General features: G+C 38.5%; 9 protein-coding genes across 10 annotated transcripts; 4 read left to right on the top strand and 5 right to left on the bottom strand.

Annotated features, from left to right (window-relative positions):
* Window positions 1-17,088: 17,088 nt before the first annotated feature.
* On the bottom strand, window positions 17,089-31,864 carry cp (ceruloplasmin). The gene is given in 25 exon segments (XM_023291362.3): window positions 17,089-17,331; window positions 17,437-17,542; window positions 19,564-19,620; window positions 19,725-19,864; window positions 20,007-20,098; window positions 20,534-20,605; window positions 20,730-20,785; window positions 20,870-20,976; window positions 21,311-21,439; window positions 21,596-21,735; window positions 22,856-23,060; window positions 24,147-24,359; window positions 24,580-24,730; window positions 25,937-26,071; window positions 26,073-26,152; window positions 26,269-26,313; window positions 26,415-26,555; window positions 27,071-27,210; window positions 27,306-27,444; window positions 27,559-27,721; window positions 28,638-28,729; window positions 28,808-28,981; window positions 30,063-30,275; window positions 30,368-30,612; window positions 31,537-31,864. Coding segments are annotated over 25 exon segments (3,222 nt in total). The 5' UTR covers window positions 31,698-31,864; the 3' UTR covers window positions 17,089-17,305.
* Window positions 31,865-32,921: 1,057 nt separating this feature from the next.
* On the bottom strand, window positions 32,922-40,312 carry tm4sf18 (transmembrane 4 L six family member 18). The gene is made up of 4 exons (XM_023291363.3): window positions 39,861-40,312; window positions 35,114-35,182; window positions 34,354-34,496; window positions 32,922-34,188 (listed from the first exon to the last, which is right to left on the bottom strand). The coding sequence occupies exons 1-4, from the start codon at window positions 40,038-40,040 to the stop codon at window positions 33,990-33,992; spliced, it is 591 nt and encodes a 196-aa protein (XP_023147131.1). The 5' UTR covers window positions 40,041-40,312; the 3' UTR covers window positions 32,922-33,989.
* Window positions 40,313-43,345: 3,033 nt separating this feature from the next.
* LOC111582603 (glutathione hydrolase-like YwrD proenzyme) lies at window positions 43,346-57,763 on the bottom strand. Its single transcript, XM_023291365.3, has 12 exons — window positions 57,558-57,763; window positions 55,848-56,001; window positions 55,617-55,770; window positions 54,448-54,654; window positions 52,288-52,440; window positions 52,119-52,209; window positions 49,977-50,148; window positions 49,036-49,192; window positions 48,177-48,359; window positions 47,844-47,928; window positions 47,374-47,469; window positions 43,346-44,447 (listed from the first exon to the last, which is right to left on the bottom strand). Exons 1-12 carry the CDS (start codon window positions 57,655-57,657, stop codon window positions 44,302-44,304), a joined length of 1,698 nt encoding a protein of 565 aa, XP_023147133.2. The 5' UTR covers window positions 57,658-57,763; the 3' UTR covers window positions 43,346-44,301.
* A 1,583-nt stretch (window positions 57,764-59,346) lies between these two features.
* tm4sf4 (transmembrane 4 L six family member 4) lies at window positions 59,347-64,984 on the top strand. The gene is made up of 5 exons (XM_023291364.3): window positions 59,347-59,820; window positions 60,565-60,654; window positions 62,533-62,675; window positions 63,649-63,835; window positions 64,327-64,984. The coding sequence occupies exons 1-5, from the start codon at window positions 59,650-59,652 to the stop codon at window positions 64,342-64,344; spliced, it is 609 nt and encodes a 202-aa protein (XP_023147132.1). The 5' UTR covers window positions 59,347-59,649; the 3' UTR covers window positions 64,345-64,984.
* A 4,647-nt stretch (window positions 64,985-69,631) lies between these two features.
* Window positions 69,632-73,015, top strand: LOC111588468 (transmembrane protein 69-like). The gene is made up of 3 exons (XM_023298874.3): window positions 69,632-69,746; window positions 71,103-71,147; window positions 71,261-73,015. The coding sequence occupies exons 2-3, from the start codon at window positions 71,103-71,105 to the stop codon at window positions 72,041-72,043; spliced, it is 828 nt and encodes a 275-aa protein (XP_023154642.2). The 5' UTR covers window positions 69,632-69,746; the 3' UTR covers window positions 72,044-73,015.
* Window positions 73,016-73,782: 767 nt separating this feature from the next.
* On the bottom strand, window positions 73,783-91,670 carry LOC111588462 (calcium-binding mitochondrial carrier protein SCaMC-1). The gene is made up of 10 exons (XM_023298866.3): window positions 91,163-91,670; window positions 87,542-87,668; window positions 87,304-87,391; window positions 83,418-83,529; window positions 78,534-78,692; window positions 78,173-78,325; window positions 77,824-77,931; window positions 76,291-76,458; window positions 75,953-76,103; window positions 73,783-74,948 (listed from the first exon to the last, which is right to left on the bottom strand). Exons 1-10 carry the CDS (start codon window positions 91,340-91,342, stop codon window positions 74,767-74,769), a joined length of 1,428 nt encoding a protein of 475 aa, XP_023154634.2. The 5' UTR covers window positions 91,343-91,670; the 3' UTR covers window positions 73,783-74,766.
* Window positions 91,671-96,220: 4,550 nt separating this feature from the next.
* On the top strand, window positions 96,221-118,699 carry fam102bb (family with sequence similarity 102 member Bb). 2 transcript variants are annotated; one of them, XM_023298876.3, is made up of 11 exons: window positions 96,221-96,451; window positions 103,048-103,168; window positions 104,626-104,655; window positions 105,104-105,220; window positions 105,628-105,674; window positions 106,551-106,645; window positions 109,420-109,518; window positions 110,359-110,587; window positions 113,111-113,247; window positions 114,026-114,095; window positions 115,289-118,699. In XM_023298876.3, exons 1-11 carry the CDS (start codon window positions 96,306-96,308, stop codon window positions 115,329-115,331), a joined length of 1,134 nt encoding a protein of 377 aa, XP_023154644.2. In that variant the 5' UTR covers window positions 96,221-96,305; the 3' UTR covers window positions 115,332-118,699. The 2 variants fall into 2 exon arrangements, with proteins under 2 accessions (XP_023154644.2, XP_023154643.2); XM_023298875.3 differs by having other exon boundaries at window positions 109,417-109,518.
* A 64-nt stretch (window positions 118,700-118,763) lies between these two features.
* henmt1 (HEN methyltransferase 1) lies at window positions 118,764-126,026 on the bottom strand. Its single transcript, XM_023298882.2, has 9 exons — window positions 125,827-126,026; window positions 125,416-125,528; window positions 123,803-123,937; window positions 123,434-123,616; window positions 123,124-123,310; window positions 120,505-120,718; window positions 120,208-120,337; window positions 119,768-119,925; window positions 118,764-119,086 (listed from the first exon to the last, which is right to left on the bottom strand). The coding sequence occupies exons 1-9, from the start codon at window positions 125,908-125,910 to the stop codon at window positions 118,977-118,979; spliced, it is 1,314 nt and encodes a 437-aa protein (XP_023154650.2). The 5' UTR covers window positions 125,911-126,026; the 3' UTR covers window positions 118,764-118,976.
* Window positions 126,027-131,359: 5,333 nt separating this feature from the next.
* Window positions 131,360-133,397, top strand: LOC129347526 (trace amine-associated receptor 13c-like). Its single transcript, XM_055005038.1, has 2 exons — window positions 131,360-131,569; window positions 131,920-133,397. The coding sequence occupies exons 1-2, from the start codon at window positions 131,400-131,402 to the stop codon at window positions 132,725-132,727; spliced, it is 978 nt and encodes a 325-aa protein (XP_054861013.1). The 5' UTR covers window positions 131,360-131,399; the 3' UTR covers window positions 132,728-133,397.
* The last annotated feature ends 10,782 nt before the right edge of the window (window positions 133,398-144,179 follow it).

The following is a 144,179-nucleotide window of genomic DNA, read 5'->3' as shown; positions in this document are numbered from 1 at the left end:
ATATACATGTTTTTAAGAAGGCGGTAATATGCAAAGTCTCTGTACTTATGCACAGTATGTAGCTGTTGTGGAGGAGCTGTTAGAGCATGAAGAACTACTGTTGACTTGGCAAATGTGCAAATAATTGTCCACTTTGTTACAGTGTGAAGAAGCATTACCATAACATTTATCTTTATTGGTCATAATGTTCAGTTTTGGTGATACTGTTGCAAAAGTGTAAATACATTGAATCTGTATTTTATCACTGAAGATAATACATTAAAAGTGTTTAAATGTTTTTTCCCCCTTTGTTTTTTGCATAGACGTGATGGTCAGAATATTAAAAATACCTCAGGAGGCAATGTAATCCACGTTCAACAAAACTACAGCATGAGGCATAAAACAGATAACCGAGTGAATGCCTCTGTGACAGTTTCAACAAAACTAGTTGTATTGCACGAGACTGCACTGGTGTACCGAATAAAAGGGTCATTGAGCAAATTGTTTTTAATAGTGCCCCAGTATGACACATGGAAACATTTTCTTATTTGGCCTGTGCCTTCCAGAGCCTTACATAATACATACTTTATAGCAATTGAAAACTATTTTGTGACCTTACAACGCTGCCATTAAAATTTGTATAGGTTTAGGCTCAAAAATGGCGTGGGTATACATGTAGAATATAATGGTTTGGGTTGGAATAACTACTTCAAGGTTAGGGGATTTTTGCCAGCAAAAGATAACCACTGGATTAGGAGTAGGGTCACAATTAAAAGAAGCCTAAGTTGACTGTTGGCTTCGGTCAGGAAACATTTACAGTTGTGCTGGAATTTTTGTGAACCCTTAAAATGTGCTATTGTTCTTTAGAAATATGATCTTAAACATCATCAGATTTACATACAAGTCCTTAAAGAAGAAGATGAAGTAGAGGATATAGCTACAAACAAAAGGCAAAATATTATACTTGGTCATTTATTTATTGAGGAAAATGATCCAGTATTATATATCTGTGAGTGGCAGAATGTGCACCTTTGCTTTCGGTATCTGGTGTAACTCCCTTGTTCTGCATCCAAACATTTCTTCTTGTTTCAGGTTCTTCCACAACATTTTCATTGGATTAGTGTCAGGGTTTTGACATGACCATTTCAAAAATGTTAACGTTCCATTCATTGGTAGAACGACCTGTGTGCTAATTGTCCTTGTCTTGCTGTACGACCCATAGTTTGAATAACAATGGGTCCAAAAGTAGCAAAACAGGCCCGAGTCATGACACTGCTGCCGGCACATTGCACAGATGGGATATGTTTTTAATGCCGGAGTGCAGTGTCTTTCCTTATCCAAACACTTTGTTTCTAATTTAAATAAAAACATTTTTGCTTTGGTATCATCAACATTTGTCTAATAGCCTTCTGGTTTGTCCTCGTGATCTTCAGCCAAACGCAGAGAGGCTGTAATGTTCTTTGTGGAGAGCAGTGGCTTTCTCATTACAACTCAGTATCTCCTGAAACACTTTTCAATATGAGAAAGTCCTGTAGTTGCCGAGCACATACTCTGAGCTCCTTTATGATCTCTCGGACTATTGTCTCACTCTTGGACTGATCTTAGTAGGTCCACACCACTCCTGCGATTTGAATTCCCTCCATTTGTACACAGTGTGTCAGACCTCCAATTGGTGAAGTTCAGACTTCTTAGAGATGGTTTTGAAACCTTTTCCATCCTAATGAGCGTTACGTTTTCTGAGGAATGTGGATATCTTCTTCTTGTGCCATGATAGACTTCCACATGAAGATCAAACTTTGTTCATTAAATAAAGCAGGATACCCACTAACCCTAAACCAAACCTTAACCCTATGTACATTTCCCTTAGCATGGGAGCAGTAAAGGATTATCTTATCCTAGCTTATTTAACACCTGATTGTCACTCCATTGATAAAAAACACTACCCAGTAAACTGCTAATCCTGCGTTTTCACATACTTTTGCCAGTCACCGATACAGTACGTGATATTAGATCATGAATTACTTCGTAAAATACATTTTCTTTATTTGCTTAATTGGGTTCTTTTTATCTACTTTCATGGTTTGTATGGAAATGTAACATACAAGTTTTAGGCTATATTTATGCAGAAATTTAGAAAAATCTAAAAGGTTCACAAACTTTTAAGGTGGTGGTGTCAAATCCCAGCAACTTGCTGACTTGATTAGTTGACTTTATGACCGTATAATCACATTGCTTGACTGCCTCTTTTGCCCATAGATAAACAAGTCATAATTCATGCAACTGCTCTCGTCATTTGAACAAAAAAAATGCAGTATTGGCATTTGCTGAAATGAATGACACAGTCTTGACCTCTTCTCTGTAAATTGGATTCAAACCATTTCATTTGATATATGGTCACATCCATAATTTCAAAAGTAATTTGTGCTGGCACAGTATCAGAAGTCTGATTTAGTCTGATGATTAAAGCTGCAGGCAGGAACTTTCTGCCTACTTGGAGCTGATACCATGACTTCAGCAGCCTAAAATAAGATACTTGAGGGTCAGTGTCTTACTCAGACACACAGGTGTTGACAAACAGTCTGTGGTTGAAATCAGTTTTGAGGCTTTAAAAACAGGTCATTCTGCCACCCACACAGTCTGCACTCAAGTCTGGCCAAACCTGCTTCATAGTCATTTCTTCAACTCATTGCTCATTAAATCCACTTCACTGGATTTAAAGAATGAAATCCTCTGCACCAAATACATCCCACTCAGTTTGATCAAGCTTAGTGCAGAGGACAGAAATGATCTATGACTTTGTGACTTTAAGCCACTCGCAACAATGAATTCATGATTACTTGAAGGTACGCTGAAAGGCTGCCAGTGACCTGAAACAGAGTGACCATTTGTGGATAGATTAACGCGGAGGCAAGTAGATACAAGGTGATGCTGATGCAAAACACAGTCTACATTAATAACAGACTATCAGACATATGATTAGAGAATTCAATAGTTGCTAATGAAGCCTGTGGGTTTCAAATTGGCTGAAAAATGTGCAGCATTTATTATTAAGAGGAGAAACGAAACACAAACAGGACATCTGACAGTAGTGGATGTTCACCTCTCCAGGGAATCTTAATCTGTTGTTGTTGAATGTTGCGGCAGGGGAAAAAAAAATGTGAGTCTTAAGAATCAAAGTCCCCAGATTCAGCAGCTCATTGTTTCACAGTTTGACAGCAGCAAACAAACCCAAGGTCATTCGATCACAACAACACACTGGAGGTGTTTTTTTCTTTGTTTGTTTTTTGTAATCAGGAGACTTGACTGCAGAGAATAGAGACTTCAGAATGTATAAGTGTCCTTGGCTAAACTCCATTCAAACTGTCTTATTTTCGACAGGATGACCAGCTGGCACAAAAAATGAAAATAAAAAACAAGCTTTGAAATTCCAGCTGGACTTTAAAATCCCCTTGACAGTAACTTCGCCTTTTCTTTTCATCCTCTGTTACTCTGGATAACAAGAAGTAAATCCTGAACGAGAAATATTTGTACACTTTTAAGATGTTTTCTCATGCTAACAATCTGGCACCAACTATACAGAGAAAACTCATCTCTCCAACATATGCATTTCTTGCTACAAGTACTGCTCTTGTCTTTATCTAAAATTAAATCTTTTAATTAGACAGAGTTTGAGTAGGTGTGAACTAATCTGCTTAACGTCTGGCTAACGTTTCTTATGGAGAGAGAAATTAGGGAATTAACATTCTATTCTCATATGATCTTGAATCATCTTCCAGTTATCAGTGTTTCCATGTGAACAAGGTGACACATCTTTGTTTTTTTTCTTATTTCATCTTACATGTGCATACAGGATACCGTTTTCACCATATTGGTAAAAGATCCTTAACAATCTATTTTATGATAAGTGCATCATGTTTCAGGCATCACGCACCGTCACCCAGGCAACCCAGCGGGGGTTGATGAAGTCCCAGCTTGTGTCCAGGTAGCACCACGCCACCCATGGGTATCTATTACATAACATATTGGCATGTCTATTAAGACAAATGTGACTCTGAAATGCATCAGATTTGTGTCTGAGGCAATAATGTCTTTTAGGGTTTTACAGAAACATTAATAAATGTATTAAAGTCCTGTTGCTGTATGCCAGATTCTTTCCTATGGACTGACAGCAGCAGAAAGATAAGTGCTTCTTCAAACTCAGAGTGATGTGTGCATCTATGCATGCGGCACAGCAGCTGTAACTTCCTGAACACAGCATTAGATGGTAAATAATGATCTGTGTCCCTCTACTACAAGTCCAACAAATCAGCTGTTCCACACTGATTCCAGGTTTATATGTTGAAATAATTTGTATTAAAACTTTTCGGGATGAATCCTCGGCTGGATCAGCGCTGTCAGGATATTTTTATTTAACCTGCGCAGCAAACAAAATTACATTTCAGTGCTTTAATTGTGTTATGGGACTGGAGTAACGGAGGTGAACTTGGGGGATAGGATTAGAGTTCAGTGATGATGAAGGTAACATTCTTTCTGTAAATATACAGTATCTCTTCTGACGATGACGATATGGAGATAGTTTCTATTCCTGGGTTCTATGAACAGGTGGACTTTCCTCCCCTCTGATGACGACAAAGGTGATGATGAGAGTGTTGTTGAGGTGGTAAAATTGTTGGTTTACCTTCTGTGCTTTTTGAGGGTGAGGATATGTTCAGAGATCAGAGTGATACTGAGGAGGAGGAGACAGATGACGGTGATGACTGGTCTGAAGGCAAGAGTTTGGCAGAATCAGTGATAATTCTGGTACAAGAACATGTCATCTGAGGAAGAAGATGGCTGATGAAGATGGTAAGAATGGTGATAATTAGGGTGAGTTTAATAATGAAGATGAGTTTGAGAGTGGTAAGGATGAGTTTGGCTAAAGTTGACGGCAACATCAGACTTCTTTGTTCTGAAGAACTTTCACCCCATAACTTTGGCCAGAGTGGATGAAACAGACACAAATTAAGAATTTGTGTTACAAAGCAGTGGGAAACTCCTTCTGTTGAGATGGTGATAAACAATGAATAATTAGTAATTAATTGTTGCCTTGGACCAACAATAAGCTGTAAAAGATCAGTGTACATTTGATGATAAAAGGGGCAGGAAGCGACTTTGTGGCAAACAAGATGAGTTCATCCTTCATCCTTCTTACACAAAGACTTGAGTGAGTTGTGGCCTGTGTGTACAAGAAGTTGTTTCTGCATCACTGCCTGTGTCCAGGTAATGATATGATAATACACATAGGAGATTAATAGAGTTTGTTTTAGGAGAGGGTCCCTTTTCCTGATTCAGGTCAGACTCCACTTCTATTGATTCTCTTTTGCGTCAACACATGTCATGCTGTCCTGAGCCTGGAGTCCTAATAGAAAGAGCCGAGGATGACAAACACACTTCAACCCTGACATTTTTTGAGGACCTGCTGTACCACCTGAGCAACTGCCAGTCATCAATGTGCAAAAAACCAGAAGTATAAAGACTATGGCTTGGACAGACAATGAGCTGCAATAATCTATTATCTAAAGATGCGGAAAGCAAAGTATGCAAGCTGCCCTTTGTTGTTTCTGTTTGTCCAATCCGCATCAGATCTGTGTTTTTCCTGGACTTCTCTCTGTTTCACTGAGCTGATGATGACTGAGATGGGACACGGTATGGAGAGGGGGTGTAGTGTAAACGCCCACCAGAGACCCAAGACACAGTGAACATTTCTGTTGTACATTTGGGGTTTCCATAGCGATAACAAATGCCCAACCGGAGTGGCTGAGGACAGAAAAAGCTAGAGAGCATGTGGGGTTTGTCATCAAAGTAAGATCTTAATTAAGATTATAAAACTAGCTGCTGTGACACAAAGACACGACTGGCTAAAGATAACAATAGCTACTTAGAGGATCTTTGATGACATTATAGAGAATATTCATGAGCTGTTGTTAATGTCAGGGCAGGATTATTGTGGAGTACGTTGGGGTCCACAGTGGATGTCAGTGAAGCACAGCAGTCCACTGAACACACTGAACACCTCGTTGTCTTCTGGACCCCATCAGACAGGGTTTGGAATTGTCAGCTTCACTTTCATCTCCACCGGCAGCAGTTAAGAAGAGAAATGAGTTTCAGTTTCCTCTGTGCACCTGACATTGGACGTCAACCAGTCGATCATTCCTGTACATAGGCACTGAACAAACAGGTCAACGGAGAAGAAGTAGAAGAAGACAGCCCCAGCCGAGATGATGAGGAGTGTCCCAAACTGAAGAATCTCTCAGCACCTGCTGGCCTGCAGAAATCAGTACAGTCAACAAAGAGATACTGACATTTCAGACTGACCATAAAACACCATGAAAGTTAAATGCTGCACTGGAATTTTTAAATTACAGTTTGAGCAATATCACATTTAGTGTTTTATGTCATGATTTATTGACCCTCCAAAATTGTTGACATTGTTGTTTTTATTTATAATAATATCACAAACTTATCTTCTCAGAAATTGCACGTTCCATCTAATACTTACAAGTATATCCACACATAGTCAGCGTCAAAGTGTGTGACAGCATGACATTTTAAATTCTTATTGAATATTCTTTGAGATAAACATGAATTTTACATCTGATTTAAAGTATTAAACATCAATGTGTTTTTCATACATCATTTTGAGTCCGCTGAAAAAAATTGCATTATATTTTAATACAATGTACTAAATGTAACAGTGATGTCAAAATAGGGCAAACTGATCATAGCACTATCTCTGTGCATATACCTACATATATTTGAGTAGACATTTGTATTTATAGGCATTTTTCTGAGGAATTATTTAGTCTACATCTGTGTACCTTTAGCAACTTGACTTTGTCTTGAATGAAAAGAGGAATGTGTCTAAACTGATACATCCATCCATCCATTATCTATACACCACTTGATCCTCATTAGGGTCTTGGAGGTTGGAGTCTATCCCAGCTGACTTAGGGTGAAGGAAGGGGACACCTGGACAGGTCACTAGTCTCTCACAGGGCTACATATAGAGACTAACAATCACACTGACATTCACACCTACAGACAATTTAGAATCACCAATAACCTCAGCATGTTTTTGGATTGTGGAAGGAAGCCGGAGTACCCAGAGAAAACCCACATGCACAGAGAGAACATGCAAACTCCATGCAGAAAGATCCCGGGCCGGGACACCAGTCAGGGATCTTCTAGCTGCAAGGTGACAGTGCTAACCACTGAGCCACTGTGCAGCCCTAAACTGATGTTTTGTAAAATTCTTCTTTCTCAGTCATGTTGACGATGAGAGAGAAGCTTCTTAAACTGTAAATCCACTGAAATATTTGTGTTGCGTCCAAAACTACCTCTCCACCAGGATTCTGAGGTATCTGGATAACTCATAAAACCCACAGCAAGTCGGTTTACATTACACGTGTTCTAGATATGTGCAGCTCCAACATCAGGATTTAAGACGATCTGACTGGGAAGCTGGAATCATTGCTCTGCCACATGTGCACTTTGATGTATTGTTATAAAAATGCTTTCTGTAAAACCAGCTACTGATAGTGGTGTGTTTGAATGTCTTCCTGCCCTGATCTTATTTTAGTTGTTGTCAAAGGAAATGTTCATTTAAATGCATTTATACGTCATGCTCTTTTTTCTTTTTTACATTGAAATATTTCAAATAAAAAGTTTTATTGTTTCTGCTTTTTGTTTGTTTACATGTTTTGTATGCACAAAAGCAATGCATGCATAAAAAAATGTCAATTATACCATGGAAATGAAGCAGAAAATCCACTCTGACAGCCACATAAAGTCCATTTTATGTGCAAAGTCGTGTGTATGAACCTCCTGCATATTCTCTGTCAAAGCATTGCATTAGATTTGTCTCCTCAAAATGCTAAAACATGGACACTAAACCACCATGAATGTTTTTACGGATACATTTAGGCAGCTCAAAGGTCATAATAAAATGTAGACTAGTTTACACAAAAGGACTGTTTCAATATTTCAATAAACCACCTGTTCAAAGGTCAAGAATTAACGATTAACATACTTAAATTTAAGACTCTAATGGTTTTAACTTTATCTCTACAACCTTCTGATAACAACTGTGCAGAATACAACGTAATGCTTCCAGGACTGGATGACCACTGCCAGCGAGCATAATCTAGGCAGCACATATATAAACATCATTTTCAGTCGACAGTATCGGGAATTGATGAACATCCATCCATCCATTATCTATACACCGCTTATTCCTCACTAGGGTCGCGGGGGGTGCTGGAGCCTATCCCAGCTGACTCGGGCGAAGGCAGGGGACACCCTAGACAGGTCGCCAGTCTGTCACAGGGCTACATATATATAGACAAACAAGCACTCTCACATTCACACCTACGGGCAATTTAGAGTTATCAATTAACCTCAGCATATTTTTGGACTGTGGGAGGAAGCCGGAGTACCCGGAGAAAACCCACGCATGCACAGGGAGAACATGCAAACTCCATGCAGAAAGATCCCGGGAAAGCCGGGACGCGAACCAGGGACCTTCTTGCTGCAAGGCGAAAGTGCTAACCACTACGCCACTGTGCAGCCCTGAATTGATGAACATTTTATACCAAAAGTATGCACATTCATCTGCTCCTATACAAACCTCCACTGCTATGGTTTCAGGCTTCTTGGAACCTTGATACAGGAATTTGGTCCCATTCAGCCATGAGAGCATCAGTGAGATCCAGCACTGATGTTAGGAACTAATGTCTGGCTGGCTGTTGCTTTTCAGAGTTTACTCTCATTACTTAACTAAGTGGTTGCTCATCTCATGTCAGTAAAGTCTGTTTTATGCTATTTTTTTTCTGGTGTTTTGTGTTTGTATGTTGCTTTATTTATTTTCTACTTTCATTCAGAAATTTCTGTGTTGGACGTGCAACATCTATATGTCCCACACTCACAGGAAAATTTACAAAGCTTAAGCCTTCATGCAGAGTGCATACAGTATAGCCTGAGATATTATAAATTTTAATAACCACCCCGTTGAAGTCCCTGTGCATTGGTGAAGTAAGATTCTTCCAACTGGTCATACTGTAGATAATCTAGTTTTTTTTTTCCTTGCCATATCCTGTAGCTCCTCCTGAGGTAACTAATGTATTCCAAGGGCAGATGAGAGATATAATTCCTTTAGTGTGCTCTGGGTCTGCACCAGTTAGATTTACCCAGACATCCTCTGAAGAGAAACATCCTGGAGGCATCAACCACCTGAACCACCTCCACTGATTCATTTTTGAGGCAAACTTTCTTTGAATATGTGAGCTTTTCAGGTGATTCCTCCCTTTGAAGGAAACTCATTTCAGCCACTTCTATCCACGGTGTCATTCAGTATGCTCATGAGCATAGATGAGTGCTGGAATAAAATGGCCTTAGAAGACTCCAACAGAAGGTTTCATTACTGCTGACTCCTCACTGATACTCCTGGTCGTCTCACCGCTCCATCAGAGGTACTTGAACTTCTTCACTTGGGGCCACAACATGAGCAGCTCACTGGTTTCCAGCCTCAGACTTGCAGTCTTTCTTTCTAGCTACAGGACCACTAAAAACACACTAAATATAATAGAATGTTGTGGCATTTAGATCAGATTACATCTAGATGAATTAGTCAGACCACAAATAAGAGCTTGGCACTAAATAAACAGACAAAAGTCTAGTTGTGGAAGGAATACTCTGAGTACAAATACAAACGTGAAAATACTTCTTTACAGTAGAAACCTCGCATTCAAAATATTGTATTATCAGTAAAATACACACAGTACCAGTGTTAGAAGTACTTATTATGCAGTAAATTATACATTACAGTATGATTTTTTGTATACTGATGCAACAATATGTGTCATTTACAGTTGTGCCTTGATGAAGTGGACCTAGTTTATCCCTTTCAGGTACAGTGAGCTAGTTAAGTCCCAGAGGACAGTACTGATCCAAAGAGCCAGCAGATAAACCTGAGGGGTTTTGAGAAAAAATATAGATACAGAAATAAGGGAAAAAAAAGAAGTTTTGCTACACAAATTTGCTGTAATTTTGGGAATTTTCTTGATTTCACATTTCTTAACCCCCTTCAGCCTCTAAAAATTCATATCAAATGAAGTGAATAAGGTCAAGTAAAGTAGAAGTTTCTCAATAATTATACTTTTCTTGAGCAAATCTACTTTACAGTAATATTCATCCACATAGTTGTGAACAAATAGCGTAGATGCACTTTAAATAGAAATAGCTCTACTTCTGAATTTATTTGTTTTAATAGCATTTTTATTGATAAACCACATGCCAAAGGAAGAGGAGTATTGGATGTGTTTGAGCAGAGCTTTCAACTGATGAAGAAGACGGTGCACAAAACCCGACAACAGATGGCTCTCACACAAACAGAGCAGAGGCACAGACGCAGAGGAATGGCTAAGTGGAAGGACAGATTCAGGCCAAAGTCTTCAGCCTCCAGACAGATACATGTGGGATTAGGATGATTATGCTCCTGAACGGTGGAGGGATTTTATTGCTGACTGCTGGTGTATGGTTTTACTCGTGGACTACCCAGATTTATACCTGGCCTGGAGGGATTTTCTTTTGCTGACAGGTTGCTGTTCGGAGTTTTCTTCTCGTATGGAATTAATGTGGTGTGTTTCATCGGGTTTATATGTATTCTGCGAGAGAGTCACCAAGATCACACATGCTGTCCCCCTGACATCCGACCCGCTCTGTTTCCATGGAAACGACGCAAGTGCCAAGTATGTTTCCTTTCGGTCTGGCTGGAGGACACAGGGACACTTCTGTTCTGGTGCACGAGTGCAAAAGTAAACTCATCATTGTCATGGTTGTCTCACTTGGTACTTCAAACATTTGCACTACTGGTCTTTGGTACTGTGTTGTAATACTGTGCTTAAGTACGTTGGCCGTTTTTCACATGCCTGTCATGGTGAAAATCTCATAACTTTTACTCACTTTAAAGCCTTTCAATCTTAAATACCATCAAATACTGATGATTAAATGAGCAAAAACCAAAGCCGGGGTTGGAAAAGACTCAGTTAACCAGCTTCATCAGGACTGTGTGGGTGTGTGGTTTGATTAGCCATGCTGCCAATCAGAATATGCAAACAATCCAAAAAATGTCATCATCTTACTCTGATTTGTGCCCAGAAACTTAGGACATCGGATTTTGTGGAAAAATGTGGGAGAAGCAAATGAAATAACCAAAATTTTCCACCCCATAGTTTTGCATCTCTTTGTGGTCTTTTTTAATAATATTTTGCAGGTGAAGCCCATAGAGTCCCTTGTGTTCATGAACCTCTTCAGAAAACCATGTTGGACTAACAATGGTAACGCCACAGAGTTCTATCAACCTGCTTTTACTCAGCCAGACTGACTTGCATGTCTTACAGATGGTGACTGTTTCCATTGAAGAACAACAGGCCTCTCCCTGTAGTGTGAAGGTTCACAGGGAGCACAGTCTTCAATAAACATCTGCTTTGTTAAGTTCTAAGTTCTGCAACTTCTGTCCGACTCTCAGCATGCTTTAGCGCTCACACTGGGTCGATCAGAGTAAGTGTGAGACACATAGAGCGAAAAGGAGAAATGTGGGAAAGCATGTGGTAGGAAATCCCTTCACAACGCATTACTAGCCAGTTTAGCTCTTAGATTTGGAATTCATGCATGTCTCCCTGCTCCTTTTAATGCCTCTGCAGTTATCAAATCATTAATTAAGCTTATGTCGAATCTACCCAGAGAGCCTGGTGTGGGAGAGAGATACGACTGCAAGCACCACCAGCCATCTGCTTCCAACATTGTGGTGTCGCAGCCGATCAGTCCTAATAGGGCCCTCTGACCAGGCAGAGCCAGAACAAGCATGTGTTTCAGTATCGCTCTGTAAAATACCACAGAGACTCTGCTATCAAATGTATCAAGTGCATTTGTAAAGACCATAATATTCAAACAGTGATTACTGAAGTCTGCCACAGAAGGCACAAAGTAATTTCTGACACTTTAGGAGCACATTTGTACCAATTAAGCCTAAACTAAAGCTAGAGTCACCTGTGTTGCCTGATTTGAATTCACTATGTTAGATAATAGACCTGCAGTGGTAGAGCAGGGTTGTGTGCTTTAACCTCACAAAGGTCATCATTTTTTGTTTTTTTTTTAAGTACACAATCAGTGTCAAAAATACAAATGAAGAAAACATCAATTTACCAACACATGTGCTGCATAAAGAAATACAATACTGCATGAACACAACTAATTGCAGAAACCTGTTGAATGTTTGGATGACTGGAAGAAATCTATTTTACCTTCAGTACAGTTATTGAACACAAACTGTATGTAATGAGGTTGTAATCCAGAACTGAGCTGTACAGTATGAAGGCATGTTGTTGTAATGAAACATCTTACCATTTGTAATATTTATATTTAACCAAACAGTTCTGCTTGTATTTATAACATTTTGTATAAAGAAGAAAATTACTTGAAAATAAACACAAAAAACAGATCCCATTAGTTTTGTTTTGTGTTTCTGAACTCTGACAACAAAATCTAACCTAATATTTACTGTCAGCTAATGTTAGTTTTAAAGAAAAAGGCTTAGATATTTTAAACTTTTTGCATAGTTTAAATCTATTCTGTAACCTTCAAGCAGAACTAGCCATCTTGGTCTTGGAAGAAATGCCAAGATGGCTGAAAATTCGAGGACACTGCACACAGCAATAGAGTAGCAACCGATCAATCACAAGATAGCGCAGCTGGAAAACCTACTGTCTGTTTGACTTTGCATGAGATTATAATTTACAAAAGTATCATCATGCTGTATTGAATGAGACTTAAAATTAGTGATTGAGACTATAAACCTACGAGAAAAATGTCTGCTGAGCTAATAAATCAAGTGAGATTGGGGTCATTTTCTTTTAGACTTCGTCACAATCTGACTACTTTTGCAACAACTAGAGTCGCCCCTTGCTGGCTGTTATAGAGAACACAGGTTTAAGTCACTTCTTTGTTGGCTTCACTTTTCAGATCCAGATCCATTGCCTATATACAGTCGTTCCACGGAACTGAGCTCTTCACTAAACTCCTCCGAATCAAAGCCTAAATTGACATCTATCTCATGGCAATGAAATGTGACAACAAACTTTTGGAAACAGTGGATTCAAACATTTGTGATGGTTTCATTATAGTATGGATCTACCACCTTAAATGGTCACATGCCCATAAACTCTTTGGGATTTGGGTTGCATGTCAGCTCTAGTAAGACTAACTCTAGCTTCAGCATGATGTCTTTGATTTAATGCACATTTAAATAAATAGTATTAGGCTAAATTAAGAATTTAATGTAGTCAGTTAACACAAAAGTTTTACTGTTTGGAACCTTTGCCATTTTAATATCTAGATGGTTCGGCCTAAGAAGTATGATGCTGAAGTATGATTGATGTACCTTTTTATCTGGGGATGGCTGTGAACATGCAAGTGGCAATAGATTAAATCATAAATCTAATTAAATCAGGAAATACATTAAGAAAAATCCCCTTATTTCATATTCTTGATTCATATCAGGCATTTTACAACCCACGAGGCTGACAGTCAAGACTGAAAGTTGAGCAAAGTCTAAAATATTAAAATATAGGACTGAGCCCGACAGTCTGAGTGTAAAATGTCTTTAAGTGGTAACTTGAGGTAACCTGGTTGTTTGTATCATATCACTCTGCAGTCAAACTGAACATTAAATCCATTTTCGTGCATCAAGAATATTGAAAGACAGATATAAATGGAAGAATTTTGTTTGAACATCACAGCCTTACATGCTGATGTTTAAACTTCTCATTTCTTGGTGACAAAAACTCCCCTAAAGTGTTAAACTGGCTACACTGGTAAGACAGCTGTGTTTTCTTCAGCCGCCTTCAACAGCAAACACGGATAGATTTTGGTGTAAAGCCACCATAGTTTGGAGCAAGAGCGAGTGTCAGGTAAAGTTTCACTAGTTAAATGTGACAGAGCTGTTACCACATCATTGAGATTCTGTACAGGTTTAGATCAGAGCTGGCATTATTGGCCACATTTCATGGTCTGAATCTTTTAAATTCCATTTCCTTGCCAGCTAATGGAGGACTGCAGGTGGCTGCTTAGACACTGATCTGCACTCAGTACAGTGTGTATTTGTGAGACAGAGTTTGTGTGTGCACATAGGTTTTGGGGTGTCTATTGGTCGTGTGAATGTGTGTTTGCGGATGATAGGTAATCTTCAAAATCTCAAATCCCTTGAAAAATAAAAGGACAAAATCAGAATAGAACGGCTCCTTGCCATGCTGCCAAACTGCATATTTACTTTTAAATGTATTTGAGGCTCTTATCAGTGTCTAAAACGTGACTCATCACATTTTCTGTTGGTGGAATTGTTTACAGAATACTGAACTGCACTGTCAAGCACTTTCATCATAGCAGAAGACTCCAGGAATCACAGACAGGAGGATCTTGCAGAAGCTGTAGGCTGCCGACTGTGTGGCAACCGTCAGATGAACAGCGATTGAAGTGGTTCAGTTTCTCATCAGTGCTTGTGGACTTACTGCTTTGGGTGCAACCAACCACCCAAAAGGTCCCTCTGCGGGACACCGGCAGGCTCAAAGGCTCATAGTTGCATCATCTTAAAGCCTCTCAGTTGGTGGATCTGAGGAGATTGGTCTGGAAACTGCCTTGTTCACAGTGACATCAACTGGAAGAACAGAGGAACTGTCAGCTCTGAGGCAGAATGAGAGTCTTCACTTTCCTGCTATGGAGCGGCCTCTGCATTTGAATTAAAGATCATTTTCTACATGATTCTCATTCAAATCTATCAATCAGCTCCATTAAACAACTTCTGTCCCCCCTGCAGTGCAGTTAAAGCATGTACATCTTACTGTATACATGGTCGCAGGCAGTGAAACCACCACACGGGATGAAACAGTGAAGCTACAAAAAGACACCAGTGTCAGAATCATCTGAGCTGCTTCACACTGATCTGTAACACCAGTGATCCTAATTCCTCCATCCATGAAAGGAGCAACTCTGCCACCTTTTGGTTGCCAAACTTTATTTTTTTTTCTAAGTGTGATCAACTTAAAGTACCTGTCAGTAATTGAACACAAAAACACACCTCTTTGTATCATAATTATCTATTTAAAAGATTTTTTTCATTTCCCTTCAACCTTAACATGGCTTAGAAGTCTATACTGTTGTCCTCTAGTGTGCAGATCCATGAAGACTTTTTCAGGTTTTGCAATGCTTAGTCAGCCATTTTTGTGCTGCTTCATCACTGCTATAAAGAAAGTTTTCTCAAAGTGATGTGGCACCAGAGGGTTCATAGCTTGTTTTGATGTCTTCACACTAAATTTCTCTCCGGTCTCCCCCTCAAGTCCCTCCGTAAACTCCAGAATGCAGCAGGCCGGATCATCACCTGGACACTTTCTCTCCACCACATCACCCCGGTTCTCCAACAACTTCATTGGCTCTCAATCACACACCACATTATCTATAAAATCATGCTGCTAACCTTCAAGGCTGTCCAAAACCTCGCTCCTCCGTACCTCACTGATCTCCTACACATAAACACACCCAGTCAGACTCTCAGATCATCTTCCTTCCTCAACCTCACCATCAATCCTGCCTGCGTGACCACCATGGACTCCAGAACCGTCAGCTGCTCTGCCTCTCACCTCTGGAACTCCCTCCCACCTGACATCAGAAACCTTGAAACACTGGACATTTTCCAATTGTGCCTCAAAACCCACCTGTTCAAACAAGCATACTCACTCTGACTGCCATTCCTCTTTCTTCTTCTGTTGGTTTAAAACTGCTAACTGTCCTTCTTTTATTTATTTATTTTTTGTACATCTTGAAGTTTTATATTGGATATTTGAATGTGTTTTAACTCTGTTTCTTTGTACGGTGTCCTTGGGTGCTCTGAAAGATGAATATAAATAAAATGTATGAGCACACCAGCTCACTTACAACTTTTCCTAAAAACTGTAAAACTATTCTATGCTACACATTGGTAAGGTCTAATGTTGGAGTAATTTAGCCATGCATGTTCAAAACAGAAACTGTTTCTGAAGAACAATAATGATACAGAAAGCTCAAGTGTGCAAGTTGAAAGTATTGGTTCTTTAAGTTTGATATGTGTGAAACCGTAGAAGTCTGAATGCATGGTTTTAAGACTTCAATCAGTACACTGCAGTTTCAAGGTGGTCAGCCATGGTGCTAGCGGCTTACTTGCTCAAAATATGCAGTCTAGCATGTTAAAAAAACACCATATGGACATGTTAACAAGTCAAACAAGGTGATTTTCACTTTTGCTTCTTATGTATTCAGTTGCACTTGACTGTAAGGGTCAAAAAGATATATTTTTTACTCCAGACATTATCTATCCAAGTACAACACCTGCAGGTGACCCTTCAGTTTTGGCCAGTTTAACCCTCAGCTTTCTGTTCCCCTTTGAATATTGTGACTGTTGAAAAATCATTATCCATTTGTTCCAGCAGTTCACTAAACATTGTTAAAGCATGATGTTTACACAGTGTAAAACATTCAATCCCTCTACTGCTCCTGGCTGCATGTTCACTTCAAAATAATGCAAATGTTCTGAGTGAAAATTAACCCTGGCTTATTTGGGATCTTGGGAAAGTTTGGAATCTTCACTAGTGTTTAATTAGGTTGTTGCGCTTTGAACCAATGTTTGTTGCAACGAACCATTTGTCCTGATGGACTTTTAACCTGCTCAGCTGCCCTCGGGCTAAAATGAGTTGCTGGGCCTCTATTAACCTCACCTCCTCCCTCTCTCTGTGATTTTGCACTATATTCATCTGATAAACTATAGTGTAGTGCCATGTTTGCTGTGTGACAATCTGATTACCGACACAATAATTTTGAAATATGAGACAGTTGGTGCAGGAGTATTATACATGTCACAGACTACAATCTCTGTTGCTGTGACAAACGGTTCATCCGACATATTTACACACTGCAGCCATAAGTCCATCAGGCTTCTGTGTCCCCTGCTGACTCATTACTGTCAATATGATCCACACATAAAAGAAACGGTTAAATTTAACTGGAAAGTTTTAATTTCTTTCTTCACACTAGTCTGGCAGTTCTTCTTGTCAGTTAGAAAACATCATAGCACTCGGATGATATTATATATGAAGTCAGTTCACATTAAGCTGATTTTACAAACAGGGATGCTTAGTAAATTAGGAACTAAAATCAACTTTTAATTTGTCCATGTTTGCTTCTTTCTGGATCCATTTTCCTCCAGAGCTCAGCCTATGATTCCCCTCCTCTGTGCTGTTGAAGAGAAACAAATGGGTTATCACCTAAACACCATCCTCCTCTTCACCTTTATCATTTGTATCCACCTGAATCTGTCTCCAGCCCCATTTGCTTCCTTACCTTTTTCAGTAACAGTGTACAAAGCCTCCATGCCAGCTTTAATGTGGTCAGTGACGTGACAGTGGAGCAACCAGGTACCAGCATACTGAGGACGCATCTTTACTGTCTGAACAGAGCGAAGACAAAAACAACACGACTTACTGGTGGAGCTTCTTTTTTCTAAAGGTTTGTGTTTTGATTTATTCAAAAGATATTTTTTTCTACTGTGTGTTTGTTTTAACTAAAAATCATATTAGGTATTTACTCTTAAAGATGGTGGAATTAAAATAATAATAGTAATTCTCAGCTTTTAATTAATCTCATTAGCCACACAAGAGTAGTTTGTCCCAACACTCATTATTTCCCTGGTCACGTGCACCTTCTTTTTTTGTTTAAAAAAAAAACCAAAGCTAAATAATGTTACTGAAAAGCCTGTCTGCATTAAAAGAATGAGCTTGTTTCTATTTATTCTGTATTTTCTGTATTTGTAATGGTTTGTTTCTTGCATTATTTCCTGCTGTCATTTTAAGTAAATTCACTGCTAAGATTTTACAATCCAGGAGATGAATAAAAGCATTTTCTGTGGTTAAACTTATACATTTTTTTCAAGTACAATAATGTCGGTACCTTTTAAAACATGTTAAAATACAGTATGCAGCACCCTGACAAATTTAAGCTTAAAATTTAAAAAATCTATATTTCACTTAATAACTCCATTATATGCTTCTTGCTTGTAAATAAATAAGTAAATAAAAATCACTGAAAATAAACAGTTTGCACCAGATCTTATAAATTAAGAAAAAAAAAAACACTTCAGACCTCCTTAGTGTCATTGAAAAGCTATGAGTTACTAACCCTGCAACCAAAAGTCATGTGACAAAAGTTAGTTGAACTGCAGGCTGTGTTTACACAGAGCAGAGAGGAGATCAGGATAGAAGTAGATTAGAGATTAAAGAGGAAAATAAAGCATGCTTGGTAAATAAAATGAGTGCAACATGGCACAAAAACAGTATACAGTGGAGTAAGTTGTCAGAAAGCTGTTGGAGGATACATTCAGCACGGTGAAATATCTTTCTATGTGCAGAGTGATGTCAAAAACACAGTTTGTCGTGGCTGTAAAAGTGTAAAGAGTAAAATATCAAGCAGGTGTGGAGCCACCATTTTTCTAGTACCGTTAACAGCTGTTGGAAAACTGAGGTGCATATTAATTCAAAATGTTCCCAATTTGGTTAACTTACACTATCGTTCAAAATTTTGTTGTCACCCAGACAATTTCATATTTTCCATGAAAACTCACACTTTTATTCATGTTCTAACATAATTGCACAAGGGTTTTCTAATCATCAATCAGCCTTTCAACACCATTAGCTAACACAATGTAGCATTAGAACACAGGAGTGATGGTTGCTGGAAATGTTCCTCTGTACTCCTATGGAGATATTCCATTAAAAATCAGCTGTTTCCAGCTAGAATAGTCATTTACCACAATAACAATGTCTAGACTGTATTTCTGATTAATTTAATGTTATCTTCATTGAAAAAAATGCTTTTCTTTCAAAAATGAGGACATTTCTAAGTGACCCCAAACGTTTGAATGATAGTGTATCTTTTTTAATCTACTTTATGTATTTATGTTATGATTTATGACATAGCTGCTCAGTGGCTCAGTGGTTAGCACCGTCGCCTTGCAGCTAGAAGATCCTCGGTTTGCGTCCCGGCCTGGGCCTGGGATCTTTCTGCATGGAGTTTGCATGTTCTCTCTGTGCATGCGTGGGTTTTCTCCGGGTACTCCAGCTTCCCCCCACACGCTAAAAACATGCTGAGGTTAACTGGTTATTCTAAGTTGTCAGTAGGTGTGAGTGTGATGGTTTGTCTGTATAAGTAGCCATGTGATAGACCAGTGACCTGTCCAGGGTGTCCCCTGCCTTCACCCCGCAAACCTAATGAGGATTGTATAGATGATGGATGGATGGATTTATGACATTATAACTATCTAGAACTCTCTAGTTCTAATCATGATTAGAGTGAGGGGCAGTGAAAAATGAGCCCACAGTGAGTAAAAATGTGAAAGGAGTGAAAATCATGCTCAGAAACTGCTTGGGGTTAGGAGTGTCATTGTTATGAAAGGACAGCCTTTTGACATCTTACCTGAAAGGTGGCTGGAAACAGCTCATATGAATCAATGCGATGAGGACCTCCACCCAGCTGCAGAGAGAGTTATTGTAGGAGTTATCATCTGTGTCATGTGTTTACATCCTGCAGTAATGTTTGTATGCTGTGAGACTGAGTGTGTGTTGGTTTTTCTGTACCTTATATTCCACACTGTGGCCATGCCAGTGTACAGTGTGTATGTCCACCTCATTTCCCATTCCCATCAGGTACCAGTAGACCTTATCACCCACCTCCATGTTCAAACCGTTCACGTTACCATACACATAACCATTAATAGCTGCACACACAAAAAAACACACAACACATGTATCAAAAGGAAAACTTAAGGACATTTCTTCTGATCTGTAGATGAGGCAATGAAAGTATCACACCATAGAGCTTTAGTCTAAATCACAGTTTTGCATGTGTGCTTATCTCACCGTGCATCTTGTTGCTCTCGATGAAGGTTTCATCATCCTTCAAGTTTGTGCGAGGGTTTCTGATGTGTGTCCTGATGTTTTCATCCAGATACCTGAAGCATTAGAGTAATCATTCGGTGAATAATGTACAATGAGTAAACAGCATTTTCTGTTTTTAGGAGGAGAAAAGCAAGAAGACATCAGAATTTCAACAGAAATATTTACAGTGTGTTTGCATCATGTAGCCAAAATGGATAAATGTGAGTTAGATGACAACATAATGGGATTTAAAAAACTGTTTGAGTGACTGCTGGGTGTTTAATATTTTGAGTATTTTTCGATGCACAATCAGAATTCCATTTATTTCCATTGTATTGAAGAGGCAGCATAAGATTCAGAGGCAGACAGTCTATTTCAAAGTGTCAGAAAACTAAGACAGTGCTCTGAAAACTGCACAGTTAGTTAAAGTAAAGTAGAAGAAGGAAATACAATCATTGTAATCCTGGTGAACTCAAACAGTCAGTGTTTCGTTTTTAGATGAGACTTACCAGCTTTCATTCTCATCAAAGACCAAGAACAGAAGTGCAAACTCTTCTACTTCCTTCTTCAGGCCCAAACTCCTGGAAGCAGAACAGGTTTGAAGTACTTATTGTGTGGTGTAGCATTAAAACATGACAAATCACTAGTCTGCCTTTTCAGATTTCTAATTATTAACTACTTCAAAGCATAGATAGAAGCTCTCACCTGGTCCAGCTACGGCGACAGATCACCAACGGACCAATCAGCCCGCTGTAAAGGTCCTGGTGACAAGGAGACAATGTGTGAAAGTGTGAGTATTGGTTTGTGTCTGTGTTGCGTGTTTAACATTGTGTGTATGGGTGTACCTTGGCGACATCAACAGTGGAGTAATACGCTGACACGGAACACTCCTCCTGCTCTGTGGTCGGTCCTGTATTCTTGTTCACGTACCAGGTATAGGTGTGAGTTTGACCTGCAACAAACAACAAACAACGTTTTTGGATCTAAAGCAAATGTGAAGAAACTGGACACAATCCAGTGGAACTAGTGGAGGAGGAGATGCTACAGGTGTTTCTATACTCTAAGGAAAATAAAGCAATGCTCTCTTTAATCTGTCACTTTGTTCCACTTTAATCCACTAAGGACTGGAAAGCATTTACAAAACCATGATAGTTTCCAACAATATAAGAACAAGACTCGGATTGCTTATTGATTTTATCTCTTTGCCAAAGTAACAACCACAAAAAATAAGCATTGTGGGATTTTCTATGTTATTGTTTTTCCTTTATTTCAAGGCATTCCTGTACCTGGTTGGGTTTGGTGGACATCAGGAGTTTCTGTCTTGACACCATTGGCATGGATAGAATATGGTCTGGTTGCCATGTTCTTAAAAACCACTTTCACTTTGTCTCCGACGTTGGCATGAATCATTGGACCTGAATTGGGGGAAAATGTTCAAATTAGCAGCTGGAGCTCCAGGGGTCATACAGCTGCTTTTTCTGCACAACACTGGTGTCTTTTTTTTTTTTCCAGAACAAATTCACGCAGAATAATATGAATTCCCATGTGTCACTGCCTTCCTCACGGCTTACCCATAATGCCCAGGTGTTCCATATCAGCTGTTCTTTCCACCTGCTTGGTGAACTTGTCATTGGTGTACTGCCGGTAGACAACTTTCTTGTAACGGGAGCCGATAAAGCCACCTTGCTGGTCCAGAAAGACGCGGGCAGGACTGCAGCGAGAGTCACAAATGTATTTTATTTATTCAGAAGGCTCACAAATAATCTAAAACAGCTGGGAATTTCATTTTGTAGTTAGTTACTCAAAGAGTTGCACATTATTACACAAAATGCTATTGTTGGACAGCCGAATTGTGTATGAACTGCAGTATTAACTAAAACTGCAGTGTGACAACGATGGGGCTGTATGGCACAAACAAACAAGCAAATATATGCATGTTACAGAACTGTGTAGAACATAACCAGCTTTTGTGGGAACAAATGCCATTTTATTATTTTATTATATTGATATATAGGTGTGAGATTTATGCAGTTATCAAATTTTACTTATTTTTTTTTTAAATCAGAGAACAAGTTGTTGTTGAAGATACAATGTGCCACATTATAAATAGGAAAAGCACCCAGAGAGCGCAGTACTCCGTCAAGGCTGCTCAGTCATTGTGTCATTTCCAACGGCAGAAATCTTGAAAAAATTCATGGCAGAAATCATGGCATCATAGAATATGTCATTTAATATAGATGTACCCACAAACAAAATGACCTTGCCCTTAGCACAGGCGTGTGTTATGCATGTCTACATGATGTACAGATACCTAATTGCATGACCTAAATATGTAGCAGGCGGCGGGAATTGATGGGACTCAGAAACACCCCCACAATTCAGTCAATTGTTCCTTGTATCGTTCCTATGGATAAGTCCTGATAAGTCTGCAATGGTCGATTTATATTAGCATTGCAATCATGTGATCATCAGCAGGCAGCTGACGTTGTGATCACTTATAGTCATAGTTACAGTGATGCCATGCCGCTATCTCTCAATGATATAAAAATCTTTAACAAAGCTGTGGATCCACACAATAAGTTGCATCACTGACAAAATCTAATCACTTGGTTCTTGTGTCATTTCTGATCTTCCCTGAAAATTTCATTCAGATCCCTTCATCTGTTTTTGAGTAATGTTGCTAACAGACAGACAGACAGACAAACATACTCTGATCGTCACATAACTCTAACGTTTCTTGGCAGAGTAACAACTATTTCAGTACAAAAACAGAATAAACAGGGGACTGTGTTTCTACAGTAACTCTGGTGTTTATGCTGGCCAGGTGGTACCTCTCTTGACCGGTGAACATCTCTGCCTCCCAGGTGCGGTTTGGAGAGTAGTCCCAGTCTGTTTCCATGGCAGCGATATAGTAGGTTTTTGAGTGGAGCATCACCTCCCCCTGACGCTGAAACATGCTGCACTTCTCCACCGTGTAGTTGGCTCGCATCCCTCCACGGTAATGATTCACTGTAGGACACACCACTTCAAACTGACCTGAAACACACACAAACCATCGCTAAAGGGTTAAGAACCGTGTGAATGAAAACGTTCCCAGTATGGGTGTGGTATTTCCAGTTCCAAAAAAAAAATAACCAGCCGAAGAAACGTCATCCATGCTTCACTTCATAGCTTTATTTCTCTTCTTCTCCCTCACTTACTGAAACCACCTGTACATCACCTTAATATGCTCAATAGCACCTCCTGGTGACAGCTTATTATTACTACAGAGCACAACATTTTCCCCTTTCCTTGAAGGCATCGTCCCTTACACAGATCAGTAAAATGAAGCATTTCGTTTGAAACAGCATCCTGTAACAATAACACGTGTAAAATAACTGTTCAGTAGGGAATAACATCATGTAGCAAAATGTGCACGAAATAACTGTTACAACTAACGGAATCCTGTATCAGGTCCTAACTTCTTAACAACAGTCCGAGGTTCTGTAAATCTGGATGATCCCTTAGGAACATGTTCAGGTCTCTCAAAAATAGAATCTGTAGACCTAACACAATTTTAAAAATGTAAAAAATGCAGTACGTGTATTATAAATGCCAAAAATTATGTGAAGAGGGAGGTTCTGAGGGTAGACATGTATTTCCTTTAACACAATATAAAATGTGTTTAGTTATAAGAGCATAAGTAGGAAATTTCACTTTTAAACTCGTTTTACAGTTTTATTTTCAGCATCAATTGGTTGGGTCTTTTTATTGTTGTTATTTGTTTATAAGATTGCTTGTATTGATCTTAAGAAGTCAATACAAATAAGTATCTTAAGGTGTCATTGTTTTCCTAACAAAGACTGACTATTTTTATTTTGTAAATAATCTTGTCATAACTTGTCAATATTAATTTGACAAGTTATGACAAAGTTCTGTCTTTTTTGCTCTTGTATTTATTTTGAATTTGTATTTTGCTGTATTTCAGTCACGCAAAAAGCAAGTTCTTGATCTGCTTTTTTGAGTTTTGTTTTTACTCCCTGTTTAAGACAAACTTTAAGCTTTACCAACAGCGCTGTGGGTTCTCACTGTTACAGTGCATAAGTATCATTGTATGTGTGAGGCTGGGAGAATGGTGCATACCCATGCTGTCAGGCTCCATAGTGACGGTGTGTGAGATGTGAGGGAAAACACTGATGGTGTCTCGTCTGTTCTGGCGGTAAAGGAAGCGGTTGCCCTGGAAGTAAAGAGTGTTGATGTCCGCCTCTGAACCGAGTCCTGACAGGTGCCATGTTACTTTATCCCCCTTACACATGGTCAGACCAGGGAGGTTCCTGTAGACAAACCCATTGAGGGCTAAAAGAGAGCCAAGCATGTGCATTCAGAGATTATGTCAAACGTGATAAAACAATGCAGAGAAAATGTTAAAAATGTGCCACAATAAAGAAAAAATAGTAGATTAGCTGATGAGTATCAACACTAAAACATTTATCCTAACAATTAAATACATTAATTATTATCCAGATCAGTCATTTTAATGTAGTGAGTGATTGCAGTGAGACTCCATACTACACACCATGCATTTTGTTGCTCTCCACAAAGCCCTCCTCCTCCTTGTTGACAGAGGTGGGAACAGTGGCGTAAGTCTTGATGTTGTCGTCCAAATACCAGCTCAGGTTCTCATCAAATACTGTAGCCATGAGGTGGTACTCTTTATTATAGTTTTTCTGTATGAGAAGAGAGACACAAGAGGAGGTAATGTGTCAAATTTTGGTTTCAGTAATACATTTGGCCTTATTGTCTGGTATTATCTGTATTTTGTGATCTTATAATTCAGCTCACAAGACTTTAAATGCCCTAAAGACTATGGTAAGTGGTTCCCAAACTTAAATTAAAAACATAAAATGTTTTAGTAAGTATTAGGCCACCACATGCCCACAGCTTCAGTGCATCTCAGCATTGATTCTCCAAGTCCCTGGAACTCTACTGGAGGAATAAACGCAATTGGTCCAAAAGATATTCAAAACATTTTCCCTCATTTTGTCATTTGATGATGAAGGTAGAGAGCACTGGTTCAAAATCTCCCATGGGTGTTCACTTAGGTGGAGATCTGGTGATGGTGAAGGCCATAGCAAATGATTTATGTAATTTTCACACTCATCAAATCGTTCAGCATCCCCTTGTGCCCTATAGATGTCCTCTAGCAACACCATAAGCATGTAAAATATTCATGTCCCATTCAGGATCAGTTGTGATAACTCTGAACTTATTATCTTAATTTCACCATTACTTTGCTTAATGGCCAAATATCTGGAAACTAATGACACTCCTAGAGGCAAATATCCATATGATTATTTGCTGTGTTTCTGATAAAAGCATTACTGTTCTTGAATTCAACTACCTGCAGTCTGGCTGAAGACTCTTCATCTTGTTTCTTGTCTCTAACTGGATCATTTAACCTATTCAGGCCTCCCAGTGTCAGCTTTTCCAAACCGACTCGAATGATCTTTTTATTATTATTATTATTATTATTATTATTATTATTATTATTATTATTATTATTATTATTATTATTATTATTATTATTATTATTATTATTATTATTATTATTATTATTATTATTATTATTATTATAGCTCCCCTGAAGACAGTTTTAAGGCTTTTAACTTCTCTTCTTTAAGGCTTTTTAACGCCTCATTCTGCCATCTCCTCTAATATACATCTGTCAGTTTGAGCTTTATTAGCTTTGAAGCAACATTAATACTTTCATTGCAGCCTGTCTTTCTCTTTACTCTGATGGCAATATTTATTAATGTTGCATTTAAGAGAAAATGTCAGAGACAACAGGATGTGACCTACATAAACACTCATCACATCAAATACCTGAGTCATATATGGTATTAAATTTATGTTTAATTTCTTTCTCTGCTCACCTGTACTCCTTTCTTCAGTGAACCAGGTCGACAGACGAGGAGGGGCCCAACCAGTCCAGAGTTGGTGTCTTTAACGGGGTCCACTGCAGAGTAGTACATATATGTCAGACAGTCGGCCTCTCCTGCCACAGGGCCCAGCACCCACAGGAACCAGCCACTCATAGGTGTGCAACGTTCCAGGTTTGACCAGAGCAGCTGGGGGAGGAGTCACCACTCCTAAAGTCAGGCAGTCACACAGAGAAAGAGAGAACAATGAAAAAAAAACAGGATCAGGACAGAATCATCTTCAAGAATGAATTCCTAGTAGGACTGAAATTCAGTTTTTAACTTACTTGGCTCTCTCTTTAGCTCCCGCAGTTTCTTTGCTGTGTATGATTCTGGTGAGAAGAAGAGTAGCGGAGTTTAGATTGTAGAGAAAAAAAGAGGACCAGGAATAATCTAGTACGCTAATACAGCATTTGTATGTGCATGCATTAACCTTCCAGTTCATTGTGATAGAGTGTCCCATCCTGCTCTATACTGTACTGTACTCCATGGGGCTGAATCGTGTAGGCCCGGCTGGCTTTGTTCTTAAACACCACCCTGATAGTGTCCTTCTCTTCAGCTCGCAGCACAGGACCTGGACACAGGAGAGGAACAGATACACAGTGACACAAACACACAAAGATTGCTGGAAATTTAAGACAAATGCCGTTCGGGGGGTCTTATAAATGGAGACTAGAAAATCCGAAGAATCAACAACATGTCATAAGACAGTAGGAGACAGCCATTTGTTCAGTTAAAACATGTCTGAGGACAAGGTTCCGTTATGTTGTGCTACTCTGTGGGTGTGCTGTGTTTTAGTTCCATTACATTGTCTCCTATAGCTTGTTTGATTGTCTCTGTGTTTGCATGTTTTAACTGCCAAAGCACTTTGTGAACGCTGTTCTGAAGGGTGCTATATAAATGAAGTTATTTTATTATTAATAATGAAACAAATAGCTTTATTTTTATGGTCCTTTTTTACAGTGGGATAGAAATGAGTATGATCTATGCTGCACTATTTGGACAGAATTTGGACAAAGTACTGCTATTAAAAGGTGCCTAACCACAGGTGAATAATACAATGTAAATCCTACATCCAGCCTGAATTACCCAGTATTCCAAGGTGTTGCTCTTCTGGGCTGCGGAGCATCTTTGTCATGAAGGTGTTGTCAGTGTATTCCACATAGCGCACCTTCTTATAGCGACTTCCAATGCGGTTCCGACCTCGAGTTACAAACATGTCGGCCTCGCTGCATTCACAAGAACACAAATTAGAATCGTGTTCAGCCTCTACAGAAAGATGAGTGTCATTTCTATATGAAGTTGTATGTTTAAAGTAACCAACCTATCAGTAGGAACAGTGGGAGCGTAGTCCCAGACTTCCTCTTCAGCAGCAATGAAGAACTGTCTGAGCTCACCATGAGGTCTTGGCTTATGGACGTTGGGGAAACACTTCTTGATCTCAAATAAAGCTTGCATCCCAGCTGCATGAAACCACAACACAGAAGCATTCAAACAGTACTCAGTAAGATATCATCCACTGTTTCAATCATAGTGACTGATGAGCCTCGTGTTAAGATTGGAACATTTGATCTCACCCATCAGATGGTCATTGACGGTGCATGTCAGAAGCCAGTGTCCAGGGGTGTCAGCCACCATCTCTGCAGTAGTGCCGGAGGCCGGGAAAAGACTGATCGTGTCTGTGTGGTGGTTCAGGGTGGTCAGGATCTGGCCATGGAAATGAACTGAATGCATGTCCACCTGTAAATAAAAAAACATTTAAGCTATAAACATTGTGTAGGATAATAAAAAATCTGTTGGCAACTTTGAAACAAGAAATAAAAAAATGTTTTGGTCAAAGAAATACATATACTCAAATTTGTTTTTAATAAGTTATCAGGACAGAAAAGAAGCAGCTAGAGGGAGAACAAGTGCGTTTTGGACGTTTTGAACTGAAATGAATAAGGATTGTTAGTGGAAAAGAAGACTGCAACAGACTCAACTATGAAATGACATGATACTATAATGCATTCTAGACCTCCTGGTGCAACTGTGTTACCACTGATTTTTAAATAGTTGCCGATCATTCTGTAACCTTTTCCATCTTTATGAAGTCTCACAATCATATTTTACATTTCTTCTGTGAATTCCTTTCCACAGGGAACCGAGGTATTAGGTCCCACTGTGGGAGGTTTTGGTGTTCAAAGATCATTTGATGACCATGTTCAGGCAATTATGTTGACTGGAAATTAGAGGTTTTTGTTTCAGAGATCACAGGTTTTCTAACAAGTGTCACGGATAACAGGTGTATTCACTTTTGTTGCACTGAGCCTCTACTTTGGGGCCTGTATTTTCAATATAATCTTCCTAAAGAATTTGTTTTTGATTGTTCATAACAGCAATACATATATCAAATTAGATATAATGCAATTATTGACAGATGATAGTTTAGTATTTATAGGTTAGCTTAATGCCAATAGCCCCCTCCATCTTTCTGATTACATCAAGTCACTTGTCAGTGTTCTTTAAATAGACAAAACAGTCAACTATCCAAAATGTCCAAGTTTTACCCGGCTGGTCTTTTTTTTTTTTTTTTTAATGTTTCTCAACAAACATTTCCTGTCAGATATTCTTGTTTATGGTTGAAATTTAAAAAAAAAAAAAATACAGTAGTTACCTCATTGCCTAGGGCCATCAAATGCCAGTGAATCTTGTTTCCTTGGCACATGCTCAGTCCAGGCAGATTACCATACAGAAAACCATTAATACCTGCAAAACACACTCAGGGTTAAATGGTGTGTTTATGAATGTATAAGGGTGAGCCTGTCTGCAGATGTTCCTCCTTACCATGCATCTTGTTGCTTTCAATGAAATCTTCATCCTCCTTTAGGCCTCTGGCAGGATTTGTGATATAGGTCCTGATGTTTTCATCCAGGTACCAGCTAAAGTTCTCATCAGTCACCATGAAGAGCAGAGCATACATGTAGTCTCCTGACCTGTCACCATGAAGGTCCAGGGTTCCTAAAGGAGAGGACAATCAAAGTTAGAGTTAGATTGCAGTGATCTGTTTGTGTGTGAACACACTTATTGCCCAAAAATTGTAACTGTTTTAAAGATTTTCTGGTTTTCATTAGTTTTTCTAGCTAACATTCACTAATCACTGTGTAATGTGCATCTACATTTTTTCCATCCATGTTAATTTTAGATCACAAATGGGTCCTGCTAGATCTACATGCAGTCAATCAAAAATTGTGACAGTCTGTAAAAAAAACTCGATTAAAACAATAGAAATGGTGCTCACTAAATTGAATAATTTATTAACTAATTAAATTATTAATCAACTAATTTGTGATATAAACTACTGCTGATAGTCCGGCTTCCTCCCACAGTCCAAAACATGCTGAGGTTATTTGGTGAGTCTAAATTGTCCGTAGGTGTGAATGTGAGTGTGATTGTTTGTCGGTATGTGTAGCCCTGTGATAGACTGGTGACCTGTCCAGGGTGTGGTCTGTCCTTCAGTCTAAGTCAGCTGGGATAGACTCCAGCCCCCCATGACCCTAATGAGGATTAAGTGATGTATAGATAATGGATGGATGAAACTATTGCTGAAACCTGATCAAATATGTGAGACACTGTGAGTTGTCAATTACTTATTTTAAGGTGTACTAGACCGTAGGAAAAAAAAAACTGTGTAAAAGCAGTATTTCTTCTGATGTTTATATTTTCAAAGCATCAAAAGTTCAAGTACTTATTATGCAGCAGGATGGTATCTATCAACATTATAATATGGCATTAATTATTTCAGTTTGATACATCAGCAAATGAGCACTTTTATGTTTGTACCAGTTAAGGTGCCGCTCATGCTGACTACTTTATTTTTATTCCTGTTTAATGCATAACAATGCATCATACTCTGTGATACAATCACCTCTGTTGAATGTGAAATATTAATCTGGAGTAAAAGATCTTCTCTCTGAAATTTAGTGGAGGAAAAGTGCAAAGTGATACATAATGGAAATACTCAAACAATATCCCAAAAGTGTACTTCAGTACAGTCTTTGAGTACACTGTAGATGCAATGAAGTTAAAAATCTTCCAGTACCTTTCTTGCAGACAATGAGGGGTCCTATCAGTCCTGAGTTGATGTCTCTTGGTGGGCTGACGTGGGAGTGGTAGAATCTGGTCATGCAGTTGCTGTCCTGTGATGTTGGGCTGTGGGATTCAGGGAGGCTCCACTCATAAATCACTGTTCTACCTGGAGCCACCGAGTCGTCACGCTTCAGTTCTGGACCTGTATTGTCTGGGTACAGAGCTCCTGAGGACCAAACACACCAACAGAGTCACATGTCTATCAGCCTTTTCAGTCTGCTTGTGCTTTAATACTGAATCACTCTGTTCCTTTCTCACCCTCATTGCCTTTGCTGTAGTTCAGCCCATGTGGATGGATGCTGTAAGGTCTGGATGCTGCATTCCTCAGTTGGACCACCACTGTGTCTCCCTCCTCAGCCATCAGCACTGGGCCCATGTAACCCAGCCAGTCTGGCTTCTGCACCTCCGTCCTGTAGGTGCCGTCCGTGTACTGCTTATAAACTGCCTTCTTGTAGGTGGGGCCGATACGCTGGAGGCCTTTCTTTAAAAACACTGAAGCTTCTCTACAGGAAGATCAAGGCAGAGCGAGAGAACAAGATGAGTCTGTATTAAGTTAAAATATTTCAAAAGTTTGAAATGATCTGATTAAAGGTTTATTTGGGACTTTTGCCAATTTGACCAGAAAGAAAGCATTGGTGTTATTGGTGCCATTACCAATGAGTGTGCGCTATTTAAATCTCCCAGTAAGCTATGACAGACTCTGAAACTGAAGCAGCAAACTGGAATCCAGCATCATCAACGCTATTTTGATTTCCTTTGCTTCCCACCAATATCACACAATTTATAATTAAGTATACACTACTGTTCAAAAGTTTGGGGTCACCCAGACAATTCAATACAACCTCACACTTTTATTCATGTGCTAACAAAATCACACAAGGGTTTTCTAATCATCAATTAACCTTTCAACACCATTAGCTAACACAATGTAGCATTAGAACACAGGAGTGATGGATGCTGGAAATGTTCCTCTGTACCTCTATGTAGATATTCCATTAAAAATCAGCTGTTTCCAGCTAGAATAGTCATTTACCACATTAACAATGTCTAGACTGTATTTCTGATTCATTTAATGTTATCTTCATTGAAAAAAGTACTTTTTTTTCTCAAAAATTTCTAAGTGAACCCAAACTTTTGAATGGTAGTGTATATAGCTGCAATCACAAAGACTTCATATAATTTATGTTGTACTATTGTACATGTGGGCTTTCTTGTGTCAGTATCTGTAGTTAATATGTGACCAATGTTAATCAATCCTGTTGTGTATCTGCTGCAGTCATTTTTGTTTTGCATGTAAAATATAAATCTATTTTTGCAAAAGCATGCCTTTTCATATAAATTCATGTCATTGCATGTAACAGCTCTGACTTCATGGACAACAGGCAGGTGTCGATCTATAATCAACACGATGTAAAATGTGTACTTACTCATCGTCCTGCAGTGTGCGGTTTTGAATCATGTTCATCCCACTTGGAGCATAATTCCAAGACACTTCCTCTATCCTGAGGACGTACTCTCTTCTCATCCCAGAAACAAACATTACTGTACCCCACAACAACAACACAACCCTTAACCCCAACCTACACATTTTGACAACAAAGTTCGGCCACTTCTCAAAATACAAGTCCAAAGAAAAACTAACAAAGCAGATGAGGAGTCTTTGTTTCTGTCCAGTACTTTAGCAGATGATAAAGATGAAGACAGACAGTGCCTGCAGTCAGCTGACAGTGGTTCGTCAGTTAGTCTGTCTCCCAAACTTTAGACCCTCTGTGTCTTTATACTGACCAACAGCTGGGATCAGCCAAGCAGAGCAAAGGGGTCACTGACCATCTGACAGTGTTTGAACCAAACTAACAGACTGCAAGCTGTTTGATCAGCAGGGTGGACTTATGTAAGAACAGAACTTTTTTACTCTGCAACATCCAGAGATCAGAGTCAAGCAGCTTTAATCTTGTGTAGACCTTTACTTCAGTTAAAAATCAGACTTCAGGATCATTTCTTTTTCTTTGGAATGAAGGAATCCTAAACTTTACCAGCTATATTTTTCTCAGCTCGTAGAAATGCAGCCAAACATGTAAGGTTATCTTGTTTAGTCAATGATGAAAATACTCTGACTTTTGATCCAGTCAATACTGCTGTCCAGGGTTAACTTTGAAAGTTTGAGTACTGACAACTGTCTTGCTTAAATGTGTAATGAACTAATTTATTTCATCGATAACCTGGTAATATTTTGCATTTATTTTTTGCAATTTATTAATTAGTACCACTGAAGTCAGCTGAGAATAATCATTCTGCTTTCAAGATGGGATTATCATTATTTAAAGCTTAGCATTATTTATCATTCGGGATGTGTTGTGGATGAAACATGCATATTACCTTCCTACTGTTACATTAAGATGGGTATTTAAGATTCGATTTTAGTTTCCTTTGCTGAAAATTGATTTTCAATGGCTCTCAGAGTCTGAGGCAACATTTACCCAGTTTGGGGTTCTGATACAGATCAATAACTGGGAACTCTGGAAACTCCAGCACACAAACTCTCATCCAGGAATTGATTACAACACACCAGGTGAGCTGTGTGCATAAAGCCATATTTTGACCTATGGAAGCAAAAACTCCATTTGTGTCAGTAAACCTCTATTGAAGTCAGTGGGGTCATAAGTAATAACATTGTACCACAAAATGTCATTAAATAAACAAAAGACATGGACTGTTGGGGCATTCAGGATTAACCGCCTCTGATTATGTGCGATAGTCTAACAAAAAACCCTTTATCGTCCCTCCCAAAGACTTTAATGTCAAACACTGGATATATGAAACTGAAATAGTTCGTTTTTATTCAACGCAGCACAAACGAACGGTACATTATAAAAATATGTCACTAAAATATATATAAAATGTCCGTTAACACTGAACTAGCATTTGAAAGACATTAAGAAAACAATTTACAATAAAACATTCTGAAAATGAAAACAAATGTACAAACACACACACACCGATCTGTTCGTGTTGCATCCAAGGCAGTGTAAATGTTGGAGGCACAAAAATAAAACTAGACAGAAAGGACTTGTCAGTGCACTTAATGGTAGACAAGGTGGCACATTCAAAAATTAAAATCATAGAAATGTGCATTGCTTGTTGCAAAAACATCATCACCTAGGCCAAGGAAATAGCCACATGAGCTAATGTCATTTCCAAATGATCAAACAATACTTGGCTGGCACCTTAACTGTACCAGTGTAATGTAATAATACTGATCTTATTTAGATTTGTCCATCATGTTGCCAAAGAAGTTGGTTTTATGTAAATATACAAATGATAGAAATTTTAAAAATACGAAACAGTTTGAGAAATTCTTGGAACGACGTGTAACAGACTGTTGTGAAGCAAATCCATACTTTAGTTCATGTATTTTCTGGTACACTTTAAATAATTAGCACGATCAAGGTTGCTCCATTTCTTTCTTATTATCTGTACATGTCAGCCAACTGAGCTTCCTTTGACCACCTTCACCACCAAGTAAATAAAGTATCATACAACGTCTTCATCATATGGAATATAAAGGACACATATTGTCATATCCTGGTGCTGATGACTGCATAGTGACTTTCCCACTTTAAGTGAGTAACTTGAGAAAATTCAGTGATTACACGTAGCTGACATGGCTGTCACATGTTCACGAGATTGTATGCGCAAGTGTGTTTCAGTGGAAAGGCTGCGCTGCACCCACACACAGCCACATGGTGGTGTAATGAGGCCATGCAGACTGCTGCATGTGCATGTGTCTATTAATGTCCTTATGTGTGCTTACATGTAGCGTGTGTGTATGTTTTTCATTATCTCTGCAGGTGGGTCTACATGCTTACACAAACATGTTTCTCTAAGCATTAAGACTGTACTCCTGCTTATAGCAGCAGGGTCGGCACACGGCGTTGACTAAACCATTTCCCAGCTGTAAGAGACAGATGATGAACTCCAGCACAGCCAGGCCCAGTAACACACACAGCAGAGTGACGTTCCACTCTACGATATGAAGCGGCTGAAGGCACCGTGACCAAGTCTCTGGCTGCAGCAGATACCTGGGATAGAGAGGGAGATTGCGTCAGCAGAGAGTAGCTCACAGACAAAGCAAAGCTAAAGTAATGCAAAATGTTAGTAGAAATTCAGCTGCTGGAATAATTCATAATAAAATGAAACTGATAATATTAGAGTGAGCCCCACAGCACAGAACAGCACCTCCTTACCTGCCCCCCTGTTCTGCAAAAGGGTACGACCAGCCAAACGAGGTGAAACACTGGGGTCCCTGCACTAAGGCAAAACCTGATACGACGAAACAATAACCAGACCCCACCAGGCCGACCACAGCTGCCAGCACTGAGCCGCACATCTGTGGAGCAACAGACAGACACACAGAGACGTTTAAGAAGAACATGAGTGGATGCTTTGTCAGTATTTTTGTGTGACTTTTGTGTCCTCTTTCATATGAATGAATGTAACCTGCTTCTCTTATCCATTTCACACATGAGATATAGAGGCAGCTGCTAAACACACACACACACACACACACACACACACACACACACACACACACACACACACACACACACACACACACACACACACAGCTGCAGCTGTGCATGGGGCCTGAGTGGTGCAAGCCAAGCTGATTTTGTTACCTAACAATGGGGCCGTTGTTAAATGACCATAGCTGGATTAGCATTTGCATTCTACCGCATAAGGGCAAAGTGTTGGCTTGCTTAATGACAACTCTGAGTATTACTCAAAGTGTTGAATCAAAAAACAGGAAATGATGAAGTGAAATTATTAAGCGTTCAACCAAACAGTACTATATTTAAATTTAAGTCCACAATATCAGAAATTGAAGGACAGCTAAGATATAACAGCCTGATTTTATTAGCCTGCAAAAGCAGTTTTTGATGCAGACATAATGAAGCTCCTTGTATCTTCAGTAGATTTTGATTCATAACTTATCAAGTGTCTCACCATTAGGCTCTCATTCCAGCAGCAGCTACATTTCCCCAGAGTGATGAAGACCACAGCTGGAATCAGCATCTGGAAGTACAGAGAAACACAGTGTCACAAACATTTCTCAACAACAGCAGGTTTTCAGCAGCAGTTTTTCTTTTTTGTTAATTTTTGACAACTATTAATGAAAAAAGACAAAGGTTATGAGCTGGAAGTTTGATTCATGATTACAGGATAATAAATCTCTGATCTTGCTTCTGTTTGCTGATGGTTACTGGGAGCGGCCCCAGTATTTTACCATCTGGATGACACCTGTGTCACCATCTCTGCAGCCCTACAAGTCAAGTCCAAACAAGACTTCTATAACAACACCAGGAACACAAAGCTGTAAAACTCTTTGCACACTAGAATCAAATGCTGGATAGATGACAGCAACAGTTTGAGCTTTAATGGGGCATGGAATTTATAATTTGGCCTGAGCCAGAATAATGGATCTTTTGTTGCTTAATCAAAATGAAGTAACTGTTTGAGGGGCATTTTAGGACATTTAGTAAACAAGTTCAGATTTATGGTTTCAGATTTTCAGTGCGGCAAAACTTTTATTTAAAGTGTCAACTGTACTTAGGTCAAGCTGAACAGAATGCTAACACATGCTAATATCACCAAAAGCTGCAGTTCCTTAAATGGCCTCCAAAAGTGAGTTAATCTCCATAGACCTGTATGTTAAAATGTTCAACTTCACAGCCAAGTTAAACATGTTCACAGTCTGGTACAAAAGGAGTTTTAGTTACTATAGCTAGTTTCCTACAATGGGAATGATATATATATATATATATATATATATATATATATATATATATATATATATATATATATATATATATATATATATATATGGAGAAAAAAACTAACAAAGCAGATGCATAATTAAGGACATGGCCACTTTGAATGACAGGTGGGTGGCGTCATAGAGCAGTCTATGGCTCAGAGAAATTTGCTCCACCTCTTAGCTCATTAGTTTTGAGTTAAACCTTGGTTTTACACCCTTTGGCACATGCACAGGTGTATAGGTATTTGATTTTCTGGTCCACTAGGAGTGCGCTGGAAGAACGCCATTCCAAAAAAGCACAGTAGGGTGGGATCTGCATAACCCATGCATGAATAATGCTGATTTTGTACAATGAACACAAACTGTTGGCTGCACGTAGGCATCTGGGGGAGTTTGCACAGGCTCTGGCAAACTTAGGCAGATAACAACATTTACATCACTTGTTCCCTAGCAGAGCCCTGTGCACTCGGGGGGCTTGAAAAGCATACTACTGATTATAGCTGTCTACAACTAGAGCCACCACACTGGGGTTCAAGACCATTGCTCAGGAAACCTGTGGTTCCGTTAATTGTCAGTCAATGGTGCTACATCACCAATCAGTAGATCATGCCTCTTGCATGGTACAATAACATCCAAATTGACTTCTTGAAATGTTTGAGTCTGGTTCACACTATCAAATGGACAGACCAGCTTTCAGACATCCCTGTTCTGCTCAGATGTGCTATAGTTCACTGTAGCTGGCGTTAAGAAAGAGTGTTGAGCAAACATGATTTATGATGTCACGTTCTAATGCTTACTGAGTCCTGACAGTGCAAGTGATTACAGATGGGCCCAAGATGACAGCAGCTACGATACGGTTTCCTTGTAGAGTGCAGAAGAACTGCAGGAGAGACACAATGTTAACACTACATCTGTTTGTTGCAGAGATTGACTGTTTTATTTTTCTCTTTTCCCTTTTTTGTCTCCTCTTTCCTGTGTTGTTGTCTCCTTCTGTCCAAGACCTTAAGTCTTATCCTAACAGAGGGAGGAAAGTTCCCAAGGTTTCACACACTTACAAACACACACACACACACACACACACACACACACACACACACACACACACACACACACACACACACACACACACACACACACAGAGAGAGAGAGAGAGAGATAAGAGAGTAACTACACATCCCGGATGTCTCCCTAAAGCACTATCCTTGCAGAAAGAGAGACTGAAGGGAAGTTCACAGCGAGAAAGGAAGAGAGAAGGAAAATGGAGGGAGGTAGGAGTGAAGGAGAGGAAGGGAGCAAGCTAAAGATAGACGTCTCTCAGAGGGCTTCAGTTTGCTCTTTGACTCCTCAACATTTTGTCATTTCCACAAGGATAGAAGAAGGCTAAAGAGGAAAAAATAAGGACAGTAAGTGATAACAGACAAAGGGAGGGGGGAAACTTCAATGAAGACAAGACATGTATGTAAATCTCTCAAATGAACACAATGTCAGGTGATAACTCAAACACAGTGAACACGCTACACTAAATAGAGAGCAAGGCCTTTATTTACCTTAAAATCCAGACCGAATATTGAAGAGTGGCTCTAACCAGAGCCTTCTAAATTATGTTGCTTTAAAAGTTTTATCACACTTTAGAAAGGGATGTTTACTGCTTATAGCAGTTGAAGGTGAATAATCTCTACACTTTTACAGCAAAACATCTACAGCACGTGTATTTTACAGCAGCTTAACAAACAGAAAGCACAATTAAAGGAGAACGGGCCATATGAGTCAATATAGCGCAGTTTATTCAAACCGGACTTCTAAACTATGATCAGGTTCTTGTGGATGTGAATAAGGCATTTTAAGAGTTCTGAATTCTTACTTTCATAACTTCAGAGGCCTTAATGACATTTGCTGATACCTGTCCTGTTCTTTTCAGGGTTTACATTACTTGATCATCCATTTCTGTGCAGATTCATCGCTGCACTCTGAATACTGTGCCACCAAAGGATTAAAAACCTGGTGCATATTACGCCTGTTTTGGCAGCTTCACACTAACCTCTGCAGAAATTAGCAATTAAATCAGTCAAATATGAGCAGCTGAGAAGTGATTCTAAAAACATCTATTTCTGGAATGTTTGAAATGTTCTTTTGTTGTATAATTTTCTTCACAGTTATATCCTGTACTAACACACTGTGCAAAGGATGTAAGCATTCTGAGTGTTTGCCCCCCTGCACAAGTATTTTAGAGATTTTAGAGTTGTATGTACCCAGTGCTGATCAACAAGTTTATCTTGTCGGAAAAATACAATCTCTCCTCTGTTTTCTCCATAAAACCAAAGTAAATGAACGGCTCCTTTCTGCTCAGTCAGAGCATAAACCCATCAGATCAGCAGCATGCAGAACAGACGGATTAACTGTGGCTTCACACAAAACTACATTGTTCACAATAAACAACTGCGAACTCACTCAGACTGAATGATTCTGAAGAGCAAACAACTGACATTTAGGAACCTTTTGGTTTAAATCACATGATGTATGAGTCAGAAGCTGCATTTGTTTACAATCTATCATGTGGAAAAGAAAAATCATAAAAAAAAGTGATAATAAACACAAAGAAAAAAGAAAGAGGCATCAGTCTACATACTTTAACACTGTCACTGCTGTATCTACATGTACCAGTATCTGTCAATCTTCCCACTGAATAAGGGAGGAAGGGAGGTGACACTCGCTTTCACATCCTGATGCTCTTTTAAAGGGCTTCGGTTTCACTGCAGAGTGGTGACTTTCAGAGTCTCATGGCTCAAATGCTATCAAATGCTCTCATTCATTTTGTTTCAGATGAACAAAGTTGTAGAACATACAGCAGTCAAAACATGGATTCTGAGAAAATCACTCCATTTGATTCTAGATAAAAAGTGAAACTCATTTATAATTAGTTTCAGTGAATTTCTCTGCTAATCTAACAGCGATGGCTTCCACCACGTGGCACCACTTAACCTCAGTTAAACCCACAGCCGCTAAATCTTTTTAGTCTCTGCCAGGCACAGTAATCCAATCTGATCATCAAACATTTCAAACAATGTTGCACCATCACCTCTTTACAAAACTGCTCTCTTCCTGCCTTTACTTCTCCTAACTCATTGTGGTAAAGTTTTTTTTCTGTATATCAAAACTGTATATCATAAAGTATTTCTAAAATAACATCCATAAAAGCTTGTTCCCATTATTTAAAGAATTATAACATACGCATTCAATCTTCAAATCCTTCAAAAGCACAGGATCAAAATTTTTGAATAAGTCATCATTAAATCTCAGTCACCCCTTGTTTAGTTTGGATACCAGTCATACATTAATGCTACCTCCACCCAATAAAGCAGCAGAAAATGGAAGGTGAATGGGAACAAAGTGTAACAAAAACTTGCAAGGATTATTTTTTAAATGATGTATCAGATTTTGTCTTCAATCTTATGTCGAACAAACCAAAGAAAATATTCTAAATGTTTTTATTATTATTATTTTAATATTTCTATAGAAAAAATATTTGGAGGAAAATACAAGGATTCAATTATTTTAAAGTTCTCAACACATTCTAAGCTCATTGTGAAGCCAAACTATAAAAGAGTTGATGTTAAAATTTTAGGAGAGGATGATCATAGTACGCTTTGTGATCATAGTACGCTTTTTTTAGGCACAATGTCATTGAAAAGCTAGTGATAACGTAAAATTATGGGAGCTTACTGTGCAGTTACCCTCCTCAAAACACATCCCCTCCATTACAAGCACCAAAAATTTGACCCTCAGATAACTAAAGTTCACCTCCAGAAATCTGATCAGACTACAGCTGAGAAATCTGAATCATTGGCCTTCAAAAGTATACCCTGCAAATATAACACATGAACAATCAGAGAGTTCCATCATCTGAATAAAACTTAAGCACGTTTTTTTTGTACTCACCAGCAGCCCCCCACCTCCTAGTCCACCAAAGTACCAGATGTAGCTGGCCAGCCGGTCCTGCTGCATGTAGGTGATCTGTCCCATAGGAAACAGCAGCAGCAGGTTGGCCACAACACAGCAGAGGGCCAGAGGCAGCAGAGCCAGGCCCAGGGACCTGGCAAAACCCACCGAGCAACACATAGCTCACCCAAAAACACACTCACAACCGCAGGGAGGAGAGCACAGAGCTGGAATGGGCTGAGGAGGGCAGAGAAAGAGAGAAGGAAAGAGAGGAGGGCAGGGTCGGAGCAGCTGGGGAGCCAGGAAGCCAGAAAACAAGTGACGAGAGCCTGCTGTATGTGTGTGATAGTGTGTAAGAGTTAGTGTGTCAGAGCTGAACAGATCCTCCTTCCTTTACAGACGGGGTTCTGCCATGACACGACGGACGTGAGGAAGCACACTCACACTCTCAGGAAGGGGGGCGACCAATGGCTGCACAGAGCTCAGCCAGATATATGAAAAATCCCACAAGTGTGTGTCAGCGCGCGTGTGTGTGTGTGTGTGTGTGTGTGTGTGTGTGTGTGTGTGTGTGTGTGTGTGTGTGTGTGTGTGTGTGTGTGTGTGTGTGTGTGTGTGTGTATGAGTGTTTCCCACAGCCTCTTAGACAGCAGGGCCTCATACAGCACTCTAAAGAATTAATTTCCCTCAGAGTGACCCAGCCATAACAGCAGGTCGACATGTTTAAATACATAATCAGGGCATTTTTTCCTAATCCCTTTTGCCCACATGGTTCACACATTGTTCAGTAAACGTACCCAATTATGAGTAAATACAACAGACTTACAACAGACAATTGTCTCATTGATAATATTAATAATTTAATCATATGTAGTGTTTAAAATGGAATATAGTAGTAAAAAAAAAAGCTTATCACAAGTTCCAGCAGCTCAAGGGGCTTTCAGTATGCAAATATAGACCAAAGGCTGTCAGTTTATAATAAAGCAGAAGGATGAAATCATTGCTTGCTTGATTGCTCAACTGGCAAAAAAAAAATTGGCAATAATTTTGTTAATTAGTTGATACTTTAAGTTAATGTAAGCAAAAAGTTTTCAAGTCTCATGCTGAAGTCTTTGTTTGACAGAATATCTTTGATGGAAGAATAACATGGTCATATTTTTATTTTTTTTTTTTTTAGGATTTTCTGACATTATGTATGTCTTGTTTACAGACAAGGAACCAGAGAACTTACATATTTGTCAGGTTTAGATGTTTGCTCTATGTGCCTGACATTTATTTTTTTGTATCAACTTTTATCATGTTTACTCTTGTTTTTATTAGTTTGCAGCTTACTTGCTAAATACACTACCATTCAAAAGTTTGGCGTCACTTAGACATGTCCTTATTTTTGAAAGAAAAGCATTTTTTCAATGAAGATAACAATAAATTAACCAGAAATACAGTCTAGACATTGATAATGTGGTAAATGACTATTCTAGCTGGAAACAGCTGATTTTTAATGGAATATCTACATAGAGGTACAGAGGAACATTTCCAGCAGCCATCACTCCTGTGTTCTAATGCTACATTGTAGCATTAGACAGCATTAGAATAAAGATGTGAGTTTTCATGGAATATATGAAATTGTCTGGGTGACCCCAAACTTTTGAATAGTGTACATGAATTGTCTAATTTGCTTGTCACCTGAAAAGCCCTTTTAAGGGCATTAATCTGTATAAAAAGTGATGATTTATTAATAAACTTAAATTTTATGATGCAAAAGAACTCTATGCATTCGTGTGATGGTGGTAAATTCTTTTGTACTTCACATATGATATATGATACTTTACCATTGCTGACTGGAAATCTCGACATCCCCATAAGACACAAAGACAAAATATTTTGTTGTGTAGCAATTCCAAACATGAAGGTTTAAAGCTGGTGTGTGCATGGTGTTATCTATTGTCATTTAACAAATGATTATGATGTATCTGAATTCAGTCGTCATGACTGTATTACTACATGGTTACTACATTCCATACTCATTGTCATACCACATCCATCTTTTGACTCTTTTGCATTCATTTTTGATCTCAAGTACTCTACTGTTCAAAAGTTTGGGGTCACCCAGACAATTTCATATATTCCATGAAAACTCACATCTTTACTCGTGTGCTAACATAATTACACAAGGGTTTTCTAATCATCAATGAGCCTTTCAACACCATTAGCTAACACAATGTAGCATTAGAACACAGGAGTGATGGTTGCTGGAAATGTTCCTCTGTACCTCTATGGAGATATTCCATTAAAAATCAGCTGTTTCCAGCTAGAATAGTCATTTACCACATTAACAATGTCTAGACTGTATTTCTGATTCATTTAATGCTATCTTCATTGGAAAAAATACTTTTCTTTCAAAAATGAGGACATTTCTCAGTGACTCCAAACTTTTGAACGGTAGTGTAAATGTTGTGTCTTCCACGGTACTGATGTTATGACCACAGTGTGGTTTGAAGGACCAGTGCATCCAAAATGTTCATTTAATGTTACAAATTGTAAATAGGGTTGATGTCCTTGGGTAAAGATTTATCTTTCTGGGTCATAATGATACAACAACTCAGCAGGTCTATGTAGGGCAATAGGACACAACATGACTCCCAGTAGTGCTGTGTCAGAAAAAGGCCACATATGCTGTATGTGAACATGTGTGTGTTTGAGGGGCCCAACACACTGTGAGCTGCTTTATGATCCAGCTGGAATGCAGCACATCCAGATAAACTGCGATGTGAGCTGGAGCTGACCACTAACGACCTGCACTAATGAGCTGTGTTGGTTAAGGCAGATTATGTAAAACAGAGCGTGTGTTTGGCTGGCAGGACACACGGCCCTTTATTGGAGTGGTACCAGGCTGTCTTTGGAGCTGTAAGGAGATCAACACTGAAACAAAGTCCAACACCATGTTTATATATCCAGAGATTTGTGTTCAAGTGGAAATACGTGTGAGACGCTGGCTCCTGGTTACAGCAGGTTTGCAAGCTGTTTACCGACTCACTCATATTTCTTCACACAACTACAAGCCATTGTTTATATTGAAATATAATTTACTCTGTCTGCGTGCTACTGTATTTATGTTTGTCAGTGCGGTGCAGCAGGGCATCTCCTGGTGACTACAAATCCACCAAAACATAAAGCTCATATGCAAAAAAAGTCTGCTTGAAAACATGCAGAGCAAATGATGCACCACACTGTATGTCCTAAGAGAAACTACAAGACTACAGCCCATGAAGTGTCTAGAATTGGTTTATCCTATGGAGTGCAAGAATGCTCACTAGTGAAAAAGATTCAGATTTCTAATAGTGGTGCTTCATAAAAAGGTCAAACAATAAGCAAATAACAATGAATCACTCTCAGGGTACTGTACATAGAAAACTGTTCAAACGCTACCAATAGTTATTCAGATATTTTGTGCAAAGTTTTGCAACAAAAATAACTAGAATTCAGTGCGCTCTGAGTACCCACAAACAATTTATTTTGGGGAAATCTGCTCATTGATTATCTTCTTTAGGTCCTGCTGTTGACAATTAAGTTCACAATTTTTAAGGGAAAAAAACAATTTATTTTGAACTGTTATGGTATACTAACGCCTGGGGTTCCAGATCAAAGTAATTCAGTTACAGCAACTTAAACCACTTGTGCATCTAAATTTATTTGGCGTGTGTAAAAATGTACAAAGACGTTGTGAATAGACGAAGCGTATTTTATTCATAGATCATTTAAAGTAGAGACTTTAAAATGATTTGTTGTTCATAACAGCAGAAACAAATATACTTCAAAATGTAAAAAAATATATATTATTAGTGTATCTGAATTTGATTTGTTTTTAAAACTGTCAGGCAGAGTATAAATAGGACTTTTATGAGGAATGAGAGACAAATATGTAATGAAATTATAATTACCAGTTTCAGTCCCGTTACAGAGACTGAAACAATTATCTCAACCAGATCACAGAGTGGAGGAAAGAGTGGAGGCATCTTTGATATGAAAGTAATATAACGCTCCAGATGTTCTCCAGATTTAAGTCAATCAAACAACAACTGTTATGAGAAATAAGTTTTACTACACTAATTTACATATTGGTCTGCTTTTTCTGTACGTCACAGACTGCATTCAGTAAATGCATATGATCTGTAAACATACAACAGGAACATCCAACCAACACTGATACAACAACATGATTAAATAAGGCACTTCATAATGGTTCAGTGTAGCTGTTTGGGATTTGAGAATGTGATAAACCTGACTTTTTGTCAGATACTGCCTAGCATTAAAATCATTTGGCTGAATCAAACAGCTAAAGGAAGAAAGTATTCGCATTTCAAAATATCACAGTCAAGCCTGTACTCTACACTTCATTTGTGTGAATTTCTCTTTGAAAAGTGCTGACTGATTAATCATTACGTTACTAGTATCCCAGAGCACATCCGTCCCCTCTGGGGTCTGATCCCGCCCACAGCACCCTGGATGGATGATTAGGCTGAGTGGCTGACGGATTCCACCAGTCTCCCACTGTGATGATCTGTCCCCGTCCAAACTGGGACCTCTTGTGGCCTGTGTGTATCATGAAAGGTAAATGGGAAACAATCAGATTGATCATTGTATTAACTGTCTTTATGTCAGTATTATGAGTTGCAAACAAAACATCCCAGCAGGCTAACACCATGAGATTAGGACTTCAGGTGTGATTGTGCTAATACAAAATCTAGTTATTGTCTAAAAGTAGTGATAACATTTACCTGAGGAAATGAGGTGGCTGTTAGACAGCATGGAAGATACATGCAGATGTACTTTGAACTGAGGAGCACAGTAGTGAGCATCCTAACTTAACTCAGACATAAGACTACAAGCCTTTTATCTACTCTGGTGTTTTCATTTGCACAACTGACTTCCCCTCTTGACGTCCCTTTAGTTTGCCCCTAGTTATGCTGCTATAGGCCTAGGCTGCTGGGGAACCTCTCTGGATGCACTGAGCCCTTCTCTAACTACCTATGTATTTACTATATATACCATTATTGCATTACATTCACTCTGTTTCTTTCTGTGTCCTTTCTCCGAGTGTCCCTGGTCCCAGAGCTGGATGCTGGATGCTTCAGATGTGTGGCTGTGTTTTATGGTCCTTGTGTCCCACCCCCCACCTCTCTATCTCTACCCCTCTATCTGTATCCCTCTATCTCTACCTCTACCCCTCTATCTCTACCTCTCTACTTCTTCTGTCCCTCTCAACCCGCCCGGCCAGCAGGCAGATGGGTCCCCCCACATTAGAGCCGGGTTCTGCTCGAGGTTTTTTTCCCTGTTAAAAGGGTGTTTTCCTTGCCACTGTCGCCTTTTGGCTTGCTCTGGGGGTCAGGCATATGGGTTCTGTAAAGCGTCTCGAGACAATTTGACTGTAATTGGCGCTATATAAATAAAATTGAATTGAATTGAATACACACAGGCCAGAAAATGGCTTCACTGGTTAGTTTGGGAGTTGCACAGCGACTCTGTGGTTAGCACTTTCGCCTTGCAGCTAGAAGATCCCCGGTTTGCGTCCTGGCTTTCTCGGGATCTCTCTGCATGGAGTTTGCATGTTCTCTCTGTGCATGCACAGGTTTTCTCCAGGTTATCCGGCTTCCTCCCACAGTCCAAAATCATGCTGAGGTTAATTAGTAACTCTAAATTGTCTATAGGTGTGAATGTGAGTGTGGTTGTTTGTCTCTATATGTAGCTCTGTGATAGACTGGTGACCTGTCCAGCGTGTCCCCTGCCTTCGCTTCGCCCTTCGCTTTGCCCCAAGTCAGCTGGCTCAAGGCTCCAGCCCCCCTCCCCGACCCTAGTGAGGATTAAGCGGTGTATATATAATGGATGGATGGAAGGTTAGTTGGTTAGTTTGGAAGTAAAATTTAGTAAAACACAAATATATTAAGACAGCTAGAAAAAACTGTCTTTTGAATTTATTCTTCAAAGATTAAAATCATGAAAAAATAACATTAACAAGTACTGTCAAGAACAGTTCGATAACTGAATTTATCATAAGGAATTTAAGCTGAGGTAGGCAGTGTAGTTTTAAAATAATCACGCAAAAATTCCATAATAACCTTTTAGCATATTGTAATTCAAATAGTTTAAGAGGAAAGGAGACTTCCGCACCTTCTCCTGGCTCTGTTTTCAGGCTTTAGAAAATCTAGTCTGTGATCTTAGACTTTGGCCAATCATAGGTCTTTTCAGCCAGATTAAATGGGAGAGCATGAAGAGCAACAAAGTCCACTGCGAGGGCAGGAAATGGTGGTATAATGAGTAAAACGGTGGGCTTTCACTTAGAAAAGGGTTAGAGTGGACAAACCCCACCCATTAGATTCTTGAACAGCAGTTCTGAGGCTCGGTGTGGTGGCTATCCAGGTTGTTTTCTCCTGACTAGATCCTTGCTTGTGTTGTATCTACTCTCAGATGTACGTTTCTTTGAATAAAAGTATCTGCCAAATGAAAGTGTAAAATTGTAGGCTCTGGTTGTTGCAGTCTTGGCAGTGCCTGACTCCCCCTACCGTCTGGCTAATCCAAGGATGGGAAAAGGGCTGGTTTGAGCGGAGTTGAGGTGTGTCATTCAAATGTCTTTTGGTGATGGAGAGTCCTGTGGCAACACCCACCTGTCATTCAAAGCAGTCATATCCTTAACAGGGAAATTAGCTATAGAGGCCAAAACTATTTGTAGAAGGTTGTAAACATGTTTCTTCTGCTGTAAAGTTGGCCATTTTAACAAGGGATTAACTAATTTTTGGAGTTAGTCTCAAATGGACATTCAATGAACTGCAGTTTTTTGGCATTTCAATGTTGACTTCATTTTTTTTTCCTTTTTTAGATTTCTACTTACCCCAACTTCAAGTATTCTACAGGTTCTATTTTTAAAGGCATATGTTGTCTTTAAAAATCTATAAAAATGGAACACGGACTGTGAGACTACATTTTCCATAAAACTGGCCAATGAGATTAACCTGAAATGTTCCTTTCTACACTGTATTTTGTGTTCTACTCGGCTACACAGAGGCTGAATGTACTATCACACAAAATACAGTCACACTCTTCAGAAAAGCCTGAATTAGGCGTGTGAGCCAGGGAGGGGAAGAGGAACAAACACAACCATCCTATTTGCAACAGGAAGCAAAAGGGTTTATGGACACTGTGGTCTAATGCCACTAATCTAAAACTAGCAGTTATTTCAACAATGGTCTCTTCTGTTTATGACTGTTACTATACTGAACATCAATATAACAATTAAGGTAATACATTAACTTTTGAGGAGGCCATGCATGTTAATAAATTTGTCACAACTTAAAAGAAAAATGTCACCTTAGGTGCCAGTGAGTGACAGATCTTGAAAGTTTTCTCTTTGTATTTTATAATAAATTACATGAGATCTATCTTCTGGAATCATGGCATACTTCACATGTAAAAAAAAAACACTGTGCAGCCATTGGAAAAAATAAGCTGTGCACATTAAAATTACCTGTAATTGGCCAGTTGACGATGTGGCCCCGTCTTCTCAGATCCTCGGCTACCTCCTGGTCGACTCCTTCCTCCAAATTAACCAACCACTGATCAGCTAGAAAGACATGTGATCAATCAGGATGTGGGCATCAGCTGTGTTTTTTATACAAAACTGTCATAAGTCACATTTGACACATATTTTTTTAATATATATTTTTTTACATCCGGTTTTAATTTGTTAATTAATTCTAAATATTCTTTTTGTGACTGGTATTTAATTATTAAACTTATATAATCGTTACATTATTTTATTTTATCTGCTATATATAGTGTATTATAATAAAATAAAATTAATGTCAGAATGACTCACCTAATCAGACACATTATTTTTAATTAATCAAGACATGATGTTGTGCTAGGTTGAGCATTCAAATTATGATAAATCTCATTTGAGCTCTTGTGAGTATGTGTTGGGAAAATAAGACATACTTTTGTTGTCATACTGTACGTAGACTCTTGGTGCATCCAGAGCTTGTTGAGGATTCATCCCAAACTCCACCATGTTCAACAAAACCTGAACACAGCAACAACATTCAATATCAGCATGTTCAAAATGTATACTCATAAGGTTAAACCAGATCCATCAGGGTACGTTCAAGTAAATTTTGATACTTAAATGTAATGAAAAACAAAATGGACAAATCAGTGGCTATTTAAAAACAAAAATGGATGGACAATAAATGAAGAAATGAAGAGCATCTTTACGTGAAAGGTAATTTTCTACACCTCTCATTCCACCTGACAGTCTTGATGACTGGATACCTGGATGTGTCCTTGTGGTTGCATAAAAGCCCCCATCACCCCGAGTGCAGCGAGGAGCTGTGGTTTTTGTGATTTGGTTGCAGAGTCAGTGAGAAGCGCAGGTATTATGGTGTGATATGGCCGCTTCCCCCCAGCAACACAGTTAACATTGTCATGATGAAGAGAAAAGCTGGCACCACGATTCTATGAGAGGGAGAAAAAGCTTTAATTGTCACATTATAAAGACACACACCAGAAAACAACCCCATCATTTAGTCCAATGCTTTTAGTTCTATGAAAATCACACAGTTACATATTGCCATGTAAACACAACTGTATGTCTTCACAGCTTCACAGGCAAATTCACAAATGCAAAACAAAAGCAAATGTTTTATTCCTGCTTATGTAAGATACCTTAACATGTAAAAACAGGACAATAAAATATGAAAATCTGTAGCTTTTTCATTCACATTCGGTTTTATATGTCCTAAGCCTCACATAATATAGATGGTACTCAATTATATTTCCACACATGTTGCTATGTCACTGGACTTTTTCATTAGTGAATATGCTCAGCAAGTTTTTATTTACTGGCAAATAAAGGTTTGACAATACCGCATATGTAGAGGCAAGCTGAGAAAAGCAGGTAAAAGTGCAAATGTGAGTTTTTTCAGTTTTCATTTATGTCTGCTGACAAATTTGATTTGAAAGATATTTTAAAAACAATGTTTGTTTATTAATGTTGTCTATGACTTACAAGCCTACTTCCATTTAAAAATGCACAAAATGAGTTGCATGAATCCTCCTCTTTTGTGTCCATTAGCAATACTGATGACTACTTCACATGCACAGAAACAAACACATACTCTGTCTGTCAGACCTGTAGTGAGAAGCCACAGTCCTTCGGGACGAGTCCACTCCCAAAGCCCATATAGGTGCTGTTGACAAATGAACATGCATTCCCTTGACTGTCAATCACACAGAAGTACACTGTGTCACTTCCAGTCATCAGGCCAGGCTCCACTCGCTCCATGGCTCTACAGATTCACACACAAACAATCAAAAAACACAGATAATTATAGGTGGTATACAGTCATGTGACAGGTTTTTATCCTAGAAACTATTATTGTTGGTTATGTTCTTTGTGTGGTTGCCAGTAATGTCTGGAAGTTCTGAGAAAGGGAAGACCTAACTGGACTGAGAAGAAAACTTGTGTTGGTCAAACAGAACTATCAGATTTTCTTGTGCTAAATTTCCAATCTTACACAACAAAGATTATCAGAAATACAAGGCTGAAGGTTTTTCCTATCTCAAAACAACTTTCTTGGCAGATTTTCATTTCACTTACAATGACAAAAATATCGCAGTGCAGTAACTCTGATATGTAAATTCCTGCTTTGATCGGATTTTTATGGATATTATTACATTTTCATGGATATAGAATGTATTACTATAGAATTAAAAACAGCAGCCACAACAACAGGTCTGAAAATGGATAATGTATGTTTTTTTATGTGCATGTGTGCAAGAACAAACGTTAGCACTTTATTATGTTGTTTTATATTTTATAGTCTGTTTGTCTGTTTGGCTTCCAGCTGATAAAGACCTAAAGTTCAAAGTCTACATTACTGACCAGTCAATACGCCTTGTTGCTAAAATATACACCCACACACCACACACCCCGTGTATGTGAGGGATGAGGCATGAAGGGATGGGCGTTAAGGTCAGGGGAAGCAAAAGTCTACAGTTCCTATCTAAAGTCAACAGAGACCGACTGGTACACACTGGTACTAACAGAAACACACACAGAGAAACACACACCTGTCCATGCTGATGTGCCCCGCTCGCTGGTGGCTGTAGCTCTTGTCCAGCAAGGTGTCTAAAGGGATGGTCACATGATGTGGATCGCCAAGGTAACGCAGAGCATCTGTTAGTGCCAAACGCACAGCCTCCACCAAAACATGGATGTAGTCAGGACTGTTATGACCTGCAGCTACACACAGAGAAACAGATTAGTGCCACAGTTATTCCACAAACAGGTCAGGGACAAAATGTTTTGCTTTTTTGGGGGGGGATTTCCCACCTTGAAAGAAGTAGAGCAGCAAACAAAACCTAGTTCAAACTTGTGCATATGAGTGTATATATAGTACAAATAAAATGTACAAAAAATAAACAAAGCAAAAACACAATTTGTAAAAAACAAATCTACATCTGATTTGCAAAAAAATGTGTAATAGAAACACAGATTAACATTATGTGGACATAATCTGGTGTAATGTCTTATTTAATCCACAGTTTATCCCAATTTTTTTGATCTGACATGAGTATCTGAGTCTTGATATTTGATGGTGAGATTTACTTCTTGAAACTACAAGAATCATTAATATGTTAAGTGAAATCTTCATAGTTCTAATTACTGTGTTGTTTTTTTACTGCACTTCCCAGAGAACAGTTAGCCTCTTATTTGTTTTGTTCATGTTTGCTCAGGTGACAATCCTACATGTGTTCCAAATATATTCCGAATTGAAGCATCCTTAATGATTATCACATCACTTTGTATGAGACAATGAACGATCCTCTTGAAAGATTTATCAAACACAAAGTGTACAATCGAAAAAGTAAAGATATATGAACTTTCAAGCAACTGTCTGTTTTTTTAAACTGGTCAGTGACAAATCTGCAGACAGATTTCACAAACACACTTTGCTATAGCTGCAAAGGTTGCATGACTGAATCAGAAGATCAAAGTAAAAATTTAAATGCAATAGTTATGCAAAATGAAGCTCAAACATTTTAGTAACTTGACATCTTCAATGTGACAATGGCCAGCTGGTCATCCAATGACCGTACTGAATGTTTTGTCTCTAAATGCCTTGATTTAAGCATGTCATGAGTCACTGTGGTTTATGTGTCAATGATGTCGTATGTTAGGCGATAGACACAGTCGTCCCAGGTAACTGTGAACATCGTTTTGACCCTAATGCCCTAAAGTCAAAGATCTGCTTCCGGTAAGAGGAGGATCAGAGCCAGTTAGGACTACATAAGTTAGACGTCTGATTTAAGTCTTCTCTGCCCAGACAGTCCTGAATCAGTCAGATGACACACAGGAACAGTGAACTGAGTCAAAGTTTCAGGACTGGTCTTTCTTTTTCTTTGAGCAAGTAACCTACTTTGAATAGAGCCATTACGCAAAACTCAACTGTGTTTGTCACTATAGTAACAGTAATAACTGATCTGCTAATCAATACTGTGTGGCAGTTAATGAAACAAATGCACTGCAAAACTTCAAACTTCCTGTTATGCTGAACAGCACTGAACCAAAGACAGTCAGACACCACAGAAGTTGATGGTTTTGTAGTGCTCAAAACATTAAAAAAGTATAAAAACATCAAGAGCCACTTTTACTCCTAGAAATATTGTCTCTTCTACTAACTGCTGACATACTGCTGTTGAGTTTTGTTTTTTTGTTGTTGGGCAGCACTGAGGTCCATTCACCTGCAGTGTAGTGTGGTGGGGGCATATACTGTTTACAAAAGATGGATGTCCAACTATGATGTCACCAGTTGGTTTATGGACTACCATACTGAGGCGTTTGGCTTTTGGCCGGTACCATCTTTCTCTTTTGAAACGGGACGTAATGAGTGAGGGGCGTAGGAGACTAAGAACTTGAAGAAACTATGATAATTGATATGGTAGCAACCTGTCAATCACAAGGTAGCACAATGTTCATCCTTTGAATACAGTCTATGGCAAAAAGTCAGAAACTGCCCTACATAACACTGGAAATATCTGTTCTGTTTAAAAGCATGTTTGGTGGGAATTTAGGCAAACTACCACTGTGATTCATTTGAAATTGAATTTGTCTCATCTGCTTCCTTCCAATCAATATCTGCTGTGTGTTTGAGTTTCCAGCATAAACCATAATGCATCTTAATGGTACTTCTTTGGTGTCTCTGTAGTTACCTTGAAGTTGAGGAAAGTTCTCCAGGATGTTGAGCAGCAGCAGGGCAGCCAGCCCCTGACCGTTGGGAGGAAGCTCCCACAGACGCACACCCTGAACACACGACAAAGGCATTCACTCTGCTGACCCAGTATTACAATAAAGACAAAATCATCATCTCTGGTTGCTGACCTTGTACTCTGTGCTTATGGGGGTGACGACTTCACTGTCATGACTGCTGAGGTCATCCAAGGTCAGGACTCCCCCATTCTGGTTAATGACGTCAACAATGGCTTGGGCCACTCTGCCCTGGTAGAAAGCTGGTTTGCCACCTTCACCGAGCTCCTGTCGATATTATCAGTACATGTCACAGTCCAGGCAGTGTTATAGTCGCTCTACTATTCAATCAGCCTATTACAGAGTTTATCTGTCAATCTACAAGTTTTAAAGCCACAGTACAAAACACAAAAACTTTTCAAATATTGTGGTTAGCATGATGTAATGCGACAGGAGTCCAGTGTTTGAAAGGGCTGACCACTGCCGTGTGTACCTACCAGCTCAGTCAATGTTATCAAATGAATTGAACGAAAGATGGTGCGCGCCAACGTGTGATGTTGCTCCACAAGGAAGTGACACACCGTCATCGTTGAGGAATGACCGTTAAGATACCATGAAGACCACCCATCAGTGAGGGTGAAGTCACTGCTATTGTTTCTTCTGTCTCAGGTTAGTGAGTGTGCGTGTGTGTGTGTGTGTGTGTGTGTGCGTGTGTGTGTGTGTGTGTGTGTGTGTGTGTGTGCGTGTGTGTGTGGAGACAGCTGTCATGGGCGTACTTGGCTGTTTTCTTGCATTATTACATTACAAACAACTGAGTGATGTAGGAATACAGTAGAGCATCAATCGGTGCATACTTTCACAGTGACACACAAGCAGACAAACACACACTCACATACACACACAGTGATGTCAGCTGTAGCTCTATTGAATTCTCACTGACGGGAAAGTACGGAATGAGTGCAGCTTTATAAATATTACATGATCCACACAGAAATGCATGCACAATGAAGGTCATTTGTGGAACAGGAAAGTTGAGGTCTTGGAAAAAATGTGCCACATAATTCAAGCTAGTTAGTGAAGAGTTACAGTAACACGTTATAAAATTTAAATTATAATTCAGAGAAAATTCTCTGACAATATAACCTATCCGTTTTTTGTTATGACTCGACTCACTAAAAGTTTGCAGCTTTATTCTGGGTTGTTAAATCAAACAGTTTGCAAATTAAATAAAAGAGTGACACAAAAACGTACTTTAGAAGAGTTCTGTAAATTTTTTGATTAGAGTAAACTGAATTATATCAGACCATTAGTTTCAAAATGTATGTTGCGATTTTAAAAAGAGGCTGTTCACAATTTAGGCATTTATAGACTGCTGATGTGTTTTAATGGCAACAATCAACTAATTCATATAAACTTTTCTTGTGGAAAAATTGATGTTTTGTTTGTCACAACCAATACACGTTGGAGCTACAGGTGAGTTGTGGAAAAGTGGCTTCATTTCTGATGATTATTTCCGAAACTAAAATTTGTCATCATTGGAATAGTTGCAAAATACATTGAAAATTAGCGAAAGTGTGTTAAAACCATACAACAGCCTAAAACTGATTTCCAAAGCAGGTCTTTTCATGTCCTGAATCCTTAGAATCAGTTCCTTGAAAACATTTCTTCAAAAAACTTGTTCTTTGAGTATTGTACCAGAACTAGCTGCAACATGGCTGAACAGCTGAACAGTGTATATCCCTCATGATTTCCACCTTCAAGAACCAGGGGTGATGACAACACACCAAACTCTGTTTATAATTCTTGATATTGTTAAAGTTTTCTCACTGAATAGTGGAGATGAAACCGAGTTTTTAATCACTTAAATCTTTTTAGCTCATCTACTGTTCGGCATTACTTTTGAACTTGCTGGTCCTGATTCAGCAATTTGAGCTCCTGACTAACACTCAAGTGCTCAAGTTAACTGTAATACACTTGGTAAATGAGTCACTCAGTCTCACCTTTCCCTTCCTCGGTCTTGTTTTCCTTCAATATAAAGTCTAACACGCTAATGGATTCAGGGTAATTGCCCAGTTTGCCCCTGGGTTCATCCAAGGTCTTTCCATATACAGGGCTAAGTCAAGTTTAAAAAAAGCAAATAACGCCACGGACAGAACACAGCGATTTTACTGAGGTTCTACATTGTTCTGTTTCCTTCTTGTCTGAATAACAGGAGTTCAGAAAATAATGGCTCAGTGCTCCTCACATGACCTATGAACATGTGGCCGTTGTTGCATTTCAGTTTCAAGGATTTACCTTCAGGGTCCGAGCCAGGGCAGGGTTTTTGAACACTTGTCCACATTTGGGTGCATGACCATCAATCAGCAAGTCTCCACCTAGTTCCTTCCCAGCATCTCTCAGAGCAGTCACCCAGCTCGCCCACTGGTGAGCTGCTACCTCAGCAACAGGAAACCCCTCCTCTGCTAGCTCCACCGCCCCACTCAGGACCTCCAGCAAGGACAGCTAGGGAAACAGGCAGAGGAAACACATGCTTATTACAGGAAACCTCACTGAGCAGGAAGGGTGAGTCACTGTTTTGAGAAGAAATTGTGGAGACTAAAACTGATTTGCAATTTCCTAGGAGGATTTTCCAGAGAGAAAAAAAAACATGAAATTATTTGTTAGCAATCAGTAAGTTATTCCTCTGATAGCTAGAATACAAATATTTTTACATCCAATGTATTCTTTTTATATTTTCTAAACATTTCACATGCTCTGCTGGCTGCCAGTAATAACTGAAGAGGACGGCTGTCACTTGGCATTTTAATGTGTGACATAATTACTATATTACTGTTCTGACACCTCTTGTGTGTCAGTAATCTTATACCTGATTGCATTTGTAAGGAGAAAACATCAATATGTATATGAAACGTATGAAACCCTCAAAGTCTAAATCTGTGTTTTGGGGATGGAAATGCTCAGCCATGGCGCTGATGGCTAATTCCACTCATGACATGAATTCCAGCACATAAAACACCCATATGGACATGTCAACAAGATAAAACACTTGTTTTTCAACTTAGGAAGTCCTAAAGACTCTGTAATACCTTAATATTCTTTGAAGAAACTACATTTACTCTGAGACAGAATTTCATAAGGTTGTGCATGTTTACAATTTATTATTTAAACTTATTCTTCAAACACTTGCAGAATCTCAGCCTTAGATGGCCAAGTTACTGCAGCTTTGACCAAATAAAGAAAATATCCCCAGAATCTAATAGTTTGTCAACTCCTTGTTTATGCCACTTCAACTCAGAGTCAAGAGCCCAACTTGTGTTTGTGTGCATTGGAGGTACATGTTAACATGGTTACCATGCCTCTGTGTTTATGTTAAATGGCCTTTTGCTACTGGAATGTTGCACAAAACACACATTTATACATTGGAGAGTGACACAGATAGACAGCACAAACACACACAGGCAAACCTTGTGACTTCCAAACAGCTGCACAGTATCACACCAGCATGCAGGGGCCCCTGGCACAGTAACATTCAAAGCATCAAACACTGAAGGAGGGGTCTCTGCAGTGTAACCACGTCCTTCCAGGATGTCCAGCGTCTGAGCTCGGGCTGAACGTCCGCTGAGGACACAGAGAGAGGCTTGGCTAATTATTCTGGATGAGGGGGGAAAGAACAAAAGCAACAAAGGAGTCTCCACCTGCCATTAATTCCTCTGATCTCTCCAGTGTTTCCATTGTAGAACAAGCAGAAGGCGTCTCCACCAGGGCCGGTGCTGCTCGGCTCTGTCACCGCCAAAGCTGCTGCTATGGCAACTGCAGCATCTGCTGCATTGCCACCCCGCTTCAGGACATCTGGACACAAACACATACCCATGACTGATTGGTTTAAATCATTACAGCCTTCCTACCGTTAAAGTATGTAACAAAAGTGAGTTTTAGAACCATTGGAGTGCAAATTTAAGTACCTTTTCCACAGTATATTTTAATCTAATAAATAAATAAATATGTCTACAGTGTACCTCCACATGAGCCACTGCTTCTCATCACCAAATTACAAAAAACATATTATCTCACTTGTCCAAGTAGTATATAATCACGCATTCATATATTACAGTTACATACGATAGCCTGATATTTTTATTGCTGTGTACCACAGAGGTTACAAAGACGTTTAATCATGTGTACTGTCTTTGCGGTCCACAGTCCCAGCCCCTCGTTTTTGTCTGTGACATTGAGTACAATGTTCTTTACTTTAGTTTACTAGTATATATTAATGCAAATAGTTTTGATTGTATTACTACAGTTTTTTGAGATATTGATCTCCGGCATTTCCCCCTCTCTGACACCTCACTTGTAGTTTGTGAGCTCCACAAACAAAATTCCATGTACTGATATTTGCATATCAAATCTGAGGGCCACGTAGACAAATTAAAGAAATACTGCATAGATAGAATCACAACTTTAAAAGGGAAATGTACAGACCAAAGTGTAAATACAAGTATTAGTTAAAATTGTGAAATGTGTCACCTACTAATGCAGTGCAGTCTGTCAACAGTATTACGTTAATTCACAATCAGCAGCAAGCACTGGCAGTGCATGGTGTGAAGCTTGAGCTAGCTAATATGATTAGTCAATGCCCAAAATTATTCAATATCTATTTTAATAACCTACATATAAAATAATTTTTCAAGCAAGAATTTCCAAAGGTTGAAGTTTTATTGATTTCCTGTCTGTTATATGACGGTAAATTGAGTTTCTTTCACGGGTGAAATAAGTAATGTGAATGTGCTACTTTGGGATCTTTTTATTTAAAAAAAAAAAATATATATATATATATATTGCTTTGTGCTCAAAATGCAATGTAACACGTGCAGTATGGGGTCCTGTTGCATATAAGTAAGTATATATCAAAAATTACTAAATTTTTTTCCCCTGGGTCTCAAGAGGATATTAGCTAACAAGCTAACACATACATAGTAGTATGTATCAAGCTTAACAAGCTTTAAGCTAGACAGTCTTTTCACATTCTTAATGTTAAGTGTTTCTGGACTTTGACAGCTGCTGAGATCGTTTGCTAGCTTTTATATCGTGTCATGCTTAATTACTAATTGATTCTATGTTTACCTCTCTATGACATATGATCATACAAAAAGGGCAATGACAAAGGTATGCTTTATGTGTTCGCATTTAGCGTTTTTTTTTTAGTAGGTTTTTCTATTATTATTATTATTATTATTATTATTATTATTATTATTATTATTATCATTATTATTATTATTATTATTATTATTATTATTATTATTATTATTATTATTATTATTATTATCAGCAGTAGTAGTAACAGTACAGAGTTTTGTCACTTTGCTGAACTTCTGTTAAGATCTCCATGGCAACTGTTTTCCACTCACCGACTCCAATCCTTGAAGATAACGGCTGGCTGGACGCCGCACAGCCGTGTAAACACACCACAGGAGACCGACGAGAGGAGAACGTTAAGTCGGTGCCCATCCCGCTTTAACTATCAACTATTGCGGGGAAAAAACGGGACCAAAATGACGATACAAAATGAACCCTGCTGCACTTTTACCTTCGGATCGATTACTCTGTCATGTATTGAGTTTGCCTCAGCCAGGAAAAAGAAGCAGATCGCAGATGAGATCGATCATACTCGGGTTTCCACATGAGCGAAGTTTGAAGTTGATAGTGGAAATCCCCACATGCAGTACAATTATATTTCTATGAATAGAAAAATGCAACATAGTTTTACTGTGTTAATATTAAAAAATGTACTCAGTCTTGGAAACTGCAGTGGAAAATCCATCTCATCACAATATTTTCCTGTTCTTTCATCAGCAGATGAAGATGTAAAATTGTAGATGTTAATGTTTTAATTTTTTTTAGCCACATTAAAGAATTCTTATCCAACCCCCCGATGCTTTGAGGCTACAATTTCAGTAGACTATTTGACAAATGAAATAATGTCATACTTACAGTTTCTATTATCTAAATATAGATACAGTAGACTAATTAGCATTGCAATGTTATCTTTAAACCAGCTATCACTCTTGGTACAAATTAGTGTACCAATGTAATACCAAGATGGCTGCAGGCCTTCAAGAGTCTAAAAGCCTGATTTCCAGTAGTTGAACTTACAGACCTTCTCATACATACATAATGAGCAAAATAAAGAGTCAGTGCCACGGCTGAGCATTTCCACATTGAAACTACAGTGTAGCCTACCGCTCCCATTCTCAAAAACACAGGTTCAGACCAACCTAAGCATCCTGCCCCATTAACTTGTGGCGTGGAGCTTATCATTATCATCATTTAGAATCAGGTTCCAGTTTGAACCTATATGGCTGAAGTACTCCAATATTACAACATGTCATTGCGTAGCAGAGTAGTTTAACAGTTTTTAATCAGAGTCGTAGGTGTCGTAGGTGAGACTAGTTGGGAGTGGTGGCTAATTGTTAATTTGAGTGTGTAGATTTGTCTTTTTACCCAACAAAAACAAACTGAAATTGTAAATTTTACAGAACGTATGTTTTTAAACGGGTTCCTTGATTTTGAAGTACAATTTATTATCAAATGAGAATAAAGATATAACTTTATAACCACTTGACAAGCCTTATTAGTTACACCAATGGTTAATTGATTACCAGGCAGGTTTATGGCCCAACAATCTGGACTTTGTCCTTCTACTGAGCATTTCTGACATTTCTACTGTGATTAATGGAAATCATTGATCAAATTCAGCTTCCACTCCTAGATTGCTCACATTTGTCAACTTTGAACACACCTTGAAGCATTGCCAATGTGGAAAAGGATGCATTCAGTCAATCTTTGGATTTCTTGTTGCTCACTAAACGTGATCGGTGCAGATCATCCATGAGGGCCCTGCTGTATCGACCAACTGTCATTTCCTCTTCTGTCTCCATGTACACAAAACGCATGGTTGAACATTAACCACTGAGACCACAGTGTCTTCACTGGTGTGTCTGTGTGCACACACAGGTATGTAATCCTGCATTAATGGATATCTGTGTGTTTGCATGCGGCCACGAGCATGCGCATGTGTTTGCACATTACATGTGTGCTTGTGTGAGATCCTTCCATATTACAGCTGGCTGGTATAAAAGTGAAGCAGTGAGATCACACGAAGAGGCGTGGGGTCTATAAAAGCTCAAATGAAGCATCAACCCTCCTCAGAAACAGGACAGGGGATGCTGGCAGTATAGCTTAAGAGGTTTACAGAGGTGTTGGGAGGGTGCAGCTGTAGATAAAATAGGTTTACACAAACAAGTAGAACGTTATTCTTCACTGGCATCTCAAATTCTATCACCTGACTTGCTTGAAGAAGACAAAGACCAGGCTTGATTGAAGTTTAAGTTTTGTAAGATCTTAATATCAGAAAATTCGACCAAAAGGCTAGTTTAGGTGGAGAGTTTTCTAATCTCAGCAGTTGTTTCTGTCAGTGGTGGTTAAAGCATCAGTGTCAGAATGTGCTCAGGAGGCTTTGCCAAATGTCTGGGGATCAGTCTGATGCCTCTGTCCATTATTTGTGTTCTGTGCAACATCCTGCTCTTCTTCCCCGGAGGAAAGTCTGTGGACAGCGACCACATCACACAGCAGGTCTGGTACTTTGGAGGCATTCTAGGATCAGGAGTGCTGGTGAGTGTATTAGTGTGCTGTAAAATTGAGTTTGTAAATTATAAGAAAATATGAATACCAAAAACAATACGTTTCATAATAGAATCATGACTGTGTCTTATGGTGTAGACTTAAATGCATATTAATGATTTATTTGTAATTATTTGATCTTAAAAAATGAAAAAAGCATAAAAAGACCTAATGTAATAGCCAGCTGTATTGTCTTCAAACTGCTTGTTTTGTCTCACCAACAGTCCAAAATCTGAATTTATGCACTTTACTTTTACACATAATGATTGAAAAAAGGTAAAACCCTAATTTTATGAATTTAAATTTGTATTTTAATTTTTAGAAAAGTAAAGTTCGAGTGCTTTATTGCTCTCATAATTGTCTGAAAAAAATACTTAAAAATTAAAAGAAACTGAAATATCAACTTTTTTTAAGATACAGGTAATTAAGTATAGCAAATTGTATCATTGTAACGTCTTTAATGAATTGATGAAATAGTTTAAAATGACTATCTGTAGTGAATTCACGTTCTTATTTCAAATTACTGTGATGGCATGTTTGCAGAATAATTAGAGAACCTTGGGGAAATCTGTTGTTGTTGCCTAACTTGCCATGAGCCCGTAGAGCTTAGTGACTGTGATGGGAGATCAGGCAGTTCAATTTCCTCTTGCACACAGTCAAGGAACCAATAATTCATCATCTCATCAACTCTTTGTGTGTGTGTATTTATGAACGTGTGGTGTGTTTGTGTGGCAGATGATCTTCCCAGCTCTGGTCTTCCTGGGTCTGAAGAACAATGACTGCTGCGGTTGCTGTGGCAACGAAAGCTGCGGAAGGAGATTTGCAGTAAGTCTCTGTTCAACTACTTTACCGTGACTATCGCTCTCGAGTGTCCAGTTATTTAGTTAATTAGTTAGTTTCAGTTACTACTATTGTTTTTTTTATTTCTGTGTAAACTGTCGGATAAATTCATGCACAGCAGAAAAGATTAGAACATTACATTCGCAAGCAGAACTTAAACTACCGTTCAAAAGTTTGGGGTCACCTAGGTGAAAACTCACACTTTTATTCATGTGCTAGCATAATTGCACAAGGGTTTTCTAACCATCAATTAGCCTTTCAACACCATTAGCTAACACAATGTAGCATTAGAACACAAGAGTGATGGTTGCTGGAAATGTTCCTCTGTACCTCTATGTAGATATTCCATTAAAACTCAGCTGTTTCCAGCTAGAATAGTCATTTAGCACATTAACAATGTCTAGACTGGATTTATGATTCATTTAATGTTATCTTTCTTTCTCTCTTTCTTTCAAAAATGAGGCCATTTCTAAGTGACCCCAAACCTTTGAACGGTAGCATACATGCCAAAGTGCTCCACAACAAAATTGCCAACGATCAAGGATTGAATTCAACAAAATGCAGTTGACCCTCATTTCATGTTTCTCCGTCCTGATGGCAACAACTCGTATTCACTATAGAGAGGGAGTGTGCATCACTGAGGACTGCCCGCCATTTTCTAACCACTCGGGATTCCAAAAGCAGTGCCATATTGTGTTGTTTTTTTACCCTTAGTCTTGCTACACATATTAATAACCTTATTGAGTTTGTTCCTGTTAACTACTGACAGTGAATAATACGAAGTAATCAAGCAGAAACTTAGAATGCTCTCCACTGCTAACTGTCATGTTTCCACATAACTTATAACAGTATTAACGTCTGTAAATAACATCTGTGCTTAAAGTACATGACAGTTTTTAATCAAATACTGTCCATTGATACTAAGCTGGGACAGTGGAGACGCTACACACAATAGCAGGACAGAACGCAGGTCATTCAGTGTTGTTATCATGGACAAAGTTTTTCTTTTTTTTGTATCCCTAAATTCCAGATTTAACTGGAGTGAAAGGACAATCATTGTGTCAGGGCAGTATTAGATGACTGCCACCTAGAACATAATGTGAATGGTAATATGTAATTATGTATTAATTAGAATTTTAAAACGTGAAAATCTAATTATAAGAAGTCCATTCTGGGTGGAAAACAGATTATGAAATATCTTTGGCGGTACAACAGCCATCAAGAGCTATCATCACAGGAGGACCTTGTTTAGTTTTCATTGCGCAGAAAATGCAGATTGTCAATTTAACTTCTTGTCTTAGCAAAAATAGCTTAAAACCCCAAAATAAGGAACTCCTATTAATGACCTAATAAAAATAAATTAATAAAAGAGGCAGCATTAGGCGACTTCTACAGTTGATCTATTACTGCATGTCACCTGTTAACTGTGGACTCTAATCACCCAGAGCGTGTAATGGAAAACAAACACAGAGGCACTATGTACACACCCTGCATGATTTACACAGCAATAAATGTGAAAACACATGCACACAAATGAATGAGAATCCGTTAGCTGTAAAAAGACATTCCCCTGATGGGAGTTTCGCTTAACTTTCTGAAACAAAGCAACATTGTGCTGCAGAGACACACACTGATCGATGCTTGAGGAATGTGCAGGTGTGCGAGTATGAGGAGAGAATCGGCAAACAAATGTCTGTCAGATCTCACACACATTCACTTACAGTGGTCATGGCCCTGGTCCTGGTCTCTGCACACCAAGACAAAAGCTTCACTGTTGTCATTGATTAAGATGGTTACAGTGAGGTAGATGAATGTATTGATTCCCAATGTGACTGACTGTACTTTCCTTGTCTTTCCATGTAGATGCTGAGTTCTATACTGTTTGCAGCTGTCGGTGTTGTCGGTGCTGGATACTCAGTTATTGTTTCTGCTGTGGCCATCAACCAAGGACCTCAGTGTGTGGTTAATATTACAGCAAATCAGTGGGACTATCCCTTCTTAAACGTGTAAGGCACGATTATTATTTTATATTATGCACATGACTACCAGTGTAATGATGGACATATGGTTTCTTTGAGCTAAAAATTCTCAGTAGAGTTTTGATTTTTACATAAAAGCATTTTACTATCCTAAGATATAAAGACATAAATCATCAGTGTGTTGGGTTAAGGAGGCTCTATTGGCAGAAAATAGTATATTATTCATAATTATGTTTTCATTTGTGCAGACTCCCTGAAAAATAGGAATTGTTGTATTTCTCTTATCAAGGGAACGTGTCCTCTACCATAGAGTCTGCCATGTTTCTACAGTAACACAAAATACACAAATCAAACACTGGCTTTAGAGAAGGCCTGTAGTTTTGTTTTATTGGCCCAGTGAGTTTTGCTACATGCATGGAAAGAAAGGATAAGGAAAGGTGGATTCATCTTTTTGGCTCTTGAAGCCATCAGTTTGGCTCTATGGTTAGTTTTTATCCCTTAGATCTTTAATCCAGGTCTGCTATGGATTTGATGTCAACACCTTTTTGCACAGGGACAACTACTTTGGTAGAAAGACAGGGAATTTCTTTGATCCTGTTTCACAAGAGGTGAAAGGTCTTGCTGCTCACAGTGAGATATGTGGTTTATTCAGAATTGAGATGTATGAAGATGCTGTTGAGTTATTTTTAATTCCAATAATCTTTTAGTGTTTTGAACAGCTCTGTGGTACTGATGTCACATCAGAAATCTCAGATATCTCCAGACATTTTGTTGTTCTGGTTCTGGTTAAACCAATTCTTTAAATGTCATTATTTTAACAAGTGTTTCAGGTAACTGATTTTACTGTACTACCTTTCTGTAGGTTCACTTTTTAATCTAAGGTCACCAGCACCCTAACATATGTCACCAGACTTTAAGTAGACATTAACTAACCTGCTATCCAGCACAGTTGAGCGTCCACAGATTAAAGTTTTGTCTCTTTCTCATCCTCCTCTTCCAGAGACTATCTGTCCAACAAAACTGCCTGGGATGCTTGCAAAGAGCCGCCTAACGTGGTGTCCTGGCATCTGTCTCTGTTCTCCGTGTTGCTGGTCATGGGTTTGATCCAGATGGCGCTGTGTGCTGTTCAGGTGGTGAACGGCCTGCTGGGAGCTCTGTGTGGGGACTGCTGTGGCTGCTGTGGAGGGGTCAGTGTCTACTCTGATATCAACTGTATTCACTACATTTAAGTCTACTGATGAGATTAACTGGCTTCAATGTGCAGGGAAACCTGAACTCAACTATAATTACCACGCTATAGAAGAAAATTATCTTAACAAAGCAATATATATTAGTAAAATGTAAGGAAATATTAACATAAAACATTACACATGTTTGGACTAATCTGAAAGTTTAAAAAAGCAGGCTATATACACACACACACACACATATATATATATATATATATATATATATATATATATATATATATAGAGAGAGAGAGAGAGAGAGAGAGAGAAAGATAGAGAGAGAGAAAGATAGAGAGAGAGATTTAATTAGAATACAGTATATTGTCCTTTCAATTTGTTAGCAAGTTGGAAGTATAAGAACTTACAGATTAAGGATTACCTTTAGTGAACAAATTAATCAAACTTGGGGAGCAAAACACATGAAAATGGTAATTATGTTTGTCTTTCAGAGCGACGGCGCTGTCTGAGCACCTCCTGTGGCTGAACACGGCTGTTTTTCTGTATTTATTCTGTTTTTAGAGGTCAAGTTTTAGCCTGCATTCTGTAGTAATAAGTTTCAGGACAAGAGCTCATTGTTCATGGTGTACAACTTCTATAAAAGCACTGTGGAAATGACAGAGTTCTTTAAAGGTTTCCTATTTACCCTCTAGCAAGCAATGGTGGCTCCGTCTGCTTAATATTAAATCTGAATGAGCACCTGCTGCAACTAATTTTCAACACTAATGTGTGTAGTTAATGATTTTCCTACTGCAACATTTATTTGTATCATTCTTTGATTCTGCAGAGGTTACATTGCTTTAAATAATGACATAAAGATCCTATTTTTGATATACAGTATTCATGGAAAACACGTGATCAGCAGACGATTGCTTTGAATATTTTAAATACTGTGTTTTTTTTTCTAATGGAGACAAACTCAAGGAAATGAGCAGGTTATTAAACAACTAAATTTTAAAAAAAAAAAAAACTTTTTTAAAAATGTCCTGTCTTTACATCAGGAATTTTGTGTTTGCTAGCTGCCCTCTGCTGGGCAATAAGTATAAAACCAATGTGTAACCACTATCTGTATCTGCACCTGTGCTATTAAAATCTGGTATCTTCTTCTTTTGTCGTCTCACTGGAAGACTGAGGTGAATTGTTCAGTATGCTATGTCACAGAAATATCTTTTACACATAAGTTTACAAAATTCTCAACATGTGCAGGAATTTATGAGTTTTCTTATGAGACTCCAACTTGTCCAATGTGTCACTAAAGATGATTTAATAGGCCATACTGTTTCATAGCTTCACTAAATAACAAGTTGTTTGTATTGACCTCTGCAAGGAATTACTGAAAATTCGTAGACTAGACCCAACTTTGTATTATACTCTCACTTAGAGACTTTATTGCCTACCAACCTCTGTTAACTCTAATTGTTTGTCACAGTGCAAATATAAAAGTGACTTTAAAAGTAGAAAAAGCATTTCAAACTCCATACACCACAAGTATGCAAGATATTTTTGAGCATGGTCAATATAACTCAGGTAAAACTGGCAATGCTATATATTTGTTGTAAGCATGCCTTTCTTTATATTTTTCTTTTTTGGTCCAGTGAGCTGAAAACTCTGAGCACACTTGATACACACAGTTAGCATTGAAAAGACTGATTACACATTATACCTAATACACAACACAAACAATTTTTAGTGTAAGAAAATATCTGCACATCCAGCTGGTGACCTGACCATATTCATGTCAGCCAAAGTGAGATTTCCCAATAAGTCAAAACCATGGAACACAAATGTTCCCCGTGTTTAACATGAAACCATGAGTGTGAAGAAGCTGAGATAAATCCAGAGAATGGAGAAAAACTTGGAGCTGCATCTGTAAAAAAGCAGATCCACTGAGGTCTCTGTGTTACTGAGGCCTGAACATTCTGAATCTCATCAAGAATACAATAAAGGTTAGGTGATTTAAATTAAAAGAAAAAAATTACAGATTTTTGATGTGGACACTACTGACAGTTTGGGCCTGTTTTTTCTTAGTTGTATGGTCCACCTATAAAATCACACTTTGAGAAATGATTTTCTTATTTTGAAATCCTTTACATACATCAGTTTTCTCTCACATAACAGCAAATATCAGCACAATAAAAAGAAGATTTTTGCTGATTCAAATACAGTAAAGAAAAGTGTAACTTCATGAAATGCTGGCAAACAACAAATTACTATTTGTGTTTGGAAAATACAGCTGTTTGGTGTGGACTCTTTTTTTGTTTTACTTTTTCATCCTTCTTTGTTGATTGTTACGTTTTAACATCAAAATGTAAATTAACACTGTTTTTCCTTAATTTTATCAATTATTATCTGTCATTTCAGGAAATTGGGGGAAATCTGTGAAATAACAGTTACAAAATAGTCTATCTTTCAAAACATGACAAATACCTACAAAATAATTATGTATTTGTCATGGACTTCAATCCACAAAGAAAATTTTGCAGTCAAACAAAGAGAAAAAATATATATTAGAAAATGGCAGATCTTTGATTTGGACAATATTTACAGTGGTGACATGTTATTTATTTTCTTTTTTCTTTCTTTATACAGTCAATACATAAATTTGTACTTTTTTCTGTGACTTTACTCGTTATTTATTTGTAAATTAAACAAAACAAAGGAAATCTGTAAAGTAACTTCTTAAAATGGTTTGCAATTAAAATTGTATTTCACATATAGTTGCTGTTACTTGAAAAACAAACTTTGCATATTAACGGTAAATCATGGTTGAACTGTTGCTTCACAGATTTTTATCTGTTTTGTTTAACTCCACGTAATAACTAGTAAAGTCACAGAAAACAAAGTACTAATTTACATGCTGACTGTAAAGAACATGGCACATTTATAAATTCTGTTCAAATCAGAACTGTGTGATTATACAAATACTCAATTGTTCTGTGAAAATGTTTGACTGGAAAATTACACCACTTTTCTTTCTGGGTTGAAATCAGTGACAAATAAATGATTTCATGCTCATCTGTTGTCATTTAAAAGAAAAAATACATATTTTTGCTAATTTATTTTGTAACTGTTGCAGTACTGATCTTCCCTGTTTGGTTAAATTACAGATAATAATAACCAATAAATACGGAACACAGCTGATTTAAATAAAAACAACAAATGCTTTAACTTAAACAATGTAAATATGATATTACAGCAAAAATGTTGATGTTGTTTTTGCTTTTTTTCACAGTCAACATTTAAATTTATACTTTAATCTACAATTTCACTCATAAATAACAGCAAATATAATTACTAGCAATTTTTTTTCTGATTTAGACAGTAAAAAAGTGTCACTTTATGGTTAACATTCTCACACAACAAATAACCATTTAATTTTTTTTTTTTTTTAAATACTGACTTTTGATGTGGACTTCATTTATAGCTGTATCGTATTTTGTTGGTTGTTTTGGCTTAACATGAACAAGATAATTAATACTTTATTTTACTTGTTACTATCTGTTGTGATCTGTGTTTAACCAAATAGCAAAAATCTGTAACAGTCACAAAATGGTTTAACTTTCAATTAAGGAAAAATACCTACTAAATAGTTATATTGTTTACTGATTTTTAGTACAGAAGGAAAAGTGATGTAATTCTATGGTAAAACATTACTAGAAAAGAAACATCAATTTGTAAATTGACAGATTTTTGATTTGGACAGTATTTACAGTTGTGGCATTATTTGTGTTTTTTTTATGTATTTGTTACTGTCAGTATTGAAAATGTGTACTTTTTTCTGTGATTTTACTACTTAATTTTTAAATTCACTTTTTCTGTGATTTCACCAGTTATTTTTAAATCTATAAAGAAATGATTACAAAATTATTTTTACCAATAATGTACATTGTTTATCATTATAACCGTAAATGCCTATAAAATAATGATATATTTGATTATGATTTTGATACAGAAAGAAAAGTAGTGTAATTCTAATGTTCAAACATAAGAGAAAAAGTATGTATTTGTCAAAAATAATAATTATTATTTTTATGGATTAACAGGGCCATTTAATTTTACTTACATACTACACAGAAAACGTCCCTTTCTATTGTCCTCCACGAATGACAGCTACATCCAGACATGTCGGTCTTTACACTTTTTATAAAAAATGGCCTGATGCCGTGTATCACTGTTGTCTGTGCTTTTATCAACAGTTAAAGAAAAAGTCACATAACTGCGTGTCTACTGGGCCAGTGTTTGACAAACTAACAGTTAAAAGTGTGTCTGTTCACCTTTAGCATACACCGCTTCACAAATGCTGCCTCTGAAAAACACCTGGAAGCTCCGGCGATTTCTTCAGCCACTATAAAGCGAGCTTCCACAGTTGCATCATTTTTGCTGCAGCTTTTGTAAACATATTCTGCTGTGACTGCAGTCTGTTTTTTAAGTCTTGAATTTTCGTGGAGGCTAAAGTTAGCATACTTAGCTCCGTGTTTGGTGTCAAAATGTTGACACACAAGACATGTTGGTTATTCTTCTTGACGCACAAACATTTATTCGCTTTCCAGTCCCTCATTAAATCGTCTTTCGTCGCCATATTTTTTTGGGGGATAATTCGTTTACTTTTCCAACTCCTTCACTTGTTAGAAAACCATCTCAGATCAATATTGCTGTAAACACTGCCATCTACCGGCTGGATGTCGTCATTCCACAGTCGACATACATTGTGGGACATGGTGCTCCACATCAAAACCACGTTATCTAAAACTACAACACCTTCGACTGGTCAAGTCTGGACTACGTAGGTAAAAACTGGTTAAACCAAAGAAAAAAATTTAATTTGTGAAACCTTGTGTGTCACTGCGCATAGTTGTGATTCGTCGTACTGTCATAAAAAAAAACTAATTTTACTATTGAAAGAAGAGGCTTTGACTATTACTCCTCTAAATCTGTGTTCTCGTATCTGCTATGGGTTTTCCATTTAAGTAGTATGCTTTTTTATGAATTCAGTTTTTGTTTTTGTTAAGCGAATGATTGATGTCACCCTCACAAGAATTTTTTTAATGACAAATATGGAGTTAACCATGTCACGTCACATATAAAATATTTTTTTTCGAAATAAAATGTACTGATGTAAACTATACCTTAAATATAGTTGCATCACTGCATTTGCCCACTTTTTTTCCCATAAATGTTCTGGTTAATTTTAACGTTTCTCTGAATGAATGTTGGAGCTCCGTTAGAGCTGCCAGGACAATTTTATGAGGAAAAACCTGTCTTGTCGTTCAGAATTATTTTCAGATATTTCAATTTTGTGTTGGGTCTGGAATATTTTTTAGCTGCTCAAATAGCTTCCGGAAACATGTCATCCTATATAGTTTGGCTTTAGTTTTTCTGTTTTTTGTTTGTTTGTTTTGTTTTGTTTTGCGTTCAAACCAGGTTTTACAAGTACAGCATTTTAATACATGAACACGTTTTAATTTCCCTGTATTTAAGGGCTATGTCCTGAAAAGTTTATTTTTTTTAACTGTAATATATATATATATATATATATATATATATATATATATATATATATATATATATATATATGTATATATATATATATATATATATATATATATATATATATATATATATATATATATATATTTATATATATATATATAAAAATTTAGTTTTGTTTTTGTGAATTACTGTGCAAAAATCTAACTTCTGTTTTTTCTTGCCTCCTCGCTGTATTGTTGTGGAACTGAAGTTCTGAGCGCTTTATATCGAACACGGAGGGACTAAGCCGCGTACCGACCAGCTCAATGTCGTGTGAGACATCTGCACACTGACCCCGGAGAGAAATAACTTTATATTATGAGGTTTTCAGCTTGAAACAGAGGTATCTATGAAATCTGCATTTCAGAAATTGTGGTTTAACATCCTTAATGATCAGTTAAGCACTTCATCTGTTTATTCAGAAACGTTTTGTTTTACCTCCTGTGTCAACTGTTAGCTCGTCTGTTCAATCTACAGCCTAACATTTACTCATTAATGTTCATATACTCATTTATATACCTGTCTGACCTAAAAGTGCAGTAAGCCTCCAGAGACACTGCGGAGTTTTAACGTGTAGACACATTAGTAAGCACAGGCGGGTTTTACTGGACAGGCCCAAATCTGACTGCTGTTTGTTAAAGCTGCATTTACTGGTTTGTATATTTCTGCCTTTGCTACGTGCAAATAGGCCGTACACAGAACTCTATATCCATGGTGATACCAAAGGTTTCTCTTTGTGGAACTTGAACGTTTATTGTAGCTGAATGATTGTGACCCCAGAAATTGCAGTTTGTGTAATCAGGCTGACATTTAGGATGATTATAGAGAGTTGTATAGTATTGTTTCCAATTATTAGGTTGCACGTGTTTGGAAGTGACCTTGCTTAGACTGTAATCAACATGATTTACTTGTGGGTTTTATATACAAATTAAACAAGTATTAGTTTTGCAATTATCATGTGGGCTAAAATATTTAAAACATCACTCTCATGAACAAAATTTTGTGTTTTTGATGCTTTAAAATGGAAGTGAGATGGAAAACTGCATCATATAAGTTGAATTTTGAAGTTATTTTAACCAGAAAAAATAACTGGATTGGTTATAATCCGTGAGACAGACCAGTTAAAATAGTGCAGATACATAAGAAATAATTTTTTGGTAGATGATCAGTTTTTGTCCCAACGTCTCTGTGTTAAAGATAAGAGAACCATTTTTTAAGAGAAGTTCTCCTGTTTCTTGTTTTAGTTTTTATATTTCTTGTGTGAGATTCCATGTAAAATATTCTGCTTACCTATTTGTTTCTTTGTGTATTATTATGATAACAATATTATGACAATTTCTCTAATTTCTGCTCCATAATTTCACATTTATTTAAAAAAATATTTTTTGTTTAATCTATTCATTAAATTTGTAGAAAATGTAAACTCAATTTATGTTTATTAAATTATGCTTTAAGAAATGCTTAGGTTTCACTGGCTTCAGCATGAAAATTGACAGATAAGGTGCCAATTTATATAAGATTATTAAACATTAATCAAGAAAATTATCTGGAAATGTTTCTGTAATAAAAATAATTAGATGTTCTACATGTTTATATTTTCTTTTTTATTCAAACTCTTGGTGAATTAGTTTTAATTGTTAGTGAATTAGCCTTTATTGTGTGTTTGTGTTTTCCTGACCTCTTTTTCATTTTTCAACAGATGCTCTCTGTTCTGTGTAGAAGAAGCACCTTGGCAGCCCAGAAGGTAACACAAATGTGATTTCACACCTTCAAACATACCTTTCATCTTATTTTTTGAATCATGTATAATTATAAGACTAACATTAATTTCAAATGTCATTATGAATGTCTTCTTAGGTACTGCACTGGGCAGGTCCTCCACAAAGATGCTGGACATCAGCTCTGACCAGAGCCTCAGATGGTGGATCTGTCTCCTCCTGCTGGGCTTCATCCACCAAGCTCCTGTGTACACAAAGGAACACTGGACAAGTAAAACCTCTGGCTGTACTTGGATTCAGGAGGACTGAGCTCTTCCAGCAAACCCACACACATGGTGCTTCATTTTTGGTGAGGAACCAACATTTCCACTCTTCTGCTGTGAAGCTGAAGAAGCGAGCTCAGCCTGAACCTCCTCCCAGAGAGCTGGATCTGCTGCGTTATGACATGAAGCACTTGTGGAAAGCTCCCAAGCCTGCTCTCTATTTGGGGTTTGCGGGGCTGATGCCCTTCCTCTCCCCAACTCTGCTCATGGCTGTGACTGAGAGCTACTACCCAGAGTTGGCTTACGCCCAGCTAGCCTACGCCGCCTCCATCGTTTCTTTCCTGGGTGGAGCTCGATGGGGATTCGCACTTCCTGACAGCAGTCCAGCCAAACCTGACTGGATTAACCTAACCAACAGCGTGGTTCCCTCCCTGTTAGCCTGGGTGACCATGCTGATGAGTGACAGCATTGTTCCTGCAGCCACCATGGTTATCATGGGACTTGGAATATCACTGCATTATGATCTGTCTCTACTTCCCACTTACCCCAGCTGGTTCAAAGCCCTGCGTGCCATCCTGACCACTGTGGCATTTTTTTCTCTACTTGGTACACTCATAATGAATGGTGTGTACCCAGAAAAGACAATTTTCTCAGATTGACAAGACATTCTTATGTTGCACCATATTTGTATTTGGGTGATTCAAGATTTTTCTTGATCTTGATCCTGTTAATTGTCTTAACCAGAGGTCTGTTGGATTGAATGTTTTTGTTGGGAGTAATATTTTGTGCATTATTGCACTAAATTCTGTACAAGCAAAACAGTTCATGTAAACCCAACTTCATAAACAAGCTGCAATTCCGTGATGTTCCACTTTTTCTCTGTAAGTTACAGATAAATGTTTTGTCTTCCACACCAAGCCATTGTTTTGAAGTCTCTATGTGTAGATAACACGACTGAGAGGAAATAAGTATTTAGCAGTTATTTTGTTACTACCACTAGAAGTAGCCAATGTCAAGGATTTTCATTTTCTACACAGTATAAGGAAATATTAAAATGGTCTTAAAATGTAACTAGTTCATACTTAATTCCTATCTAAAAGATGCAGCTACAATATACAGTTTTTCACCAGAAGATAATTTATTATTTATATTCTTCCTGGTCCAACCTCCACATTAGACACATACATAGATGTAGACTTTTTAAAGGTTGTCACTCATGGATTTAGAGTGAAGTTTGCTTTTGCTAAGTGCAGTCGGATTTCGGCTTGTCCTATCAAATTGTGCATGAGGGCTCTGGTTTGGACCTTTTGACACCATAGCACGCCCTTTCTGTGAGTCCATGTATTTGCAGACTTTCCTGAGTGACTTACCCAGAGTTAAGTTAGTAAAATTGGTGACATACACGGTAGTCCTGTCCTCCAGAAATTGGACACAAATCAAGCATGGAAGGTGAAGGGAATAAATCTGCTAAGTTCATCTCCAAGCGACAGCATGTGGCTGCTTACTGTTGTGTTTTTTCTTGTACATTTGTAGAGTTGTTTGTATTTTCAGTCATAGGATTTACAGATGTTCCTGGCTTTCCTCATTTTTGGTAGTTTACTATAATGTATAAAAAAGTAATGCCACAGAGAGTTATCAAGTTAGCGTCCTGTTCATGCTTTTTGTACCATTTCACACCCTCACAATCTCAAACACTACAACTGTGGCATCCATTAAATCTGTGTGGCTTTGGTGTTTAGGCCTTATGGTGGAAATGGAGATTGTTCCACTGAACACAGTAGACTCAGAGAGAGGTGTAGCTGTGGTCCTCTTCCAGAGTAGAGTATGGGCAGCATAAGGTCAGTGATATTTAAAGATGCAAACGCTACAAAAGCCGTGTGGAACAGGGCTGAAGTCAGGGGTATGATATGCTGGACAGAATAAACAATCTGTGCAGTATTTTAAGCTAAAACTTGAAATTCACATTCTGGGAACATGTGAAGCTTACAACAGATTAATCAAAAAGAGGTTCCCCCCTTTATAGGAACAATTATTAATTTGTCCAGACTACAAGTTTTAAGCTGTTAAATGTCAATTGCATAGCTGTAAGGCAATTATTTTCTCTTTGTACCACAAATTAGCAGAGCTGCTACTGTCCTTATTCGTGTCTGGGATCAGACAGCTAAAATGAGGAATACTGACATCACAGGAGGAAAAGTTATTACATAAGATGTAAACTAGACTAATCTGTACTTAAAGCTTCAGGGCTCAACTGCACACCACCAAATAACACACAAGGCTGCAGTGAAAGTGTGTGCTCAGTTTAAAATACATGCGAGCTGTCTCTCCCATTCCACTTAACAGACATCCAAAATATTCATTTCAAAATTTCAGTCACCATAAATACACTTACATACTCTCACGTTTGTATTCAAATGTTTTTATTAATGTAAACACCAGCATCTATGAACCAAATATTGGAAAGAAAGGCAAGAGAAAAGGGAGGGCGCAGAAGTTCACAGATATCTGGGGAAAAAACCACATAAGGCACATTTCTCTTCTGTTCACCAACCTCAGTGAAGAGGTGCAAAAATATAAAGTCCTATATAAAGAAGAACTGTGGAGCATTTAGGTGAAATCCATTCCCAAAAGAACATACTTGTGTCAAACGTAACAGAATGCGAATGACCGATGTGTGAATACAGTATTGCACTTCAAAAGTTTCCTCAGATTTCTTTGTGAAACAACTCCCCTCTTACAGACATCTTTCACAACATCTGGGAGATTGTGTAAAGCTGTGAAACTTTTCACTTTTTGGTCTGATTATTTCTGATACTGATGGAGACAGCAAATAAAGGAGCAAATATGTAGCAGGTGATATGTTGGACGTCGTATCGGGATCAAAATTGGTACAATAAGGTGCAAATATTAAAGGAACACGTGACGCATTACAGGATCCTGATAAAAACAATGGCATTTCTGCTCAAACTAACAAAACAAGCCAAACAAAAACTAACCTCTCTAAGTGTTTTGGGTTTTAAAACTCAGTTGACCCAAAGAGTGCCTGAGACTGGCAGTGCACTTAAAGCTGTGGGCGCATCGTAAACAGAGCCTGGACAAAAATATACATTTGGAAAGAGACGTCATCATTCATTGCGTTTGTGCAGCAGAATTTCTCTCACTTATAGTGGCTCAGTAGTTTAGCCAATTCTTGCAAAGACTTTCAAACTTATGCAGCGGCTCCATCTGCAGCAGTTTGAGTCCAGACTTTGGTGACCTGCAGGTAAACAATATCCTCATATGCCAGTCGAAAGAAGGGAAGTGTTTTGAAATTTAAAAAAAAGAAAAAAAGAAAGATGGTTGCACATCTTCTTAGACTCTCATGGACAGATGACTCTGCTGCCTACTTCTGAATACCCAGACCCGACCGCATGTACTCGTACACCACGTAGCTGATGCTGACAGCTGGTATGACCTTCATGAAATTGGGCAGGATGCCACGGTAAAGTCCAAAGAAGCCCTCCTTTTCCAGGATCTTCTTCACCATCAGATTCATTGGCAGCTGCTCTGAGCCCTCGACAGAAGCTGAGAAAAAAAAGGTTGGTCAGACTTTTGTGTTTTTGTCAGGTTTAAATGTAATGGGATAGTAACACAACTTATGTTTTTGGCTCCTTATGACATACCAATATCTGTGCTCTTTCATATGCAAAAAGGTCCTTGATTTTTTTTTTTTTCACATAATCCCCCCAATTAAGGCTACATTCCCCCCTGTGTTTCCCAGTAACAATGTTAATCCCCTCAGAGCTAACCTGAATGTCAGTTTTTATTTTATTTTTTGTTTTATTTCAAATCAAATGTGTTCAAGCCAACACAAGAACAATGTGAGCCATTCAGATTGCTCTGTACCAGATGTCAGCTCGTGGACTTTAAATTACAATCAAGTGTTCATCTGTCACAACCAAAACATTTGTATTGAAGTTCATGAGCCTGCTTTTAAACCTATTTTATGTTCAAGGAGGAAACATAGTCTGCTTGTGAATCAGGAGAACTATCAGAAGAAAACATATATTTCAGCATCTGACTTAATCTTATGTTAATATCGTATTTACCTTAGCTACACTATATTGTATGCCTTTCTACATTCCGTTACTTAATCCTACTGATGCTTTACTTGACTATTTCCATCTTCCGTTAAATCTAAAAAATATTTGTCAAATGTACTTTTTATTCCCCTACATTTATAGGTTTACTTTTCAGACTGAGATCTGTGTACTTACAGAGTATTAATACTAGTTTCACCAGTGTGTTTTTTTTCTTAATTGTTCATGCTGTATCATATTTGCTTCTAAGCCATTAGATAAACATTTAAGAGATTCTATTAAAAAAAAAAACATTTTTGACAGCAACACATTTAAGTATTATATTGACAGGCTTTTGTATAACTCAATATAATTTGCATTTGTGTGTTTCAGTGTGTATAGTGTATCTTTACTTTGGTTGTTGAGTACTGTGTAATCTTTGGACAAACAAAACGCTGTAACTTCAAAATCAACGCCTTTTTTTTTTTTTTTTTTTAAAAAGGAGTTTACCTTGTGCCTGCATCCGGGTGCGGATCAGAGCCAGAGGATAGCTGGCCAGCTGCCCACAGGTGCTGGAGATTGTCCCACAGCCCAGCAGCACCAGAACACCAGGGTTGGCTGTGTCTTTGGCATAGTGGGACAACCAGAGGTTCTTCAAGCTCTGGGGAGGATCAGATACGAGTGTGTGTTTATTAGAAGAGTGCTGGTTGCATCATATTTGACAAAATCTATGTACAAGTGAAATTTATACTGATGAAGATAATGTGTCCTGAAAAAAAGTGTAGTGCTTTATCTGCATCAAAGTCTGTCTAAATTATTCCAGGTGTCAAGGATTCATCACTACGTACCTCATACACAGCAAGATCTATCCCCGCATATGGGATGATGCCCAGAATATTGGGAATGTAGCCCTTGTAAAATGCCTTCACTCCCTCCTTCTTCAGGATTTTCTTGGCACAGTCAAACATTCCTGAGTATTGTCCAGTTTTCCTCAGGGTCAGACGGGTTTTCATCACCTGAACATGCAAACATTATCAGTCAGGCTGTTCTATACCAGCCAGCTATTCTAGTAACACATTTTAGCAGATGGCAGTCGATAGTTAACACTGACGACTGCAGTCAGAGCAGCAATCTGATTCTATTCACCAATTACTGATCAATGTTTTCTCTTTATCACAGTCTCTCCACCAAATGAGTTCACATTTATGCTGATTCTGTATGACTCCTGTATGTACAGCTTCTTAAAAGTGCCAATTTCGTGCTTGTAGTATTCATATTCATTGACATCACATCAAAACTTAACCAGTTCCCACCACTTTCTATTGATTACTACACTGACAATGAAATGGCACAACTGCTTTCATAGCTGTGGTCTCCTTGTTGGTTAAAATATACAATTTACGATTTCATTTATTAGATGCTTTTATCCAAAGCGACATATATCTGAGAGTAAATACAACACAAGGTAGGTAGGTAGGCAGGGCACTAAGCACTACAGACCTTGCCCAAGGGTCATTATTGGACAGCTGCGCCCTGACTGGAATTTGAACCACCGATCTACCATGCCAAAGGCATAAAATGCTCTCATCTGAACAAATTATAATTTGATGGAAACTCGCCAGTGTTACATTCAAAAAGAGAAAAGCATTACATCGACATCCTTACAGGATTAATCAATTATTTTTAGCAGAAGGAGGAACAGACTACCTGTGAACACCACAGTGTTCTACTACCTTGATCTCGCCCTGCCTAATGGACACTGCTGCATCTGTGTTAATGTTTCTCAACATTTACTCAGTTGGCTCCAAACTAACTGACAGCATAACAACCAGCTTTTGGGTGTGGCTGGATTTTTTTCACACAGAGGTGCAGACGGTGCAAGATAAACGTAGCAACCAGTAGTTTGCATAACAAAATTTCAACATCCAACCTGGTAGATCATCATCTAAAAACTGTAGTAGGTTGTCTGCATTATATTCCTCAATAGTTCTGGTGCTGAGATTCAAACAATCAATCCAAAAGGTGCAATTTCAGTCAATTGGGCTTTAGACAATTGGTTGACTAAAGCCCTAAAAGAATTCAAGTAAACCAAAGAATAAATATCAACATGACATTTATGGAAATAAAAAGCCTTTAACCCTTTGATGCATAACCTGGGTCAAAAGTGACCCAAATCCAATGGAAAATGGGTATCTCCTCATGTGGTCTACGCATCAAAGGGTTAAAAATGCTACTTGTAGAATCAGAAATGCCACAAGCAATGCCATATACACATAGTGTCTCTACATGTGGGAGGTTGTCTGTGTGTCCTTTAGAAGTATTACTACCACAACAAACCTTCACTCATTTATCTACACTGTTACAGCTACACCTCCACTCACCTCCATGGGGTAGATGGCGGTTTGTGCCGTGGCTCCAGCCAGCGATCCTGCCATGAACCTCTCATGGGTCTTGACCTTCCCTGGTTCACTGGACAGCAGCTTCTTATACTGATGAAAAAGAGACACAGGAGCAGAAATACTGATTCAGGATTATCTAACAGTGACTGCAATTCACTGATTTGTTAGTGTCAGTAGTTTTTCAACTCTGGATGAACTCCATCTTGACACTATGAATTTGACCTCTCTTTGAGAATCCAACGGGGACATACTGAGGATGGCACAATGTATTAATGTTTCAAAATACCAAACTTGTATGTATAATATGTTAAGAGGGGTGAAAAGTTTTTACCTGCTCATAAGCCATAAATTTAATGGCTGTTTCAGGGGCAATCTTCAGGACGTTAATGCCATTTCCTCTCCACAAAGACGACACTCCTCCTTCTTTTAACATTTGCTTAAAACCACCAACCAGGCTGATTTTATTGCTCTTAGAAGCATGGACCTGTAAATGAAAAATCAGAAAATACAATTAACTAAAACATGAGAACAATTTCATTTTAAACCAATGCTGTGCCAGTTCAGCTAACTGACTCTGCTGCGTATTATAATACATATACCACTACTAATCTATGGATCTGATCCCTGGTATGATTGAAAAGCTTACTTCAGAAGAGAAACTTAATAAAATAATATAATAAATGTTGACCCACCTGCATGAAGACCTTCATTCTGTCCAGAGGAGCAGTTCCTGTACGGGACACGGCTCCTGCCATGGCTCCTGCCGACAGCTGCTTCCACCACATACCAGTCGTCTTCTCTTCCTCTGTGAACTCATCTGGGATGGTAAGGCTATCGCCAATGTCCAGAACCTAGATACAGATCAAACCAGTCAAAGAGATCATTGCACGTGAACCTCTCAGGACTCTGTAGAATTTCATGCGGCAACTTACAGTCAAAATATGAGTAGCTTGTTTCTTTCATTAGAGCTTTGTACCCTTTAAAATGTAATTAATCCAATGGACTGTGTTTGAGATTAACTTTTAATTAGCACAGCTTGAAGATCCCACATCGTTAACAGCTTCACCTTGAACTTAATGCCTGCCAGGATAGGACACACGCAATGTCCTTATTCAAAATCTTGTGTAACTGCAGATCCGTGCTGTAACATTGATTACATCATTCCATAGCACTGGTGTACAATTGTCCCTCTAAGGTCATTCATTCACCCCTAAAAACTCATCCCCATTTACTAAAGGTACACATTTAAAAGTTTTTTTCCCCCATAAAAATAGTCCCTTCCTACTTCAAAATAGCTTTTAGATGTAACGACAACACACTGTAAAACTACTCTACACAACAGCAAATAGTACTGCTGGAGTGATTCAGCCGTTCAAGTTCAAACTGGAAACCAATTCTGAAGAAGAATGACACAGAAAGAGAACAGGATTGATTCCTTAACCATGTTGTGTATGAAACCCTGGAGGTCTGAATCAATAGTTTGCGTGTTTATGTTTGTATTATCTGCAGCAATTTCATTTCAACAATTCAGTCTAAAAAATGTGTAGACAAATCCTTATTTGATATCAAGACGTGGTGAGATTGAAGATTCATTTATAAAACGATATTGTCTTGACAACTCCAGTCTGCTATAACTTGAGGAAAACATGAAAACACACTGAGACATGAATTAACACATTTAGTATTAAGTCAGGATGACGAAAAGTTTTAGCCAGCCAAAAATCTGATTTCAAACTACGTCACAGAGCATTTGGAAGCTTGTCTAAGCATCTCAGACAGTCTTCCTGATCTGTACACAGAATTCAAGCTGATCTAGTGTTCTGCTTCTCAACTCATTATTAAAACTGTTCTCAGAATATCCTGAGATGTTACCGTTATTGTGAACAATGACAGCTGCATGTGTTGTAGCGATGCTCCATACAAACTGTCACAGAGGCTCATGTTAGCTTGCTTAGGCTAACATAGCATTAACTTGTAACTTGAGCTGGGTATGAAGATGTGCATGTGTTTATGTGTATTAGCTGCTGTGTGCAGCACGTTTTACTGAGTAGGAGTTTATTCAGATTTTTTTTCATTTGATTGATTTTTATTAGAGGTGGCATGTGATTTAAAACAATCTAATTAATAACAGGCTTTGTAATTAGTCGTGATTAATCATACTTTTATGAAATAGCAATATTTGACACAAAGTTTTTCAATTCAGATAAATTTGGTTGATGACTGAATCGACGAATAAACATATACGTGAACTTAAACAACAAAAATGATTCTGTTTAATTTCTATTTATCTGTGCATCTTTCATCTCTCTGCTACATTCACAGATTACTGCAAACTCAAAGTGCGAATATAGCCAACATTTTAAGACTTTTTGTAAACAGAAGCACTTTCAGTATCTTGAAAGGTGGACTATTATGGGATGGCTACACCGTCTGCTGGTACATTAGCTACTGTTACCGACGTTAGCTCTGATGCTAACAGCAACATGTTTTGCACGGAGGTGATACCGTGGGCTTGAAGTGCTGCGTTGATAAGAAAACTCTTTGTCGAACAATTTGCACACAAGCAGCTTTTATCCAAGCTGCCATCAGGAAGATTTTTAAAAGAAAACTTTACGCCCAAAAAGCCAAGCAATGCGGTCTCGTCCTCCATCACTATTCAACAAACTTCCTTGCTGCTGACATCACTCAGTGCGTCCTGTGGATCTTCTTCATGGCTGGAAAACAAACTTTTGGTTCATTACTGCCACCTACAGGTTGGAGAATTCATCGGCGTTACCAGTGTGCCAGAAATTAGGGAACTGAGAAAGGTGCAATTAAATGTTATTTTTTTTTAACTCGTTATTTTTCTCTGTAATTGATTCATCGAAATTAACACGTTAAAGTCCCAGCCCTAATTTTTATATGTTAATATTGAACTAGGTATCGAGGATTCAGTGGTTTCTTGTATTGTGTCTCTATACAGGACAATATAAATATCTGCACAGCCTAAAATCTTATTTGCCTTCCTCTTTTTTTTGCATGTTATATCCTGCATAAAGACCACAGAAATGCCACCTTCATGAATTATGAAATGTTCTTTTTAAGTTAAACTTTGTCAAAGATGAAGTGCTTTAATTCTAAAGTGATTTTTGTAGGTGTTTCAAGGATTATACAGAATTGCACTTAGTGGGGAACTGAATATTGTATCATCCCTGAAACATTCATGGTAATAGAGAATCTACTTTGCAAGAAACAACCTGGATCTTTCAGACCCCGTCTTAACAGATAGTGGACATTACAATCTTTAGCTTTTCCATTAGAAAACATCACTTTGCATAAACATTGCCAATGTCATCTGGCTTCAGGAGTGGTCTTGTAGAGTTTTTCAATATTTTTTTAGAAAAATGTAAAATATATAGGCTAATATATATATATATATATATATAATATATATATATATATATATATATATATATATATATATATATATATATATATATATATATATATATATATATATATATATTTATATATTATTTATTTATTTATTTATATTTTTTTTTTCCATGATATATCTTACTTTGAATATTTGAATAACTGTGGGCAAGACATCTACCAGAAAACCTCAAGTGGAAACTGGTCAATGTGTTCTCTGGTGGATCAAATGTCAATACATTCACCAGTATTTATATACAGTTTCTATGATAAGATATAACAAAGTTTTCATTTATGACCAGATCAAAACCTAAACTCCATGTCTGAACACAAGAACCTACCATATCCACCTCCACCTCATAGATCCCTCCATCGTCCTCAAAGTCGATGAAAAACCAGTTTTTGTGTTGCTGCTGCTGCTGAGGCTGCAGCAGAGCCATGGCCATCTCAGACCTCTGATAAAGCTGCTGATCCAGTCAAGCGTAGTCCCAGTATCAAACAAGTTACCTCCTAAACTCCAGTTCACACACAGATCAGGATCCTTCACACGATTCTAATAAAATGTCTAGATAGAAGCTGCGGGCCTGCAGAGCCAAACGCTGAATCCAAAGTGACCAGAAACCATCGACTTGAATACTGGAAGTGATGGGAGGTTCTCACTGCCATCGACGTTCCAAACAACACCTTCAGTCTCACCTTGCACTTGTCCTGTTCCAGACTCACTTCCTCTCACCTCATCCTCTTCCAATCCCACTGATGAGCTAATCCGACCGCAGGTCACACTGAAATTAGCTTATCTCTGCCGAGCTTAGAAACCACAACTTAATTTAACCTGCGAGGCTGTGCCAGTGAACAGAGGCAGCAGACGTCAGAGATTAACCATTGACTGTAACTGACTCTATACTTCTATATGGTCAGCAAGCTGCACCTGAGGGTTTGAATACTGCTTGATACTTTAATAGCAAGCAATAATGTAGAAATTTGATATTGAACTGTATCAACAGTTAAGACTGAATTTATAGACCAGGCCGAGAAAGAGTGCAGCCTGTTTTGAAGAACAGCTTTTGCTTGTTATTTCAGCCATTTCTGTAAAAAAAAAAAAAATCCCCATGAATAAGTCACAACAGGCTTCTTTTCCAATGTTACCTTCTACATCTTTACAGTACAAAGTAGATCAGTCAGAAATCACACTCTTCAGTCTGCTCCTCCTCCCTCCTTTTCTGACCTCACTTCTAGCACTGAATGAATCTAATCTATTGACGTAGAGATGCTGATCTGTTGCCAAAGCTCTGCTCCAAATCCAGCGTCAGTTCGCAATTGTCTTTCATGACCTTTAGTTCTATGGATCCTAATTTGAGGTCTGGGACAGTCAAAGGGCACTGACGGCACAGACTAGACAGTTAACAGTTTTACCTCCATGTCTACTATTTTAATTATGATTAAGGTTTTAAATTAGTGATGTATTTTTATGTAGGAATGTCTTTGGCACATTTTATTTTCATTTCCTGTGAAATTGTAGGGTTTATTGTGATTTCAAAATGACTTTTTGGGTACACTTTGGTTATGCGTTCTGTCTCTAAAAAAATACCTCTTCACTGGCACCATCTATACGTGGAAACCTCATTAACCAAGCAGAAACCTCTGGGGATGAACAGTGATGTGCCAAAAGCTGTAGTTCCTCAAATGTCCACTTGAGGCTGACTCCAAAAGTGCGTCAACCCTCACAGACACCCAAGATAGATGTCCAACTTTACAGCAGAAATTAACATTTTACAGTCAGGTACTAAAATAGGTTTCAGTCTCTCAAGCTAATTTCCTGGATCACGACAACTACACATAGTGTGAATTTGTGTATCACCAATCCGTGTCAAATGTATTAAGGGTTAAAGGTATGTATAATTAAAGTTGTTGGCAATTTAAGTGACAGCTGACTGTGAGACTGAAACTTACATTAAAACTAAAATAATTTACTATGTACAAAGTGGAAAGTTTGTTATTGTCGTTTTTGGCTCAAAATTTTGGCATGGGTGCCAAATATTTTGGAGTGTATCACTATAAATCCATTGTCATGGTTTCTGCTCCCTCACACACAGAGTAACATATGAACACTTGTACAATAGAGTTAATGAATGAGAATGAGAGTTAATAATGGTTCTCCTTACTGTGGTGTGCTTCCAGTAGCGGATAATCTCCTGCAGGTTGGTGGCTGGGTTAAACAGGAAGTGTTCCCTCCATTCATTCCAGTCCACAGTCATGGTGCCATCCACATCAATGCTGTAGGATAGTTAGAAATATTCATTATCTGAACTTAAAGTACAATTAATGCTCAAGTAACTGGGCTCACTATTTGGTTCACATGGGCTAGAAGTAAGGTATAATTTGTTGTAAATGGACTTTTTAAAAAAATTGCATTCATCTACTAATGTAAATTATAGAAGTTTTATTGACCCAAATTTACTTGTTTCACAATTCCTTCTAAATATTTTTGGCTATTTCTGCATTTTTTATTAGATAAACAGGACTAAAGGAAGAATGAGATGTAGGAAGACATGCAATGGACTTGAAATTGAGCATTTAAGGTCAGTGTGACTTACCATGAACCCCTCGAATACCACGAGGAATTTTGTAAATTAAATTTAAAGCACTGCCCGAATCAAAATTAAAATTGAGAATAGCTGCAACAGCCAGTGATATCTAGTTATAGATTTAAACCAACAAATCACAAAATATTATTCTGAAATATTTCCCATCATACTGGGATTCATAGGGACAAAGAACGGTAAAAAGTATGAAGTCATTTTCAATACATCAGGATAGATGTCACTGTTTATCTTTAATTTATCTTGTAAGCTTCAGATCATATCATCAAGCCCTAAATTGAAGCACATGGACGAGTGGAACAATGCAGACTCTCTCTCCCAGATCCTCTTCACCTGCTCAAATGACTTTCCTCTCTACTGCACAGTCAGACACAGAAAGAATGGTCGGCCTAATGCCAACAGAAGCGTTATAGCAAAATGAAAACACAAACTTAGAAGTCATAAAGTCTGGACTTATTAACACCACCATCAATCATAACACTAGGGAGTTCTACTTAAAGTTACATTTGAAAATAAACTAACACACAAAAACAGCAGAACTGACATTTCTGAGCCTCTTGAGTCCTCATGTGCCCTCAATGTTCAGCTCTACTTTTATTTCCTTCCTGTGAGCCCAGCCGGGTGACTGTCACACTCCTCAATTACTCTGCGTTTTCAAACAAACCTTTTCTTTCTGATTCACAGTCATACACATCCTGCTTTACTTCTCTTTCACAGTGTCATTTGTGCTCTTGGACATGTGCAGCTTTAAATTTGGTTAATGCAAATACAGTGCATACTGTACAGTTCCCCACGTAAACCCAAACTGACTACTAGAACCACAAATAATAATTACTGGAGCAGCAATAAACATTGTTGGTCAATATTAGACTGTCAAACATATGTCTGCATTAGCTTATATGCTGTCTGACTTTTGTTTCTTTGTTCTTTATTTTACTGGACATAATGCTTGGAGTTATTTGGAAATTGTGTTATCACAGTTCGTCCAGCAGAGCTGCTCTGACTCCATTGTTAACTGTCTGCAGGACATGTAGCAGTTTGCAAAAGGCAAAAACAAATAAAATGTAGCACATGTAGCAGAGTATGAAAAAAATTTAAAAAAAAAAAAAAATCCTATTACCTCCTGCATTGCCGATAGGATCCTATTATCATGCTTGAACTTATTATCCAGGTTGTTGTCTACTAACCAGATCCTTGCTTGTGTTGTATCTACTCTCAGATGTACATCGCTTTGGATAAAAGCATCTGCTAAATGAAATTGTAGAACTGTAGTTCACACAAATAAGCAGACAGTGGTACGGAGTCAAGTGGTGACAATTTTAAGTTGCTAACTAGTTTGTGAAATACATTGCTATAGGTATATTTATTTGTAAGGAAACATCAGCTCATATATCAATATCTGATTTTTTTCACTCCCTGAAATTACTAATACGGAAGCCTAACACTTTTATTATTATTTAAAAAGATATGCCCAGTGAGGAACAGAAGCTAATTTTTACATCAAGGGGCTGTTGAATTGTTACATCAAGCACAGCTCACATACAGGAACTTTTTCAAATTTTTTATTTTTTTTGTAAATAAAATGTTATTATTTCTCTCTGAAACATGGGCCAGTGCATCAACCTTTACATTTCCAAATAGATGTCTTGTGCAAATTACACATGTTCAGTCAAAACAGGATGTAATTTCACATAACTACACTACTTACTTTCTTCACCACTAGTATCTGTTTATCCACAAAGACATCAGACACGTCACTGCAGCACAGAAAGCAGGGAAATTAATTTGTCACTTTTAAAGCTGCAACTGATACCGAGTGAGTACTGTTAGAGTATCAAGATGACATGAATGTAGCAGAAAACGCTTTTTGATTGGCACAACGTGGTTAGTGAAGAGCTCTGGGTTTATGTCAGTGTAATATGAGTGAGGACTTTTTCCCTACATAGGCTCTTATTCTGTGTGACTACAGTGGTGGAAAAATGTTTTCGGACACCCTTAAAATTTTACACAAAAATAATAATAGTAATTTCAAAAGGTGAGGCTGCATTAGACAGATGCAAACAAATACAAATTATGTTTTTTTTGTTTACTGTTTACAGGAAAAACGAACAAAACTAAATTCTCGACAGTTTCAATCTGTCAGTTCTCAACATTGTCGGTATCAAAGTCAACAAATAACAGAGAATGTGTTCAAAACTGTCAAAAAATAAATGAACCATCACATCATCAAATTATTTAGTACTCCTGCCATTATCAGCAGTAGAGCTGTAATCCTGGCTGGCATGTTCCCCACCAGCCTTTCACACTGTTGATCTGGTCTCATTCTTCTTGAATTACTGCTTTTAATGTTTCTAAATTCTTGCTTGACAGTAGGTACTGTACATGCTGGAGATAATGCTTCTCCTGGCCTTCTGCATAGCCTCACATTAGCAGGAGGAAGATAAAGCTGGAAGCTGGACTCATCTGACCATAAAATCTTCTTCCAGTTCCTGGCTGTCCATTGCTTGTGTGCTTGGGTCCAACAACGGCAGGTTAACCTCTGTCTCTCATTGATCAGGGGTTTCTTGACAGCCTTGTAGGACCTGAAGCCATGATCTAAAAGTCAGCCACATACAGTGCATGTGGAACACTGGACACCAGTTTGGTTTGACCACTGCTGCTGAAGCTCCTGTGATGTCATTCAGTGGTTTTCGGGCACATGTGGATCAGGATGCGGTCATTTCTTGCTTAAGAAATCCTTGGACGCCCAGATCTTGGTTTGTCGTCCGAGCTGTTGGTTCGTCTGTATTTCTGCAGAGTGTATCCAACTGCTAAAGGACTGCATCTGCACTTCCTGGCTATCTGGCAGCAGCTGTACCCTTCCTGGCTGAGAATCTGTATCTTCAGGCCAGTGTCCTGCATTAGGTTCCTTGTTTTAGTCATTTTTGTCTCTGAAGAACTTTCAAATGTGCTGGCTTTATGTAGACATGAAGCACAGCAACAAAAAATGTGTCTTTTAATAAAAAGCATGACCTTCATTAGTGGATCACTGGTACCAAAATGACCCAAAACTTTATGGAACCAAACCAGTTTTAAGTTTTCAATGGCTTTTTCAGGATTTATTTAGTATTATGGTTGTGACTGTACTAAAATAAATTGCACTTGCAGACCTAAGAGTGATTCTTAATGCAATATTTCACAAATGCGTGGGGCGTCCGAAAAACATTTTCCACCACTGTATATTAGTATACTCAGTTATGTTTATCATGTGCCTTCAGCCCTGTTCACTGACAAACTGCACACTGAGCTGGTTATCAGCTCCTCACACTGGTCCCCACCTTCAACCTCTGATGCATCAAGCTGCTTTCTCTCACTTTTAGCTCCATGAATGATGGTAGCAGAACATTTTAATGTGCCTCGATCAACATGTCTAGGTAAAGAGTAGCAGCTATAAAATAATCTGAAAAACCTTTGAAGGATCTTCTCTGCAGCCTCCTTGGTGATGTCCAGTCCCAGATCAGCCAGTGACTGCTTTATCTCCATGAAGTCTATTCGACCTGTTGAAAATAAAAACAAAGCAGACATTTCTCACACACAGACTCGGGTAGATTAACATGTTAGACTGTGAGATGCCCAACATTGATTTTTATTATCTTTGGTTAAATCAACATTCATGATGTTTGCTAGACAATATAATGATATCCTACCATCATTGTTTTTGTCCAAGCTCTTGAAGGTCAGTTTTAACTTCTTCTCGTGCTCCTTCAGATACTTGGTGAACTCATCGAAGTCGAGCACTTCATCTTTGTTCTGGTCTCCAGAGGAAATGATTTTCTAAAGAAAACCACAGAGAACATTAGAAACAACTTGTTCATGATATTGAACCTGTGTGCAGCTGGTTGTCTGACCTCCTCATCAGGAGCAGGAAGAGCTTTAAGTTCTGCTCTGACATGAAGTGACTCTTTCATCTCCTCAAACAGCAGCTGCTTGATTCTGCCAGCTGGTGGCAGAATAACACAGAGAAATATTTCTCACTCACATCCGGTGCTCAGCCCTTTGTTTGGCCTAATTATCTGCCATTATGTTTCCTTTACATAGTTTCTTGCTGCTGCCTTTGCTCTTCAGTTTTCTGCTTTGCCTTTATTGAGTATTTTCCCCTTTTTAGTCATTTGCAAAGGGTTGTGTGAATGTAGATTATCCATGTTTGCAGAAGGGTTGACTGAAAGCGAGCTAGAATTTCATTCAGTTGTTTCACTAAGCTGTTGGTACATAAGACTCCAGAAATCTAACAACAAATGTTTTGATTCAGACTTAAGAGATAATCTGTTTTACTACTGAACAGTTTTAAAAGTCAAAGCTGTCGTCTACGCACTGAGGATTGACACAATTAACATGGAAATAAATTAATGAGAAGAAAAATGAGATTTAAAGCCAGTTTTAATGAATAAGTCTTTGTGTAAAACTATATAATGTAATAATAATTAATTATTGTGCTAAATGAGGACCCTAATGACCAAATGGGGCAACCAGCGTGTACATTTATGACCTATTTATCATATCATGATCACCAGCATTGATAGGGGACGCTCCTGTTTTACATTAGTGATTACCTGGTTTCTTGACTCAGAGTTATCAGACTCATTGATGAGTGTGAAGAATGCATTATTATTTGATTAGCCAAGGTGGGACCTTCCTCTTAGAGTCACAGCCCGCAATAAATGCCGTTTGAACTTTGCTTTATTCTGCAGCACCTTTTGTTCACCCGGCCTGCCTCTTACTGCTCCCAGCAGGCTGGTTTGACATTTTCACAGAGAAAGCAGATTTCCAGATATTCCAGATTGCAAAGATAAACGTGAGCTCAATGTGAATTTTAGGAGAAAATGGGTGAGACGATTCTGAGGGAATGTGAGTCAAACTAAGGTTGTGAAACTCTTGCGATTGGTTCAAAAATGAAGATTTGCTAAAAATGCAGTCATTCATGGGCTCAGGTGCAAAATAACATTTTAACTTTCTTTATGCATCTTCATTTACAGCACCGTTGGCCTGGGATCTTTCTGCATGGAGTTTACATGTTCTCCCTGTGCATGTGTGGGTTTTCTCCAGGTTCTCCAGCTTCCTCCATAGACTGTATATAAAGATCTTTATATATAGTCTATGGCTTCCTCCCACAGTCCAAAAACATGCTGAGGTTAATTGGTGATTCTAAATTGTCCGTAAGTGTGATTGTTTGTCTCTCTGTGTAGCCCTGTGATAGACTAGTGACCTGTCCAGGTGTCCCCTGCCTTCACCATAAGTCAGCTGGGAAAGACTCCAACCTCCAAGACCCTAATGAGGATTAAGCAGTGTATAGATAATGGATGGATGGACGGACGGACGGACGGACGGACGGATCTTCATTTACTCATTTTATTTATTTTGTCTTTTGCTTTTTAAGGAAAAATGCTGTAAAACCAAGTGACAAAAGATAAACTCCCTCCTCTTCATATTGAGCTTCACAGATCATTTTCTGGAGCTCATCATCAACAGAAAGAGATTCTGGATTCTGAACTCCAGTCTGAGTTTAAATGTAATGTCAGGACAAGAACAGCTGAAAGAAAGTCGAGACAAGAAGAAGCATATTCTGCTGCGCTGGAAAGTGATCAGACACGCTGGAGCAGTTTTGAGTTTAGTGTTTTGCTCCAGGGCGCATCATTGATAGAGAAGAAGGAGGAGCAACAACTACTGTTTCATCTCTGCTCTCCCAAAGCAGGAGAAAGTGAATTTGGAATATTTTTTTTTTTTTTTAAAGTGCTTTGAAAAATAAAAAAATGTAGCATTCCACAACAACTGAGTGGACTGCATGTGCTGATGAAGGTCATGTGATATTATTGAAAGATCCACAACAAAAAGGGGAAAAAAACAGTCAGGAGCTTTGTTTCTTTTATTTTTAGTTCTGGTTGAATCGAGAATCAGGATCTTCAGTGTTTGGAAATATCTCTATCACATAAGTGTTGTATAGTAAAGCAGCGCTGAACAATCCATTCATGATGTTGCAACTTATTTAAGGCATTTATCCAGCAAACATATCACACATTTACTTTTCAAATGTGACAACTATTACAGATTTTTTTTCTGTTTAATACTGCTGTATAGTTTAGTTTATGTAATTGACTACTAAAGTCACTGCCAACTATCTTGATCATTCATTAATCAGTTTATGTAATTATTTAAAGGAAAAAGCCTAAATTGTCTGATTCTAGCATCTCACGTGATTATTTTCTGCCTTTTTTTCTTCCTCTAAGACAGTAAACTGAATATATTTGAGTTGTGGGCAAAAAAAGACATTTGAAGATGTCATTTATGGGTTTTGGGAAAGACTAATGGATATTTCACACAATTTTCTGACACTTCATAGACCAAACAACTAATGAGTTATTCAACAGTGAAAAAAATTGTTAGTTGGAGCCTTTATATATATATATATATATATATATATATATATATATATATTTTTTTTTTTTTTTTTTTTTTTTTAAATCATAATGTGCATTGACCTGCCTGAGGAGATAAGGCTTGCAGAATCAGTAACTTCTTTTAAATCACTTCTGAAAACCCACTTTTGTAGATCTGCTTTTATGTGAGTTTTACTTTAAGCTTTAATTGTTTTTACTGTTCTATTTTGTAATATGTTCTGTTTATTTTAGATATTCTCTCTTGCTTTATTTTACTTTTTGCTGCCTGCTTCTTTGGTGTGGTGTCGTCTCTCTCTAATTCTTTAATTCTCTAGATTTTGGGGGGATTTTTAATTACTACCTTTAATCCTCAATCTTATGCTTTAATTTTTTTAACAGCCTACTTCCTTTGTTTGATATGAGTGCTAATTTAGTGAATTATTTTTTAAAATGTATTATTTTTTACTATTTATTTTAACTGACTGCTCTGACTTTTCTCCTATATCTTGCTTGATTATCTGTGTGGCATGTTTTGACTGTCAAAGCACTTTGTGAATGCTGTGCATAAGGGTGCCATATAAATAAAGTCATTATTATCATTATTATTATTATCACTATTATTGTTATGGTGATTATTTTAGTTGATTTAATAAATGAGGAATTTATAGAGAAGGAGTTAATGGAAAGATCAGTGAGAGAATTAACTGTTGGTTGCAGTTTTGCAGTAAAGCACAAACTCTTCTAAGGATAATTCTTGAGTAAGTGTACTTGTTTACTCCCCTGAGGCCTCTCATTCACAGTTCTGTGTGGGTTAATACTTCACCACTTCAGCCTGCTCAGTATTTTTCAGTGTTTTCTCTCCACATAAACTGTGTGTAGTGTCGACTGTTGCTCTACCTCAACTGCTCCTTTCCTGGTCTTGATGCCCAGAGCAGCCAGGCCTGCCTTCAGCTCGGACACATCCACTTTTCCATCCTTGTTCGAGTCCAGTTTGGCGAACAGCTCCTCGTACGTTTTCGACGCATCCTCTGCGCATCGACAGTCCGTAAAAAACAGCTTCCTCACCGCTTGGTACATTGTTAACACACCTAGAGGCCTGTACAGCTCCACACACACACACGGTGAGCTATTAGAACGCCGTGGAGACTCACAAACAGATTCCTGCGGTGGCCACTTCTGGTTTTGGAGCCGTTGGCACAGTCTCGTGTGATTCCAGAGAGATTTCCGCAGTGCAGCTTGGAGGAGAAGCGGCGGGAAAAGTCCTCTTGAGTCGGTGGAGAGTAAAGTCCAGAGAGGAGGTCAGGTTTTAGAGACAGTGAACCGTGGATGAGGTAGTCTGGCTGGGCTTGGAGGGTGGAGAGACGAGCTCAGTTTGCCTCAGAAGACCTCCTCTTTTACTGCGCGCACAGACAGTCCAGGGACACACCCTTCACCAACCCTCTGCTGTCTCCATGTATTTCCTCATGAGCCTGTACAGCGCTGGTAGCTGCTTCATTTTTGACCCTCTTTTTCATTTTTTTTCTTCCGACAGTCTCTTTATCACGCATTGATCGGTCCTAAATGATTTTCTAACTTTCTGGTTTGTTGTGGTTTCACCCACGCAGGAGCGCCCGCACGCGTAAATGCTAAATATAGTGATAAAGGCAGTGTTATTCTGTTGTAGGATCCGTAGTACAAAGTCAATGTATGAGTGAGTCATAGCCTCAGGAATCCACCAGCTGCTCCAAGAAAAAATAAACCTCAGAAGTTTGTGATTGTGGGTCCATTATTTTGAAAGCTGCAGACAGAAGTAGATAGAAGGAGGAGGGACAGATGGAGATATCTCCATGGGTTACAGGGGAACAGTCCCCCCAGACATGACTCATAGACACAATAACACATCCCCCAGTTTTTTTCTTCACTATACTAAACACAGCTATGACTAACATGTTCCGAATGTGCATAAAATTTGAAACATGAGCAGAAAACTTTGCCCAAACACATACCCTAACGTTCAAAAGTGTGGGGTCACCGAGGCAATTTCATGTTTTCCATGAAAACTCACACTTTTATTCATGTGCTAACATAATTGTACAAGGGTTTTCTAGTCATCATTTAGCCTTTCAACACCATTAGCTAACACAATGTAGCATTAGAACACAGGAGTGATGGTTGCTGGAAATGTTCCTCTGTATCCCTATGGAGATATTCCATTAAAAATCATCCGTTTTCAGCTAGAATAGTCATTTACCACATTAACAATGTCTAGACTGGATTTCTGATTCATTTAATGCTATCTTCACTGAAAAAACACACATTTCTTTCAAAAATAAGGACATTTCTAAGTGATCCCAAACTTTTGAAAAGTAGTGTATGAGCTATTAAAAAGTCCAGGGGTTTATAAATGAATTAAGATAAATTAGTTTGATTTGAAAAGCTCCCACATACACATTTAGAAGTTTTACTGCCACAAACAAAAGATACGATGGAGGATAGAAGAGTAACTCTGTAAGTAAATGTAAGGGGCGCAATGGTTAAATCAGAAGGTCAGAGGATCAAACCCTGATGTGGCCACTGCTGGGCCCTTGAGCAAGGCCCTTAACCCTTCCTGCTCCAGGTGCACTGTACTGCGGCTGACCCTGCGCTCTGCATTAATTTCATATTTGAAAATGATACAGGATGTCTGAGAGCTTCACTGCATTATATCCATTATATTTTAAATTGTCACTTAGTGTCTGAGTTTAGTCCCCCCCCCATGTATAAATAAAGATGTTTCAACCTTAAATGATGCAGAAAAGGGACAAATTGGTGCATAAAAATTCACCAGAATGCAGGAAAGGTAGGTAGGAAGGTGTTTCATGCTAAAAATTTAACAGAGAAACACCCTCAAACCCCGCCAGCTTTATTGTGTCCCATTGTTTCCCTCACAATAACCTAACACTGGCTAATGTTCAGTAAAGCTATAAATAGATTGAGGGAACAAAGTATGTGAATAAAATAAAAGCATATGAGGCCGTGCAGTGAATAGACAGTGTAGTGTAGTACCGACATCGCACCACCAGGTGGCGCAGATGTTACATAACAGCAGCTGGTTTCACTCTTTGACATCCAGTCTCTGGTTTCACTTTGTTGTTGTAATCGGTCCAATCAGTGCTGCTGTTGCTCTGACTGGCCGCCAGGAGGAGATCAGAGGAGGCGGGATTCCCTCAAGCTTCAACAAGCGAAAACCTGTTACCACCGTACATCCGTTTAATCAAAACTCACTTCAAAATAAGAGCATACAGTCAAAACGTAATGAATTGTCTTAAAAGGGTAAGAAGACTGACTTTGTAAGCAAATATTTCAAATCTCTCCAGAAACACTGTACTGTTTGTCAAATTAACATATTGTTTTAGTTTCACAAGTACAACAGTTACGCTTTCGCATTCTTTTAATGTACTGTTTATTTCAGTTTGATTTAAACAAAAACTGAAATAGTATAGTGTATTTATAGTTGATGTGAGTGATAGTAACATAATTATTTGACCTTTTTAGCTTAAATTTGATGCCTCAGCAATTTAAGTCACATCAAGAGGTCTTTCTCAGCAAACAAACACTGGCCTCCCAAAAAGGAAATTTGCACAAATTGACTGTGACTTTAATAGTTATCCACCTCATTTGTCACACTCTTATAGAAACACATAATTAAAAATAAAATGAAATCATATACTCATATATACGACTTTACAGATTTATTCATATCTATACTACCATGGTTTTTACAGAGGGATTTTTATAGATGAAATTCTGGTAAACTATTTTATTTTCTACCAGCTGACAATCTTTTGTGCATGATTTTGTAAAAAAAAAAAAAAAGAAAAGAAAAAGGAACTATAATGTCTAGGAAATCTTAAATAAATGATAAATGTATGCAGATTAGCAGCTATTTAGATTTTTAAAACAATAACTAAAAAAAAAACACCTGCTTTGCATATATTATTTCAAATTTCCTGTACCACAAAAATGAACTGTCTTAATGTAGATAATCAATGGGGAAGTGATACTGATTAATTAAAAGATATACCCTGTTCACCCGTGTTGCCAATAAAACACCTGTCATTTAACATTTTTTAGGCCAGATTTGAAAATATAGTAACATATAATTGAAGACAAAATTATTAGCCCCTCTGTGATTTTTTTTTTTTTTAAATCCCCAAGCACTGTTAAACAGATCAAGGAATTTTCCGAAACATCCTAGTTTTATTTTGGATGCTTACATTATTTTGCTTTACATAGAGAAACACAATCATTTAACAAAAAACAAAAACTATCAGGGTCAGAATGATCATCCTCCTTGATGGTAATAGTCAAGTTGTGTTTCCTTTTTGCTGGATAACAGCTTGCAGTCGTTTGTTGTAGTTTATAACGAGTCTCTGACATCTCCTGAGGAAACCCACTGCATTCTTCTTTGGCAAATCTCTCAAGTTCCTCCAGACTAGATGGTCTTCTGGCATGGACCCTGGTCTTCAGATGACCCCACAGATTTTAATGGGATTCAGGTCAGGGCTTTATGCAGGCCAGTCAATAATGTTCACTTTGGTCTTCTGGAGGTAATTCTTTACCAGGAGTGACGCATGTTTTGGGTCGTTGTCAAGTTGGAAGACAAAGCCATGGCCCTGATTCAGTTTTGCAAATGACTGCTTGAGGTTTTCTTTCAAAATCTTCATATAGCCTTCTTTCTTCATGATTCCTTCCACCTTGACAAGATTCCCAGTTCCAGACACACTGCATTATAGTGCAATGACTATAATGCCACAGTGGTGGCACGATACTGCCACCACTGTGTTTAGCTGTGGGGATGGAGTTCTTTGGGTTATACGCCTCTTTCTCCAGATTGACCTCAGCAGACTTAAGTCTTCTTGAAGGAGTCTCTTCTGTGAAGTGGAGGGTTAGGGTTCAGTCCATTTCTGTGCAGGGTTCTAGTGACTGTCTTCTTTGACACTACAATTCCTAAGTCATTAACTGGTGTTTTGGTGATTGTACTAGCATCTCTAGACACATCTCTTACAAGTTTTCTTTCCAGAGACTTTGAAATCTTTCGCTTCCTCCCTCTGCCAGACTTGTTCTATACAGTGTGGCTCTCTTTGAATTTCTTGATGAGACTTCTCACTCCACTTCTTGACACTTGGAAACGCTGTGATAACTTTGTATACCATTCTCCTGTTTTGTAAGCATCAACAATTCTTTTTATCAAGTCTAAACTGATTTGTTTTGTTTTTGGCATGATGCTTTCTCAAGTGACAACTCAAATCCTTGATGAAGTTTTTATACTGTGTAAAGTGTAGGACAACCCCCAGTTTTAACTTGATTGATTGATTTCAAGCTGTGAGCATAACAAAGTTAAAGCACATCACTGCACAACAGTGGTTTGTGATTTGACTTAACAAAAAGATCAGTTCTTAAGGGGGCTAATAATTTTGATCCTAGTAGTTTCTGGTTTTGTTAAATAATTTTGTTTCTCTGTGCGAAGTAAAATAATGTAAGCGTCCAAAATAAAATTAGGATGTTTGGAAAAGCTGTGTTTAAAATCCCTTGTTCTGTTTAACAGCACTTGAGAATTTTTTGAAAAAAATTAAATACAATTTCATAGGGGGGAATAATAATTTTGCGTTTAACCGCACCTTCTAACCTGTTGCAGGTAAAATCGTTGCGTTTAATAGTTTCAGCCCTCATGCTGTTATTTTTATTTATTTTTTTGGCATTTTTTCGGCATAGTGAGAGAAAAACAGGAGAGCAGAGTTGGGGGATGACAGGCAGCAAAGGGCCGCGAGCGGGAATCGAACCCGAGCCGCTGCGTCGGGGACCAGCCCCTGTCCATGGGTCGTCCGCTTAACGCGTTGAGCTATACGGGCGCCCTTATGCTGTTAGTTTGAAGGCTCCCGGCCGGATGTAGCTGTGTTTGGCTCCTGGCTGCTCTGATCAGATTCTCAGCAGCTTCATCCTCCACAACACAACACAATGGGGCTGTAATGTCAGCGACGGCCGACCTCACAGCATCTTCTCCACAGTACTGAGCCCGTGTATGGATTTAATGATGATGAAGAAGAAGAAATTCAAGTTCAAGGTGGATTTTGAGCTGGACGAGCTGTCGTCGGTCCCTTTTGTCAACGGTGTCCTCTTCTGTAAAGTCCGGCTGCTGGACGGCGGCTTCTCCGAGGAGTCTTCTCGGTGAGATGTTTCACTTTGACACGGAGACAGAAACAAAACACTGGTCCTCTGGTCTGTAGTTTAACTCTCTGTGCTCTAAACAAGCGTTGATAGCGTTATCAGCTAACTAGCTAGCAGACTAACTAACCAGCTAACGTCAGCCAGTTGTCCTCCTCCGTGATGTTTTTGATGTGATGCTAATTCTTGTCCTCCAGCCGATGCTAATGTGTAGTTTTCCCACCAGTTCAAACAGCTCCACGGAGACGTAATATTAAACGAGACCCACAGTGCCGTTAAGTCGTTTGCATTTCGACATCTGGCTGCTGTTCTTACTTCCTCGCTGGTTGTGGGATTGATTTCTGTGCTGCGAGAAGCCATCAAGTCACACAACAGCCATAAAGCTGAGCCTGACTCCTGTAGCTCTCCGCTGTTGAATCAGTCCGATCAGATTTGGTCCCTGTTCGGTCGTAAAGTTGTGACTGAAGCAGCAGGAAGGTGTTGCTCAATCAGATTGCTACTGATGAGTCTATCCGCCCACATTTAAGTCAGGAAATGCAACACAGTGGAGAGTAGAAACCTCTTAGAAGTAATTTGCAGTAGAACACATGATTCATTTCACTTATAGTTGCTTGTAGATGAGTGGGAAGAATGTAAAAAAAAATGTCTGAACAAATAGCATCTTCTTTAGGTTTATTTCTCTAAAGTCCCTCTCTGGTTGTTAATTTAACCCCAGAGAAACTCATCTCTATGTATCAAAGTTACATATTTTACAGTTTTCCAATGAAGCCAATCCCTTGCTGCCTTAAAAATCTTAGATATAACTACACTGGCGCTTCTTATTAAATGTGCAGATCCCATGGAGAGAGAGGTGACCACCCTATCTCCATCTATCTGTCCTCTGTCACTTCATCTCAAGCACACCAGCTCACCTTTGACTCTGCTCAGACAGTGTGAAACTGCTCTATAGTGCGACGTTGTAATATTAGAGTAATTTAGCTGTAGATGATCGATCTGGAAGGTGAATCTGAAGGAGAATAATGAAACACTGCAAGCTGCCAGGATCGGCTCATTACATACACTACCGTTCAAAAGTTTGGGGTCACTTAGAAACGCCTTTATTTTTAAAAGAAAAGCATTTTTTAAAAATGAAGATAACATTAAATGAATCAGAAATGCAGTCTAGACATTGTTAATGTGGTAAATGACTATTCTAGCTGGAAACGGCTGTTTTTTAATGGAATATCTACATAGAGGTACAGAGGAACATTTCCAGCAACCATCACTCCTGTGTTCTAATGCTACATTGTGTTAGTTAATGGTGTTGAAAGGCTCATTTATGAATAGAAAACCTTTGTGTAATTATATTAGCACATGAATGAAAGTGTGAGTTTTTATGGAAAACATGAAATTGGGTGACCCCAAACTGTTGAATGGTAGTGGATGAAACCTCTGAGGTATGAATCTATGCTTTTGAGAGTGTCATAGGTACTTTAAGTTTCAAGGAGGAAAGGCTCGGCCGTGGTGTTGACTGCTTGTCTCACTCATGATATGTCTTCTACCACGTAAAACAAACCATATGGACATATGAACAAGGTAAAAAAAAAAAAAAAACTAAAAAAAAAAACAACTTTGTTTTTCACAAAAGGGGTAAAAAAATAAAAAAAAACTGCAGTAGTGGCTAGTGAGGAATTAAAGGAAATGACCTGTGCCTATTGTTCAGTGTCACCCTAGTAGGGCCACGGGACACAAAGTTTAAAAAGCACTGCAGGAGGGAAACTAAAGTTGGCAAAATATTGTTCCTGTATTAGGCCTGTGTGATAAAACAATAGCAGTATGTATTGACAATAGACACTTCATCAAATCAACAGCAATAAGAAAATAGTTTGATTTGCTTAACCTCCATGAAAGCACGCAGCGACAACACAAAGTTCAGTTGCGTTAAGAAACCCCAAGCGTGCTCCCTCCTGGCCTCATAAACAGCCTGTTTATATCTTTTGGATGTTCCCTTCACCCTCCATCACTCTCCTTGTGGCTGCCGTTTAAATCTCCTGAGGCATGCTAGTCTGCGGTGCCAGGGCTACTTGCTACTTGTTCCTCTGCTGGACCAGTAGTTCCCCTCACTAGCTGGGCTTTCTCGACAAAAACCATCCACAACCTGGTCCAGACCACCTCCACCTAAGCAATAGACTTTTAGCGGCCTGTTCTGATGAATGATGGACTTGGTGTCAGGGTGCAGGTGGAGGCCGGTGTGGTTCCCATCAGGTGTCACCCTGTCCAGTCATTAGGAACCTTAGCCTCAGCACAGTGCTTCAGCTTTGCTTTGGTTTCCTCGAGCACCTCCGTGTTTTACTTGCTTTCCTTATTTAATGTTTATCCAGTAGTGATGATTCCTTGTATAACAAGAAAAGCACTCCACTAAGGCTGTTCAATCCTCAATCTGTGTACTCAGAAATCACGGCAACATAGAATCTGGCCACTTAATATAAGATCTACCCACAAACTAAATAAATAAATAAAAAATGACCTTGCGCTGAGCACAGGCATGTGTTATGCATGCGTATGTTATGTACAGATACCGAATTGTGTCAACGAAATATGTAGCAGACAGAGGGAATTGATGCAAGCAGCTGACATAGTGTTCACTTGTTGTCATAGTTACAGTGACGCTGTGCCACTATCTTGCAATGATACAGAAATCTTAAACAAATCCATGGATTCAGACTATTAGCCGCATCACTGCCAAAATCTAATGAGGTTGGTTGTTGTGTCATTTCATCCAAATCCGTGAGTCTGTTTTTGAGTAATGTTGCTAACAGACAGACAGCTTCACAGACGGACAAATGTACGCCAGTCATCACATAACATGGAGTAATAATGTGTGAATTTGTTAATTTCTATGTGTTTTTATTCTGGTTTTAACATTAAAATTATGATATGTTCAAAATAAAGGATTAGGGTTCAAATTAAACCTTTTTCTTTATTTTGTCAAAATCAATAATTATCTATATCAACTGATGTAAACAAAATGATTCTGACAAACTTTCAGCTGTGTCACCCAGCCCCATATATGCATAGAAATAGTTTTAAATGAGCTGCAAGATGTGACATGGTTGATGTAAGGAAATGACCTAATACCCATTATTCCATGCCACCCTGCTGTGTCCTGTTAATACTGATATTGTTGTGAAGGTGCTGGCAAGCAAAGACAATCCTCTGTAACCTGTTTAAGCCTCTCTCTAACATGCACAGAAATCACAGAGAGCACAAGACATGATGTTTCTGTGCTCTGTGGCTCTCTCCGTCATGGGTATATCTGATCATACAGTAACTTGTGTGTGAAATGCATCAGCTAAACGGATCATGAAGGCAGCAATCTTACATTTCCCACGTCTGAAAAAGCTGCAAACTAGGCGAAGCATTGTTTTGTAGTGACGCCGCTGGGATTTGAGGGCTTCACCCTGATTATGTAATGAGCCTTCTTTTCGCTCAACAGTAAGTAGTTCATGTAAAAAAGTCCCATCTGCGCTGGACAGTCTGAACTGGGATGTTTTTATGAGGTCATGGCAGTATGGTCACTTTATTACAGCTGCAGTCGTTTCAGCAAACTGAAATGAAGAAAGATTGTAAGAAGTTCTTTTATTGCTATAAAGCAGACGATAAAGTTCTGCCTCAAAACCATCCAGTTTAGGCTGTTTTATATTCCAGTCGTTTGTTGTTTTATGTCCCAACCTCACAAGATCACAAGTCTGACAGCTGTTAAATAACATTCGTCTGCAGTTTTTTAGTTTGTTTTCACTCCCAAACTAGATTCCCTCCCAACTGCAAGTGTAAGGGAAGTGTGGATTGCTGTTTTATGAGCTTGTCTTCCTTTGGTGTGGCTTGTCATCAGTTCTTTAACACTGTTTCTGCCCAAAACCTGTTTTTCTTGTTATATTTACCTCCTCTCGTCTCCTCCGTGTCTTTGCTCTGATCTTTTCGTTGTTGCTAGACATGCATCAAAACCATGTCAAAAGGATGTGGTTTCTGTGTAACAATGTGTTTGTGAAAGTGTTTCTGTCTGAAGCCGGAGTGCAGCTGCCTTTAAAAGGAGACCAGCTGTAGTTTAACAAGATATCTGAACCATGCAGTGAGATAAGAGAGACAACCTCAGAACCAGGATTACTCACACTGGCTAACAGGATTTTTGCTGCGTTGAGAAGTGCTGGGAGTCACAGAGCATGAACTCCAGCCAGAACTCCTGAAGCACACAGTGTCCAGCTGGCTGGGAGTTCCCTCTCCGGCTGTGGGAGTTCACTCTCCGAAATTTATCAACCTCAGGATGAAGTCAGCGTCTGTAAAACGTTAGTCACGCATCTGCTGCTTTTTATTTCTAGTGAGGCAGGGATGCTGTGCAAAACGCAGGGCTGCATGTGCACTCTTAAGCATCTTAACAAGGATCTGCACACTCTGTTAATCATTTAAGTCTCATGCCATTAACACTTCCTGCCTTATGACATTTTCTCAGTGGCCCTCTGCCTCTGTGTCTTTATGTCACCATTCCAGATCCTCTTGGATTTTTTACTTGTTGCATCATTTTCATTTGTTCTGAACCGGAGCTGAAAACCGTCAGCTCCGATTCTGTCTAAATTCAGCAGAATCCAACAAAATGAATGGCGTGTAGGCTGCATTAACAGATGGGAGTCGGTTAGGTGAGTGGGAGAGGAGAGGACGCCAGTGAAAGAGAGGCCATCTGTGGTATCGTAATTCTGCCCATGCACAGTCTTTCTCTTTCACTTCATCTCATCCGTTTACTGAAAGCCGGCTACAACTCGCATCATTTTACCCTCTGCCTCTGCATGGTGGACGATGTGGGTTTCTTTGTTACTCGCATGCCAATACATAGCACACCTGCCTCTGTAACCTCTGGATTCATTAGTCAAATCAATCAGTATGCGAAAACTAGATTGTAATTAGTTAGCCTGGCTATTAAGTTGGAGAAAAACCTGCAGTTAAGCACATAAGCTTGTATTGGCAGCTGGAATCAGTGCCCTCAAGCAGGGATGAGACGTGGGGATTGTTAATCCAGTACTGATTCAACCCATGTGACTTTATTTGTTATGTAACAGTGATATTAAAATTAATGACATGAAGTTGTTTTCATTTGATCAGGGATAGTCAGGATAATGAGTGGTTCTTGTCCATAAAAATGAACCACTGCTGGTAAAAATCATTGTGTTTTTTGCTCACATCAGATTGCTGGAAGTAGTATCACAGGTCAATCTGAAGCCTTCTGTTCATTTTGTAGCATTGTTTATTTATCTAAATTTTAACATTAGATGTTAATTGTTAAATTTAAGAGATGAGAATGTATTATGAATTGACAAATGTTCATTTATTGGCAGGCAACAGGTGCAACATATTCCACTCACAACTGAAGCCATAGCAGCCTGTTCTTGGTTATTAGGAAGAGCTCGAGCTTAACAAATGTAGCTTTTCTATGGATTAAAACAAATACATTTTGTAAAATAAAAATTCTAATGAAGTTTGAATCAGAACAACACACCAAGTTAGAACAATAAATTAAACTGAGGCACTAAACATCAGTTTCAATAGATGGAACAATATACAGGGCTTTTATTGTCTTAATCCAACTTCAGGCTAAAAAAAATTTTTTTTAAAAATGTTGCAGCCAAAATATTGTTTCCGGTCAGTTCAGGCTTCATTTTTTTCTGCATTTATAGGACAAAACAGAACACTGGTAATAAAGTACACAGCAAGAACCAAGAAACAAAAACACACAGTCCTGCTAAATGGTCTTGCTTGGGCTGGGTGTTGCTTGAAATGTCATGAAATTATTAACAATGAAATACCTCTGTTTTGGTTGCTTTTAGGAATACCAACATTTCTTTCTCAAATAATTTTTTTGCATTTTACAAAAGCAGCAGTGGCAGCAGTCGAACAAAAAACCTCAGTTCAGTGTTTTTGTGTGTTTGTTTATAATTTATTGTAGAAATGTGTAGAATATGGGGACTGCATGGTGGCTTGGTGGTTATCACTTTCGCCGTGCAACTAGAAGATCAGCATCCCGGCCTTCCCAGGATCTTTGTGCATGGAGTTTGCATGTTCTCCCTGTACATGCCTGGGTTTTCTCCAGGTTTTCCGGCTTCCTCCCACAGTCCAAAAACATGGAGGTTAATTGGTAACTGAATTGTCCGTAGGTGTGAATGTGAGTGTGATTGTTTGTCTCTATATGTAGCCCTGTGATAGACTGGTGACTTGTCCAGAGTGTCCCATTCCTTTGCCCTAAATTAGCTGGGATAGGTTCCTGCCTCCTCACAACCCAATGAGGATTAAGCGGCGTAAAGATAATGGATGGATATATAAAATATGATGCATTGTGATTCTGGGTATAAGTTAAACACTGAATCAACAGGGGTTAAAATGCTGAATTATGCTAGTGTGTGCACCAGTTGCTACTAATTCAGATCTAACAGGATTTTCTGAACCTGTGGTAAAGTTTCGTTGTCAATTAGACTTTGAGACGCTGGCATGTAAACCATGCACACAAACAAAAGAATGATTTCTGACTTCACAGAGAGCTTCAAGATGGTCTAGATCTTGGTGATTTCTCTTTACAGGGAGCCAGTGCAGGCCAACTGTGTTCGATGGAGGAGGCGCTTCTCTTTCCCCTGCAAGATGAGTGCCAGTGCAGGGACGGGTGTCCTGGACCCCTGTGTGTGCCGCGTGTCCGTCAGAAAGGTACAGTATGTGGCAACTACAAAGGATGTGTCAGGCAAGGATTTCATGCCTAATCAGTAAAAAATAAGTAAAGGTGAGGTTGCAATAAAGAAGAGTGTGTCATTTGTGCTTATAAAAGTGCTGTGTTAAATTCTGACACCCAGTATGTATATTTTTATGTGCCACATTGAAACTTGAGAGTGGAATGTGAACTCTAAAACAGCAGCTAGCAAACACAGCAGTCCAATGAAAACTGACTCATCGTTGTGAAACCTTTTGGCACTCCTTTTTTTTTTTTTGCTAGCTGCTCTATTAAGTATGACTGTGCTGTGTACAGTTACATCCTTTTGATAAATGCAGTTTTAGTGGTATAAGGGACATGAAAAGAAGTAAATAAAGGAAATGAGAATAAGTCTAAATCAGGGGTGGTAAACATACGGCCTGTGGGCCAAAACCGGCCCGCTTTAGGGTTCAATCCAGCCCACAAGATGACTTTGCCAAGTGTAAAAAAGCAGGAGCAAATTAAACAGTCAGTAAACCTACTTAATAGAAAATACTGCTTCATACACATTTGCACCCTAAAGAATAGAGTTCTGTGAAAATGGATACTTACTGGGGAAATATTTAAAGACACTGAACATTGTGCAACATAATGTCAGTCAGCAGCTTCAGTACAACAGAATTTGGTTTGGTGGAACCCTATTGCTGATGCCCTGTCACAACTTTTATGTATACATTTTATACATTTACAATGCAGGGGAACAACTTAACCTTCTTCCTTAATAGTTCCCATTTTAGTTTGTGTAGTGTGTAAATTCAGGAGGCCAGGATTACTATACAGATGTGGAAATGAGTGTAAATGTAAAATAATCTCTCAACCCTGACAAGTTGTTTTGATCATAAAGTAAAATACTATATTGTTCAGTTCCAGATACACTGTGATCTGTAAGTTGTAATGTGTAACTGATTAAATGAGGCATAACACGCTTGAAATTGCACTAGTTTTTCTTCAGAAATTTCAGTTGTTCATAAAATTTTGTAAAAAGATAGTTCATTAAATGTGAAATATTGTTATGCTATTATTTTACTGGTCCGGCTCACTTTGGATCAAGTTGGGTTGTATGTGGCCCTTGAACTAATATGAGTTTGACAGAGTCTGTGCTGCTCTGTGTTTTAGGACACCAAGCATGCCAAGCAATCAGAAACAGCTTTAGTTATTTTGTCTTCACTGATGCCTGGTGTACTTCTACCAGTTCTTTGCTTTTGAGATGTAAAATATTTCAGCAGCTTCTTGTCACTGCTGTTTGGTTCCAACATTCAACATTCACATTCAGTTTTTTTTTCCCATCCAAGTATTAGCTGACCTTCAAATGTGCCTGAACTGATGTAATCTTTTTAACCTAATTGTGCTCTATAAAGTGTCATTGAAGATTTGGAGGTAATGTCGTAATTCAAATGTTTATGCTTCTCTTCTTCAGGAGCTGAAGGGGGGAAAGGCATTTGCAAAGGTAATTCCTCACACGCTTCTGTTTTCCCACCCCCATCCCTCAAAGTGACCTCCAGGTCACCTAGATTTACAGTAATCAGCCATGTTGATGCAGAAAGCTTTGTGAGCCTGTAGCAAACAGATGGCCTGCACTGCCTGCAGGTTGGCTCATTATGTCATGTATTCTGGGATACATTGTTTGGAAGTAATTATCTGCTGAGCACACGAAACCTCCTAGTTTCTACACTACATTAGTCCCAATCCATTCCCTCTAACATTAACATTTCACAAGACTACCAGGCTGTTGCTGGAGAAAAAACTGAGCTATAAGTTAGTATTGTTCAGTTTGTTTGTCTCACGTCCTGCTTGCTGTCATTTTTCATCCAGAGATCGTCACATTGCTGACCAGGAAAAAGATCAGTCCCCTGGGAGAAAACAAAGTTCACCCTGTGTCATTCTTTCTCCTTCAGCTTGGTTTTGCAGATCTGAATTTAGCAGAGTTTGCCGGCTCAGGGAATACAACCCGCAGATGTCTGCTGGAAGGCTACGATACCAAAAATACTCGTCAGGACAACTCCATTCTCAAGGTAACATCGATTCACAGGCAGCAGTCTGATTTGACTTCACTCAGAGGATACCTTGGTGTTTTGAATACAAGCATGGTATTTTCTCAGCCAGGAACTACACACTGGAAAGGTTTTTGCATACACGTTTAGCAATGGCCAGGTGCCAGCAGGTTCATTGGGGCAGAAAAAGCCAAGCAGTATCACCTGTGGAAAACGAAAGGAAAACTCTGATTTCGGTCTTCCTACAGGAAGTTGCTGCTCCATTTCTTCAAAGCCTCACCTGACATTTTGCGTTAATCGGGGAATTCACATTTTCCTTAGCTTAAGTTCATGTGTAGCAAGAGCTCCAGTGGAAATCTAATGCTAATGAGACTGCAGTTAAACGCTGTAGGGACTAATAAATCTTTGTTTTCTGTCTGTTTTATTAGGTTATCATCAGCACACAGCTCATGTCAGGAGACCCCTGTTTTAAAACGTAAGTGAAAGTGATGTCTTTCTGCACTACAGTTTAATTTCTAATCAGCTAACTTGTCTGTCAGTTAAGATTCCTGACTGTATAATTTTGACTGAATAGGGAAACGACTTAAAAGCCAAAGTTTTAGGACTAAAAGCCGACACTTGACACACTCAACAGGGATATTTACAATGCCCCGAGGGAACCTAAACCAACCCACTGACCTTTACCGCCTATATTTTAAAGCCTCTTTGTTCTCTTAGAACGGCTACAGTTTAAGCACCAGCGTATTGATTCGCTCTTCATGCTCTCCTTTTTGAACATTTCTACAACACTATGCCATTAAATGTGTAGCTGTAATCTGCTGCTGACTGTATTGGAGCTGTTCAGGGAATGCTAGCTGTAGGTACTTACAGAGGTCAGCATTGTGCTTCGTCAGACTTGGATTGTATCATGGAAATCAATGATACAAGATTATGAAAGCCTAAGTAACGGTTAGCTAATCAGATTTACATGCTAAAAGCATTGACTCATTTCATCTTGCAAGTAAAACATATTAGGTTGTAGTTCTTCTAAAAGAAATACTCTGTGCCACAGAGAGGGAAACTGCTTTACCCAAGGGTAGAATTTGACCTCAAAATTATTCAATAGACTGTATGTAGATGCCAAAAGCTGTATCTTCTATCTTAGTACGTGTTTGAACACCTTCAGCCTAGCTAAATGTAATTCCAATTTCCAGTATTTTCAATTTAGTCACTCAAGCAGCCTTTCCTTTTATTATTCCAAATGTTCTATTTCTTCCTCAACATTGATCTGTCTTTGCTTAGTTATTTAAATGACTGACACAATGACATACAAGAGTGGAATAAAGCCACATTGTCTTTGCTCTGTCATCAGCCCACCCTCCACAGCCACAGTGATCGGCATCCAGACTGATGTAGAGAGCCTGCTGGAGGAGAGGAAGGGAGGCGACTCACAGAAAGCCTGTTCTGGTGAGACCAATCACGCCACATTCCACTCCACAGCCCTGCTTGGTCATCTCACTGGCTTTTCCAAACATTTACAGGCACCTGACAGAGCATGCTTGAGTTCAACAGTTTTGTCCTACTTCTGTGTTTGTGGAGCAATATTTATCTAACAGTTACCACCTGACCACTATCCACTATCTTTTGCTCTGCTAAGCTCCGATAATCAATTTTTAAGATCTATACTCAAATAATGGGGATTTTTCAGGAGCCTTGCAGCATTTTAGTTTGCAGTCACAAGGCTGAAACAGTGCTTCCTTTTAGTTGTATCGGTATCACGCTCTGTTAGGAAAGCTCAAAGTGTACAACACCACCTCATTACATCACATTAATTTCTATTCTGCTATCAAATACAATCCTAAGAGTAGTTATAATCCAAGTTTACTGTCTGACTTCAAATAAATGGAGAGTGTGACGCATTATAAGTAGTACTTTTTGGTATATTTAGGGTTAGATTCATTAAACTATTTTTAACAAACCCTTTAAGACAGCTTACTGCAGACAAATGTGCTCTGCTTATGAAAATACCATTACCTGCTAACTGCTTACCTCTATATTCCACTCCACACATGTCCTTGCCAACACATGAATCCACACTTAGCCTTGCTGCTAACATGACCCACCATTTCCTGCTGCTGCTCTACATTATTAAAAGTTGTCGGTTGGTGAATAACTAGCAGGCTAAAAGAAAATCCTCATGCGTTACAGAGTTTACCAACTGACGTTTAAAGTAAGACTGGTGGGGACAGTTTTTATATATTTTTTTTTTAGCATTTCTCTTGGTTTGTCAGTGACGTGTTCACACTGGTTAGAAAAGCTGCAGATGATCAACATATTGCAGATCGTCACGTCAAGACAAGTATCGCTTATTACTGTAGCATCCTTTTCTATGCAAGACATGATGTGAGCACAGCACAGCTATCCCTGTGCTTCCAATATCTACTAATGTACCTTCTACTGTTACAAACAGCGTTGCTCTTCCAGCTGTCCCCTTCTGCTTCCCTTCACCCTCCTCCTCCTCCTGTCCCCTGTTCAGTTTGTGTGTTCATGTGTGAACACATTGCAGTGTTGAATGCTTGTTCTTCCTGGTAGCTTCAGAGAGCAGCAGAGCTCTTTCATGTATAATTTAAACTAGCTCTCTTTTAGGTTAACTGCAATCTGCTCTGACCCTGGAGGCTCTTATATGGTTAAAAATAGAACTGTGTGCAAGTATGTCTGAGGGGGGTTGTGTGTTCGCATGTGCACACTACGAGTGCATTTCTATGACGACGCTCTTTCCTATCATCCTCATCGTGTCTGGGCTGTGCATCTTTGCAGAGTAGCTGTAGGTGTGTGTGAGAGCAGTATTAGTTCAAGCCTGGTCATTTCTAAGCCATTATGGCATAATGTTGTACATAGATTTTTGATTTAGTATCTTGCAGGCCAAATAACTAGCAAAAAAATATGTGATAAGGAGCCCAGATAGCTCAGCTGGCTGAGCGGGCCACCCATAAACAGGGGCTGCAGTCCCTGATGCAGCAGTCATGGGTTCAAATCTAGCCCATAGCCATTTATTGCAGGTCATCCCCCCACTCTTCTACCCGTGTTTCCTGTCTCTCTTTCCACTGTGCTATATGTAATAAAGGCAAAAAGGCCAAAAAAATCACTTAAAAAATGTGATAACTCATACATGCATGTTTGAATCTGCAGACTTGTAATGTTTGTCATTTTAAAGCAATCTTTAAAAGAGGTTGTGAGAGACATTTACACGCTACTTGTTTCTGCCTGTAATCCTGGTATAATGCACAGTTGTATAGAGGTTTCTGTGGGCAAATGTTTACCTCCATTTGAGGAAGATCAAAAAGAAGATTTGAGAGTTACCTTAACATGCTGAAACAGTTTCATCACAAAATGTTACAGCCACACACACACACATACATACATCTGTAGGTTAATATCTCTAGCATGGTGTTTATTTTCCATTGCCGCAGACATCTGAACTCCACAATGAAACTGAAATGTGCTTTCAGACAGCTCAGCCTTAATACTGTGATAGAAACGCATCAAGAGCTCCCATGTGATTCCCTGACATTCCTCTAGATATGTTGGTTTTTCCCTGAGCACAAGTGACACCTGTCAACTGTGGTGATTCATTCATTAACTCAGAGATGCCAAACTGAGGGACGGTGTGTGGGAGGCGGAGAGGGAAGTTTTCCGTTGTTTTAGATGTTGCCAGTTGAGAGCGATGAACCACAAATCAATAGACACCGTGGTTGTTTGGAATGTAGCATTAATGCATTTGCAGCAAAACAGAAACTGTGTTTGTGCATGTGGTCTGAATCAAAAACATGCCTCACAACAGATCTCATTTCGTACTTCGTCTGGGGCTTCAAGTTTCTATTTGTGTCAGTTTAGCCTGCAAAGAACAGGAAAAGATTCTGACACATATAATTGACATTTTGCAGAAGGAACCAGGTGCAGAGTAGTGGTGTTATTATGACTACACAGTTATTTCACTCGAGACACACATTGGGTAACTTTGTTCACCTGTTCCTGCTTTTGATTTCAATATCACTATGTATAACATACAAAACTATTGGCAGAATTAGCCACAATATTATTCTAACTATAGAAGGAGTCTTGATAAGTTGTACATGCGGGGTGTTTATTCAAGTTTTAGTAGTTTGTTGCACTATGACAGAGATCTGTAGAGAGTCCAGGCCTTTCTCATTCCCCGTCTGCGTCTGTTTCTAATCCAGCAGAGAGTCGAGAAGGGAAGTGTCCCGTTGTGTCAGACGACCTGGGAGGCTGCGGCCACTCCCGAACATCCAGCTACGCCAGCCAACAGTCCAAACTCTCAGGTAAGGGTATGACATTTAAAAAGTAGTGGAATTAAAATGAGACATTCAAAGCTTAAACTACATAAACCTTTGCTTGTCTATAACATTTCGTACTAGAAGAAAAAGGGGTCTGTAAGGTCGACTGAAAAGCGCTTGACTAAGGAGCTGGGAAGTGATTCAATTATTTTCCAGTGACACTCCAGCAGTGCAGTTCAGGCCTACCGCTCGGTTTTCCATTACAGCCAGATCAGATGACAGTAATAAAAGATTAGAGGAAGTGGAGAGATGCGCTGAGAACAGCTCTAATGGCCTTCTCATATAGAATTTAAAAATGTATTTCCTTCCACGTGCAACTCTTAATGGATTTACTCAAACCTGTCGTTAATGTGTGGGATGTTTGCTCGCCATGGCTGCAGTGACCTGATGCCCTGAGATGTTTCTTGTTTTAACTAGTTTCCTGCAAACAGCACAAGAGTTTGTCAGTGTCACTGCTGCCCTGGTGCACTGCTGAATTGAAGACACTGCAAATTGCAAATCTGCTGGACAGCAAAATACATTTTAGCAAAAAAAAAAAATAGTGTGCAATACTTCAGAAGAATTACTGATTCATGAATTGTGTGGCGATAAATCAGTATCTGTCTTCCATTAGTCCTGCAATTATTGGACTTTCATGTGTGCATAATCAAAACAAATCAGTTGCATGAGTCTAGTGGGAGCAGATATAGCAAAGAGCTGGTGGTCAAAGATCAATTTTTACCGATTTTCAGAGAGCAAAGGCTTGATGTATTAAATGTGAAAACGTCAAAGCACTCCTGAGATAGCATATGAAGTAAGATAGAAATCACTGCCCATCTCTCTCAGGCTACAGCACAGGTCACTCTCGCTCCTCCAGCATGTCGGAGTTCAGTCATCGGAGAAATCATTCGGTGGGCAGCGCTTCGACCGGCATTGGAAGCATCCCGGAGCCTAATGAAGAGCGAGAGTCCAGGCCCTGTCCGGCACTGCCTGAACACCCAGTGCCCACAGCCTCCTCCAGCAACTCACAGGGCACACCAGTGCGGAGCGCCTCATCCTGTGAACGACTAAATAGGTGAGTCTCTGGGTAGTTCGGTTAGAAACGGAGCACAAAGGTTTTTTTTATTTATGCAATTTATGAAAGGTACATGCAGATGTAATCACTGTCCTATTTAATGATGAGAAACCAGTCACTAAGTGAAAACATGGTGACCTCTTTATTTGCAAGTACAACACAGAGCAGCGGTATGTTATTTTAGGGAAGTTCACAAACTTCAGACCTAATCACACCTGAGACCTGTGTCATGTTTCAGGAAGCAGCTGTCGTGCAGTTAAAGGCTGTGAGGCAGAGCAACGGAAGTGTATTTGTGGTTTCATTATGTGGGACTCTTATTCTTTTAAAGTTTGTCATTGTTTTTGGGATCTAAAAATGTCCAACTATGACACAAACAGAGGTTTGACTGGACATGGTTTACTACTATAGTACTATATGGCCTAAGGTGCACTTAATACTTGGCCAACCACTTTAAAAAACAGTGAAGTATTTTGTTGTGGAGTTTCTATGTTACTGTGAACACTTAAGCATGTTGTGCTTCATCAGGATATTCATTTTCTCTTTTTTGAAGGATAAGTCCAGCATTTGGGGGAATTTGCTTCATGAGGGAAAAAATTGATACCACTCTCATCTCTGTACATATTAAAATATAAAACTACCAGTAGCAGCTCGATTCTCCATTGTTTGAGAAACCTCACAATCATGACTAAACAAGATGCACTGCCAAGACAGAAAGCACTTTGTCTGCCAAAATGCAGTCAGGATTTTAACCGCCTGTAAAACTGCAACATGTCATCTTAAAATGTCAAACATTAGAATATTTAGATTTGCTGCCATGACTAGGAACATTTTGGGGTGCTGGTAGAAGGACGTCGTTCTCTTTGGACAGAGGAAGGCTTGTTGTTTCCGCACCCCTTTCACATGCTAGGCTAAACTAACCACATACACTCCTCTACAAAAGTATTGGAACAATGAGGCCAATTCCTTTATTTTTGCTGTAGACTGAAAACATTTGGGTTTGACATCAAATGATGAATATGAGACAACAGATCAACATTTCAGCTTTTATTTCCAGGTATTTACATCTGGATCTGATACACAACTTAGAGCATTATTTGGAACCGAACACCAAATTTTTTGTTGAACAAAAGTATCAGAACAGATAGACTTAAAATAGAGTGAAGTGAATAAGACTTCATATTTAATTTCAATAACTGCATCAAGTCTGTGACCCATTGACATCACCAAACTTTTGCATTCTTACAAATTGACAAACTGTTCTTTTAAACATCCTGGGATTTGTCAGAAAACAGCTCACAGTATACACAAAAAAATAAGATGTGCCTGTCACTTCCATGTTGACCTGACTTTCCAGGCAGCAGGATTACCAAGAGGCACTGGTGAAAATGTGTAGCTAGTTAGCCACAAATGTTTTCAGTGGTCACCACAAGCTCAGCCTGTAAAAATGAATTAAAACACACCGTCTTACACAATGTACACATCATGGACTGTATATCAAAGATGGACAGAGCCACTGAGTCTTAAAAGTGAAGTCAATGTGACAGTCACTTAAACCTGTATTCTTTCCAACAGCCGCTCTGGTTGCAAGAAGTAGTGCAGGTGTATAGAATCAAAGTGAAGCAATAGTGATAATGAAAATAGTTCCAAGTCTCCTATAATACAACGCATTTTTCATTCTGTAAATTATGGTCCCACTTAGAGTAAAACATGATAAAGCAGGTGTGTACTTTAGGGCATAGATACCTTGTGATTGACAGGTTTCTACTTTACTGGTGTGCATAGTGTTTTTGAATTGTCAGTCAGCTCCACCTCTCGCTTCTCACATTGAATTTTCAAAGACCAAGATTTTGACTTTGAAACTGCTGTCCACAAACTAATTAGCGATGTCACGGTGGCTACACTCATCCATTATATACAGTCAACACAGAAAGGTCGTACAAAGCATGAACAGTACAGTAGCAGAGCAACAGCAGCACTTTTGCGCTTGGGTACAGTGCTGCATATATAGTATATAGCATATAGCAAAGTTTAGCAGGTGACCCACGTTTTGAATTCACTCCAAGCCCAAGACACATTGCTGTTGTTATGGGTGTAAAATCCAGAAAAATAGATTGGAATCATAAAAATAGCCCATATTTGCATTTTTAGAATGTGAATAAAACATGAATTGCTGCACCATCAGTGTAGACAGTTGGATTGATTAAAACAGGAGCTGTTCCATCAGATGCTTGTGAGACAGGCAATTGAAAAACAGCTGAAAGTTTCTGAGAAGACAGCCTTCGCAACATTAAGAAGCTCTGGCAGGTCTTTGGATGCTAGTAAAAGCGCATTTAATAACTATGACTGCATCTAAGAATGGTTTTCAGCAGCCTGGATAGAAGCCCGTGACTCAGTGGTTGGTCACACCCCTCCTTCTTGGCACCAGATGAAATGTAGAGAACAAGAGGCTAACAGCATTTTCAGTTTGAACATTAATGGCCTTCACTGCAAACACACAAAATGACTAGTGCATCCTCCCCTCAGACACCCAGTGAAACAGGACTCCATGGAGTCTCAGCTAAAGAGAATGGACGACACACGGGTGGACGCTGACGATGTTGTAGAAAAGATTCTCCAGAGTCAAGACTTTACACCCAGCCTGATGGACTCCAGTGCTGAAGGTGGGACACATCCTGAAAGATCCTTACTGTAATTGTCATTTCTGCAGCAAATTAGTCTTTAGCAGATTTTTCCTTCTTTTATAGTTGATCGAGGAAAAAAGTTAACTTTACAAGATGCAGCCACATTTCATATGCTTTTGTGTAGCAGAAACAGTCATCGATTAAATAATCCAGTTAACTAATGTCACAATCTCTCGTATCTTAAATGGATGATCAAGTGTCTTCTTTAGTCTGATCTACTGTCCAAAATCTCAAAATATTCAGTTAACAATGTGATATGACACAGAAAAGCATTAAATACTCACATTTCAAAGTCAGAAAATGTTTAATATTTTTCTTTGAAAAGTGACTCAACTGATTATCAGAATAGATTAATGGCATTTTCACTTTAAGTTATTATTATGTCTAACTTTACAATCATTTAAGGTCCAAAGTTCCAGAAAAAGTGAATCAATAATACAAATAATCATTAGAGTAATCCTGTTGTGGAGTGCTGCTGCATGTGCTAAACGCACAGCTAGTTTGCATAACATAATAATTAAAACGACACTCTTCTGTTCTCCCATGAGTCAGTGTGTACTTTAAGGAGTAGGACATTGTTTTTTTTTTTTTAATTCCAAGGTCTCATCTAGCTCAAAGCTAGGAAAAGAAAGCCGCTGTCAATACATGATTATTTTTAGATTGCCTAGCAACTGGCTGCTCCTCATGACAAGAATTACACAGGAGGATGTGGATGCTCTGTGTACTGACCAAACCTTACCACAACTGTCTGTTTCAGAGGAAGGCTTGCGTCTGTTCGTTGGGCCTGGGGGAAGTACAGCCCTTGGAAGCCATCACCTTCCCACTAGGTGAGCAGTCTTCAGGATATTTAGTAAACATAAGTCTTATTACAGCCTTGAGCCAATTAACTGCTACTGAAGATGTCCATTTTGGTCAAATACATAATTAAATTCTTCTTTAAATGGGGTCACAATTGTCCTTGCACTGCATTTTTGGGACTACTTTCAGCTGCAGATTAACACACAACTTATTACTTACGGCAGTCAGACAGTGTATGTGGGATAGACTCAAATAAACTACAGGGACCATGTCTGTTATAATGAAGTAATATCAGGTCACCAAGTGCAGGCTGTCTCATTGATATGCCTTTAACTCTTAAATGCAACCAGAGGTCTTCTGTGACCCTTTATTGCTGGCCTATATGACATACTGTCTAATTCATTTGATTCGAAGCACTCTGGTGGCAAGTAGAACTGCACAGTACATTGAATATTAATGTCCGTCATGATGTTTGCTTCTCACAATTAAATGAAAATGCAATAAATGCTCTGCCCATTAAAAAAAAAAAAAAACACCGCTGCATATCAAAAGAAGTGCTTCCTAAACTAACAACCAGCCACCAGGTAGCGATTGACATGTTTTGGCTGCACTTATTTTAGCAGTAACTATGTCGCATGTGCTGCTTGTCCAGAGTAGAAGAGAGGTATACAACAGAGAGCAGATGGGCAAAATAAAAATAAAATATCTGGAGCAAAAACTGTAGAAGAACAAATCAAATACAAAGAGTGCATGACACTTGTGACTCTTGCACAAAACCACATCACTAACCCATTAAGTGACCTGGAAAAATACCACAAAATGCACCAAGACCATCAGACTTATCAGTGATTGGAAACATTTTTAAAATTGACAATTTTTTGTGCATTTATAATTAATACATTCTGAAAGGGTCATAAGAAGTATATCGAATTTTAGTATGTGGCTTATTGTGGTTAAGAATGTAAGATAAGTCTGAATGTATGAAAATACACATGCATTTATGGGTTAATACAATAGTTTTTAGAGAACTCAGAGCTGCTGAAATATGCTGTATCAGGTGTTGCAGTTTATAAAATATAACAGCACCATACTTGTCCTTGACTTTGTTGCAGTGTAAGAAATATTTCCTTAGAAATGCAAGGATCATAATTTGTCATGTGTACTCTATAATATCTTCCTCTGTCATTACATGTAATTATTTTTTCTTTTCATGTCCCCTCAGGGTCGGTGCGGGAGCATACGAGCAGGTGGTGATAAAGCGTTAGACCTGCAGCCTCTCAGTGACGGGCCGACACTGATTATACCTTAAGAAAAAGAAAAACTGGAAATGAAGCTGATGCCATTTCATTCCTAGAGCACACACAGTACCTGATCAGCACTGTGTCCAGCCTGATCTTTGAAGCTTCAACATTACAACAGTGCCCTCCTGTGTTCGTATCTGCTACATGGCACAGCAGATGTTCAGATATTTTTAGGAACGTAAGCTGGATAGATATCTCAATGTACACAGCTGCAAATCAAGACAAAGGAAACACATTGGTCAGATTATAAAAACACTTTACATGTATGTATGGAGGTTTTGAAACCTGGCCCACAGTACTGAAACCATCCGCTATGTTGGAGTATTAAAACAACAAACAAACAAACAAAAAAAAACACATCTCCCAGAATCCAAACACAACCCACATTAAACTGGTAGGAACTGGAATAAAGTGATTAACCTGTCTCTGCCGGACAACAAGAGGATGAGCTCTGTGTGTGCACCCTAAAAAAAAACACCCTATCTACACTGAAAACACATCCTGTGCTTTCAATACATTCCTTCAGTCTCTCTGACTCCCTTTCCAAATAGGATGCTCTATTTACTATTTGCCTATAAGCTGCTAAAAAGCTGTAGTTGTTGGCACTCTGAAAGCCGTTGTGTTTTTAAGGTGAGAGAATTTTACACCAAAAACATTGAACTTGAGCTATTTGCTGTGTCAGCGTGGACTCTGTGAGCGTATGTGGTCATGTGTTTGTTGGTCAGACCACTTTGATTAGTACTAATGGTAATCCTGTTCTGTTGAGTGATTGAAGGATATGATGTATGATCTCTTATGAGGAATGATGTGTTGGTACTTAAAAAGAGAAAATTGGAGAACATGACAATTTGCGCAGTTTTAGTCATAGAGGGTTTTTTTTGGCACACTGCTACAGGATTGTTTTAGAAAATCCCAGCAGTTCCTCTGAACTGCTCTACAAAGGCAAAATGCAGTAACAATATGGTTAAAACTGATTGACTCGGACATTTGCCTCGCCTGATAAACAAACAGAATTGTGTAGGATTGTCAGATTTTTGTAAAAGGAGCCCATTTCCTACAAGTTGGACCCTGGAAGAAATCAAACCAATATAATTACTGTTTTGCACTCATTCATAGAGATAGAGGCAACCTGAAGCTAAAGTAAGCTGTATTAAGTAAAGCTGGCTTTTGGTGAGAGCCACAGCTAACCTGAATTAGGGCCGATTGATGAATCAATTTCAAGTATTTTCAAATCTCAGTTTGAGACAATGCAATTTAGGCTATATGAAGTGTGGTTATTAAATAATGAGACTATGCTGGAAGTAAATTCCTTTTAGGTTGAGCAGATTGAAACTTCAGTGATTGTTTGCTTGCCCATTGATCAGTGTATAATACGGTACGGTTCAGACACGCAAAGCCACACATCGTATATTTTGCGACGTGTGACCAGTAGTTTAAACCGTTGTCTCAGTTTAACAAATTCATGCCTTGTGCGACAATCACACTTTTGATGGTGTTTCATGTAGCAATGGTCTGTCACGTTCTAAATCTGTCCATCAGTGAATACTGAATTTAAGCTTGACTTCAAAAGTGACACCACAAATGAAATGGTAACATCTGTCAGAAAATTCCCAATCAGATATTTCCCCATCGTTTAGCCTTAGACTGAAATGAAATTAAATGTACTCTCTGATTTTTCCTTTATAGGCATTTTGGCAGCATATATAAATGAGATGACTAAAGCAGTTTCCAGCCATTTACTTCATGTTGTTATTGCTCTCTGCATTTGAAGGACAGTAAATTCCAAGTATGATTTCAGGCTTCTATGACAAACATTGATAGTGAAGGTTATGCATCTAATTTCCACCATTTCAGGTGTATATTGTGTAGCTATGTTTTGCAGCATCACTGTGAGCTACTCTGAGCTGATCAGGGAGCTTACATGAATGAACAAATGAAAGATTCTGTGACACAGTGACAGTTTGACTCGTGCAACTGATGGACACTGTGGTTTGTTTTACATCAGGATTGGACAATGAAGGACTAGTTAATGAATCCACTGCCATGAAGGAAATACTCAACAGTATGTGTATTTAAAAAGACCCAGAGTATTACAGTAGTTTAGTGTGTTTATCTCCTAGCTTCATATCAACAGTTAGAACTGAGGACAGTCTTTCAGTGGCTTAATCACTCGGATACACTGATGATTAGGGCTACAGAGAGGAATCTAATCTGAAATCTAAATCTGCTGAGTTTTGAAATTCTCAGTGTCATGCATGTAGACTATTTGCATTTCAAGCCTCCTAGGAGTTTAAAGTGCACATTTGATTAGAACAAAGTAGCCAAAGTAAACAACACACTGTTATTACCTGGAAGCCTGTGGGGCCTATGCATAGTGAGAATATTAGACACATGATAACTAGTGAAAACAGACTGTACAGCATCTGTAATCTTCTATCTCCTGTTGTAAGCCATAGTAGAGGTAGGATAAAAGCCTCTTCTAGATAAACTATATACATCTTATATTATTATCTGCACATGTCATCAGTGTATGGTGTTTTAACTATACGTCAGTGTTCTCCGTTTTATGTTTGTATGTTCTGCATGATTATGGTGTCCTTTTTTAAGCTACTAGCTCTGACAAATTTTGCCATCATATTTTAAGCTTGACACGCCTCAATGTTTTTTCTGATTTGACACTGTGCCATCTTTTAATCGAGTTCCACATTGAAGGAAGAATTGTGCTTGCCTGTTTTGTATGTAGGAATTCATTTTGTTCTCGTGTTAAAAGCAGATATTGCCACAAGCATCAATGTATGATGTAACTGTAAATCAGTGTTCTCATTTTGTGTTTTTATTTTCACCATGGTTTAGATGTTGGAAATCCCATTTGTAGGACGTTATCATCTTTGTTTTTTATTTGCTTTTTGATATTGTGCCATATTTTTGCTAAATATTTTATTGTTGAAGAACAATGTCTTTCACTACATAATTAAAACATAGTCAACTGTATGATTTATGGCTCCCAGATATCTAGTGAGTGTTTTGGGTTTGTTTTGTTTTTTTGTCTTTTGGAATAAAAATCACCTGTTTTACCTGTGTGAAACAGGTATGTTCATCTTGGTACCTAACATGTTGTTACAGACATGGTTGCTTCTTCTCTTCTGTGAAGCTGTTGTCTATATAAAATTGTAAACTGTATTCTTCTGTAAAGTGATGTTCTGCGCTGTTCTGACACTGTCCAGTGTTTCTTGTTAAAGACTTGTTCTTTGGACCAACATTTGCTTCCTTAACAAGCATACTGGATGCTTAAGTTGTCTACCTTGCACTGTTGAATTAAACAGTTAAAAATGCTTAGTATGTCTCGATTCCTTTTCATACTGTGCACAAACACTGACAAATCAAACATTTTCTCACATTTACAATTTTATTGTACTATTTACATGTGGACTGTCAAAGTCGCTTTCTGTCAATATACTTATATTTTAGTGGCCAGCTGTTACTTTATTGTCACTGACCAGCCCTCAGACAAAACAGTTTCAATTAAACTGAGATTTGTTAGTACAACTCATGACCTTTCTTTGATAGATTTAAAGTCACCTTAGTGACAACAAAGTTGCGTCCCTCAAATCAAACATTTGCCTCCCACTCTTCCTCTTGCTCAGCACTATGGGAGTAGTGGCTGGCCTCTGCATACCTGCTGTCCTCCAAACCATTGTCAACACCTTCCTCTTCCTGGTCTGACAACACAAATTAAAGACCATTATCATCACCACAGAACAATTCAGTTATAAAATTCATGTGGTGAGCAGGAGAGCAGGAAATGAAAGCTGCAAAGTTAGCTGATGATGGACTATTTGAGTAAGAGAAATGATCTGAGCTGTGAGGGGTTGTGATGGGAAGTGACTGAGCCACTACATTTAGTCACTTTGTGGTTTATTGTCACAAAGCAGCAAAAACTGTCAAAATAGTGTCACCTGCTGGGCAACGCTTGGTATTGCATATGTATGGAAGGATTGAATAGGATTACGATCCAAGTGTCACTGCCATCATAGCTTCAGTTTTGGTCAGTAAAGGTTATACTGTCAAAATAGACCACTTTAAAACTGAGACTACAATTGTGCAATACACATAATTTATTAAAAATGAACACATCTTTAACGCAAAAACCAACTATTTAGGCTTCACCAATTGTTTTGAAGTGTTCTGCATTACCTATGATAAGGCTTATGACTAATGGAATAAAAACCACATGCTGCACCACCCGAGTAGAAGTCTTATTAACATCTTATGTAATGAATTCCTGCACTTCTCATTATGTTATTAACTTCCATCATCTAATGCAATACAGCCTTCTCTTTCTCATTATAAACATTGACCCTTTGTATATTTAATAAAAAGCAGAACTGATGAAACAGTACCTTCTTCCTGGTGAGTTACAAGCACAGCAGAACCGTCCTGGCTCAGTTTAATTTCAGGATTTCCCATCAGGAGATGTCTGAGATTACTGACACTTCCACTCAGCGCACTGACTTTGGGACAGCAGGACCACAGCACAGCCAGAGGCACAGACACATACCTACTGGTACAGACAAAGGCTCATTAAATCCAGCAAAAGGGAAATTAATCATCTGTTAAAACAAAGAAAAAAATGCAAATCTGGAAGGTATGCTTGTGTCAGTGTTTACAAATTTGTTGTGAAGTATGATGTTGGGTTTTAATGTGTTAAACTGTATTGGAAGCAAAGTCAGTGTCTTTACAATCAGCCTCAAGGCCAGATGGTGCACAGACACAGGATCCCCTACATTCCACATTCTGCTATGGTGTTAAGCATCAATTAATTTTCTTTGAGGAAACACACCTCCTCAATGTAGAAGACTCCTGTTGTTTTTGGCCTTTTGTCCCGAGCACCTCATCATACTCCCCTTTCTCACAATCTGACACACTTCTCCCACACTGCTCCACTGGGTTTTTCATCTCTTCTGCACAAACTGTAGATATAAAGTTCGATATACTTTACACATGAGGTGTTTAACAAACTGTGTTTGATCAACAACAGGAAAACATCCTTACAAATACACAATTTGACACAAATGGAAAAAAAATAAATTACTGTTGCCATCACAGCCCAAAGTTTTCATTTAGGATATTTATCCACCTGTCTGTTGTTCCTCCACCTCCATGCACAGCTCTGAGAGGAATTCCTCCCCTTCACCCTCAGTCTGGCACAGTGTAGCAGCACCATCCCCGTTTCCAGTCTTCTCCTCCAACCATCTATTCATAAGTTTTTCTGCAGAGTACAGCACTTCGCTCACCAGGACCCTGCGCAACATGTTGTTGTCACGCAGGCTAGGGTAGTTTATACTGTACAGCTGATAAAGAAACACATGAAAACACAGGTCAAAACATCAGAGCTATAGTCATATTCATGGATTTCCACAGAAAGCTTTACTGAATATTGGTCCTGAGTGAGATTTTTGCTGCTCCACTGCAGTCAGTGGCCATAAAATATGTCTAAAGAGCTGAAAAAGCTGCTGATCAATACCAGAAAGTTAGAGGCATAGACTCCTTTCAAATTACCGGTACACAACATCTGAGTTGCTTGATCATTACTACACTTCTTAGTTTGCTCATTTCTCTGTTGAAAATGTAACAGTGTGATTTTGTATTAGAGGAAAATAAGCTTGGCTTGAAGCTTATGAGGGCTGTGAAGATCTACCTTTGTGTGCAGTTTTCACTATCCACCAGCAGAGGCTGATAAAGCTTCATAAGTTGAATGACTACATTACAACTGACAGAAACAGGCTGACAGATGACTGACAGACAGGATAATTAACATTAATTTACAACAGTCAACCCTATAAGCTCCAACACTGTTTTAAAGATTTGTTTTTTCCACTATTTTTTGCAAAGAGCAAACAAGGACAGAGGTAAAAGAGTGAAAAAAAATGAATTGGTCACATAGCCTTTACATGTTGCACTTTATATTCAGCTAATTGTGTTTCCTGCAATGACAGAGGAATCAATCAAGACCACAATCATAAAGGAGAATCCCTTAATAAGTCTCTAAAGAAAGATCGAGGAGATGAGAGGCCCTCAGACGAGTTTAGAGTGTGAAGTCGCAGGTATATCCTATGGACCAGATGACAACAGCCCTTCAAAATCCATTAATTGTTAAGGTGAATTAATGGGCCTTTAAAAAGGAAGACCAGCTGCAGTGGAAATGTCTCCATTATAATAATAATAATGTTGCAAGATTACATCACTGTATGCTCAGGAAAATACTACTGAATATAAGAATGAATGCACCAACCAAATGTTACTGATTTGTGTTAATAAAATAAAAATGCTGTATAAATTTGAATCTTGAAGGAATCATTTAAACACTCAGACGGAAACTAAGGTGTGTCTACACAGAAAACCAACCTGGTTTTTCAGCTGCCTGTCCGCTGGACAACAGTGGATCAGATGCGTTACCATCTTTTATCAAAGCAGATGTCTACACAGGCCATACAACAGTTTTACTCACACCTGGGTGGCATGTAAGGTATTCTTCTGAATTTGCCCACTCACTTGTAGCTTTGTGTTATTCCATAAGCCCTATTATGCATTTTTTTTTGTATTTTTACAGACACACTTGTTTTTCAGATGGTTAAGCTAAAGCTAGCTAACATAGAATACATGCAGTTATTTGTTGCCATTGAGGTAGTAAATGTTCACATCAGGACTAAAGGAATAAAGATAGCATGCAACATCAACTTACATACAATTACAAATAATTTTATATGATACTTTAGACACTTTATTTTCAACACAGTAGTATTAGTAGCTAGTAGAGCTATTAGTTTCATTTGTGTATACTTACAATTGAATTTATTGTATTTTTTGGGTTAATTTACTGTTTTCTATGACTATATATCGTTTTAATGGTAGATCAAAGAATGAGTTTGAGTAAGTTTTGATTTATTAGACTGTACTTTTCTATATGACAATTTTATCTTTATTTGAATTCTGATAGTTTAATGACTCTAAATTCAATTTTGGGATACTGTGATTTTGATACAGTATTATAATATCGCCGCCAAGGAACACGGTATGTTACTGAAAAACAGAATAATGGATTTGGATGAAATTTTCAGGGAAGATCAGAAATGACACAAGGACCAAGTGATTAGATTTTGGCAGTGATGTGGCTTATAGTCTGGATCCATGGATTTGTTAAAAATTTCTTTATCATTGCGAGATAGCAGTATGGCATCACTGTAACTATGACAACAAGTGAACACTACGTCAGCTGCCTGCTGACGATCACATGATTGTGATCCTACTACAAATCCACCGCTGTGGACGTATCTGTCTGAGCAGTCTTGGCGGAGTACTGCGCTCTCTGAGTGCTTTTCTTGTTTTTATATACTATTCCATGGCCTAAGCCGGTTTAGTCGACAGATACACTGAGAACAATCACCCTACATTTTCTAAAAATGTGTTCATCCTGAGGCCAGTGAAATTCATGGATGCAACACTACATGCTCAGTAAAACTGGAAGTTAGTCTTCCTGCATCTTGCATGCACAAAATGTCAAAGTAATTGTATACTGGGTTCTAAGTGCTTCCAAACAGGTGCAATGCTGTGCCTACACCTCCTGTGTAAAAGTAGTACAGTGAGAAAAGCAAAAAGTGATGATATCTAAACAGAGTGGACCTATGGTTATGCATGTAGGAGTATTGACCCACCAGGACTCTGGACACATTGTACAACTACAAAGAAATTTACTCACTAGTGTGTATGAAAACACATCCTCTGCCTCATCGCCAAGTAATATGTTGGATCCATTTCTCCCTCCAAGCCATTGAAACACACCAATCTGTGAGCAGAAGCCAACACTGTCCTGCTGTTCCTGCGGTGCTTGTCCAACACCAGTGAACTCCACCTCATAACCGTAGTCCAAACACACCTTCAGAGCCCTGAGGAGGGATGTAATTTTTACAAAATATCAATATGATGTAGTTAAGTGTGTTGTTTTCAGGTAGATTTATTTGTTAACATTCCTTAGTCAGGTGATTAATTATTAAAACATCACTCTCTACCAGGATCTGAACTCTGCTCGGGTCCATTCAAACTTATGGTCGCTGTGCCTGAAACCACTCAGTCCAGGTAGCAGGAGGTTGAACTCAGAGTTTGGCGTGCTGACAATCACTGCCACTGGTGTCATGTAACCAAAAACCACCGCAGAGAAGAGCTCCACATCAGCAAGAGAAAGGTGCTCTATGCTGCACATAGTCAGAGAGGAAACACATTGTGATAATGGCACAGAAGGACAGAGAGAAACAGTGAAAGTGACATGTATGGAGAGAAAAAAAATGAAAGAATAATGCAGAAATGCACATCAATACTGGTAGGTGACAAAGTATAAGGACTTAAAGACAATGGACCTGAATGGTCAAAAAGTCACTTACAGCTCTATACTGGTCACCAGATCAAATCCTCTGAGACGGGAGTCTTTCTGTGTGACCGAACCCTGGTACAGTTCAATGCGTAGCTGATCATAACTGGGCTGCAGGTAATCAGTTGATAAAGGAGCCAATCCATGCCTGAAAAACATACAAGGAGAGTCTACAAATTATTGTACTGCCCTAACAGTACCGCTATCACACAACAAACACAGCACATTATGGTGGATGAAGAGTCAAAAATCAAATACTGCTTTGATCACCACTTGATGTTCGTAATCTCAGACCAACCAACGAGATAAAAACAAACAAGAGAGAAGACCTGAAAAGCGCCATTGCTTGGAAACCCGTAAGACTCACTTTGAATCTAGAATGCATGAGACAGCAGTTCTTTACATGAAGCTTGTGTTTCAAAAGGGTTCACATGTGGTGTGCTAGTCCAGAACAAGTCCTCAGTTAGTATTTCTAAGCTAGTGATATGATCATATTGCATTATTGTTTTACAAAATTAGAAATATCCAAAAATGATTTGAGGAAACCAACAACAAAAACTAGTAAAGAACAGTAAGTTAATGAAGTTTTAATTTACGTGTACACATGGCTGGAATACCAACTGGGCACAATTTCAACTAGATTAGAAGTACGGAATGTCAATTATGTGGCCCTGTCTTGTGTCGGGGTCCTGTGCTAAAATCCAGCTCACACCCTTTAATATTTTAAGTTCCATTGTTCTTTTGTGGAGTGTATTTCGACATAAAGTTGTGTTCAATTACCATCCATTATTCATTATCTATATGCCGCTTAATCCTAATTAGGATTGCAGGGGGCTGAACCCTCCATCAACATACAAAACTGAAATATTAAGTGTTGTCTAAGCATGAGAAGACTGTTGCAGAACTTACTGGGACTGGGTACATACACCAACTAGCCACGGTCATTAAAATCACTGACATGGGAAGTAAATGATTCCAGTCATCTTGGTACAATGCAATTTTCTGCTATGAAACCTTGGGTCCTGGTATTTATGTGGTTGTTACTGACATTTACAACCTTCATAAATATTGCTCGAGATCTAGCACACTCCCCAATGCCAATGGACTCCCCCTACAGAACAATTAGCCCTGCTACACTGCAAAAACATCTCATGAATCACTACAGGAACTTGACAAAGACACCAAGGTGTTGACAAGACCTTCAAACACAAAAGATCTCAATCTGATTCACAGGACCTGCTGTGATACATGAAGGCCCCATGCAGCAACTTCCAGGGCCCAAAAGACACTGCAAACATCCAGGTGTCACAAACCACTGGACAACTGTGTTCCTGGCCTGACAGACAAAAGGGAAAAGGGCAACCACAGCTTTTTTTTATTTGAGGGGTCCATTAACAGGCTAATTCCACCTGCAAAATATCAGTATAACCATATGTGTGACCATGCAAACATCAAGGCAACTAAATTAACTAGTGAGTAATGGCAGACATTTCAGGACACTGTTAATAGTGAGCCCTACTCATTCTGAATTTAACACTGAGACATAGCAATGTGCAGTGTGTGAATTTTGACTCATTTTCATCATGTGACAAAGTTTTCAGTCCCACCTTCCATTTAAACACATACATATGTTTTTTGACTTTGGCACCGTTGATGTCCAAACCAACCAGCAGTTCAATGTCACGGTTAAACTTGAGCTTTTTGAGGAGGCTGCACTCACTGCAGCCCAGGTCCAACACCTGGAGAGAAGGACGAGACAGGCTCTTAGCTGGAAAGGCAAACTGCAGTTATTATTTACGAGGGAACACAAACCCTTATGAACAGCCACTTGAATTAGGAAGCGCTAACGTAGCAAACGTTAGCTTGTTAACGGTAGCTAGCTAACGTTAGCAAGCGAAATAACGCGAATTGGTTCGGCGAAAAAAGTTAACAGTAATTAGCTTTTGAACTATCGATATCAAATGCTGCTCAATCAAAGTTTAACTTGGAATCTAGAATCATTAAAGTAAATGTGTTTCTCTCAGAGACGTTCACCACCTTTTTGGGTTTGTTCCGGTTGACAAAATCGATAACAAACTGATGTCTCTGCCTGTGCAGCGCCGGACTGAACATGGTCGCCATGTTTAACTGTCGTTCAGGGCCGTGACCCGCCGGACAGCAGGGGGCGCTGTTCTTATGGAAATGAGGATGGAGGACGACGAAGGAACTGCAACATAAAGGCGTGGTTTTTTTTTTTGTTTTTTGTTTTTTTTTTAGAAAATCCGCTTTTCTTTTAAATGGAGATGCTAAAGGTTATAAGGGACAAAAAAAAATTAACAATACATAGGTATCCCTATGGATATCTGTCAGCTGATTAGTTCCAACACAACAATTATTTTTGTGTTACAAGTTTTCTGAAATGTTATGTTTAATTATAATAAATATATATATATTTTTTAATGGTTTGCATTCATTTGGACAAAGCTACATTCCAAATTTTCACTTCATTCACCAAAGGGGATTGTGGACAATTCCCTTTAAAAAAAAATTCACTCCCTGAATCAGAAAATAGTGTAAAGAGACAGAAAGGGGGGGAAAAAATACCATACGTTTAGTAAGATGATCTATAAATCAGGTTGTTAAGAAATGAACAAACCGTTTAGTAAAAATCTTCAGAATTAAGAAACTATAAAAACTACAACGTGCGTTGTATGTACCTGCAACTGAAGAGGAGATTTCTGACAGAAAAAAATCATATTGAGATAACTGCCTTTAAAGATGCATTTTGTAAAAATGATTCTTCTCCAGTTCATCAAGATAAGATGAAATAGGATAAGATAAAATAAGGTAAGATAATATTTAATTGCTCCCATGCCAGGGGAAATTTGAATTGTTATAGCAGCAATATTTTTACAGCAGCAATAAACATATGTATTATAGTAATAATAATAATATGAATTGTAATAACAATATATACAAGGTTGAAAAATGGCAATGAATAAAACAGTATTAATATATTGTAGACAAAAACAATATAAAGTGGCTTGTATAATAAATGTAAAAGTGCAAGATGGAGTAGTGCAAAGATTGCTGTGCAAATTTTATGATGATAATAAATAATTTAAATACTCACATTAAATTAATTATTGTTTTTTGTGTTTCAAATTTTCTGAAATTTTACGTCTGAATATGATAATGAGGGATGATTTCATAAAATATGTGCTAATCTGCATAAATGTTGCACAGACAAAATGTGGTGAAATAAATGCCGACAAAATGTTTTGCAGATCTAGTCCAAAATCTCACTACTGACCAGTGCATGGAAACACAGTGTATTTCCCTCTAATGTGTTGCATTAAAGTCTTGGTGGCACTCAGTGTTGGTTGGACCAAAAATATGGGCAAGAGTGAGAAATCTGGGGTGTTCAGGGCATTTATCATCCTCAGATTCTGAATCTGTCTGACTTTATAAATCCCATGACTTTTCCCTTAGTGCCACCAACTGATCGACATTTATTATTTTCTAAACTCAATGAAAAATTTTTTGCCTTATAACAGGTCAAACATTTCATAAACCCAAGCTGATGTCATGAAAGCTCTTCTTTGTCTTAGCAACGGTGAAAAACAACAGTGTTCAGTGTGTCATCCAACTTGACAATCAGCTGCCTCACACAACTGAAAAGTCAGTCATTTATGAAGCAGGGTGCTGGCAACACTTGTGTTTTAGTAGTGCTCCAAAATCACTTTCAGCACATTGGCTTTTATTTAAAGCATGAACATCACGGAGCTACTGGCATGACAGGGACTAATACCAATTTATACTTTTTCACTGTCTTACTTCATTTATTTTTTTGGCTGTATTGACAGGACAGAAGTGAGAGAGAGACAGGAAAGTGAGGAGAAGTGGGTCACCAGCTCAACCTGATCAGCTACCAGACCACCCTTTAATGTCTCATTTAGCTCTTCAACCACTTTCTGGATGTTTTGTTGGAACAACAGTGTATTAATTTATTGTCATGTATATTAAGAACACCATACTGCAAACATACACTCTCTGCATAAATAACTATTATATTCCCTAAACTAAAGAACAACAAGTCATTATGATACAAATGATGGGAATTGTTGCATCACAGCCTGTTCACACCTTGCTGATAGATAATGATGTCTCAGCCACAGGGGTGCTGCCCCAATCAAAGGTGTTACGAAAACACAAGTTTCACAGAAACATGTGACACACTCTCATCTCATCAACACATGATGCAATATTAGTTTGGAAGCTCAGAGGGTCGTATTCCCCAAGCAGTGGGCTGTTTTGTCCATCAGACACTTTGGATGTAACACTGACATCAGGGATCAAAGCAAAGCATGTGGAAAACAAAACACTGTGAACATGGTCCAGGTATGACGACATGATTGAGATTTTTAATGCACATAATATGAATACTGTAGATTGATTTGGTTACATCTTTAAAATACTGGGTCAAATGACTAACCCAGTTTCAGGGTAGGATGCAGTGGATGGGAAAAACTCACCAGTGATATGATGGCATGGCTCTAAGTGTCCAGGAAATGAATATTTTTTCTCTCTTTTTATATAAACTATCACTTCTATCACCTTAACTATCAGCTTGTGCAACCACATGTTACTGCAGCACTGTAGGCTTCAGTTTCATGCAATGTTCCCTGTAATTTTTCCTGAGTCTGAGCAAACACACAAACTCCCTGAGCGTCCCTTGGACCACTGTGAGCAACATCAGACGTGTGCACTGTGGTCACACCAGCATCACATCCATTCAAGTTACATGGTTCATTAAAAGAATCAAATTACAGCATTTACATTTCTGTTAAAACACTTTGTCAACAGGAGCCAGTTGAAGGCTGCAGTGATTTTAGTGACACTACAATTATAAGAGTGAAGTTATTGAATATTTGTCTCTCTTTACTGTTGCAGTGGTTTTGCAAATTGCAGACGGACCCTGTTCACTCCATAGACACCAATGTTATTCCTGTAGCTTGAAAGACAGCTACTTTTGATAAAACTGGGCTTGTAGCACATTGTCTGCCTTGCAACAATGGGAAAGAGGCACCGTTTATGTTTTGACAACCTATATCTAATGAGTTATTGATGCTGGAAGTCCGAATCTGTGAATATCTTTCCAACTTTACTGAACTTGGGGCCACTACCACCTAAGGAGTGATATATTTAATTTTGAAAAAAGCATTTAGCCATACTTAAAGCTTTAAGTGCTTTATTAATACGGAACTAAAAATTTTGTATTGTTTTATTATCACAGGTTCTGTCTGAAAAGAGGTGGCATCATTTTAAACAGTGAAATCAAACTAATAAAATGTAATGACCAACCAGTGAGTAATACTGGATTCTGCAAAAACATGAACAACTTTTTTTAAGATCTAAATCTTATCTTAACACAGTTGAACCAGTTTAATTCTGGAAAATATTTTATCTGTAATTTTGAATATTTGTATTTTAAAAATTTTGTTTAATTTCATAATGACATGTATTGTATCTTGTTGAATCATCTCATTCAATATTTTGTCTGTTTAATAGAATGTAATTGTATTTAATATTTAACTCTATTAAACAGACAAAAATATTGAATGAGATGATTCAACAAGATACAATACATGTCATTATGAAATTAAACAAAATTTTTAAAATACAAATATTCAAAATTACAGATAAAATATTTTCCAGAATTAAACATTTAAAAAATACAATTCAACAAGAAGAATGTCAAACACTTTAAAAAAATGCAAAACATTTAATTGGATTATTAAACCTTTAAAAAGGTAAGCCATAGATGCCCGTATAGCTCAATGGGTTAAGCAGGTGACCCATGTACAGGGCTGGTCCCCGATGCAGTGTCCCGGGTTCAATTCCTGCTCGCGGCCCGTTGCTGCATGTCCACCTCCGACTCTTCTCCCCCTGTTTCTTGTCTCTCTCTCACTGCGCCTATGACAATAAGGCCAAAAAAATAACTTTGGAAAAAAAAAAAAAGACATTCCCTCTGCTGGCTTGCCTTCTTCCCATAGTGCAATTTATCTTTGGCATGCCAGTTAAAATGATCAAGGATAACGTCCCTTTACAATGTCTGCATCACTCCAGATTTCCCAGAAAATGCTCTCAGCACAGACTTCACTTTCCCAAATGAGTTTTGTGTATCTTTTCAAATGATATCAATGTCCAGATTAAAACATTTCATAGTGCATCAGACGGATTATTATGACATTTTGTGCAGCTATTCATAGTGCCCTGATGAATTATCCATCTGATTTTCAGTCATTTATATGTCTTCAGTTTTTAACACCAAAGTCTGGCTTTAGAAAGAGTACAGATAGTCCTGCTCGGAGTAACAGAGGATATCTTAATGATTAAAGTCTAGTTATTATTAAATAATCACATAATTAGTATGAAGTATTTATTCTAATTCTGCTAGAACTGAAATCATTCTCCTCACTAGACTCAGGAATTGGGTGGGCATCAGTGAAACTGGTCTGAACTCTCCTCATCTTACTTATCAAATCGATAAGTTTTGCTTACTCTTGACAACTTGTTTTGTTCAACTGGCCTCATGTTCTGTGGGGCTTCACAACACTCACTCTATGACCCCATTTTGTTCAGTTTCTATCTGAAAATGTGGATTCTCTGCATTCCTGCCCTTTAACCACTGACCACCGGATGGCTTCTAGTTTCCCACAACTTAACACATCTTCAGTCACCACATTAAGGCTCTTGTTCAATCCGGCAAGTTACAAATTAGAAATACCGTCAAATTTAAAGTAATGCACTCCAAATCCTTAGCTGAACAATTCATCTATACCCTTATTTTCTCAGGGAAATGATACAGTAGTTGCCAGTTTACAGTGGGTTCAAAACGGCAGAAAGACCCATTGCACTGGGCCTGACTGAAATACACTGATTAGCTATTCAAGGTAGAACCTATTTGAAGATCCTGTTGATTACTTTGACGTTTCTACATGATCTACATGACATGAACTATTAACACTTCATTCTGCACCTCAACCTCTCAGATCATACAATCAGTTCCACTGTCCAGCCTTAAAACAAAGTGGGATCATGCTTTGACTGTTCTAGGCCCAACACAGTGGAACAAGTTTCCCGTCACTGTCAGGAAAGATCACTCACTCCTCCTGCTTGTAAAAACACATATGTACAGACTGACATCTGTATAACATTTTATAATGTCATTTCTAAAGGTCTACTGTTGGCCTTTTCATGTTTAGTTTTTCCTTCTCATGACACGAGCAACAACCACAAAATAAATAATTACAAGGACAGTGAGTAAAGAAGGATGTGAGAGGTGAGGCATAATGTAGATGATGAAGACAGAGGATGAGAATGGAGTGGAGAGGTGAATGACGCAACTGGAATAGAAAAGTTACTGAGCAGCAGGTCAGCAGAAAAAAACAAGCTGATGAGAGGAAGTGTGTGACGAGGTAGACGAGGGAGAGAGAGGGAGGACAACAGGGGAGGGGATGGAAGTGGACGTGGTAAGAGATAAATATCTAATCTCATGAAAACACTGATCAGAGGGCTGCCAGCGCTCCACACCTGTCTGCTCAGACCTGAAGTGAGTGTCTGTAAAGATGGTGGAGACACTGGAGAGAGCTGCTCTCTGCATCCCCCACCTCAACGCCTCCTGTCAGGTGATGCCTGCTACTCCCAAAGTGACGCTGATCAAATCTGTACTGTGCTGCATCGCTCTGCTCACTGTGATACTCAACTTGCTGGTTGTCATCTCCATCTCCCACTTCAGGCACGGACACTTTTCTTTACATCTTGCAGTAAATTGTGTGTTGGGGTGTCAGATATGTCTGGAAGCTTTGTCACAGGACTACAGTTGGTTACTTTGTTCAATATGTTTTGATTGTGTTTTTAAAAAGACAAGTCAGAGAGTGCATGTAGTTGCAAAAGCGCATGACCTTCTCAGGGTTTTCTGTGTAATTGTGTCACAATAAGCAGTATGTAGCATATAACTGTATTTAACATGTATTTTTACATTTACATCTGTGTGTATTCTCATAGTAACTGCTCTTATCTTAAACCTTTTGCACTGAATGTTAGGGACATGAAGAAAATGTCATTAATCCTAATCTCACTCTCAAGGCAGCTCCACACACCCACAAACTTCCTCATCCTCTCCCTGGCTGTGTCTGATTTGCTTGTGGGCGCCACAGTGATGCCGATCGCAGTCGACCTGCAGTTCTGCTTGTTTAGGAGGAAAATCACATGTGATCTTTTGTGCCTGCTGTCCTTCATCCTCACCTCTGCCTCTGTGGGAAGCATGGTTCTCATATCAGTGGACCGTTATGTGGCGATATGTAAACCTCTGCTCTATTCCTCCCTGATAACAATAAGCAGAGTTACAATCTGTGTGTGTCTCTGTTGGATCTGCTCTGTTTTTTACTGCTTTGTCATCCTGAAAGACCACTTCACACTAACAGATATGTCCAATTCCTGCTATCAAAAATGTACATTTAACATAGATTTCATTTCAGGGGCAGTAGACCTGATTGTCACCTTTGTTGTCCCTGTTGTTGTAATCATAGTTCTCTATATGAGAGTGTTTGTGGTGGCTGTGTCACATGCACGTGTAATACGATCTCAGATTGGATCTGTCAACTCAAAAGCAGTAGTTATTAAGAAATCTGAGCTGAGGGCAGCCACATCTCTTGGAATTGTCCTTCTTATATTTGTATTATGTATTGTTCCGTACTACTGCATTTCTCTAGCAGGACTGGACAGCTTCAGTACTAATTCATCACCTCAAACCTGGGTGTTCTTCTGTAACTCCACTTTCAATCCTCTGATCTATGCCTTGTCCTACCCCTGGTTCAGGAGAGCTGTTTCATTCACTGTCAGTCTTCAGATACTGCAGCCCAGCTCTCGTGACACAAAAATAATGAAGAGTTAAGCAACACATTGTTCATTAACTGTCTTATGTGATAAAGATGAACTCAGTCTAATTGAAGGTGAAGTAAACGCCTCAGTTTTACTGTCAGGCCTCAACACATTTTAATGAACAAAGTAAAAAGCTGAACATAGTTGATCTTTTACTTTGGTAGGACAGTAGAGAAAAATATATGCAGAATTGAAGCTGCTACACTTTCAAAACAAACTGTCAAAGCTCTTTCCCTGCATGTGTCCCTTCAGTGTTACATTACAGTAGAATTAAACTGTAATGTTTGAAAGAAAGTAATCATGAAAGGTGTACATTTGTGTTTACATGATTCAACATACATCTGTTGCCCCTTCCAAATCGGTTCTGTTAGGTTTTATTTTCGATGTCTTAATTGTTGTAAATAATATTGTGCTTTATGTAAAACTCAGCTGTACTGTGCGTTCATTCTGCTAAAGTAAGAACATGAAACTTTTCATGTTAAGGTCTTAAACAGCAAAAAACTATACTCTCAGAAAGTGAGCAGATATTCTGTGCTGTGTTCTACAGCAGCTTTTTGGTGTTTTAACAGGCTGCTGTAGATTGTATGATGAGATTCCTATGAGAAAAGACAAATCAGTAATGAGCATTTAGTCTGCATAGTTCAGTCTGTTTAAACATCTGACTGAAAATCATTCTGCATGATATAAACTTCATGTCCATATTTAATAAAAGAACTTTTGCGTGACTTTAAATTCTGACTGTTTTTTTTTTTTTAAAAAACATTTCTGAAACTCACACCAGTCTGTACATTGATGAATTTCAGACAATAAAAAGTTCATATACTATGACACTTTTTACCTTGAGTTAAATGAAGCCCTGCAAACTCAATAACTAATCCATGACCACATGGATGTATCAGATACACACACAGACTTTAAAAAGGACGGTTTTCCACACTGCATTTTATACAGGGGGTGTTTTAATGTTTCACAGATATTATTTTATTGCTTTTTTCTGGAATAGTTAAAAAGATCTGTCAAAGTGTTCACAAAATGAGAAGTCATAGTACATCATAAAGAAAATATACTGCATGGTTTTAAAAATATTGCTTGATAAATTATCAGTTTATTAGTTTACACTACATTTTTGGGCTTAAAAATCATCCAGAGAATCTAACAACCAATCTCAAAAATATAACCATTTTAGATAAATATAATCTCAGCAATATTTTATTACACAGCTATAATGTCACATGCTGCTACGATGTCAGTCACAATTATGAAAACATATTCAAATTATTGCTAACAAAGATTCATAAGCATTTAAATCTAAAGGTTCTCAAGAGGCTTGATCAGTATTTGTGTGTGACATGTAAGTGGTTCCCCGAATCAGAAGAATTTCATTATTGCTTTGTAGTTGTGATTACTGTGTTTTTGCAGTTATCCTGCTAAAGTTCTTAGAGATCAAACCAGCAACAATTCTGTTATGGCAGCTAATGAGTGGAGAAGACAAAGAAAGACCCCATATGATGGTATTTCTCTTTAGTCCAGTGTCAGTGTAAGTGATGCTGTGTTGATTTCATTAAGAGGCCGTAGTGTTTGTGCACTTGTGAGAGTAGTTGCTTTGGTTGAGGACATTTTTGGCTGCCACCTTAACACAGTATCTAGTCCAGGGTTTGAGGCCAGTCTCTCTGTGAGAGGTACCTTCCACACTTCTCACTACAGGTGTCAGGCTGCTCTGCTCCTCTCTCAGCTTCTCATTAATGACGAGTGTGTACTCAGTTGCGCCTTTCACTGCCTTCCATTTCACATACAAGGAAACTCCTTTTGCTGTTACCATCAGCTCTTCTGGCATTTCAAGATCTAACAGAGACAGAGATGAGAGAGAAACAGTTGATTGATAAAATGTATAAAACCATCTTCAAGTTGTGCAACACACTAACAAACCTACACTTACTTTCTTCTAAATGAGCAAAGACCTGAGTGGTCCATAGATCTCTTCTTCTGCGAGCTCCCATTGGACCTAAGGAAGATGACACAACTTCACATTAGACATGTTCAGAAACTGCACTTGACTGGATGCATTCTGCAGTAGTGGAACGTAACATTTAATCAAGCTCTGTACTAAAGTAGATGTGGGAGGCCCTTGACTGCACATTGTTGTTCTGTGTCTGACCTGTTATATTTCCGTTGGGGTTGCTCTCCCCTACATCATTGCTAGCTGTCACTTCAGTGGCATTAGGACTGAAGTCGGAGACAACACAGGAGATCTCGGTGGTGTTGCAAAGCGTCCCATGGACTCCGTCCACTACGGAGGTGACCGTGTACCATGTGGCAAACACTGATGGATCCCAGGACAGCACAGCAGACTGTCTGTCACCAGTGTATCTTATGTTCTGTGGAGGGCAGTGAGGGATGTTATACTCAAAACATTTGTTATGAAGCAAAAATATGTTCAGCTAATTTTTAGACAGCATTTGTAAATAGTGTCAAAATACTTCATACATGTTTATAACAAACTAGATATGAGAATTTTAAAATGTTAAATAAGTGAATACTATTTGTCAGTGATTACAACTTCATATATTAAAACACTGTATATTATTAAAACTGTGTTTTACTATATTGTTATTCAGACTGCTGTATAAACAGATCACTTATTTATTACCAAATACAATGAACGCATATATGTGCTTACATGTTACTCTAAATTGAAACACACAAACCTTAGTCTGCAGTCCAAAATCTCATTACTGACCAGTGCATGGAAACACAGTATATTTCCCTCTAATGTGTTGCATTAAAGTCTTGATGGCAGTCAATGGTGGTTGGATCAAAAATATGGGCAAGAGTGAGAAATTTGGGGTGTTCAGGGCATTTATCATCCATCCTCAGATTCTGAATCTGTTTGACTTTATAAATCCCATGACTTTTCCCTTAGTGCCACCAGCTGATCATTATTTATTCTTTTCTAAACTAAATGGTAGATTATTTGCCTTATATCAGGTCAAACATTTCATAAACCCAAGCTGATGTCATGAAAGCTCTTCTTTGTCTTAGCAACAGTCAAAAACAACAGTGTTCAGTGTGTCATCCAACTTGACAATCAGCTGCCTCACACAACTGAAAAAGTGGCATATTTGCTGGAAAGTTTGCCTCAAAGAATAACTAACTGTTAAATATTTGATTAATCTTCTGTCAGTCAGTTTTGTGGTTAATCAGTTAATTGTGTCAGCTGTAATATTTGGTATTTGGTGCTGAGGCACTTTGTGAAGGTGGTGAAAACTGTATTCATTATACCTGCTGAACATCAGGGGCCAGTTTCATGAGATTTGAAACTTCTGAGCCGTGACTTCCAAATTTCCAAGTGTCAGTCATTTATGAAGCAGGGTAGTGGCAACACTTGTGTTTTAGTAGTGCTCCAAAATCACTTTCAGCACACTGGCTTTTATTTAAAGCATGAACATCACGGAGCTACTGGCATGACAGGGACTAATACCAATTTATACTTTTTCACTGTCTTATTTCATTTATTTTTTCGGCTGTATTGACAGGACAGAAGTGAGAGAGAGACAGGAAAGTGAGGAGAAGTGGGTCACCAGCTCAACCTGATCAGCTACCAGACCACCCTTTAATGTCTCATTTAGCTCTTCAACCACTTTCTGGATGTTTTGTTGGAACAACAGTGTATTAATTTATTGTCATGTATGTTAAGAACACCATACTGCAAACATACACTCTCTGCATAAATAACTATTATATTCCCTAAACTAAAGAACAACAAGTCATTATGATACAAATGATGGGAATTGTTGCATCACAGCCTGTTCACACCTTGCTGATAGATAATGATGTCTCAGCCACAGGGGTGCTGCCCCAATCAAAGGTGTTACGAAAACACAAGTTTCACAGAAACACGTGACACATTCTCATCTCATCAACACATGATGCAATATTAGTTTGGAAGCTCAGAGGGTCGTATTCCCCAAGCAGTGGGCTGTTTTGTCCATCAGACACTTTGGATGTAACACTGAAATCAGGGATCAAAGCAAAGCATGTGGAAAACAAAACACTGTGAACATGGTCCAGGTATGACGACATGATTGAGATTTTTAATGCACATAATATGAAAACTGCAGATTGATTTGGTTACATCTTTAAAATACTGTGTCAAATGACTAACCCAGTTTCAGGGTAGGATGCAGTGGATGGGAAAAACTCACCAGTGATATGTTGGCATGGTTCTAAGTGCCCAGGAAATGAACATTTTTTCTCTCTTTTTATGTAAACTATAAACTCTAGAACATCAAATCACCTTGTGCAACCACGTTACTGCAGCACTGTAGGCTTCAGTTTCATTGATAATAATGGATACGTTAGCATTTTGTGTAACCAGTGACATCAAACAGACATGCCAGGGAAGATGTTATTAATGACAGATTGAAGGCAAAACCAAAAGAAGTGTTTTAGGAAGGTCTTATGCCGCCACACGCTGCCAGATTCTCTAAGTCTCTGGAACCGTACTGGAGGGATCAAACACCATCCTTCCAGAAGATGTTATCTTTTGTTTTGAAGATAGTGTGGGAGAGAAATCTATCATAGGTGTTTCACTGGGTTGAAATATGTTAACTATAAAGGCCATAATATATGACTAACATCATTTTTATGAAGCCATTCAGTGACCCCTTGTGCCCTGTGGATGGAACATTGTCATCCTGGAAGAGGCCACTTACATCAGTATAGAAGCGTTTCACAATAGGATCAATTTGGTCACTTTGTGTTGGTTTGCAGTGACTCTTCCTTGAAAACAATCACATCACTTTGTCACATGGAGACAATTTACAATGACTTCTGTGTATTTGTAAGGCGATGGTTTCTATTTCAGGAAAGAAAACACCAAAGGCTGTCTGATATCTTTAAACATCACAGTAGGAAAAGTGCAATCGTAACTATTAGAGGAAATCATGACTGAATTTCATTTAGCTGTTAACTTCAGGATCCTGGTACTGTGTATGCAGGCTCACTGTCACACTGTCAGAACTCACTGGGACAATCAATCAATCTATATATATACATTTTGTAATTGATAATATGATATTTGACAGCTTGGATGTAAACAGTGTAAATGAAGGCAAATACAATGTGTAGATCCCACTTGTGTATTCTTGGAATGTCTGAAATGAGGAAATACTGCAATGGAATAACGTCTATTATCTAGGACCTGTGTGGTGAAGACTGATACCTGATAAAAGTTGTTTTAGCAGCAGAATTGGTGTAAAAAAAAGGCCCCTACTGATAAACTGAGTGGACACAGATGAAGAGATACAATACAGAAAGACTCACACAGTCAACAAGATAACAATCGCCATTTAATGAAACATGGGCGAAATGGACTGCCTAAACAACCCATCATAAAGGCACTACAAAAACATACAACATATATAATATACAATATACAGGACTCTGACTATGTTGTATCATTAACTTGTATAGCCTCCCCTCTGGTATCAGTGTTTTGTGTTTTTTCTCTAATGAAAAGCTACATGAACTCACGTCTATCTAAAAACCCCAACATAATGGAAGTGAATAAAATTTAATTTAACCTACTCACAGCTTTGAAAAACTTCATTTCAAGGGTTGATTTGATATCTGAGTTAGTTAGAACACAGACCATATGGGCACATTCAGCCTGAGCAGCAGATCCTTGACCCAATTCCCAGCCGCCAGCAGCACCATAACATGTAAGTCATTCCTCCACTTTCTCTCCTCGGCTCTTCTCTCTCTTCACTGTCCCTGTCAAATCTGCATTATAAAAGCCAAAGATAAACCAATCAGGCATAACATTATGACCACCTGCCTAATATTGTGTTGGTTCCACTTTTCCTGCCAAAACAGCCCTGACCCATCAAGGCATGGACTCTACTAGACCCCTGAAGGTGTGCTGTGGTATCTGGAACCAACATGTTTGCAGCACATCCATGAAGTCCTGCAAGTTGCGAGGTGGGGCATCCCTGGATTGGACTTATTTGTCCAGCACACCCCACAGATGCTCCATTGCAAGTCAACACCTTAAACTCATTGTTGTGCTCCTCAAACCATTCCTGAACCATTTTTGTTTTGTGACACTGCACATTATCCTGCTGAAAGAGGTCACAGTCATCAGGGAATACCATTTCCATGAAAGGGTGTACATGGTCTACAACAATGCTTAGATAGGTGGTACATGTCAAAGTAACATCCACATGGATGTCAGGACCCAATGTTTCCCAGAGGAACATTGTTCAAAGTATCACATTCCCTTTGCTGGCTTGCCTTCTTTCCATAGTGCATCCTGGTGCCATGTGTTCCCCAGGGAAGTGAGGCACACACACTCAGCCAGACACGTGACGTAAAAGAAAACATGATTCATCAGAGCAGGCCACCTTCTTCCATTGCTCCATGGCCCAGTTCTGATTCTCACATTGTTGGTCTGTTGGTGGTGCACAGGGGTCAGCATGGACACCCTGACTGGTTTCCAGCTATGCAGCCCCATATGCAACAAACTGTGATGGACTGTGTATTCTGACACCTTTCTATCAGAACCAGCATCAACTTCTTCAGCAATATGAGCAACAGTAGCTGGTCTGTTGGATCAGACCACACAGTCCAGCCTTCACTCCCCCGTGCATCAAAGAGCCTTGGTCGCCCATGACCCTGTTGTCGATTCACCACTGTTCCTTCCTTGGACCACTTTTGATAGATACTGACCAATGCAGACCAGGAACACCCCACAAGAGCTGCAGTTCTGGAGATGCTCTGACCCAGTCCTCTAGCCATCACAATTTGGTCCTTGTCAAATTCACTCAGATCCTTAAACTTGCCCATTTTTCCTGTTTCAAACACATCAACTTAGAGGACAAAATGTTCACTTGCTGCCTGATATATCCAACCTACTAACAGGAGCCATGATGGAGAGATAATAAATGTTATTCACTTCATCTATCAGTGATCGGAATGTTATGCCTGGTTGGTGTAAATCTGCAATTTATCTTTGGCATGACAGTTAAAATGATCAAGGATAACGTCCCTTTACAATGTCTGCATCACTCCAGATATCCCAGAAAATGCTCTCAGCACAGACTTCACTTTCCCAAATGAGTTTTGTGTATCTTTTCAAATGATATCAATGTCCAGACTAAAACATTTCATAGTGCATCATACGGATTATTATGACATTTTGTGCAGATATTCATAGTGCCCTGATGAATTATTCATCTGATTTTCAGTCATTTATATGTCTTCAATTTTTGACACCAAAGTCTGGCTTTAGAAAGAGTACAGATAGTCCTGCTCTGAGTCATTTCTAAAGGTTTACTGTTGGCCTTTTTCATGTTTAGTTTTTCCTTCTCATGAAACGAGCAACAACTACAAAATAAATAATTACAAGGACAGTGAGTAAAGAAGGATGTGAGAGGTGAGGCATAATGTAGATGATAAAGACAGAGGATGAGAATGGAGTGGAGAGGTGAATGACGCAACTGGAATAGAAAAGTTACTGAGCAGCAGGTCAGCAGAAAAAAACAAGCTGATGAGAGGAAGTGTGTGACGAGGTAGACGAGGGAGAGAGAGGGAGGACAACAGGGGAGGGGATGGAAGTGGACGTGGTAAGAGATAAATATCTAATCTCATGAAAACACTGATCAGAGGGCTGCCAGTGCTCCACACCTGTCTGCTCAGACCTGAAGTCAGTGTCTGTAAAGATGGTGGAGACACTGGAGAGAGCTGCTCTCTGCATCCCCCACCTCAACGCCTCCTGTCAGGTGATGCCTGCTCCTCCCAAAGTGACGCTGATCAAATCTGTACTGTGCTGCATCGCTCTGCTCACTGTGATACTCAACTTGCTGGTTGTCATCTCCATCTCCCACTTCAGGCACGGACACTTTTCTTTACATCTTACAGTAAATTGTGTGTTGGGGTGTCAGATATGTCTGGAAGCTTTGTCACAGGACTACAGTTGGTTACTTTGTTCAATATGTTTTGATTGTGTTTTTAAAAAGACAAGTCAGAGAGTGCATGTAGTTGCAAAAGCACATGACCTTCTCAGGGTTTTCTGTGTAATTGTGTCACAATAAGCAGTATGTAGCATATAACTGTATTTAACATGTATTTTTACATTTACATCTGTGTGTATTCTCATAGTAACTGCTCTTATCTTAAACCTTTTGCATTGAATGTTAGGGACATGAAGAAAAAATCATTAATTCTAATCTCACTCTCAAGGCAGCTCCACACACCCACAAACTTCCTCATCCTCTCCCTGGCTGTGTCTGATTTGCTTGTGGGTGCCACAGTGATGCCGATCGCAGTCCACCTGCAGTTCTGCCGGTTTACGAGTAAAATCACATGTGATCTTTTCTGCCTGCTGTCCTTCATCCTCACCTCTGCCTCTGTGGGAAGCATGGTTCTCATATCAGTGGACCGTTATGTGGCGATATGTAAACCTCTGCTCTATTCCTCCCTGATAACAATAAGCAGAGTTACAATCTGTGTGTGTCTCTGTTGGATCTGCTCTGTTTTTTACTGCTTTGTCATCCTGAAAGACTACTTCACACTAACAGATATGTCCAATTCCTGCTATCAAAAATGTGCAATTAAGATACATTTCATTTCAGGGGCAGTAGACCTGATTGTCACCTTTGTTGTCCCTGTTGTTGTAATCATAGTTCTCTATATGAGAGTGTTTGTGGTGGCTGTGTCACATGCACGTGTAATACGATCTCAGATTGGATCTGTCAACTCAAAAGCAGTAGTTATTAAGAAATCTGAGCTGAGGGCAGCCACATCTCTTGGAATTGTCCTTCTTATATTTGTATTGTGTATTGTTCCATATTACTTAATTTCTCTGGCAGAACCAGACAGTTTCAGTACTAATCCATCACCTCAAAACTGGGTGTTCTGTTGTAACTCCACTTTCAATCCTCTGATCTATGCCTTGTTCTACCCCTGGTTCAGGAGAGCTGTTTCATTCACTGTCAGTCTTCAGATACTGCAGGCCAGCTCTCGTGACACCAGAATAATGAAGAGTTAAGCAACACATTGTTCATTAACTGTCTTATGTGATAAAGATGAACTCAGTCTAATTGAAGGTGAAGTAAACTCCTCAGTTTTACTGCCAGGCCTCAACACATTTTAATGAACAAAGTAAAAAGTTGAACATAGTTGATCTTTTACTTTGGTAGGACAGTAGAGAAAAATATATGCAGAATTTAAGCTGCTACACTTTCAAAACAAACTGTCAAAGCTCTTTCCCTACATGTGTCCCTTCAGTGTTACATTACAGTAGAATTAAACTGTAATGTTTGAAAGAAAGTAATCATGAAAGGTGTACATTTGTGTTTACATGATTCAACATACGTCTGTTGCCCCGTCCAAATCAGGTATGTAAGGTTTTATTTTCGATGTCTTAATTGTTGTAAATAATATTGTGCTTTATTTAATAACCAGCTGTATTGTGCGTTCATTCTGCTGAAGAAAGAACATGAAACTCTTCATGTTAAGGTCTTAAAAAGCAAAAAATCATATTTACAAAAAGTGTGCAGATACTCTGTGCTGTGTTCTACAGCAGCTTTTTGGTGTTTTAACAGGCTGCTGTAGATTGTATGATGAGATTCTTATGATAAAAGACAAATCAGTAATGAGCATTTAGTTTGCATAGTTCAGTCTGTTTAAACATCTGACTGAAAATCATTCTGCATGATATAAAGTTTATGTCTATATTTAATAAAAGAACTTTTGCGTGACTTTAAATTCTGACTGTTTTTTAACATTTCTGAAACTCACACCAGTCTGCACATTGATGAATTTCAGACAATAAAAAGTTCATATAAAATGACACTTTTTACCTTGAGTTAAATGAAGCCCTGCAAACTCAATAACTAATCCATGACCACATGGATGTATCAGATACACACACAGACTTTAAAAAGGACGGTTTTCCACACTGCATTTTATACAGGGGGTGTTTTAATGTTTCACAGATATTATTTTATTGCTTTTATCTGGAATAGTTAAAAAGATCTGTCAAAGCGTTCACAAAATGAGAAGTCATAGTACATCATAAAGAAAATATACTGCATGGTTTTAAAAATATTGCTTGATAAATTATCACTTTATTAGTTTACACTACATTTTTGGGCTTAAAAATCATCCAGAGAATCTAATAACCAATCTCAAAAATATAACCATTTTAGATAAATATAATCTCAGCAATACTTTATTACACAGCTATAATGTCACATGCTGCTATGATGTCAGTCACAATTATGAAAATGTATACAAATTATTGCTAACAAAGATTCATAAGCATTTAAATCTAAAGGTTCTCAAGAGGCTTGATCAGTATTTGTGTGTGACATGTAAGTGGTTCCCCGAATCAGAAGAATTTCATTATTGCTTTGTAGTTGTGATTACTGTGTTTTTGCAGTTATCCTGCTAAAGTTCTTAGAGATCAAACCAGCAACAATTCTGTTATGGCAGCTAATGAGTGGAGAAGACAAAGAAAGAACCCATATGATGGTATTTCTCTTTAGTCCAGTGTCAGTGTAAGTGATGCTGTGTTGATTTCATTAAGAGGCCGTAGTGTTTGTGCACTTGTGAGAGTAGTTGCTTTGGTTGAGGACATTTTTGGCTGCCACCTTAACACAGTATCTAGTCCAGGGTTTGAGGCCAGTCTCTCTGTGAGAGGTACCTTCCACACTTCTCACTACAGGTGTCAGGCTGCTCTGCTCCTCTCTCAGCTTCTCATTAATGACGAGTGTGTACTCAGTTGCGCCTTTCACTGCCTTCCATTTCACATACAAGGAAACTCCTTTTGCTGTTACCATCAGCTCTTCTGGCATTTCAAGATCTAACAGAGACAGAGATGAGAGAGAAACAGTTGATTGATAAAATGTATAAAACCATCTTCAAGTTGTGCAACACACTAACAAACCTACACTTACTTTCTTCTAAACGAGCAAAGACCTGAGTGGTCCGTAGATCTCTTCTTCTACGAGCTCCCATTGGACCTAAGGAAGATGACACAACTTCACATTAGACATGTTCAGAAACTGCACTTGACTGGATGCATTCTGCAGTAGTGGAACGTAACATTTAATCAACCACTGTACTAAAGTAGATGTGGGAGGCCCTTGACTGCACATTGTTGTTCTGTGTCTGACCTGTTATATTTCCGTTGGGGTTGCTCTCCCCTACATCATTGCTAGCTGTCACTTCAGTGGCATTAGGACTGAAGTCGGAGACAACACAGGAGATCTCGGTGGTGTTGCAAAGCGTCCCATGGACTCCGTCCACTACGGAGGTGACTGTGTACCATGTGGCAAACACTGATGGATCCCAGGACAGCACAGCAGACTGTCTGTCACCAGTGTATCTTATGTTCTGTGGAGGGCAGTGAGGGATGTTATACTCAAAACATTTGTTATGAAGCAAAAAATTTTTCAGCTAAT

The sequence above is a fragment of the Amphiprion ocellaris genome, chromosome 2, assembly GCF_022539595.1.
Source record: "Amphiprion ocellaris isolate individual 3 ecotype Okinawa chromosome 2, ASM2253959v1, whole genome shotgun sequence".
Lineage (NCBI taxonomy): Eukaryota > Metazoa > Chordata > Actinopteri > Pomacentridae > Amphiprion > Amphiprion ocellaris.
The sequence above is the reverse complement of the archived record's forward strand: the minus strand, read 5'-3'. Positions and strand labels throughout refer to the sequence as shown.

What these genes read in the sequence shown, in the direction of transcription:
- henmt1 (XM_023298882.2), bottom strand. Translation starts at nt 125,910, where the DNA reads ATGGCGACCATGTTCAGTCCGGCGCTGCACAGGCAGAGACATCAGTTT. An exon ending in ACCGGAACAAACCCAAAAAG is followed by an intron (nt 125,529 to 125,826) that starts GTGGTGAACGTC and finishes CCTTCTCTCCAG; the next exon opens with GTGTTGGACCTGGGCTGCAG. An exon ending in CGAGCAGAGTTCAGATCCTG is followed by an intron (nt 123,311 to 123,433) that starts GTAGAGAGTGAT and finishes ATCCCTCCTCAG; the next exon opens with GGCTCTGAAGGTGTGTTTGG.
- LOC111582603 (XM_023291365.3), bottom strand. Translation starts at nt 57,657, where the DNA reads ATGGGCACCGACTTAACGTTCTCCTCTCGTCGGTCTCCTGTGGTGTGT. An exon ending in AGCTGTTTGGAAGTCACAAG is followed by an intron (nt 54,655 to 55,616) that starts GTTTGCCTGTGT and finishes CTGTTTCCCTAG; the next exon opens with CTGTCCTTGCTGGAGGTCCT. An exon ending in CCATAAGCACAGAGTACAAG is followed by an intron (nt 52,210 to 52,287) that starts GTCAGCAACCAG and finishes TCGTGTGTTCAG; the next exon opens with GGTGTGCGTCTGTGGGAGCT.
- tm4sf18 (XM_023291363.3), bottom strand. Translation starts at nt 40,040, where the DNA reads ATGTGTTGCTCGGTGGGTTTTGCCAGGTCCCTGGGCCTGGCTCTGCTG. An exon ending in TAGGAGGTGGGGGGCTGCTG is followed by an intron (nt 35,183 to 39,860) that starts GTGAGTACAAAA and finishes CTGTACTTCCAG; the next exon opens with ATGCTGATTCCAGCTGTGGT. An exon ending in TTTGCAGAACAGGGGGGCAG is followed by an intron (nt 34,189 to 34,353) that starts GTAAGGAGGTGC and finishes TCTCTATCCCAG; the next exon opens with GTATCTGCTGCAGCCAGAGA.
- fam102bb (XM_023298875.3), top strand. Translation starts at nt 96,306, where the DNA reads ATGGATTTAATGATGATGAAGAAGAAGAAATTCAAGTTCAAGGTGGAT. An exon ending in GGAGACCCCTGTTTTAAAAC is followed by an intron (nt 105,675 to 106,550) that starts GTAAGTGAAAGT and finishes CTCTGTCATCAG; the next exon opens with CCCACCCTCCACAGCCACAG. An exon ending in CTCACAGAAAGCCTGTTCTG is followed by an intron (nt 106,646 to 109,416) that starts GTGAGACCAATC and finishes TTTCTAATCCAG; the next exon opens with CAGAGAGTCGAGAAGGGAAG.
- LOC129347526 (XM_055005038.1), top strand. Translation starts at nt 131,400, where the DNA reads ATGGTGGAGACACTGGAGAGAGCTGCTCTCTGCATCCCCCACCTCAAC. An exon ending in ATCTCCATCTCCCACTTCAG is followed by an intron (nt 131,570 to 131,919) that starts GCACGGACACTT and finishes CTCACTCTCAAG; the next exon opens with GCAGCTCCACACACCCACAA.
- LOC111588462 (XM_023298866.3), bottom strand. Translation starts at nt 91,342, where the DNA reads ATGTACCAAGCGGTGAGGAAGCTGTTTTTTACGGACTGTCGATGCGCA. An exon ending in GCAGAGAAGATCCTTCAAAG is followed by an intron (nt 83,530 to 87,303) that starts GTTTTTCAGATT and finishes ACTATCCTACAG; the next exon opens with CATTGATGTGGATGGCACCA. An exon ending in TAGATCTTGCTGTGTATGAG is followed by an intron (nt 76,104 to 76,290) that starts GTACGTAGTGAT and finishes GATCCTCCCCAG; the next exon opens with AGCTTGAAGAACCTCTGGTT.
- LOC111588468 (XM_023298874.3), top strand. Translation starts at nt 71,103, where the DNA reads ATGCTCTCTGTTCTGTGTAGAAGAAGCACCTTGGCAGCCCAGAAG. An exon ending in GCACCTTGGCAGCCCAGAAG is followed by an intron (nt 71,148 to 71,260) that starts GTAACACAAATG and finishes ATGTCTTCTTAG; the next exon opens with GTACTGCACTGGGCAGGTCC.
- tm4sf4 (XM_023291364.3), top strand. Translation starts at nt 59,650, where the DNA reads ATGTGCTCAGGAGGCTTTGCCAAATGTCTGGGGATCAGTCTGATGCCT. An exon ending in GCTGCGGAAGGAGATTTGCA is followed by an intron (nt 60,655 to 62,532) that starts GTAAGTCTCTGT and finishes CTTTCCATGTAG; the next exon opens with ATGCTGAGTTCTATACTGTT. An exon ending in GACTATCCCTTCTTAAACGT is followed by an intron (nt 62,676 to 63,648) that starts GTAAGGCACGAT and finishes CTCCTCTTCCAG; the next exon opens with AGACTATCTGTCCAACAAAA.